We start from the raw sequence: 129,674 nt of genomic DNA on the forward strand, positions 1-129,674 counted from the left end.
CAGGAAGGTGAATCTATACCATGGAAAGAATTTGGGTATATTACATTATTGGATTATCTGAAAAGCATGCCAAAATATGTATCGCTTGAAAGATTAAATGGTATATATTATGTTCGAGGTGTTGCTTCTGAAAAATCCAAACATGTTAGCTCATTGGTAGCTCGACAAAAAATATCATTAAAAAAACAAAGTCACATACGGAGAACTTACAGACCCAGTTATTATTATCCAAAGACAACAACTCCGAGAGTTCATATACCTGCAGAAATTTTGAGTAATATAATATCTATGGTTAAACAAAATCCAAATGGTATTAATAAAGAGTATATTTTACAATATGTCAATGATAAATTACCATGTATAAATATATCTGTTATGGATCTTGATGAACAAATAAAAAATTTGTCGCATGAGTTATTTATTAAAGGCAATCGAATCTTATCATGGAAGAAAAAGACAAAATCTATATCTGATCAATTTATATCTAAAAAAATGTTATCCAAAGGAAAAAAAGTTAATCCAGAATCTGAAGATTCTGTGGTACTATCTAAGTATATTGTTAGTGGGGAAACTGATTCTAATATAGAATCGGATATTGAGAATGAAGACAGTATTCCATTTGTTAATTCAAAGTTGCGAAACAATAGTGAAAATAAAAAAAAAATCTCAAACAAGAAACAAACTATTTCTATGTTTATACAAGAGACTGTATCTAGATTTAATAATCAAGATAATAAGCTTAATGATAAATCTAGATTTGATAACGAAGAAATTAAACATAATAATTTAGAGAACGATGTTAGTTTACAGATTCCTTTCAAAAAATTACAAGATGATGTTACTTACTTAGATAACGAAGATATAAAACTCCTTATAAGTGATAGAACAAGATTTCGATTAGAAAAACTTATTCAAAAATATCCAAATGGTATTTGGTGTGCTGAACTTCCTGAAAAATATATGGAAGAATATAATGTACCTTTGAATTATATTGAATTAGGTTTCAATAGTGTACGAGAATTTGCATCATGTTTGCCAGATATCTTTCAATGTAAACAATTTCGTCCATCGACGGATTTTATACTTTATGATGCAAAAATGAAATTGTCTGATACAAAAACAATTAATAAAACGAAATTTCAAAATGTAGCTGAACTATATACTCAATCATATTTAGAAGAAGATGAAGTAGAGGCTTTACCTGTTGTAGTAGTAAGTTATATTTGAATGTATTATAGCTTGTACATATATAGATTATATAAAATATATAATATTCTTTTGTAGTCAAGCGATACATCTAATAAATTAATGCCAGAAGGGGTAATGATTATAGGAGAATGTGTAGGGCAAATAAATGTAACGGATTTAGAAAGTATAACACAGCCATACATAGAAATTTTTGTTGAAGAAGTCTTTACACCATCATTATTTTGGATACAACTTCGTAAGAAAAAAAAACTTTTTAATAAACTAATGGAAGATATTCAGTGAGTTATTTTATTATGTATTATATATTGCATAGAAATCATATACTTCTTGTGTAAATATATTCCACGTTTTTTTTTCCTTTTTTTTATAGTAAATTTTATCAAGAAAAATCCACGAATTATAAAATTCCTCCTGTTGTACTTGAAAAAGGTTTAAATTGTGCATGTAAATATAATGATATATGGCACAGAGGGATAATTAAAACTGTTAAACCTGATTTGCAAATAACTGTAAGTAGTAAAATTCAGAAAATTATTTATCATTAGAAAAAAATTAATTGAAATTTAACTTGCTCTTAAACAGGTAATGTTCTATGATTATGGAACATTAAAAACTTATCCTCCTGAAGAAATATATTATCTACATAGATTATTTTCATATTTACCAGCACAAGCAATACCATGTGGTCTGTACAATATTAAACCACATAATGGAGAGCAATGGTCTAAGGGTGTTACTTATGAATTTGCTGAAAAAACTTGTAGCAAACCTCTTATTGCAACTATAGTATCAACTGATCCAGAGGTATACAATATAATTACTATATTGTAAAAAATATTAATCTTAATTAATGAACTTAATTATAAATTTAATATATTTATTAATATTGTAATTTATACAATTTTTGATGTAGAATAATTCTATGTTGGTAACTTTGACCGATACAATGGAAGAAGAAGATGTACATATCAATGATTGGATGGTTCATCAAAATTTGGCAGTACATGGACAAATGGTTCGTATAAGACCTCAAAATTTTTCATTTTATTATTACTTGAAATGTCAAGGGCATTACAAAAGAAATTCTGAAGATCTTAACAGTTCTACATCAGATATTACGAAAACTAGTGAAACATCAGTTCTAGCAATTGAATTAATAAAAAATTTATATAAAAATTTATATTGTCCATTATCTGCATCTTTAAGCAATAATCGTCGAAATAGTCTTGTTTCTAATGTCTCTAAAAATTGTGCTCAACGTTCGAAAGAGTCAAGTAATAATTCCATTCAAAGTAGTCACTCTAGGAGTAGAAAAGAGTCAAGTAATAATTCCATTCAAAGTAGTCATTCTAAAGAAGTACCTAAAGGATTAAATAATTTCTTAGAAATATCGGAAAATAACAAACAATTTCATTCTGATCCTAAAGTTTTATCAAATTCTGATTATAAAGAAAAATTTGATAAAAGTCAGTTAACTTTAGAAACATCAGAATGTGTTTCAAATATTACACAATCTACTATAAGAAATGAAAATTCTAAGAAAATCATGTCTAAGAAAAAGAATGCATCTAAAACAGAATTAGAAGAAATAGATAATTCAAATTGTATATTTTCGGCAACAAAGCCAAAAAAACAAGAAAATTATAATATTAAACAAAATTGTACAAATATTATAAAAAAAAGTGAAATAGATATTGAAAAATGCACTCAGAAGAAGGAAGAGATACATAAAGACATACATTTGCCAAAAGAATGTTTTATAAATGCAATTAATCTCAGTCTGGATTTACAATTGAATTATCAGGATTATGATACATCACCTGATGATAATATCATTACAACTAATGATAATTTCAAATTAATTAATAAATATAAAAGTAATATTAATTTAGAAAATATAGAAATAGGCGTATCAGAAATAATTCTCTCAAAATTAAGGTTAAATAGAGACTGTACAAATGATAAATCTTCTGTAAATACATTACACAATATAAGTGATTCATTAAATCAAACTGAACAATTAACAACTAATAAATCGAATATATCAAATGTTGAAAACAGTATGTCATGTAATATACAACATTCTTCTGATATGATTGAAATTAATGAAGAAAGAGATTCTATATGTGAAACTTATAATACTTTAATGCAAGTCTCCAATAAATCTAATGAAGATGCAAAATTGGACTCAAATGACTATTCCAACAATTGTGATAATAATAATGAAACAAAAACAGAAGTATTAGATAACACGTTAGAGATTAATACAAATGATGAAATATCTAATTTGATTTATCATGAGGATCTCAAGGAAAATAATTCAATAAAAATTACATCTCAATCACAATTATTCTCAAAAATTGAACAGCAATGCCCTGAATACGTAGAATTGCATAAATCAACTGAAAATGTAATTAAAGAAATCATATTAACATCTAATAATGATAATCTACAATGTGACAACAATGAATGCAATGTCGAAGATAATACAGATGATGTTTTTGGGAATTCTATTCACCCAAATACAAATATTAATCAAATAATTAAAAATGATGATGAGAGGTTGCAAATTATAGAAATAAATGAAAATGGATCAGATAAATCATTGAATGTGATGAAAGATATAAATTGCAATAATGACAACCGTAAAGATAATGTAGAATCTCAGATATCAGAAATGAAAATGATTAAAGATGCTGAAAGCGATTTGTTAAATGATATAGATTGTTTAAAAAATTCGGACAATGTAAATGAAGTAAAAAAGAATATTGATCAAGCATTAGACTCTTCAATATCATTAATACAATCGAATATTGTAAAACAGAAAGATGAACTGAATAAATTACAAAAAGAAGAACACTTGGATAATGTTAGTGACAATGTCACACATGTAACAGATAATAAAATTTCAGTTAATTCTGAAAAATTAGAAGAATTAATGACTGAAAGTACAAATGAAAAAATAATACCTGTATTTGATGATATTGATTTGTCATTTAGTAGCGATGAATGGAGTATTGAAGGTAATATGAATGATTTTCTTGGAGACTCTTTTCTGTCAAATTTGAAAATGTTAATTAAAAAAAAAGTTAATTAAAAATGTTGATGAGCTGATTCAAATTACAGAAATAAATGACAATAAGTCAAATAAATTATTGAATGTGATGATAAATATAAATTACAATAATTAACAATTAGATAATTGTAAAGATTATTTAGTATCTCATATATTAAAAACGAAACTGATTGAAAATACTCGAGATATTTTATCAAGTAATATTAAATCTTTAAATGAATTACTCAATTAAAATTAAAATCAAAATTAAAATTTCGTTAGTTAAATATAATAAATGTTATTATATTTAACTAACAAAAAAGAAAATTTAAATATGTGAAAGCAGATATTAGCAAAAGTAGATGTGAGTAAAGATAAAAATGCTATGGATGTAGATAATGTACATTATAAATTACAAGGTAGAGTAGAATCATTAACATTATTGTTCAATAAAATTTGTCAAAATGTTGATATTCAAAGTAGATACATATCTAAATGTAAAAAATTATATTATTTTTTTTATAAAATTTGGGAAAAATGTACAACCTTTATATGTAATAGAATTTTATATGTTTAAAAAATAAAGATATTTTTATAACGAAATTATTATGTCTCATTTATTTTTCCAATATTTAATTAAAATAGATGACTATTTCTCATAAGGTGATAATTTTTCCCAAAGTAACTTATTTGCATTAGCATTATTTCTCTTATGTCAATTAAGTTAGAAATATTAATCTAAGATATTTTTTTGTAATCTATAGGGTGATGTAGTCGATATGAGTAATTTAATGTTATTTGTTGAGGAAAATTTACTTTATGCCTCAGAGAAATGTTATGGAAAGGATTGCATTACTCCTACAGTAGAGAATGAAAAAAACTATATAGAAAGTTTAATGAACATTCCCCTTATATCACCCCAAAGTACATTGTGTGAAAAAACAGTTGAAATACTGCCTAATTCATCATTATCTACTGAATCATTCAATTTGTTAATAAATACGGATAATAATCCATTTTTAAATGAATACAATGGTGAATGCAATAGTGAGAATATACAATCAAATATAAAAAAACCATCATCTACCAATCCTTTCTTGGAAGATGTAAATAACCAGAAGAATTTTACTAATATTTTATCACCACAAATGTTTATGCAAATTTGGAAGACAAATCAAAGATTTCAAATGCAAATAATAACTATGTTTAATATTCTTCTTGGAAAAATAGATTCAACTTCTGTTAACATTCATTCATCAGAAAGTGAAATAAAGAAAAGTTATGAAGAACGTTTACTTTATGCTTCTGAATTTTTGAAGAATATAATTTCAAAAGAAGATATATCATCTTTACTAATATCAAAACCACCAAACTGTTTTAATAATGTTCCAATTGATACTAGTTCTAACAAAAGTAATGGAATATCTGTACCTTTAGTTGCAAATAATAATGATTATGTTACTACTAAACGTTCAGAAATCAATGATAATAACATAAACAAAGTACAATTGGAAGAAATAAATGAAATGAATGGTATTACTTCAAATTCTAAACCACAAGTTCCATGTATCCAATCTCTTTTTATGGGAGAAAATATAAGTGCTATTACAGATTCATCCAATGGAAGATCAGCTATAAATGAATTCAAAACAAATATATCTGCTTTCCCATATCAGAATGATTTTAAAGATAACAAAAACGACCAGTTTAATGCATTGGGATCAGGACTAAAAAATGAAATAATATATAATGAATTTAATGAAACCAATCCTTTCAAAATATTATTAAAATTGAAAGATTACAAAGACTCAAATGTAATTCAAGTAGAAAATGAAAACCTTGATATAGAGAAATATTATTCATTAGATTGTACTAATTTTGATAAAAATTATATTGAAATTAATAATACACATGATCGTAGATCAATGATACAATACAACGATTATACACCATTTACTTCTAACTTTATATATGATTCTTTCTATCCAGATTTTATATCAACTAATAATACTAATCCATATCCCTTATTCAAAAATAAGGAAGATATGACTTTTCAATCTGAGGATAGATTGGTAAATAATCTACAAAGTATAAAAAGTGATTTCCATTTTAAACAAGAATTTCAAACATCAAATGGAAACTCTAATATATCATTATTTTCTGAAAATGATTATTTTCAATCTTCTAATAATTATTCCACATCATTGAAAAATAATAAAATAGAACAATTAATTAATCCAAAATTTTCATTACCAATAAATAAATTATCGATAGCAGATGAAGAATTTCCGAGGTTTGATAAATTAAATATTATATCTAACTCAGTGATGTATACAAATTTGTTAGAAGGAAAAGATATTAAAGAATCAAAATTTAATAATTCACAAAGATTAGCAAATATTTCTACACGAACTTGGATCAAAGATACAGAGAATACGTCATCACAAGTAAATATTCAGAATGAAAATTATACAAATCAATCATTGATTAATTCTTTAAAATTAGTAAATATAGATCAACAGTTCCAAGCAACTGTAGATAATACTAATCATCAGGAGCCAATTAAAAATTTGGATTTAGAGTTAACAAGTTTTCCATATAGAGAACATATATATGATGATACAAAATATTTTAATTGTCCTACAGAAAATAATTTAGATTTTCAGATTGACAAGGGAAAGTTTCAAATTAATACATATTCAAATGATATCAATTGTGAGGAGCAGCATGTAGAAAATGAACATAATGCAAATGAAGAAAAAATTACTAATGAAAAAATAAATATTCCTTATTATGAATATTTAATAAGTACTAATAAGGGATTAGCAAAGATTTTTTTTCGAATAGCAGGTTTGTATTCAAATCTTTATATTTTTGATATAGATTTGATTTTTATGTAAATAATCTTTTTTTTTTTTATATAATTTACATAGAAATAACAAATCAAAAATTATGCATATTTCATTTTGAAAATGAAGGATGGTTATTAACTAACGATTTTGTAGAAGCATTTACTACTTATACAACAGTTTCAGAATATTATAAACAATTGCAAATTTGTCATTTAAATATTAATTTTAAAAAAATCAATAGATTAGATAGTCTAACTGCATTTTTTCAACTCGATAAGTGAGTACATAATTTTGTAAAAATTATTACATACATGTGATAACATTAGTCTGTAAAAATTATTATTGTTATTATATTATTTATAATACAAAAAGTTTTATAATTTCTGTTTTATTTTTATTTTAGAATGCTGTTAAATGTATCTCGAGATAAAGCAAATAGGATTAATAATATTCACTTGATGCCTTTAAAATCTATCATTACAGTTCTTATAAAACTAAAAATTGTTACATCAGAAGAAGTAAATAAAGTTAATATAACAACAGGATTTAGAAGAAATTCAATTTTACAGAAAGTATGGGTAAGTGATGTTTTCATAATGTAATCATAATTGTTATATAATAATCAGCCTATTATCTATAATCTTTATAATGCCTCTAATCTTTTAGATTTTGATTAGATTTTATGGACAGTTAAAACATTTTGTGCAAAAAAGAATTGATAAATGAAAATTAAACACAACTTATTAATGATCATCAGAATACATTAATCTGATAATCACAATACATTAATTGGGTTAATGTAAAATTGAATTAATCTTAATTAGGTAATAAATTATAAATTTACTTACAATAGATAATTATAAATAGATAGTATGTGTAAGACAAATTATTTTTTAATATGTTAATGTTGGTCTTAGGATAGTATGAAAAAATATTTTGTTTACAACTTGTATATAGAAAATATACAAATGACATGTATTAGACAGGATATCCAATACAAAGAGTTGTGCTATTAATAAAAAAAAATATATATATATTTTTTATTTTTATAATACTAATAATAAAATTTAAATACCGAATGAGAATATATTATTATATTTAAAAAATGTGTTATTTATAATCAAAATATTCCTATAATGACTTTAATTTTTTTATTATAATCATAATAATTCTAAAAATAACATTTTCAAGTCAAATTAATTTAAAATATAACAAATAATCTATTTAAATCGATAACTGAGTGTTCAAATGATTAACCTATAACCGGAAACGATGACATCTATCGGAATTTTGTTATAATAACGATACTACTACGTATTCTATAACAGGCAGCTATAAGTAATGTGAGCAAGCACGTCGTAGTAGACGGTTTTGCTTGTTTAATGTTCAAATTTTTAATATTGCTTCGTTTATTCTGAAAATTTACGAAATATATTTATAACAACAAAATGGCTGATAAAATAAACAAAGAAGCAGAAAACTTGAAAGGTTTTTCAAAATATTTTAATAGTGTGACGATACAAGGACGAGCCAATGTAAGTAACCTCAACATCATTTCTGTCTTTTAAAACTGATATTTTCGAACATTTATATTACAAAAATTTATTACATTGAAATATGAAATAAATATAATTTTGGATTTTGTAGGTAGCTAAAACAACGTACGCTCTTGTAGCTCTAATTTCAGCTTACTATTATCTCAAACCAAAGAAAGAAGTGGCAAAATAAAAAAATGAAGGCAAATAATCATCTTACATAATGATTTTGTCCATAAATTAGGTGTGCTATTTACTTAATAAAAATGTAGTAAACAATTTATAATCTGTGTCCTTTGTATTTTCAGTTATCTATTTAAAATTATTGTATGCATTAATAGATGCAAGCCTTGCAATGTTACAATTTCAATTATTTTTTCCATAGTATATTTTTAGTATAAATGTTTCTTTGAAATTGTTATAATATTTTCAAATTGTTTTTATTACTATTATAAATTTCTTACAAATAAATATATTTAATCAATAGAATTGTAATGTTATGTTCAATATGGATTGTGTTATTAAGATTTTTTAAAAGATAGATCTTTGACAGCTAGATCAAATACTATGTTGAGATACTTTAGAAGTTCTTTATTGGAAAAAAAAAAGAAAAATATATATATATCTATGGCCTAAGAATAAAAAATAATTATTTATTGATAGATTATCTTTGTTTATTATTTACATATAATTTATTATATAAGTATGGCTAAATTGAAAAAAATAATTATATATATTTACATGTGTGCATACGTTTACCCTCAACTTGAAATACATTTTTATTTGATATAAAATCATATTATCTTAAACATATTAATATTCGAACTTAAGAATAACAAAAAGCAATGACAAATATTACATGAAAATGAAAAAGAAAAAATCATATACGAAAATTTAATTAATTGCATAAAAGTCGCATCATTTGGATTTTCTATGTATTTATGTATTTATTTGTAGAAATATATATAATTATGGTTTATTGAATGTAGACATATATATATACATATATATGCCTATGTATATGTATATGTAAATGTAAATAATTTTATAGAAATTTTGTATGATTAGAATTTAATATATCAGCATGTTACATAATTTTATTATATAATTACGAGAGCGCATTTTTTCCCTCCACTTAATTCTAATTTTAAGTGATATCTTAAAAATTGGAGGACAAAACATTTAAATAGATTATGTGGTTTTTCTTTTAGATTATGTCGAATAATATAACTACGAATGATAAGATAGATATTTCAAATATCGACAATTATTTTAATTTCTAGCATAATTGAGAATCTGATTAGATCTAAAGAATCTAATTGTATTAACAAAATAAATGAAATAATTTAATGATTTATATCTTCGTTTTGCAGGAATTCGTGATGTTAGATTAACATATAATTATATGTAAATGTACATTTTTTTGATTTTTATTAATGAATTAGATTTAACGTTTTGATCACAAATAAAGTTTATCATTGTTTAATTTTATGTATTATTAAATATTATATAGATGTACCATTGAAAATATAATTTTAAAATTCGTTGCGAATCACAAATAGAGTTTAATCAATATTTCATTTGATGATATATATATTTAATTTATAATATTCTTCATAATAGTCTTTTTCATTTAGTATTATAGATGTTATTAGATATAGATTTTTGTACAAATATTCTGCTTTTGGAACACTTTCTAGCAACGTCGTGTGTAATTTATAAATATACATGGAATATATACTTACACATATATATATATATATATATATATATATATATATATATATATATAATTTTTTATCCTATATATATAATCGCTATATTTACATAGCATTTATTTAAAAATATCCGCATTACTAGCTATTTCTCTAACATACAGTCTCGTTTTTCATTATCTTAAAAATACGTGATCATTTAAATGTAATATTTACAACATTACAAAAACGATAACCGTAGTAAGATATGAACATTTTCGAAAATATGAATAAATAGGAGATTATTATCTATGAAATTTTTACATAAAATTAATAGCTTTATATTAATGCAATGATATATCCAATGAGTTAAATGATGAATAAATATAAATAATACTGTTTTTATTATCGGCAAAATTCATAAAGATCTGTGTTTGAGATTATGAATAAAAAATAATTATGATTTTTATCGATATGAATTATTTTTAGTGCATAAAATATTATACAAGGCAGTCCATCGTACTCGAATACGTATATCTACTTTAACAAATGCATTAACATAACGCAACATAAACAATTCGATAGTTGTATAATAATAATGACGTAAGGTTTTTTTTTCTTAATTATTTGAGTAACAAATGAATTTAGAAAAGATTAAATGATATTTTTATCATAAGTTACGTTCGAATCTAATCGTACGATGACACCGTCATAATTTCAATGATAATGATTGTTAATTTTAATTATTTTTTGTTGAAATTGACTGACCTTTTTTATTAAATATACCCATATTATACAATGAAGATAAAAGTGAGATTTTCCTAAACATAATAATATCTTTATTTAGACGTAGCATGTTCGAATAGAATTAAAAAAAAAAAAAGCTACATAAGAGTATCGTTATTATTATTTTTATTCCAGCCATTTTGATCGGAAGAAATTTTAATGACTTTGTTTAGATTTCTCATTGAATTACAAGCGGGATAATAAGCAAGAGTACCTGAACTGTTTGGTCTATTCGATAATCTAATGCTTTGTCTAGTTCCACCATTTGTAATATGAACATTATTGTTTCTACCAATGGTATTTGTCCTATTTAGATGATTATGTCTAATAGAATTTCTTAAGTCTACATTTGTCATATTCGAAACGTTCGTTACGCTCGACTCATCATGGGTTTGAAATTCGGGACTGTCTCTATCACGGCCAAATAATATAGCCGAACCACAAAAAAGTTTCATAAATATCCGTTTAAATTTTCTTCCGAATATCACATATATTATAAAATTGATGCTGCTATTTATAGTCACCAACAGGTTACCGACTTGAACTAACCACCGGGGTGGATCGTAGATAAAAGTCTCGAATATATTTGAGGTAAGGGGTAGAATATTGCATATAACGAAGACGATTACGACACAAAGTAACATCGTTGCCAATCCAATTTCTCGTCTTTGATGATGCGTCAGTTGTTGCAAATCCCTGTTCGCTTTCCTGACCTGCGAAATATAAAATATTACATATTTAATAATCGATAAGAAACATTTCCTTTTGCGTTGACAAAAGAGAGACATCCTTGTCATAACGTTTGTTATATGTCTTTCTGTCTGTGTTTCTTTCTCTCTTTCTCTCTTTTATTTTGAAATGTCTACTCCTTGCATACAATTTTGTCTCGTAAACAAGTCATATTATTTGAGTATAAAAGCAACAGACAGGAAAGAAGAAAGTATATCTTCTTTAAGTGACTCCAAACGAGTCATAACTTTATTGCGTTGGGTTTTCTAATATATATTCTTCGATTTACGTTTTGCGATTTTTTTTTTTTTTTGCTTTTAGTATTTCCTTTCGCCGTTATCCGAATTTGCGCATTCATCTTCGAATAAGATAGTTCATTTGATATTTAAATTACAAATCTACAATTACCTTCGAATTAATATTGTATTTGTATCAATAAATATTTTTAAATAATACGTATATATATCGGACGTTAAGAAAAAAAAAAAAAATGATAGAAAAAGATCGTAAGTATGCCATATGTCAAGATATGCAATAATGTAAAAAAAAGGACACGTTAGAAATTTGATTAAATTCATAAATTTTATGATAGATGTGCGATCCACACGTGTATGTCCTTACATCTATCTTGTAAATAAAAAATGTCACGTACGTTCGAGAAATTTTGTCTCGATCGTTTTACTACGTTACTATCCTTACCTTATTTTATAAATCATTTTAATATCAACGATAAAAGATATCAAATACGAGAATACTACAAAGAATATATCTCTACAAATTTTTTCATTTCTTTATACGAAATAACTCTTTTTTGATCGATTTGCATAAATATTTGACTAAGTAGTAATATAAAGAAACATTACAAATTTTGAAAATACATTTCTGTGAGAAAACGAGATAGCAAAAGAGATGAAAAGAGAAAGGAATAACATTGACTCTTATCTCGATCCAAGCTAACACTCGGATCGTTCTCATTGTTTCTTCATTTTCACAATCTTACCTTTCCGCAAACTGTTTCACAAAAAAAAAGAAAAAAAAAGAAGAAGAAAAAGAAACTTTTATCTCGGGATTTCTCTTATCTTCGTCATACTTACGCTTTTTATTCTTTGCCTTACTATTTGGGTCATAAGGTCATTCGAAATATCGTCAAAAGTATATTCGCTTTAACTCGATCTTAGAAATTCTTTTTCAATGTACGTGTCAATTATGATAAAGCATATATATATATATATATATATATATATATATATATATAGAGAGAGAGAGAGAGAGAGAGAGAGAGAGAAAGAGAGATGAAAACTTACCCGTCGATAAATAGCCATGTTGAAAATGATTAAAGCGAATAAAGGAATGGTATAACACACGAAAAAATACATCCAATGGACGTATATGGTTACGTAAATATTGTTATCCCTTAAAGGTGCTGGACGTAAACAATATATGACAACGTTGTATTTCCAATGCTTCTCGCTGTAGATTTCTATTTCCAAAAATCTGAAGAGAAATTTATATAAAAATAGATTAAAATATTGTTCTATAAAGAGAGAGAGAAAAAAAAATAAACAAAAATTTCGCGATTTTCTTCCTTTTATTTTACTCACTTTGGAATATTGTAGATCGTTGCGAAAGTTACGATGCTTAGAAATGCTAAACGTGCACGACCACATGTGCAGAATGATCTTGCTTTGAGTGGATGACAAACGGCAATGTATCGTTCTATTGTTACGGTTAACGTTAAATACACTGTTGCTATTTGCGCTGTGCACGATATTGGATATAAATATTTGACTATTTTCGGATAAACGAAGAATTGATAATTAAAAAGATAGCCGGTGTAAACGTAAATCGATGGTAATCCAAAAATAAGTATCTACATGAGAAAAAAAAGGATTTATATTTAACATACAGATTATATCGTATAATTTGAGATCGTAATTTTGATATAAATATGTCTGATAATTTAATTCTTTAACTATCAAAAATTATCATCGAAAGAAAATCACGTTGATTTGTGATTTGAACATTTCACTCCGGTATCCATTATTTCTTTCTTTCTTTTTTTTTTTTTTTTATTGTTTTTATTTTAGAATTCAATAAAATCAAACGAACGTAATTAAATCTTTCGTTATTATTTAATGTTAAATGTGAGAAAAAAAATCATCGAGAAAAGTTGGCGATAAAAAGGAAATATTTCAATCGCTATGCAAATATATTATATTTCAATTGCAAATAAATAAACATTTTGTTGGCATTTAAGGAAAATATTTAATATTTTTCCATCCATTGATTCAGCTGATTTTTAAATTTATTGGCGATCAATAGTTGTGGCGAACCGCAAGTGTTTAAACCACGCTTTTGTTTCTTGTCGATTAAATTAATAATTGATATTATCTTATCAAGAATTATATTTGAATTGAAATATTAATATTCACTAAAATTACAACTTACCGAGCTAATGATAAGAAGAGTATCGCAACTTGCTAATCCAATCAGAAGGTAATTAATCGACGATTTCATTTGAGGTCTCGAAAGTACAATCATCGAGATAGTGTTTCCTAAAATACCGAAGAGACCTATGAAATTTATGAGCACACCGTATATGATAAAATCAAAGAGACCAGTAGCATTGATTTTTTGATAACATTCCATAGGAACATCGTCGCTCGTATCATTCTGAATATATGAACGATTATGATAATAAACCGTAGTTGTTTCCATCATTTTCTTATCGATTTTCTTTTTTTCTTTTTCTTTTTTTCTTTTGTTTACGTTCTCCTATTTTCTTTCTCTCCTATTTTTGTTCTTAGGTATATACTCATTCACTTCCTACTTCAGCTTCCTTTCCTTCTTTTTCTTTGACCGCTATTTCTTTTAACGATCCTTGTCCTCGAATCCATATTACGTCACCATTCTGTTCTTCTAGAATCTTTCATATCGATGGTTTTCCCCAATTTCTTTTCTTTCTCCGAAATTTTTATTCGCTTTCTTTACGAAATTTCAAAAAGAAAGAATTAATCAATCAATCGATCATGTTTTCGATTATTTCATTCGAAAGATATATTATCGATTTGAAATGAAGGAAGAAAATATCAAGACGTTGGTTCGATATTAATTTCTTTTTTTTTCTTATTCTGAAACAGAAAATTTTATTTTATTTTATTTTATTTTTATATTAACCAGAGAGAAAACCGCGGCTATTTGTATTTTTATCGAAGATGGCTAAAATTGATGTGAAATTGATATGAGAGTTTCAATGGTCACGTGACTGTTCTTTTCGCGTGCTAATGAGATTAATATCGGCCGAGGGCGTTCTTTATTTTCTTTTTTTCCTTTCGTAATTTGTTATCGATTCGTTTAAACGATTTTTTTCATACGAAGTATTCGTTGTAAGTAAGTAAAATGATATTTTAATTGGATAAAGCAATCAATGTGATTGAAAATGTCTTTGATCAGGGAAATATGCAAGGACACGCTCGTACATAATCTTTTACATAATCGTTTTCTTTTTTTTTTTTTTTTTTGTTTTAATGTAAGAGATAAATCTCGTTTCGTTAATTCGTAGTTTAATATGAGCCGATTATTATGATAATTGTTTAGGTCATATATTTTTTATCTTTTGAGACACTTTTTGGGCTTGAATTATTTAACAATTTTTTTTTCTGATGACGAATAGAAAAAGTATGTAATATACTTATTATTTTTGGGGGAAGAAAAAAATTAATAATAATAATAATATCCTTTTATATGTCATTTTACAATTTTAAGAATAGCATGAGAAAAAGAGAGAGAGAGAGAGAGAGAGAGAGAGAGAGAGAGAGAGAGAGAGAGAGAGAGAGATAAAACATATTTTGTAATATCTAAAATGACTTAGACCACTTTTATAATCATCGGTTCATATAAACGATATTCTAATAACTTTGTGTTTACATTGGGTAGTTTAATTTTACAAGTCCCAAAGGCATATGTCCTCATAAGTTGAGATAAATATATATGATCAAGGACGTAACTAATATGTAATCAAAGTTAGTTGGATGCTAACCTTCGTGTATTTCGCATGTTCCTTTGGGTACTCGTATCATATCTCTAAATCATTTAAATAATATTATATTTGTTCGTATCAGTTTCTAAATATCGTTTCGATCTTTTTATTTAAATAATTATTTTATTCACGTTTTATTAGATAGAAAAGATTTCTCCGTCTACGAGAAAGAAAGAGAGAGAAAAAAAAAGAAATGCGGCAGTATACGTGCGTTCAAATGAAAGAGAGAAAATATTTAAATTGTTTATACGCAGTGTTTCGAACGTGGTAATAAGTCAAGACAGAGATTAGTATATTTCTTTATGTATATATATATATATATATGAAGAAATATATATATATATATATATATATATATATATATATATATTTCATCTACTTCGTGGAACGAAGTTACGAATTTGTGACAAAGGTGAGTTTTTGATTTCTCTCGAAGAAAAAGCAAAAACAAAAAAAAAAAAGAGAAAAAGAAAGAAAAAGAAAAGAAAAATTGTTTCTCTCTTTTAACGCTTTTCGACTTCGATTCCTAGACTTTGAAAATCATTGGAGATCTATTTCTTTCGTATGAGTCTTTTGGTGGTAGCTATGTATATTTATTTTTGGTTAACATAATAATTCATTTTTGATCCATATATTTCACTTTGTACATAGGCATGTATACGTATGTACGTAGTTCTAATACGTTTGAACGCATATAAAGAGCTTAAAATTTGACAATTTTATTTTTAAGATATTTCCTCGAAATCGTGAAATAATTCGATGAATGTAATAAAGTATGAATTGTTGAGAAACGAGCATAAGATTATATATATAATTTTAATGAGTATTTTGTTAAAATCATTCGTGCGAAATCGAAAAAAAATCATCATAATGGAAAGGATAACGTTATGAGAATATGATCACCGAACACAATAACGAGGCAATATGGTCGGACGAGCCTTTAGGAATATTTAGATCGGTTCAAGCTTCAATTAATTACGTTTCAGTCCATTCAATGATTTCTATTATTAATTTACATTTTTCCGTTTCTTATGTTATCCTTCTTTATATATTAAAATATATATATTATTTATCATGTTTATTCTATTTATATGTACGTCAGCTTTAAATAGAGATTTTTTTTTCAAATAGTGTGTGTGTGTGTGTGTGTGTGTGAGAGAGAGAGAGAGAGAGAGAGAGAGAAAGAAAGCGTAAAATAAAAAATAAGAGTTCATTAGAGTCTGTTCGAGCGAAGAAGAGAAAATATAAGAGAATAATGGTATGGAATTATTTACAATTCTTTCACTTCGCTGATTTATTATGCATCGATGTCAACTAGAGAAAAAAAGGGATGGCAATGTGCAATCTGCATTGCTTATGTTTCGATATCTTCTTACTCCTTTTTTTTTTCTTTTTTTTTTTTGAATTTTAGTTCACATTTACATACATACATATGTATATGTTGTAATTCATCTCTTTGAATATCATCTAGGCATTTCTTTTGTTCTCTTTCAACAAAATCATAACTATTGTATTTTGAAGCTCAACAATGTCCATCGTTTTTATTATACTTAGTAATTATTCGACGTTGTTATTAACTTAGAAATTTTGTTTTTAATTACGTACACCGTATCGCATGATTCCTTTTTACGTGCGTGTCTTATAATAACGATCAATTTTCGCGACAAAAAACAAACACGCGATATTGTCGTTGAAATGAGCTGCTTAACAAAAACTGAATCTTGCGATAAAATTCGTGAATAATAACAAACGCGAAAAGATAACAACTACTAGAGAGAATTTTAATTTTTTGTTTTTTATCACGAGATTCATTTTTTCAATCTTTAGTTCGAATTATTTATTCGCGAGTGTGTATATAGAAAGGGCAAGGTTAATTTATCTTTCATTAAAAAGTATTACTTGGTAAAAATCTATAAACAATAAGATCGTAAGAGTAAGCATTAAAAATCATGCATCTATAAATAAAAAGATTCTATGTTGTATAGTAAATTATAGTAGGAAGTTTATTAAGCGTCTATCGATTATAGTTTAATATTAAAATCAATAGTGTTCTCTCTCTCTCTTTCTCTCTCTCTCTCTCTCTCTCTCTCTCTCTCTCTCTCTTTCTCTCTTTCTCTCTTTCTCTCTTCGGCTACGATTATTTATACAAGCCATATTATAGACCGCAAAATCCTCTTTAACCCGAATTAACCGTATTTATCGGATTAATGTAATTATAGTATTATTTCTATTAGGATTAGTAAGCTGTAATATACTGTCACTTTCAAGAAATCATAAATCGTGCGTTATTAATAACATAAAATTTTTTTATCTTAAGTAACATTAACTATGAAATATAAAGACGAAAGTATCAAAGACAATGATTTCGATTTCGACGTATAATATTTTACATTTGAAATTTATTTGATGTTTCAAACAGAAATGGTGTGTTTAATCGCTTTAAAATTTGTTACTTGATGTTTTTCTCTTTTTTATTATATATATATATATATTTTTTTTTTTTTTTGTTTAAAGCTTGAGTTCAATATTTTCTCCATCTGTCGACAAGCGAGTATTGTTCAGCGAATAATCGTCTCACAGCTTTTTTTACAACGTCTATATTTTATGCTGTTTTTGATGCCCTTGGACATCTCTTTTGGTATCGAGAAATTCCAGAAAAAAAAGAATAAAAAGATAAAAAAAAAAATAAAAAAATAAAAAGAAAAATAAAAAGAAAAAGGATCGACTGTAAATAGATCGTATATTCGGAAATACCAGTTACATTCGTCTTGTTTTTGTTTTTCGAAATGTTAGATGTAATAATTTAAGATTACGATGGTCCTCGACGTTAGTAATCTTATATGCTTCTTAAGAAATGAATCAAGTAAGTAATAATGTTCGAACGATGACTGTTAGATTCTTACAATTATTTTTATTCTCAAGAAAATATATATATATATATATATATATCATGCTTTAGTCATTTTCTGTTTTTCTTTCTGACTTATCAAATCCATGCCGAATCTCTCGTATATTTTCGTATAAACAGATATACGTCTCATACATCAGGTCTGCTTTCACTCTTTAGAGGGATATCCAGACATGGATGTTAGAGCAGAGAAATATCTAAGACCGGACAACGATTATTTTCGGTGTGCGTCGTTGACGCATTTTACGAATCTACTCTTGTCTCGTCATTATTACGCACGAACCGTTTTAAACTAAGATGACGCGGGTATCAGAAAGAGCGCACCCCAGTTCGTTGCCTTCCTTATTGATGATACGCTTTTATCACTGGGATAGGCTACTCCCGTCAGTTACCGACATGAGTAATTGTTTCGTTAAAGAAACCTAGTAATTTTTATTCCTACGATGGTACCGATCATCGATTAATCACATCAAATTTTACGTATTACGAAAGTACGTACGTATTTCCTTTTGTACGACGTCATTGTGATAGGAAATATTACAAATTGTTATTACGATCCTATAAAAGAAATGAATGAGAAAAATGTAAGGTCAAAAGGACACTTGGTTATCTTTCTCTCTCTCTCTCTCTCTCTCTCTCTCTCTCTCTCTCTCTCTCTCTCTTTTTCTCCTTCTCTCTTTCTGTTTCTTTTTTATTTTTTTTATTTTTTTTTTTTTTTTATTTGAGGTAATGAATGGCGAATATTGTTGTATTCTTATATCTTTTTACGTTTAGAATCTATACAAGACTCAACATTATAAGTACGAGACCCGGTCCAAATTTCGCAATTATCAAGGACACACTGTCTCCCGGTTAAGAGTAGGAAAGTGTGGACAGTGTTTGCGCGTTAAAATTGGACAAGTGGTACTATAGTATACTACTTAGGTATAGAGAGAGAAAGAGAGAGAGAGAGAGAGAGAGAGAGAGAGAGAGAGAGAGAAAGAGAAAGAGAGAGAGATAGAGAGAGAGAGAGAGAAATAGAAGCGCGAGAAGGGGACATGCTCGAAGCTTTACGTATTTTTAGAGAGTAGTCAATAACGATGGTGATATTCAACAATCTTCTTTTCGAACGAACAATAGACGTATTTATGAGGGAAATAAATCAACTAAGTATAAATTCATCTTTATTATTTTTATCGAGATTGTATCCGAGTTATCTTGTAATTTTTTTCTTCATTTACAATCGTATTTATATATATATATATATATATATATATATATATATATATATTTATTTATTTATTTATTTTTTGGATCAATTACCAATCAACTTCTATTTTTTTTGTCAATGTAATTTTTTATCAGAATATTTCTCGAATTTCAATTATGTATCTTTATGCGCACGTTTCATAATTTTTTTCTTTTTTCTTTTTTTCTTCTTTTTTTTTTTATATTAACGTGAAACTTAATATCCTTTTTTTCTATTTAAATAAGCATCCTTTTTTATTTTTCACAACGAAGATTTTTTTTTTGTTTTTTTTTTTTTTTCTTTTTTTTATATAAAGCAGGTATAACAAAGTAGATATAGTATAATAAAAATTCAGAGTCGTTCACGATGACTATCTCTTTCAGACATAGCCATATATCGTTTTATAAAACCTAAGACGAAAGAATAGAAATAAAAATGATGTCGATGTTATCTGCAAATGAAAAGAATTCTTTTTTTTATTTTTTTCTTATTATTATTCTTTTATTTTGTTTTTTTTTTTTTCCTTCAAGATAGATCATCGAACGAGAGAACGAATTCGAAGTATATGCATATCTCCTATTTTCACTCCGATTTTTCGTCCTATTCCTTCGTTCTTCATCCTGTGAGATTTCTGAGAAACCATTTAAATTGACGTGACGGATGTGGCACATTTGCTTTACAAAAAGACGTCACGAAGAGAATTATCTTCTTCTATCTTTGCGACCCTTTTGTAGAAGTATGAGAGAAGATTTAACGAACAACGAAGAAATTTTAAAACGTGGGATCAAAACAAGTAAGAAAATTCATTATTCGTTTTAATTGAAAATATCCTTTAAAATTAATTGACTGCTTTATTTATAATCATGTGATTTCTCGATATCTCGATATAAATAATATTATAATAATCTATGATTCGATAAACTAAAAGAAAAAAAAAAATAAAAACAATGAAAAAGAAAAAAGAAAGTCGTTTTTGTTCGTACGAATGACAGTATTTTTCGACATTTTGCGATATCCTTTGCTATTGGTGATTATTTTTTAAAAAGCACTAAAAGCCAATATAAAAAGTTATTCAAGCTATTAAGGTTTAACTACTCTCTACTCTACTCTACTTAAGCTCACTACTCTACCGGTGATATTTTTTTAAAAAAACCACTAAAGCAGAGGCAAACAGCAATTCAAGTTTGTAATAAGACGTAATTACATATTATTCGAAAATACTTTTGGGAATATTTTTCCTTATAATTGGAAATATTTTTCGTTTGACTGTATTTCGATATATAAACAATATATAAACAATTGTCTAATTTCCAAAAAAAAAAAAAGAAAAAAAAGAAAAAGAGAATAAACATTCTTTCCAAATAAATATTTTTATTTAAAGCTGCGATAATATTTTTGTAAACACCATGACCAGAATGAAAATTAATTTAAGTTTGGAACTAAACGTAATTGCGGTTAATTTAAATGCGTGGGCTGCTGCAATGAGCCAACGTCTCTAATGTTTAAAATTGTTAAAATGAATATATACAGGCGGAGGCAGTTTACACTGATGTTACATAAAAATGTTGTTTTGTGATAAACGCAAATCGTTACTTTTCGATGCTTCGATTAAATTAATTTTGTGTTAATTGTCCAGTAAATCGTACTCGTATTATAAATAATTCGAAATTACAATGCATTCGTGGATTCATTAAAATGCTTCTTCTTTGTTTTATTAATGTTTGCAATGATTATTTCGTATGCGGTATAATAATTTACTTTGTAATAATGCTTCCATTTCAGTTATGAACAATAATAACTTTCTTGAAAAGGGATGTCGTTATAAATGCTGCATTCATGAAAGAGAATGCTTTTCGTAGGATGCTATGTATAAATATATATATATATATATATATATATATATATATTTATATATATATATGTATGTATATATATATATGTACATATGTCTACTAACTACTAGAAAATCAAATACGTCTGAGAGTGTAGGACATCGAAGTACTACGGACGGTTTTGTTTGGTTCTTTCTTTTTTTTATTCGGAAATTCAATCGGAGAAGTTCGGTTCTGTTGTTTCGTTCTATTTGCGTATCCGATATCCGAAACGTACTTGTAAAGTTTACGAACGTTTCAACAAATTTTCTTGCTTTTTTCTACCTGTCTTTCTCTTTCTCTCTTCTATTACTTTTCTCTCATGACATATATATCGATAGAAAATTGTCAAATATTATTTATGTCGACAATAATACTGAAATTGGTTATTGCTTTGCATTGAATACTTTTATTTCGTTTTTATTTCATTTATTCATATATATATATATATATATATATATATATATATACATATGTACGTACGTATCGTAGTATATATATATATGCAGAGATGATCTTTTGCAAAAAGTTTTCACAAAGAGCTTTCACCATGAATGGCGAGCCAGTCGTTATACTTGATCCGTCCACGATAACCCTTGGCTTTAGCTTATACTCACCAACAACTGCAAATGTTTACGTGGCAATCCATATTCAGAGCAATTTCCTTTATCTCTCTTTATTTACGTAGAGAGAGAAAGAGAGAGAGAGAGAGAGAGAGAGAGAGAGAGAAAGAGAAAGAGAGTAAGCAAGAGAATACGAGAGAAAGAATGACTATTATCATTACGAGGTAAGATGAAGCTAGAAAGTTGCAGAAGGATCAAAAAATATTTTGACCATTTCATTTCACAGAAATCGGCATCTATATAGAAGAAGTATTTCACGTATATAAATTTCTATTCATGATGTTTATCGGAAGAAGCGTCAGCTATGGAGTTTCATTCATCTATAGTCGTATATTTTATCAAGGGTTGTTCTTTGTTAAATTTGAAAAATATTTTTCATGTAATATTACCTCAAAAAGAATAAAGGAATATAAAGAATGTATTTTTCTGAAAAACATATAGTGTATATACCTACTTCATTCGTCATGTCTTTGTTTTTCTCAGAAAGAAGAAGGAAGAAGGAAGAAAAGGAAGAAGAATAAGAAGACGAAGACGAAGAGGAAGAATATGAAGAAAACAAAAAAGAAAAGCAGAGAGAAAAGATAAATGTCTACGTTGAGTTTGTTTAAAAACTATAAGACAGTGTCTATGGTTGACTAAGTCTAAGATACTATCGCTGACGTTCCATTAAGGATAGTAAATCGATACGTTTACTTTATATTACAGCTTATATCTAATTATTGATTTCATCAATGTACCTCGAATGATATCGCAATTCTTTTTTTTTTTTTTGGCAAAAATATATTTTTTTTATTTTTTTTTGTTTTTCTTTATACGTCCCTCTACTGTTCATCCATATAAAGAATGGAAAGGTTCAGTTTACCCTCATTTGTTTGAATGTCGGAAAAGAAAACGGAATGAAAAGGGTAAAGGTTTTTTTTCATCCACTTTGATATTCTCTTTCTTTCCTTTTACATCGTGATTCAAAGAAATATTATGATATGCAGTATTAGTTAATCACGTTAAACGAAAATACTTTTAACGAGATGACCTTTTTTATAACAGTTCATTTTTATATGTTTCAAATATATTTCAAATACTAAATGATTAATTCACAATGACTGCTATTGTTAGATTCGTATATATTTTAACTATTTCGTTAATTTATTTCAATGTTAAATATCAAAGTTAATCGATCCTAATTATGTTTAATTTATAAATAGAGACGGTACAAATTAGCGATTTATCTCTTTTAATGAATATTTATATACGCATTCGTATGATATATCCATTAGAAAAGAAGATATTTAATCCGATTGATTTAAATCTAAGTTTTAATGCAATAATACTCTCGCATTAAGATATTATGCGAATTCCAAGCATTACGACTTTCATGTTGATATTACGCGTATTATTATCGTCATCGTTAATTGATGTTAATTTTATGCGGGAAAAAATAAATGAATTCATTATTTTCGTTCGGAAAATATTATATATATATATATATATATAAAGAAGAAAACGATAACAAGACCATAACGAAAAAAAAAAAATCAATAAATGTCGTCGATCGATTTTGTTTACAGCAGAAAGTATCGTGCTATTGGGCAAATCATGCGTCGTCACTGACGTCATTGAGTGCATCAAAATGGAAATTCCCATTTTTCCTATGGGCAAAGATACGTAAATAGGTGTCCTCTGGCTGATTAATTATCACCAATTACTGTGTATATTGCTTTTGCAGATTGAAATACATTTTAAATAGTATACAAATAGAGAAAATTAAACGTATGGAAACATAATTTGAATTTACAACGTGACAGTTGTATAGGTAATAATTAAGTACGTGATAATACTGTTGTTGTTGTTTATTATTTTCACGTATCAAGTATGTATATCGGCAAAATCATACTTCGCTTTGTAATGACTTTTAATAAAAGTTTACCGGCAATAAATTAATCTCACCTTTGCGCAAAAGATAGGAAGATCGTTAAAGAGATGTTCTTCGGCGTATCCTTGACATGTTAATCAAAAAAAAAAAAAAAAAAAAAAAAAAAAAAGAACAGAGAGAGAGAGAGAGAGAGAGGGAGAGAGAGAATTTAATCGTCATTCTTAAGAAAAAGCGACGATGATCTTTGAAGTTTCAATGCGTTCAAAACGAATGCAGTTTCTTAAGTCAAACGTCAGATGTTCGCTGTTATCTCTCCAAAAGAAAGGAGACTTGATCTTCCTTCTCGAATGCAGTGACTGCCGTTTATTTCGTTGTTTTGAAACTCCGATTAGTTTTCCAAGAGGATCCTTGCTCCTTAGAAAAAACGTTAAAACATTCGGCTTCGTTTTAGTTTTGTGAACTATTTACGAAAACTCGTTAAAGTAGATCACGTTCCTCAAGGTTTGCAGTTTCTCTCTCTCTCTCTCTCTCTCTCTCTCTCTCTCTCTCTCTCTCTCTCTCTCTCTCTCTCTCTCTATCTCCCACTTTCTTCTACGTAGGTTGTTTTCAGAATTGAATAGCACTGAGTCAGTAACAATCGAATTCCTTTAATGGACGCGACGTAACTCTCTTATCGCCGATCTCGTTGTAGGGTTCTTTCTGAGTCAGAGATGTTATAATTGAATTGATTTCAATCTATCATGGATCGTCATTTCGTTAAAGTATCCATGTCCATTCTATTTCTCCCAATTTCCTTTTAAATTCTTGTTTGAAATAAATCTATCCGTTTAATTATGTATTTTCAATCATGCATACATACATATATTAATTTATATTTAAAAACGCGATCGCCTTGAAAATTTTTTAATTTTCTACATCGATTTCGTAATATAGCGTAAAAATTATTTTACATTGAAATTTATTTTTTATAAACTTTTCATTAATAAGCAAAATCATTCTTAATCAAGATTAATCGATTTCGAATAATTTAATCTTAATAATAAATTTATCGGCACTTGTAAATTACGAATTAAATATGTCATTTGAAATGCTAATAGGGAATACAAAGCGAATAATATAAATGGTACTGTATTTATAATTTTGTGTAGAAATGCACGAAAGCGTAGATATATTCGGATCGGAGTTATTTTTAACCAATACGCAAAATTTACTTTTATTCCATGAAAGAAATTAGCAATTCTTTTTTATTTACCGATATCTGAAATAATTGTTTTAACGGCTGATTATAATTCTAAATTAAAACATATTAATTCTTTTTTCTTTTGTATTCTACGTTTGTAATTTCGATGCGTCAAAAAAAAAAAAAAAAAAAAAAAAAGAAAAAAAAAATTATATGTCCGTCCGACTTTAATTAGGGTTGAATTGGTTCTAATAAAAAAATTTGAACGATTTTAATGTCACGTAAAAATCATAAAAGTAAAAAATTATAACATTTTTTTCTTGTGCATCATCCTTTATCCTATTAATATCCTTACGACTTCCAAATTATAAGATTAAATGTACGCTAGTGTGAGTTCCTTAATGGAAGTCTCATTATAATAAAAGTGCTCACTATTCTTTCAAATCGTATGCTTTCAGCCCTAATGTTCCAGAAGTACTTCTATATTACGTGTGTCTGACTCGATTTTCAATGCATGAAGTTATCACTCTCTTTACTTTTTTTCTAGAAAAAAAAAGAAAGAAGAAAAAAGAAAAAAAAGAATAACTAAAAAAAAAGAAAAAAGAAAATACAAATTCACGAAATTGTCCTTTCAACAAAATGAACTCGGCGCAAATTGCTAAAGACATTAGACTGATTTTTGTTTAATTAAATGGAAAAAAGAAAAACCAGCAATTTTCATATCTTCGAATCATCATCGAGAAATTCGCGAATGCGCATTACTACTACGTATCGACGAATCTTAAAAAAAAAATATAAAAATGCGAAAATCTATTCCACCTTTTCTTTTTTTTTTTTTTTCACCATTAGGTAATAATTAAATCGAAATAAATCAGACAACGAAATGAATGACTTTGAGTACGACATTATTTTAAGCTTAAAGAAAGATCGAACCAGTCTTTTTTTTTTTTTTTTTTTATATTTTACTTTATATTTTTTTTACATTTTTTTTATTTTTATATCTTTTTTTATATTTTTTTATTTTGATCTTGAGATGAATGCACGAATAGATGCATCTACGAAGAAAGAAAGAAAGAAAAAAAAAAAAAAAAAAGAAAGAAAAAAGAAAAAGAAAAGAAAGCCAAAGAAAAAAAAGGAAAAGAAGAAGAAAATAGTCGAGATTCAAAATAGAATTAAATAAGGGATCACGTACGGAGCGTCGTACGATAGATCGTTATCCTAGATAATTATATCCTCGATAAATATGAAAGTTTCTCCTTCCTTCTTCCCTTGTAACGTTTTCACAAGGTCAAGTTCTACAACTTTTCATTCACAAAACTTTCACAGATACGCATGTATTATGATAGTATTATACTTCAGCGTCATACATGCACTAGTAATTAGTACACGTACTCGATATGTTTCAATGAAAAACATCAAGAGAAATTGGCAACTATTGTAAAGAATCGAACATTGTACCGGAGTGATTATCGAAATGGTCTCTCTCCTCATTTTCTCCGGTTTAATGAGTAATAATCTTATCACTTTTCATCCAATCAATGTTTCCTCCTCCTCGATACCGGTCCATACTATGTAATAAAGCATCACACTTGTCCGCATATGAGTGTTTATTTTCCTTTTCCGGGGTCTTCGACACGATTTATTTATTTTCAGATTTCCGAAGTTAGAAACGAGCGAACTTCTCTTCTTTTTCTCTCATTCTTTTTCTAGATTACGAGTCTCTCACTTCGCACTTGGCACGAGAATCGAATCGAATCGAATCGAATCGAATCGAATCGAATTTAATCGTATCGAATCGTATCGAATGGAATAAAATCGAAGTAACGATAGAAGAAAGAGGAACAAAAAAGAAAAAAAAAATTAAAAAAAAAAAAATAAAATAAAGTAAAAAAACGAAACAAAGAACGAAGGGGAATAAAGAAAAACAAGAAAAATTAAATAAGATTACTGGCGCCTCGATATCTTCTACGAACGTTCGTCCTTTCACGTTTGTTTATTAGTTTATTTTTTTTCTTTTTTATTGTCGCCGAATGATAAATCTGCGAGATCGAGATTCGCGGTTTCGCGGCGCTCGTCGCGCACTGAGCTTTCAAAGAGGAGGATTGTCGGAGGGCAGATGCGGTCTGATGGAACGAGTGCGAGAGGTGACCCTGGCAGTGAGTGCCGCCTGCGCGTTGTGTTCTCTCTTCATCTCTCTTCTTCCTTCTCCTTTACTATTTTATTTTCTCTTTCTCTCTCTCTCTCTCTCTCTCTTTCTCTTTCTCTCTTTCACAAGCTTACTTCGTTCCTTTACTTCTTTCTTTTTTCATTCGTATTCTCTTCTTCTTAAATTCGTTTCTTTTTCTATTTTTTCTTTTATTATATCACATGTTTTTACTTCTTTCTTTCTCTCTCTCTTTTTTTTTTATCTCTCATACATATACACATGTATTGTTAAATTAATTTCCCTCTTATTGTTAGAAGATTCTATTTATCGTATCTTTCTTTCTCCTATGTTTCCATTCATTCACTCGATTCATTCAACATATCCTAACATATTTCTAATCTTCTAAGCATGACAAACGATTCGATCTGTTCCAACGATAACAACAAACTGTTCTTTCCTTAGTTTCTTTTTTCCTTTCACACTTTTTAATTTTTGATTTATTTTTATTTATTTAATTTAATTTTTTTTCTTTTCCTTTTTTAATCGAATTATCTTAATATCTTACTATTGATGAATAATTCTCGACGATTTATCGTTTCACGGGATTGACACAATTTGAATCTCTCTCATTGGATCATATTATTTTATGATTTATGATCGAAGAAGATACATCTTATAGATCGTATGTCTTTTTGAAACTTTGCCTCTTATCAACGTTAGATATCGATGATGTCGTTCGTAGGTAATTAACGATTTTTTATTTATTTATTTATTTATATATGTATATATATAAATATAAATAAATTATATATGTATATAAAATCGTTTATCGAAAAAAGAAGACAAAACTTTCGTGTTAATCCCTCGTTTTCTTCGAGACGAAAGTTTTTTCTAAATGATACGAATACCAATATTACTCCGTTACAGCTTTTAAGTGCTACGTGATTGCAACGGGAATCTGTGTATTAAACGGATACAAAATGTCATTTTAGAGGTATGATTGTAGTTCCTATTACGTTTCTTTCTCTCTTTTGCTTCTCTCTCTCTCTTTTTTTTTTGTTTTTCTTTAAAACCAGAACGATACGAATGTTAGATGAAATTGACTTTTCTCCCCTTTTATATGAGTTCCCTTCATTCTCTCAATTTACCGTTTTGTAATGTTCATTCTCTCTCTCTCTCTCTCTTTCTCTCTCTCTCTCTCTTTTTCTATATCTCTCTTTCTCTTTGTCTATTTACTATTTGTCTTACTTCATTTACACTGCTTCTATTTGCTTTCTTAAATATTTTTCTTGTAAAATATGGTTCCTTCGTAAAAAAAGAAAAAAAAAAAAAAAAGAAAAAAGAAAGAATACAAGATTATAAGCAACATAAAATATGTTAATTCATAAAACTAATTAAATTTTAAATCATCTTTAAGTACTCACATTATTATATCACCGATCATTAATTTCGTAACCGTAATAATTCTCCTGTAATAAACTTGACATGCGAACAAAGGTTCGAAGACGTTGAAACAAAATATCTATCATTGAATATACAGAAAAAGAAGAACTATTATAATGTTACCATCATTTATTTTCGATATAAAGAAAATGAAAAAGTATAAATGTCATTGATAATTTTGTATCAAGAAGAATCTCATCTAACTTGTAAAATATCGATCGATTTATATTTGAAAGGATGAAAAAAAAAAAAATTTTTTTTTATTTGAAAAATTCTTTAATTTATTGATAAACGATGAAGGGTCAAACATACTGCGACTATTTAATAAATCATTAAGATGTTCCCAATTCAAATCAAATGTTACTCATAAAATTTTGATTAGAGGATAGAGAAAAAAAAAAAAGAAAAAAAAAAAAAAAGAGATTTTCTTAGGAAAATCTAGTTTCTCTTTTTGGCGAGAAAGAAACCCGAAGGAATCCCTGTGCGGCAATGAGATCTTCGTAGAAGATTCTTCTGAAGGAAGAAAAAGAAGAGAGTAGGATAGATGGTTGAACGATAAAAAGAAGAAACGAATTGGCAAGCCCCAAGGGTAATGACAAATATTACGAGAGAATAGATATTTTTGATTTTGATCTTTTTCGTTTATTTATATATTTCTTCACGATACACACACACACACACACACATACATACACACACGCACACATATACACATACATAAATACGAGATCGTTTCTTCGTATAAATTATTACGAATAAATTTTAACGAAGCGTTGTATTAGTTTCCGATATGATATGTACTCGTTAGATCGCGTCTCATCTTTAGTAGAGAAAGATGAGAGATATTTATATAAATGTGTGTATGTGTATTTGTATGTATGCGTCGAGGGAATGGAAAGAGGATATGAGAGAACCCAGATTATCAACGAAGCTATCCTAAATGTGTAAATTGTTCGATTTTCTTATCGAGAATAATAGACGATAACGATATTTTATTTTACGTTCGGACTCAATTGATCAGAAAATATTCAAACGAAGTTCAGCACTTTTTTATTTTTTTAAATTATCCAGAATAAAAATTCGATTATGATTTAATAGTAATAATAATGGTAGTAGTAGTAAAAGGATCAAAAGTAGTATCGTCATATCGACCCACTAAAAGACCGTGGTTGTCAGCTGACATGCCACTTTTGCGCGATCACGTTTTGTATGGTTTTCAATCTTATTGAAGATTTGTCCAAGATCATATATGGATTTCGTTGGACGTATCCATGATAAAATCGCAATGATATTCACATCGTGCGTTCGTAAAATATTATTCAGGTGTGATAAAATATTAAAATATATCTACGTTGAAGAAAACGAGTTTAGAATAAAAGCCATATAAAAAATGACTTTTATATCGGTATAGGGAAAAAAGAAAAATTGATCTTGCGTTGTAACGGTATCAGAATAATATTAGAAAAAATCGGTAATTTTGTATGTATAGTACATTAAAGTACGTGACAATACAACATCGATCTTGGCAAGGTATGTAATACCCTCGAGATATTGTTACACAATGATAATAAACTTCTGTTTGTATATTGTATGATTCTGCTTCATGAAACATTATTCCTTCACAATAATATCGATATTTCGAATACCTATCGAGATATATCTTACTCGTATATGTTCGAATATCATTTAATAATTTTGCGACAAATGGTACACTGTTACGTTGAATTGAGGTATGGATATCATTGATATCTAGCTTATTATAATTGAAAATTGTCAAATACATCTATATTATTATTTTTTATCGATATAATATACATATATCTGCATATGCATATATATATATATATATAGTAACAGAGTTATATTCGTTTAAAAATGAAAAGAAAAAAAAAAGAAAAGAAAATTGGAAATAAAGATCTACGATTGCGTTCGTAATCGAGCAATCAAGTGTCAATCGTTTAGAAAAGATCTAAGTGAAGATGAAAGATAACAGGGATGGGACCTGAACGGAAGAAGAAAATTACTTTAATGGTGCTTGACGATATGAATACCGCCCTTTAACTCGTCTAGAGCAGCGTAAAGCATACATGCTTGGAGGATCGGTTGCGTGCTTAACCGTAAATCATAATATTGCGTGTGACAGATAATGACGTCATGACTGTAACTATGTCTATCGAGATACAGTCTTCTTACGAGTAAAGAGTACTTAACTACGTATAGAAATTTAATATTGGATTATCGGCTAGATCGTTTGGTTAGAAAAATTTTTTTCTGAAAAAGTAAAATTCTAATTTCGAAATTTTGTAGATCGGCGAAATGTTCCTAATACGATATCGCATACCGCACATACGGTGTTGCTCTTTTGCAGCATGCTGCGCATATATGAATCATCAACTTGGTCAGCCAAATCGGAGCCCAAAGAGCAGACAGTTCGGAGCCAACGAATTTCTACATACTATTCTTAAATCGGTTCACGATTTTTCTTCGTACTTCGCACTAATTCGCTAGATATTAATAATTGCAGAATATTCTTTGAGAAAAATCTATCGATTATGATATTCACTCGAACTATTGAACAAAAATAATGAAGGGTAAAGAGGGAAAAAAAGAAGAAAGTGAAAAAAAAAGAAAAGAAAGCAGAAAAAGGAGAAAAGAGAAAAATAGAAAAGATGAGAGAAAATTCACTGGATTAAGTAACGAGAGAAAAGGTTTTAGTTACATTTAGTAACTACAAACTTTCTTAATCCCAATGAGAATTTTGCGATTTCACGGAAAGCTTTCCAAGTGAATCCGAATAAGATGCAATTTATTCTCTGGCATATTTTTTTTCTTTCTTCTTGTCTTTTATAAATGAAATAGATGTATATATATATATATATATATATATATATATATATATATATATATATATATTCTTTTTCTGAATTGTTTTAGCATTATTTCTTTATTTAAAAGAAATCGAATTTTCATTGAATGAGTTAACATAAATTTCAGAATATGCGTGCGTATGTGTATGTGAAGTGTGAAAGAAAGGTAAAAAGAAAAAGAGAGATAGAGAGAGAGAGAGAGAGAGAGTGAGTGAATGAGTGAGTGAATGAGAGAATAACGTTGAAAGAGAATCGAGGAATTCCCAAGTTGCACATGTTAAATCCAGAAGTCCCATATTTGTCGAGGTACGAAAATTGCTGTCGACGTTTGAAAGTTACACGCGACTGCTAAAGTGCTATACACTTTTCATCGAAATAAATGTTAAGCTTAAACGATTTTGGTGCATCCACGTGAGACTAAACTTTGTATATATATATATATATATATATATATTTTTGTTGACTGTAAAATGGATCGGAATGTGACAACGACGTAATAATTCGTTTCGCTCGATTGTTAATATTGTATGTATGTGTGTGTATATATATATGTGTCTATATATATATACATATATCATAAATATTTGTTTAAACATAGATGGATGGATGTTTTTATCGATTTTGAACGTCATATTTAACGAGTAGAACCTTCGTACATAATTTCTGTTACTTCAACTAACGTCGAAAGCAGATGTGGTCTCATTATCGAAGCTTTAAGCTCGTCAAAGCTCGACATTGTTCCGTTCTCCAAGGAGAACATTATGCTATATCATTTAATAATGTGTATGTGCATGTGTGCATATGTGTGTGTATGTGTGTGTGTGTGTGTCTATATGAAAGAGAGAACATCAGAAGAATCATAAACTATTTTATACGAGGTTGAATAGGATTTAACAAACTTTGTACAATTTTCATGATCACTTGATTAGATTAATCTCTCTATCTGTCCAAAATTTCTAATTGGATTAGCAAGTTTCACCAAAGCAGACATCGTAACTCGACATTGTACCAATTATTCACGTATTCCAATTGAGAATCTAATAATAGCTAAGAGTGTTATCCTTTTACAAATAGCACATATATATATATATATTATATATTACATATATATATATATATATATAAATATATGTAAATATATATTTCGAGTAACATTTAAAAAATATTGAAACTTTTACAGTTGTGAGAATCGCTTTGATATTTGTTTTCTTCCATTGCAATTGCAATTGAAGTTGAATCGTCAATGTATGCATATACATATACGAAATCATCGTATCTCGATGGATTAAATTCATCGATATACAATCTGCATGAAAGCGTATTTAATTTCTATAACCACGAATAAATATTTGAAACGTAAGCCCCACCCCCATCCCGTTAAGGTTTCTATATTTATGAATAAATATTCATATCGTTAAAAATTAAATCTGATATTAGGAAAAAACAATTTATAAAGATAAGTGGAAATAATTTAAAAAATAATCATCATTCTTACGATAACTCGCATAGAAGTGAATAGATTTAATTATTAGATTTAATTATCTATATAACGTAGATATATATCTGCATAGTTCTGTACTGACAATTGAAAACAAACTTTTCGAATACATACCAAACTTCGATAGACAATAAACATCGACTTCGAGTAATCATCCTAGGAATTGTCTGAACGTTAATTCGTTCCACTAAATAAAGCCATTGAAAGGATGTCTGTCTTTAATAATTTATCTTTTGAAATGTCAGTGAAAAATATGGTCGTTTATAATCGTATTGTCAATTTGTCATTTAAATGAATAGCATTTGAACTACTGCCTATTGAATTTTTTAATAGTTAAAATTCCAACTATTACCTACCATATTTTATGGCACTTAAAATTTTTATTTCTTATTCCATTGAAATTTATTATATAAAAGGAAAGAGGGATCGTAAGAGATGGATAATCTTATCTTCGGTCAGGATTAAAGAAAGTAGGATTTACAGAAAACGTACCCTGAGTGTTGCAATTATTCTTGTTCGATAAATTTCAAATAGAAATAAAAAGTGTCGAATTAGAAAATGTTCGAATATGTTAGAATTCATATATATGGGTAGATAGAATTTCAAGAAGGGTGAGAAACTTTAATACGCTCACGTAGACATGAACTAACTACGTTTTCTGACGTCACGTTTACGAGCTTTCCAAGGTTTACTAGATTTTGTCGAATCCCACGTAAGCCACTATCGTTGTGCTGTATCGATCGAGAGTTATTGTTGCAAACGAAATCTGATTCCTTAAACGATACTTCGTTATACTCCTCATTATCAACAGTAATCACAGAGAATTAATAGATACGAATATTCATTGAGTTTTTATGAATCGTGAAAATTCCTTTTGAGAACTTATCGATTGAAATGTAAATACGTTCTAATTAAAATATATAACAACGATAATGATGATTTTCTTTTCAAATTATTTCAATAATATTGCAAACATACGTTTTATCGTCAGCTTAAATAAGTATTAACCTCTTATACTTTTGTATCATAACTTTCATCGTTGTAACATATGAAAGAATAATTCCTTTTCTTTCACGGAGATTACAATGTATTTTAGCTAGTTTTATCCTAGCGGAAACACTCGGCGGTAACGTTTAAATACATCCTCATCTTCGTAGATCGAATTTTTGTCTGATATAAAATTATATCGACAAATTTCTTGGTTTATTTAAAATAATGGGAATAGATATCGTCAATTTTATTTTTAAAAGGGATCGATTAACGATCCAATCGATATCTACCTTATATCTATGAATATAGATATATTTAATATCTACATTAGAAACATATATTTAATTATATTTTGTTAAAAAAAAAAATGTATATATATATATATATATATACATCTTTTTTTTTACAATCTGAAAAAGAACTAACTTATGAAGTCTCGAAAAAGAGTAACTGATTTATATATATACATATATAAGATATTAAATACGTAAATAGATATATTTATTAGAGATCTATATTATATTATATATAAATATACATATATATTTAATATTATATATATATATATATATATATATATATTACATAAAAATTAATTATTTTCTAGACTTTATTATAAAAGGTTTTAAAAATGAACGATTCTATTTTCATTCGCTTTTATCCCTCTCGAGCAAAATATATCTATTTTAGTACGATGCCTTTATTCTCATCGTACATTCGACTAGCGTAGGAGCTTCAAATGCGCTTTACGATGCGTTGTCTTCGTGAAAAGAGAACGGTAACGTCGTCTTCGACCAAGTTATTCCAATTTCAACTTTTAACCCCATTGGCATGCTGCCTAACGGAATAGCTGTGTATAAAGGAAGATACTCACGTATTTGCATTACTTCTCTTAGGTACGATACGTTGGTACATATTAAATATCTATAAACGCGATCGCTTTTACTTTCTTCTTTCTTCTGAAATCGTATGAATTGCGTTTATCTCTTTTTGTTTCTTTAACAATACATTAATTTAATTAATTCTATGGTAATTATTCAACGGCTATTTAATGTACTAGAGGATTATTTTTTATATAGAAAAAAAAAAAAAAAAAAAAAAAAATTTCTTCCTTTCAAATGAAAATAATATTTCTATTCTTTCTTTTGGGTCTTTTTTTTTTTTACAATGCCGAAAGAAAGATTTTATTTTTACGAAGAATTTAAAAAAATGTTTATTTCTTCGGAATGGGATATATTATTTTTAGAATAAACTCAGGTCGTTAAAATCGATGGTGCATTATGAAGAAAAAAAATTTATGACTTAGGGCAAACGTATCAAAGGTTAAAATCCCCATTAAATGTATAAAGTTTATTATTTTTGTTTCAAGAAGGGAAAGGTCATATTAGAATGTCAAGACAAGGAGACTGAATATTTATAAATGAACAGTGAAAAATACATTATAGAATACGAGACAGTATATACATACAATATATTTTTTATTTTATTTTTTCTTACACCAGGCCAAAATTAAATTAAAATTGTAATATTATAAAATAAAATAGTTATTTAAAGAGAAATCGGAGAGAATGTTATTTACCGTAGAGAAGATTTATTATATCTATTTTTTTGTTGCTATTGTTTTTGTTGTTATTGTTCTTTTTGCAGGGTAAATAAGCTCGTCTGAAATCTCGTCTTTCCATCGGTTGTAATTTCACGATGGAAAGTAGTATAATTGCAGTTAGTTATTGCGATGCAATCTAACAATAAATGCAATAAAACATGAATGCAATCCGGAAAACGATAAGAGAACATTTCTCGTTTAAAATCTCTCTCTCTCTCTCTCTCTCTCTCTCTTTCAAATAACCGAAGAAATGAATTTTATTAAAATAAAAATTGAATTCTCTATCAATTTTGAAAGAAGTATCACTTCATGCGACTTACTTTCGAGAAACTATTTTTTCTCTTGATGTAAAAAAAATAGTTAAAGGAAGAGAAAATGATGGTAATTAGATTCACGATGTAAAACAAAAGCCGACAAATGAGCTCTCTATTTTCCGTTAAATACATCATGTAATTACTCTCGAAATTGTAATTTTACGTGAAAATAATAAAAAGAAAAAGGAAGCTGCGAAAAAAATTACGAATGACTAAATCATTATCAAAATAAGTCTATCTACTCTAAATCGTTTTACTATCATTTGTTGAATTTCAATAATTGAGTTACATATAATTATAATACGTTCGCAATATTTATTTTAAAAGGTTATTGTTAGAAATGAAGAATGTCATGAAAAAAGAAGAAAGTAAAAGGAGAAAAAAGATGCAGTCAAAAAAGAAATATATTTTATACATATATATATATATATATATATATATATATATATATATATAAAAGTATGTTCTGCAGGTAGGATTACGGATGTTTTCATTTTCCGCTCCAATTCTTTGCAATATCGCGATCGTTTTTCCGACAATATCAAATGAGACGCTTCTGAAAAGTAAAATTGCTGGAAGGAAGATATTTGATTGAACATTTCCCTTTGGTGCATTGAACGATATGCACGTAAAAGAGACAGGTAAGTATGTAGTTTATTTTATTTAAAAACATTATGTAACGTTATATTAACGAGGAAACTTTTTAATCGCTTTTAACCTATAGAAATAATTTATGGCTGGGAATATCGAAAACTTTTATGGTTCGAGCGTGTGCACTTTTGAAAACTGTAATTTTTCGCGATCAACTTGCTTTTAACGCGTAAAAATTTGTTTTCCTTTTTTGCGAGATGGAAAAAAAAAAGAGCTAAACGATAATCGTAATTCTCACAAAAGTGTTTTACAAATGAATTGACTTTGAATCGTTCATCATCAGATGTTCATTTACGTCGAATAAAATTCTTTTAAACATTAATTATAATGCCGACCACACATAACTGGATGAAATCTATCTCTTATTTATGAAATTCCTTTCTAATTTACAAAGTTGCCCCTTTATGACATGAGAAATATATATGTTAATAATTTAGCGATTTTTAATGCATCATAAAGTTGAAGCGAAAGTAACATCAACGCCATCGTGACTGCTAACACTAATACGACAGTCATCAATATTGATATCATGATTGATTCACGTAACATTACCGAAGATGCGATTCTGATTAAGCGATAAGTCTTTTTCTTCTATGATTAATGGCAAAGGGAAAAATCCTTCTTTTGTATCATTTGATAAGACACGATACGACTATATACTTTCGCGATTCTTTTCGGATAGTAATATTGTACCCTCCGGAAAGAAAAAGAATGAAAAATATTAGATGATGCTTCAAGAGGGAGAATAAGAAAAGGGAAAGAAAAATATAACTATGCCGTTATGCATTCGCTCGAGAATATTACCAATAACGAAGCAATCGACAAGGATTGGCACTTGAATATTTTTTTCCTCTTCTTCTTTCTCTTTTTCTTCTTCTTCTTCTTCGTCTTCTTCTTCTTCTTCTTTTTTTTTTTTTTTCATCGTTTTAAAAGGAAAAGACTCCACCACGTGCTAATTACCACGCGCAATGAATTGCGATTAAGCGCAAGGGAAGAAGGAAAAGGATGGTGGATTACCGATGACCTTGACCTCAAGTTAAAAAGAGTAAGAAGACGATAGGAAAGAAAAAGAGAAGCTTTTCTCCCTTGGGAGAGAAAGAGAAAGAAGAAAAGGAAAACTAACGAGAATTTCGTTACCAGTTTTCTAGCTGAAGCTAGGTGAAAAACGTGGCTCTCTATGTCACGGAAAAGTTTTATGTACTACGAAAAGGTGAAGGGGTAACCATTCCTTCAGGATATGCGAAAGCTTTAACTTCGTTTTTTTTTTCGTGACGAAACGGCATACCTTTAAATCTTTCGAGTGATCAATGAGAGGAACACGTTAGTAGAAATGATAAAATGTTTTTTCAAAGGATATCTTAAATGATTGGTATTATAATTTTAATCTTTTTCAAGAATATAATAAGAATGTAACGAGAAATGACAGGAAATTTGGCCGTATACGTTCGATTAAATTCACTTAGAAAAGAAAAAGAATACACTTGACGTACATGTTTCAACCGAGAACGTGCAAAATTTACTAATTTCGATTTGTCCGAGTGCACGTATTGTTTCATTTTACAAACCCTTTTTATAGATACAAATATAGATATAGTCACGTATCTGAAAATATTGTCTAACATAGATTCAAGAGAGCAGAACAAATATTTTTTTATTTATACAATCTTTTTTCTTTTTATTTTTTTATTTTTTTTTCTTTTAAACAAAATTCACAACGAAACCAATTTCGTAAATATTTCTATTTGTTTGAAGATAATCAATGCAAATTAATCTGACGTAGTGAAATTTTATTTAAAACAAACAAAAAAAGAAATAAATAAATACCCATGCATATTTAATTTATTTTTCTATATTTATACAAATACACATATATTTCAGTTTTAATATTAACATCGTTTTGATATAAAAATATAATAACATTAAGTTATGATATATAAAGATAACGTTGGAAACTTATTTATCATGTTGGTATAAAAAGATAATGCTGTTATACCGACGCCTATGGTTAGAATTTGTTTATTCTTAAACCCTTCCTGGTGGTAATTCTGTCCTGTGGCAAAAAGATTACCCTGTCAGAAATCTTCAAATTGTACTCACGTGAATGTACAAAAATGTCAAACGAAGATGGCTTCCGCGTGCACACTAAGGAATTATTAATAGCATGAAAAGTAATCGATCGATACAATCACAACAATTCTCGAGTTCTTCCATTGTATTATAAAAGTTTTCCCGTTATTAACTCTTTATCCATAAAGTTTGAAAAGTTCACGATAAAATTTCCCAAAGATGTGAAAATTTAACTAATCATTCCGTTAAACCTTTAATTTAATAAAAGCTCCTGATATCTAAATTGTTCTTAATGAAAATCTAATTTAAGAAAAATTAGTTTATTAACTAATATAATGGCTTCCTTTTTTTCTTTCTTTCCTTTCCTTTCCTTTCCTTTCCTTTCCTTTCCTTTTTTCTTTTTTTCAAAGTATCCATTTCAGATTAAAGTGGATACTACGATATATTTTTTGTTCGTATATATTATATCATCGATCTCATCGACATAATGGATGAAGACATCTCGATAGAAGTCCTTTAACGAAAGATCCACTATTTTCTTGGAAAGAAACGAAATGACAGCTTGTCCATCAAAATGAAGAACTTTTTCGAGAATTGTAGATACTCAATTACGAACTGTGCGACAGGAAATTTGTGAAAGTCAATTGAAAAGTACAATGATTTTTTTCTAATCTTCTATTTTTTTAACATTTCAATTATCGAATGAAAGATAGAAAATTATCTCTTTCGTTAAATTTGAACAATTAACTTTCTTTACTAAACGATGTCAAAATATTTATTATCAAAATGTTTTTCCTTAATCGTGAGAATGTAAAAAATAATTCTTCATCAGTTGGAGAAAATCGGATTTTATTTACATTAAAAAAAAAACAAAAAAAAAAAAAAAAAAATAAAAAGGAAAGTTTATTGTCTTACAGATATATCCGTCAATTAATCATCCCTTATCGTACCATTTCTAATTCTGAAATAGATGTGCCATGTATATTTACTTCTCCTGACATTTGCCTCTTTTTTTAATCGAAGATTTTGTCTCTGCTCACGTAAATTGAAATTCTGCCTTTCAGAATGATCTTATTAATCTGCTTTACAAATCCTTTTTATCTTGTTCGACAAATCTTCGAAATTTCATTCCTTGATACGAATCAACGATTCGGAGGAACGGTAACGATGGCTATATTCTTTAATGCTACGAGCTAGTTAAATTTTCCTCTCAATTAAGTTGACGTAGCAACGTTAAAATATAGCACGTAAAATGTATTAATGCATCGTTAATAATATTATAAATTAAATAATCGAAGTTCTTCGTTAAACTTATAATTGGATAATCATTATAAAAAAAAAAAAGAAAAAAAAAGAAAGAAAAAAAAATAGTAAGAGTTAAGTATTACAAACTTTTTGTATTCCGCATAAAAATAAGTACAAGCTTTACTTTTTAATTTTTTTCTTCATTCTTTATTTCTTTTTCTTTTCTTTTCTTTTCTTTTCCTTCTTTTCTCTTCTTCTTCTTTCCTTATTTTATTTTTAATTCAAACTACTCGAGAACATTTCCTACTTAGAGAAGTGAAAATGACATTCGGATAGCTCAGATTGAAAAATATCTTTGCTCTTAGATCGAGAATTTACTAAAGAATGAAAAGATCGTAAGCGACTATTGACAAATCGATTTCCTTTAAGCTTATACTGGAATAACTGTATTCAAAGTACCCTTTATAACCTCTTAACTTCCTACTTTTTTCGTTTTTGCTTTTTCAAACATTAGAATTTATTCTAAAACCTGAGAAAATATTGTAGCGTAAGAATTTTTTTATGAGATAATGAAACGAAAGTTATAACATTAAAGAAAAATTCGTTTAAGAGATCTGGTAAGATTCTGCCGAGGCGAAATCGAATTGTAAACTTGGGAAAAAAGAATTTATCGAAGTAGGAAGAGAAATAATTCCGGAAAAAGAATTTTCCTTATAAATTTTCATCATTAATCAAAATAAATTAATAAATTTTCCAATAAGAATAATAACAATTATTTTTATAATGTAAAATCGAAGAATATTTTTCTTACTTAAAGATATGAATTAAAATGATAAAATTTACATTGGAATTTATTATACAAGTATTTATATAGCGTGATTAAAATGCAAAACGATTATAAGGCACGATTATAAATGAAAGGATTTATCTTAATTGATTTTATCTTAAAATTTTGTACTTTCAATTTTTTCGAGAATTATTTAATATTTATTGTAACAGCACTGATCTTATAATATAACGATAATGCAAATTTTTTATGGACGAATTCTTTGAAGAACTATCAACCAAAATAACAATCCTCCGTTGCAGCCATAAAAGTTTCTCATGCATGAATTTGGATAACGAAGCGTTAAAAGATTCTTCTGTGTTCGTGTATTAAATCACGGGAATAAAGTTAACGGGGAGAGAAGGAGGAAGAAATAGAGAGAGAGAGAGAGAAAGAGAGAGAGAGAGAGAAGGAGAGCGAGAGGGAGAGAGGTTTTAACTTTGGTCAATATTTATTTACATTTGTGAGTGCACAAGTTGATAACAACGGCGAGAAATTTTTTTAATTATATTTTTTCATTATAATCTCGATGATCTCTTATCCTTTATAATAATAAATACGTATATGCGTCATATGATATTAAAATAAACAATATACATCATCTCAAATTCATTTTGAAATAAAAAATTTATTATCGGATTTATTTTCGTTTTTTTTTTTCGTTTTTTTTCTTTTTTTTTTTTTTTTTTTTTTTTATGCGAAGTCATTCATTTACCGGGCGCAATTTAATACAAGTGCCATCAGATAATAAATTATTTCTTTTTTATTCTCAAAGCAATGCGATAGAAAAAAAAGAGGAATGGAACAAAAAAAAAAGTAATATTTATTTGATCGGTTGATTAAAGGTCAACAAAGTATATTGGATAAATCAATAGCATCGTAAGCTCATCTTATCTAAGCTATCCCATTCGAGTTTAAGTTCTTCATCCGCATCATTGTCACGGAACTATTCTGTTAAATAAACGAAAGCTATTTGTAGTATTTTCGTTAACCAGAATGGAAGTTCTCTACGTGCAGACGAATCCATTTATAACAATCCTATCACATTTAGATAGAACATGTGAAACGTACAAAAAGATTTTATTAATTTCATAATCCTATAAACTTTCATAATAATTTAGAATGACTAATTGTAAGATGCAATATTCACATTGTTATGTACAATACAAGATTTTTAAATTTGCGATATATCTAATATTATTTTATTAAATTATCTATGCATTCGTATCACGTTAAATCGTAGTACGTACTTGAATGCATAATCGTTCGAAATTAATAAGAAATTAAATGATAGATAGTAATATTGATTGATTGTCATACATAAAGAAAAACTATTTTTCTATTACTACGACAAATATTTAACGCTAATAACTTGATATTGTTTATTATACTTAGTGTATATTATCATTTCATTGTCTCGAGAAATATTAAATAAAGTGCCTCTTTCATTTTAAGGGTGAATATAGTGTTCCGTGTCGCGTATTTCATATGAGAATAATTTCGTTTACCATTTGGCTGCATACGTTTGTTAAATTTGTTACCTACAGTTGCACTTATTCTTTTTGTTCTTTTTCTCATTCTTTCTCTCTCTCTCTCTCTCTCTCTCTCTCTCTCTCTCTCTCTCTCTCTCTCTCTCTCTCTCTCTCTCTCTATGACCTTTCAAAAATTCATTATTAAAATGAATCTCTTTTTCATGATAAGCAAAAATATATTAGATAATTAAATGGGTCACGTTTAGTTAACTAATGGAATAAAGATGATATTACAAAAGATTTATTCAATGCATGTTATATTATTATTATATGAAATAATATTATTTCTATGGTATTAAAATTTTAACGAAATTTATAGAAATATTTATATTGGACATTTATAATACGATGATATTATGATCGAATGATAACGAGATTGTATATGTATATATATATATATATATATATATGTATATAAATTTACAAAATTGTATTTTTAAGCTTAATCTACTTGATATTTTTAAATTTTTAATATTCTTCCGTGATCTTCTATCTTCTTTCTAAGTTGGCAAAAGTTAAAACATCGATGCAGAATAGTCCTTATCGGTGCAATGAATTCTCCCCTTCAACCTTACATAAAACCCGCAAGAGAGGACTTTGTCCCCAAGGCTTTTATATAAATTCGTTATTAGTATGCGAACTGCTTCTGCTTACACGACGGAACTTATTTCTCATAACTAAAGCAAAAAAAGAAAAATATATATTTCATATATTTATTATATATAAAAATAATTTATAAAAAACAAAACAAAAAAAAAGGAATACGAAAAACCAAATTCTTTGATCGCGAGAATTATATAGAAAGTTCTAAAAAAAAAAAAAAAAAAAAGAAAAAAAGGTATTATCAATATATTTTTGATTTCATTAAATTTCGTTAAATTTTTTATATACTATTATTCATATCGATTATTACGAGGTGAACACTTTTCATCGTATAAAGAACTATTTTTCTTTTATTTTTGTTTTATAAAACACATTAACGTAAATATAATATGAAATAAAGAATTTATGAGTTCTGCAATCATTGAAGAATAGTATTTTTATGTATCCAATGGAAGACTTAACATTAACGTTTTAAAAGACGAGAAGCCGATTTATGATCTCAGTTATTTTTACACCCACAAATACTTCATAAATCTATAAGGTTACGCGATAATATCGAAGATATCGAAATCGTCACCGTTCTATCAAGATAACCTGGTGTTTTATTCACAAATAACATAAGACATCAAATACTTTGTCATAACTTTATTATTAAACTTGATTAAAGTCATAGGAAATCAACAATGATCACTTTAGCGAGAATAAATGTTCGTTATATGACAAATACAGAATTACAAAAAATGATACTTTATTATTTCAAAAATTTATTTTATAATATTTATATAGTACAAAATATCTTACAATTGATTATATATGTATTTAAATGTATGTAGTTAATAATATATGATTTATTATATATGTACTTAAATGTATGTAGTTAATAACATATGATTTATTATGTATGTACATAAAATGTATTTTAATATATAAAAAAATATACATTTGTTTTTCACTAAAACGTTAATACTAGCAAAATATATTTTAATATTTACCAAATTTTTAGCAATTTAAATGTTAAAATGTTATAAAATTAAACCAATATTACAAAAAAAAAAAACAAATAATAAAGTAAATATTTGTTCAGATACATTAAATCAAATAGTTTTGAGAGGATGAACATTTGTCCTTTTGGCAGAATTCGTACATATCGTCGAATGTCTTTTTATGAGTCAAATTTACACCAAAGAGCAGTTCTCCCACCGCAGATGCATTGGCTGTAGTTGTATTGGCTGTAGTTGTATTGGCTGTAGTTGTATTGGCTATAGTTGTATTGGCTATAGTTGTATTGGCTATAGTTGTATTGGCTATAGTTGTATTGGCTATAGTTGTATTGGCTATAGTTGTATTGGCTATAGTTGTATTGGCTATAGTTGTATTGGCTATAGTTGTATTGGCTATAGTTGTATTGGCTATAGTTGTATTGGCTGTAGTTGTATTGGCTGTAGTTGTATTGGCTGTAGTTGTATTGGCTGGATTCTCCAGTTCATCGTATTCAATATGTTTGATGAATTCTTCGTCAAGAAAAGTATCAGAATCAGTTATTTTCGACATCTCGATTTTCTTCGCTTGTTCACTTTTCTCGTTATCTGATGTTTTGCTTGTAGAGGGCTTACTCCAATTCTTCACCTTCGTATAAATGTATTTAATTATTTTCTTATTTGCTGATGAGATCTTTAATACACTATTTACAATTATTCCGTTTTCTTTCAATTCATTGCTTAAATCCGATCCTGTAATTTTCGTATCATCTTCGAAAGATTCTAGAGACGAACAGGTACTTATAGGTGGCGATGACAGCTTGGTTTTAGAACATGTGGAATCAATTTTTCGTTTACAAGCACCGACAATTTCGTCCATACTAGTGTCATTCGAATAATCACTTTCATCATCCAAATTCATTGGTTTTGTTGAGGAATTTTTATGTAGTTTAGATTTCTTCCTTATATTATCTTTATCCTTATCTTTTTTCTTATATTCTTCGTCCAGCAGAAAGGTAACTTTCTTAGGGATTCGTTCAATGTTCTCAAAGTTGTTTTCGTTGTTACTCTTCGGCTTTTTAAGAGCAGAACGTAATACGATTTTTGTACATTCAACTGAAATCGCCTGGTCCTCATTGGTGACATTGGTTTGATTAAGTTCCATTAAAGATGAAAATTCCGAAATAATCGATTTCGTCTCAGGTTTTGATAAAGAACATGTCTTCGGAACATTTACCCTCACGTTGGAGGAACTTTTCATCCAACTGAACATTGTTTAACGATAATGTAAAATTCTCTTCTTCGTACTTCACACTTTTTCGTACTTTTCCAAATCTCTTCTAATATATTTAAATTTCTTCGAACTTCTAAACTTATTTGATAGTTATGTTACTAAGTAACAAGTAGTTGACAAGTATGATGTATACTTATTAACTGGTACTGCTAACCAATTGCTATGACTGTTCTGGTCAGAATTTGTCAGCGAATCTGTTTGAATTTAACTCATGTTAGGTATATATATAGGGTACCCTTGTTTAGGGTACCCGTATCCCCACTCCTTGTACAAGACCCATCTTCATCCCCACTCCTTGTACAAGACCCATCCTCATCCCTACTCCTTGTACAAGCCCCATTTTTCTTGGGAGACTCGTTATTTCATTGGTTGCCGTAAGGAGGGTTAACAAATCAAAAATCCAGGTAAGTTAGAAAGTTAAGGATTAAGGTAAGTTAACCACTCCTCCCTACAAAAATACGAAAAATGATAGTTTCGTAAGCAAAGGGGATATTTTACGTAGAGTTGATCGAGGAAAAGAAAATATTTACCCAATCATTTTTTTTCGACATTTAAACAAAATTAAAATAAAGATGATGCATGCTAATAAATAAATATCTCTTTTAATGGAATTTGATATGTGTTATTAAATTCGTACCTTTTCCATCTACATACGATCACAATTTTTCAAATAACTTGACACATTACATCGATTGATTTCGAGCCCGAAGAATGTACTGCTTCAAGGAAATTTTTACCTTTCGTTTGATTTTTGTTGAAATTTGTAAAAGAAAAAAAAAAAAAAATAAAATAAGACAGTGGAGCGAAATTGAAATATTTACGTTTACAAAATGGACATGGATGGGTCGGATGACTTTAAAAGTAGATTTTCGCGTATGAAAAGTTAGTTTTGTTTTTTTTTTTTTTAATTTTTTTCTTTTTCTATCTTCCCCTTTATTTCTTGTTCATTCAATTTACAACTTTAATTTGCAAGAAATGAAAGTCAAATGGAAAGGATTTAAATAATATAAGCGACAGAGTATTACAATCTTGTGCTTTATTGAGGACCTTCGGTCTCGTAGATAATCGATAGTTTGGCGCCAGGACGACTGACTTCCTTTGTACGAAAGTCCTTTATTTTCACTTTACCTCGCCCACGCATTAACTAGTGTAAATCGAGCAAAGAAATAAAACGACGAATTAAAGTTCATTCCCCGATACCATCGTTAAATTATTATAATATATGTTTATCTTTATTATATTACAAATATTTCACGACAATATTCTACGTGAATAAAGATGAATTAAATATTACGCAAATACATTGGAATAGAAGATTCAATGATCGCGTTAATTTACACCGTTTGTATTTGTGAAAACTCGGCACATTAGCATAATAATCCGAAAAGTTTTTTGTTCTTCTTTATAAAACTTCCGTGTCTAAATTTAAATCGAGCTCGAACGAAATGAAGCTTGTTTTGAAATATAACGTTTTCTCTTTTGGAGGTTGATATTAAAAAAATAAAGCCGATATTGTGCCTCTACCTACGCACGATGAAAAACTCGATACAGAAACTTTTTCCCTCTCTCTCTCTCTCTCTCTCTCTCTCTCTCTCTCTCTCTCTCTCTCTCTCTCTCTCTCTCTCTCTCTTTCTTTCTCTCTCCCTCTCTTTCTCTCTCTCCCTCTTAATTTTTCAATAGCTATATATCTATTTAATTATTTCCAATGTCGATTTACCAAGGATTAAAACGAAAGTTATGGTCGAATCAATTTCTGGAAAAAAGAAATAACCTATCGCTTCGGCTATAAATTTTTTCCTGGAGATATCTACCTGCAGCATTTACAATTGTTAGATTAGCTAGAATTACCGAAACTCTGTCTCTCTCTTTCTCTCTCTCTCTCTCTTTCTTCTTTATTTTTATACAAAAGAAAAAATTTCAATAAATACATACATTCAGGAATTTTACATTTCCAAGAAAATATTTTTTAGTTATTTATAATTTATTATTTTCTATTTTAAAGTAAGACATTTGTTCTTTGTTAATGAGGGTTTCAGGACCGTTAGAAAAAATTTTATTATACCTAACTGTACAGTGTACCTACTGTACCTTTTTGTTTTGTGATATTTCCATTGAATAAATAATAATAATAATAAAATATAGGTATAGTAATATTATGAAAAATGTTTTCAGGAAAAGATTTACAACAATCATTAAGTTTATTATTTTTCATTTTTACCTTTAAGTTTAACTTAAGCTTAACTTATTTTCACTTTTAAATTTATTACTTTAAGGAAAAAATATTCTACTCATAGAAAAACCTTTTTCCAAAAGTAAAGTATTATATGAAAACTGTATTTATAAACTAAGCATTATAGTAGGATTAAAATATTTACCTGAAAATAGTTATGTCTGTTTTTCAAAAATTTCTTCACCTGCATCCTTAATGTCAGTAGGTAAAAGTGGTAATAAATTTTTCAAAAGACTTTATATACAGATTGAAGGATAGATATGTTCAGGTAAAACTGATTATAATCGTTTAAATGACAATAACTGTTGGATATAAATTAAAGTTTCTACTGTATATTTACCACATTAAGTGGATTGAAAAGAAAAATCGGCTAACTTAAATTTCTTAAAAAAATAATAGTTTGAAAATTGTAGAAGAAAAAAATGTCTTGATTGCTGTACGTGACCTTGTCTGAAATATCTGTAGAAAAAAAAAATTGGTCCAAATTCGCGTCAGATGTCGACGCTCGATTTACGGAAACTTCGTTACGGGAAGTGATACAGAAAGTCCTTAAACGAATGGACCGATCGAGATTTTAAAGAGGGATATATTCGTATCCATTTGAAATTCGCGAAAGTAATTTCGTGAGCTCGTTAATGCCAATTAGACTGCGATTTTATAAAGAGAAGAATTGAAACGTTTGAAACGATAGCTTGATATTTTAGTAAACATATCAAATATTACATCATTTATTTACGAGCGTCTTTCAATTTGCTTGAAATTCATGCTTCGATGACTAACCGTTCGAGAGCAATTACAGAATATTATAAGAAAGAGAATACTATTGTTGAAAAGAATAATAAATTGAAAGGAAAATTTCTCCTTGATATTATTCTTCCCTTAGTCGGTTTAATATACAAAGAAATATTTTAACTATAGAATATCATTGATAAATACACACATACATATATATATATATATATATATATATATATATATATATATAAAATTATTCATTCGATGTACCAATGATTTTGATAATCATCTAACAATCGATTATAAATGTAAATAAATCACACAACATGGCACCCTTGCAAGAGTGGGTCTTAGATAAATGTCTGTATATCACGAATATAATTATACTCGATCATACACTTGAGAAATCTCAGAATGGAAATTTCACGGTCCATCTTATCGGTGTAAATATATGAGAGACATCCTGTGATGCTATAACATTATTTGATTTCTCGCAAAAGCTTTCTCGCTCTCGGATGCGAGATTAGTAAAAGCCTTTGATAATTTCAATAATTAATAACGTTTGTAATATCGACGCGGTAGCTAGTTCCTCTGGTTCGATCTTTCAACCCTATCGTTTACCACCCGAGGGCAAATAGATATAACTAATAGGTACATACCTAATTAATTTTAACGATTGCGTTTTCATCGTGCCTATAAATGAGAAAATTATTTGTGAGCCCAAACAAAAGCAATAATAAATCTCATGGTTTCGATTTAATTTTCCTACGTACAAGATTTTTTTTTTTTATTCTATCAGATTAATTACGTTATTCGGTAATTAACCATCCTATTAAAATGCATTCTTGCATGAAATATAATTTAAAAGGTATTATACCGTACTTAATACGTACATACATACACATACATGTTTTATATTTAGGTGTTTATTGTATATCTATGAAAAAGGAGAACTAACAAATATTTCATAAAAATCATTGTTTTCAAATTAAGTTAATTTCATTATTCGATAATTAATCGTCTTAACAAAATTCATTTACGTATGAGATATGATTATAATTTAAAAGAAGTATTATATACATGTTAAATTATATAAATATATATATATATATATATATATATATATATATATATATATATATATATATATATATAGCTATGGAAAAGGAGAAAGAAAAAAAGAAAAATAAAACACAGTGAATGAACTCGCATTTTTTAAGGATCAATGTTTTCGACGAATAGAAAAGGTCATTCCACTCATCATCCTTTCTTTCTTCAAACTTCATTGTCATTCTTATATGAAAGACTCATTCTCCCTTTTCTCATGTTTACGAATGGAAAATTACGCATGGAATTTGATATCAATTATATTACCGAGCAAATCATTAAATTTTATCGACATTATCGATTGTCGATTGAGAAAAAAAAAGAGAGAGAGAGAGTAAGAGTGAGAGAGAGAGAGAGAGAGAGAGAGAGTGAGAGAGAGAGAGAGAGAGAGAGGAAAAGAGAGAAAGAAAGGGAGAGAAGTAAATATCTATGTTTGATTTTGGACGAGACGAAGTTAAAGATATAACGTAATAAACTACACCGTCGATCGATCGATCGAGCTTGCGAGCTTGCGAGATTGCAATCGTTAGATTCTAATTTGGTGTTCGGAGATTGTGAGACGAGCTTCGAATTTTATGGAACGAATTCTTTTTCGAACACATTGACTACCATCGAATACATCGAGAATTTTCGTTTTCATATGACATACAAACGTTGGCGACCAATAACGAGAGAAATCTCGTTTCCAAGCACGTGTATTATTTTTTTATTATTTTCTAGATTATACAGACGATATTTTATTTTTTGGAAGAACATTTGAGTAGATGAAAGTGTTCAATTAATTACAATCGGCAATGCGATGCAATACCATATGTATGAGATTAAAAGGAGATATCTCTATTTAATATTTATTATTTTAAGAAGTACTAAGTGTTACTAAAACGATGTGACAGCAACAGCAGCTGCAGCAACAACAACAACAAGAACAACAAAAGAAAAAAGAAAAATATTTAAGTATCGATAAATGTATTTGAAATGACTTAGACAGTTCGTGGGTTGATAGAAGAGATTAAAATGTCGTGTAAATGCTATTTGTTTCGAAGTTTGTCTATCGTTAATAATTAACGCTAAATTAATCGTTGATTTTTATCATTTACGTTCGTACAAGACTCATTTTTTTTCACACCTTTCAAAGTAACAGAATTCCGTGTCGGAATTAATTTCATTTTTCATGAAAAACTTCGAGTTTATAGAATGTTTAATTTTTATTTAACGAAGCATGAAATATCAATTAAAAACAAATTCAACGAGTTATTTAATCAAAAGAATCATAGACCGTTGGAAAATATTTGAATTTCAACAAGATATTTTGTGTGTATGTGTATGTGTGTGTGTGTGTATATACATGTAAATATGTATGTATGTATGTATGTGTATAGATAGTTATTTAAGAAAAATTTAAAGGAATACGCTTTATTAGGAAATAACGCAGTTTAAAGCTAACAGAAACGGAAGGACCGACCATAAAACAATTTGAAATGTCAAATAAAATAGTCACTTCTTTATCCTTGCAACCTTAATTATATGCTTACACTCGTAGAAAGTAAAGTTCAAAAGAAAGGGACAGGTATTAGCTATTTTCAAGTTTCGCTTAATCCCCAACAGATACATTATATCGAAGAATAGTTTTGACCGTTTCTATTTTTAGAGGATATGGGAAAACTCAGGTGGTATTTCCCACTTATGTGGTGATACCATTAAACAATATTTTTTTTGGTTCAAACTTTCTCGGACTTTCTATAAATTATAATATTTTCTTCTTTTTTCCTCGTTTAAGTCCTCCTGATTTAGTTTTCTATCAATTTTCCTGCGTAGAAAGATCCGCAATGCATTAACCGACCCGACATAATCCAACAAAAATCCTTCGGTGTTATAAAATGTTTTAATTACGAAAAAAGAACGAAACGAAAGAAATGCTTTTTGCTGATGCGAGCAAAAGTTCTAAAATTAATTTAAAAATCTAATATATTTTATACGGAATCTTTTGAAAATATTATCAAATTAAAAAGAAAAAAATATATATATATTAATAAAAAATATATATAAATATATATATATATATTTTATATATATATATATTATATTTATATATAAAATATATATATATTTTTTTTTCCTTTTTAATTTTTAATTTGATATTTTAAATATATATATATATATTTTATATATATATATATATATTTTATATATATATATAAAATATATATTATACATATTATATATATAAAATATATATATAAAAAAATATATATTAAAAATGTATATATATTTAAAATAATAACGGGATATTTACTTTCGAAATTTACCCCTTCCCCTCTTTATAAGGGGCGTGCCTTTTTTCTTACGGGAGTGAGGATTGAAAATACAAATTGAAGATACAATGAGAAATAAGAAAGTATCAGGTATATATGGTCGGCAGCCAATCAGGTTACAGAAGGTAAGAAAATACCCTCCCTTTTTCCATTTTGAAGGGACCATAGATCCTTACACATGGATATAAAAATAGTTCCTCATCGAACGGCACTTCATTACAAATTTTCTCTAGTAGCAAGTAACTTGAGATCTTGTGTTTCATTCAAAGTGTGTTTTTATTTTATTTTCATCGGTTCTCCAAAATAAGTATAATAAGATCAAGATGAGCGACTATGGTAGTGAAAATGTGCATGATAATTCATTGGAGAAGGTTCGTTTAATAATGATATTGTTTTTAATTTATTACTATCATACAAAAGATTTAGTTATTATTTTACATTTCTTTTAAACATTAAAAGATTACAAAGAATTCCTTTTTTTTATTTTCTTTTTTTATTTTTCTATAACTTCATTATATCACTATAAGAGAAGAATAAATTTATTAATTTGTTTTTTTTTCTCTTTTTTCATATATATATTAGATATCACAAAATCCTAAGAAAACTTCAAACAAGAAACATGCTGAATACGTCAATCAAGTATGGATGAAAAAGGTTCAAAGTGGCGGCCATAAGTATCGACCAATATTACGCGAGAGTTTTAAAAATAATACCTGCGAAGTTCCTTTAAATGTACCAGTTATGTATCATCCACCTGAAAAAGATTTAGAAACAGTAATTCTCGAATTCGAAAATAATTTTTTGAAACCTACAAAAGTTGACACATCAAATAGTTCGACGAAAGACAAAAGCTTTGTAAAAAAAATCGTCGCAGTATTCGAGGAGAAATGTAAGAGTTCTAACGAATCGAAAATCGAGGACGATGTTAAAGCTATTCTTGAAAGTCGAAAAATATTTTTAAAACAGAAGAAATTAAATCAAAGCGGTGATTCTTATTCATCCGATTTGTCTAAAGAAAATTTAAATACATTCGAGAATACTTCAAAAATTTGTCAACTTGATAGCAATAAAGAAGATGAAAGTTATGTATTATTCGATTCACCAGATAAAAAGCAACACGGTCAAAAGAATAAGTCGAAAACAATTTGGACAAGTCCATTTAAATCCAGTATTCCAAAAGAAAGTAAACTTATGAAAATGTTGACCTATAGATATAATCCTGATGAAGAATTGGCTTCGGTTATTAGCGATGATGAATTGAATGAAATACTTGGAAAAAATTTAAATGCAACTTCGACTCCTTTTAAAACTTTTAAAAATGAATTGAATCCCAACGACAATGGGGAACGTAATGCAGAAATCCCGGAGGAGAACGTACCAGTTCTCAACAGAGAAAATTCTATGATCGAAGAAGTAAAGATCGTGGCTTCTACGTCGAAGCATAATAGAATGATTAATAATTTAAAAAGGGAATCGGCCGAAGAAAAAGAAGATAATACCGTTGGCTCAACACCGCCCGTAGAAAAGGAACGATCGCGAAAGAAAATTTTGAAAAAATTATTCTCAAAGCTTACTCATAAAAAATCAAAAAATATTATTGCGTATGAAAATGTAAAAAAATATCAAGGAGATTTTCAAGATTCTGGTTACAGTGAAATATCCTCTTCTCTCTTGAACGCATCAACTTCTAATACTACTTCTTTCAGAAAGAAGTTATATCCCTCGAAATGGCGAAAGTTAGCCGCACAGAAATCCTTGATTGATATTAAAGACGAAAAAATTAAAAATGAGGAGGAACAATCGATCAAAGAGAAATCTGATCTGAATGAAGCTTCGGGAGAAATCATTAGGTTGGATATAACAATGATTCCACTAAGTAAAGTCACTGAGAAACCGATGAGCTCAACTTATTGTTCTTTATCTGCATCGACAACACCAGAATATCTTCATATTACTGGTACTTCAAATAATTCATCAGTTACTGTGACAGATAATACAAATAACACATCGACCAATGAAGTTTCTGTGAATAATTCTTTATCAGCTTCTATTAACGAGAACTGCTCAAATTTAGAAATTAACGATCTAGAAGAATTAAAAAAATTGGAATATTCGCAAAACATTTCTACAAAATTTTTTTCTCGGTCGGAATCAAGAATAAACGAGCTCCGTATTTATAATGATGCAAATGAAGAGGAATTTTTATTTAATTATCGCAGATCACTTACGAGATCAGCAACGACTAGCTTCTACGAGAACGTGTTATCTTTGAGAAGGAGGATAGGAAGTTTACCCAACTTTTATTCCTATCCAGAACATTACAACCTGCTTTATGCAACTATAAAACGTGGACACAAATGCAAATTTTGCGATTATGATAGAAAAAGGCTTACTAAGGAATTAGATTTATGTACTTCCTTGTAATCGTCAATGACATCATCTTCAATATTCATCTTGAATTTTAATCATTAAGAATTCGATTTCATTTTGTGTTAGATAAGATATTTTCTTTTTTATTTCTTATTTCTTCTTTCTTTCCTTTTTTTTTCTTCTTAATCGTAAAATATTATTTTTCTTATGATTAGATCTAAATAAATTCTCGAAGTTGTGTACATATTGTTTTAATTAAGTTCAAAATTGATCTGGACTGTCCTACACCCATAGGTACAACTAGAGTTGACATCTTACTGAACAGTATTACAGTATTAAAAACGAAAGACTTAAGTACGGAAACGTGTAAAGAATTTCGTTAGCGTTTATATTTATCATATTTTATTACTTATGTACTAGTAGGCATATGATTTTTTTGTTTTTAATTTAATATTTTACGGGTTTGTGTTATTAAACAAAGAAAAAAAAAAAAAAAAAAGAAAAAAAAAAGAAAAAAAAAATCTATCTTTAAGGATTAAAATTAACAACTTTTAATTATATCTTACAATTCAAATTAGCAATAAATAATATAGTTAAAATATATTATAATAATCTCTTCAAGATGAACATTGAAAAAAAAAGAAAACAAAAGAAAAAAAAGGAAAAAAGACAAAAAAAAGTAAAAAAAGAAAAAACATTATAATATAGATTTAAGATCTTTAAATTGTACTTTTTATTTATTTTTAAAATTATTAAAAAAAATTAATATTTCAAAAATATTAAATAATTAGTTTAGTAATATATTTTAAGTTAGATTTTACTTAATTAGATATAGACTATATACCTTATTATTCCTATGTAATCTATTATTCCTATTATTTTTATTATTCGTATAATATAAATAAAATACATAGTATTAATAATTGCAGTATTATTGAACCGTTTATAAATGATCCAACCTTATATATATATGTGTGTTATAACTATTCGTTATTTTAAATTTATAAAAAACATATTTTAACAAAAAAAAAAAATATATATATATATATGTTAAAATAATTCGTATCGAAATACATAAGAATTCACTCGGAATGAAATTATTGCCGAGTGAATTCTTTGTGGTACAATGATCTTCAATGCATACCACGGTTACGTTGAAAAGTTATTAAAAAGCGTTGTCCCGTAACGCGGGGTCGTTTTAACCCCTCGTGACGCAGACGATCGTCGTCGTCGACGTCGACGGCGACGTCGTTGACGCGCCGTTGTGCTCTTCGCCAACACCATTGTTTCACGGAAGTAAACGGTGCCATAAGAAATTGCGATGCTCGTCTTGAAAATAAATGTCTCTTGCTATATCCCAAAGAAAAGAGCATTCGTGAAAATGTAAAATATATAGAAAGATTTCTTTTTTTGTAAAAAAAAAAAAAAGAAAAATGAAAAAAAAAATACATGCGTCCAACTGTTTGATGATAGAACGTAGAATATTCTATGATTAAAATTTAACTCAAAGATAGAGAGACAAGTTCGATGATCGTCGGATTAAACATTGACGTAACTACTTGTCACAATCTCAAAGAACACCGTTCGTTCGTACGTACCTTCGGCCCGTTCGTTATGATGATAGATCAGCGATAGATCATGTTTGACGTACATATAAATATTTTCTAAAGATACTCGTAAATGTTAAACACATAAATAGACAGGTTTGATCATAAGCTGCGATTTCGTGTAATTAACGATGGTAAGTAAACAAATGGGCCGTACTATCTCGTTAAGAAATAATATTCTTATTCTATAGTATGTTAATTTAATTTTTATTTTACGAAAGTAACGTAGAATTGTTTACCATTAAAAAAAAAAAAAAAAGAAAAAAAAGTAATACGAAGAATTTAAAGGAGGAAAAAGCAATTTTCCAAAGCGATGGCGTGGAAAATAAATCCAACACTTTAAAGTTAAGACAATCGCCGAGTGTCGACGAACCTCTTTCTTTCTTTCTTTTTATATTATTCTTCTTTTTTTCTTTTTATCTTATTTTACCAAAAATAAAAATTTCGTTAATAATCAATTGTCAATTATCTTTTCATATTATTTTAACTCTATCTTGATATATTCTATAGATAAAATCATAAATACAAACGTGAATTGTATTATTCGTATCTGATATAGATGAATGTTACGCATTCGTTTTTCTAATTACAATTTTAATTGGTTTTCTTTATATATATTAATAATGAACGTATCGAACAATAAAACGTGTTGGTATTTGATAATATCACTGATCGGAGTGAAACCAATGTTTCTCTTTTATAAATTTATTTATTATTTTTTTTTCTCCTTTTTTTTTCAAATTATTATCACACATTACATTCATTTTCAATTTGAAAAACACGTTTTGTTATTAGAACATCGAATGCGTTAATTTAACGAAATAAAAATAACGCAGGTATTATATCTCAAAGAGGTTCATCCCTTCTTCATTGCTCTCCATACATAAAGCAATACAATTTCTGAGTAAAACATATATGTATCTCTAGTCATACCGCGTAAAATCAATATCGCAACTACTCTTCCGTTATAATCTCCATTTGTCGATACTTTCTCGCTAAATATAATGTTACACTAATGTGATTCGACTTGTTTGTTTGTCATAAAAAAAAAAAAAAAAAAAAAAAAAAGAATTAGCTTGAAATCAATAATTCATCGTAATTGCAAGAGAATAACCAAGTACGTTGTCAAGGTCGCTGCTATCTGTAAATATAATATTCTATTAAAAATAATTTTTCAATGTGTAATAATACGCAATTATTTTTTAACAATCAATTGACGTTTGTTTACCGAACATATTAATCGTAGCTCGATGCAAAAACATCCGGCAGCTGTAAAGTATAATTTTCGATTGATGAAGTGTAGAGACGTTTCTATGGGCATCTGTTAAGTAAAATTATATAAATAATTAAAATTTTTAAACAATATTAAACGCGTATTACAGCATAGATTGTTTTTTTTTATTTAAAGAAAAATAAAAATGATAATAAAAATGATAAAAATATAAAAAAGGAAGAAAGTTTTTTTTAGAACGAAAAAAGAAAATTCAAGCTACAATACGATTGTGTGCCTTGCTTAAGAATTTCATTAACAGCAATATGCTTTATTCTAGAGAATTTGCAATTGAAATTCTCTTTATTAAAATTGCACTTGGTTTGAGAAAGCACATACACACACACACATACACACACGCGTACAAATAAGCTCCAAGTTTCAATAACTTAATTTTCACCGAGTAGTGAATAGTTTCGTTGTAAAGTGATTTAATAATTATGTATTTACCTTTAAAGAATTTTGTTCCATTAAATAGGCCTGCCAATCGATCAGAATTTCTCCCATACAATTTGCCTATAAAAATTGTCGTAATTTAATTTTTCGAACGTCATGAAAGTTAAATCGTAAAATTTTTAATTTACCTCAGACGAAACGTAACCACAAGAAATATGTAATATAAGAAGTTGTGTAACAAATACTAAGAACCAACTTGCTAAGCACGAAACCGATGGCCAATGTAAATTTTCATTATTATTTAATACTTTATCGATGATAAAGTATAAGTCACTTACACTATGGACACTCAAGTTTGCTAGCCATAAAAGAATGAGCCACATATATAAAGCACTTAAATTTTCTCCTGCAGTCATAAGTTCATTGTGCCAAGTTTGAATAGTCTGAATAAAGGAATAAATATATAAAAGGAATATCTCGAAGACATTTATTTTAATATTAATTTTAAATTCTTTATATATACTTTGATATCGATTTTCATAGGTCGAGAGTTATTTCGTTTTGAAAATATATATTTTTTTGTTAACTGATTAAGATGATGAAATCTTTGACCCAATATTAAAGTAATTCCAATAAATTTGTAGACAGCTAAACAACTTCCGAAATAAGGGGACATGTAGGTTACATTGGAAATCCAAGATTCTGTAAAAGCGTACATTCCAGTTTGATTGACTAAAGTCCAAAGTGTGATATTCAAAAATATTATAATCCAGCAGACTATTCTCGTTTTTATTTCCTTTTGAGGATATCCTAATAATCTAATGGCATCATCGTAATCTTGTATGTTATTCCAAATTTGAACGAATTTATTTCTTGTCCATATCGTCATTAGAAGGCTGCATACCGTTGTGATGTAATTAAATACCAACTATAATAAAACAATGGTTCTGCGAAATGCTTATACATAATTTCCTACCATCAATATGAAATACAATAATTCCAACGTGAATCCAGGCTACGATTAATCTTGTCGTACAATATGAAAGACAATCGATGGGAGAGCATACGCTAATATGATTTATGTATGTATATATTCATTTTTATTTTCATTGATTACCTTAACATAATCCGTACCTCCAAGGATTGGTATTTGTCTTGTAAATGTTAAAAACTGAACAAATATTGTATACACGTTGTAAGAATAAATGGCTAAAAAAATGAAGGAAAATATCAAATAAACATTGGAAGGGACCAAACGATCCTTCCAAAATTCGTACGGTGCATCTCCAAAAATTCTTGCTATATAAACTGCGGGACAAATGGCAGAATAAAGAGGCGAATCTGGACCACGAAATTTCTTCAATTGTCTTCTCTTAGATATTGCAAATGCAGTTTCTAAATCAAAAGTCTTAGGTCTAAATTCCATTTTAATATTGCAATCTATAAAATTATATAAAGAGAAATGATTTTTCAAAAGAAATTATTATATTAATAAAATTTTTTCTAAAACGATGAAGAAAATAAAATGCGTACCGTTAATATTTACCCTCGAATATAAAACCATTTATTTTGATGGTTGCAATAAAATGCTTACAGAATGGTCCTTAGGCAATATTGCAAAAAGAAATACACAATGTTATTATTTAAAATGCTCATGTTATATGGGTTAATCAAAAAAAATGCAAGAAATTATATAAATACATATGTCGAATAATTTGTCATTCGAATAATATATTTAGTCATTTAATAATCTTATCACTTTGTTCTCTTTATTTTCGATATCGTAGCAGACAAATAAATATATAATCTCTAAGGAATTAAAATACAAATTACGAGAACTCGAAGTTTTATATTTTTTTAATAAAAATTATATTATATTTCTAATTGCGTAGAGCTAATCTTTATATCGAGAAATAATGCAACATTAAGTATTATTCTACGTCAAGAACTTGAATTATCGAACGAATACATAAAAATAATACGCGCAAGTAAAGAATAAATTTCATATATTTAAAAATATATATATATATATATATATATATATATATATATATATATATATATATGTACAAGTTTTTTACAAACTTTCATTCTCGTGCAAAATTGTAAATATTTGATTTTACTTACATTTATGTGAAATTAAATCACATGACGTCTTCTTTTTTCCATGTAAATTCTCTCTCTCTTTCTTTTTCTCTCTCTTAAATAAAAATTTATTACTATAGTTTTATTAAAAAATTTCTGTATAATTATTTTTATTTCTTAAAAGTATAACGCGCGCAAATTTAATCAGAAACGACTGCATCCAAAGAAAGTATAGTTACAATTACGTCCTACATACGTTGCAAATATGCAAACAGCATAAACAAGTATGTATTTGCGCACCTGCGCAGCCGATGTTTACTTGAATGATACAAGCATAAATCCCTCGCATATGTATGTGTTGCTTTAGACAGTATATATGTTAACGGATGACAGGATAACTAAGGAAAGGTAAAAAAAATTGACTATTCTACCACCATCAAGTGATATTATGTTTTATGTTCCGATCTCCACGATATGACGTGGTATTACTTTTCACCTGATACAAAATTCTATTACGAAGGTAAAAATCTATTTTTTTTTAAAGACTTTTTTAAATACTAAATAAAAATGTAAGAGAACAAAAAAAAAAAAAAAAAAAAAAAAAAAAAAAAAAAAAGAAGAAAAAAAAATAATGAATAGTTTATACATAATTTTAATGCTTCATATAAATGATAAATTATTTTTTTTATTTTCCACAATAAAGTACTATTATTTTTTCTTTTTTTTTTTTTAATTTATAAATAATTAATTTTATTATTTTCTATAATAATGTACCGCCCTCTCCCCCATATTGACCTAGTTTTCAAATGACAACTGTGTCGAGTTCTTATTTCTGACACAGAGTTGTTGACGAACGTAATGTAAATAGAGTTTATTGCTAGGCATATAATTTCGACCGATGTTACGCGATATGTCATTCGATCGTTATCGGTCGAGGTATTCGTACGTATCAACATCTACATAAGCTCTTGCCAAATATTCGTATAAACATTCTTTAGCTCTTATTCTTTTCTAAATTCTTTTATATTTTAAAATATATTCAAAAGAGTATCTCCATATAAAGCATATTTGTTCCATGTAGTGAAACCTGGACAATAGATATTACTTCCGTTATCAAATTTATTATATATTATTGTAAACAATGCAAGTTACTATTAATAGCTGTACTATTATTTTTTATTATAGTTAACTATTAAATATATTTCATTATATTAAATTTATTAATAATATTAAAGAAAGTCTTATAATAAGTGATAATAAATGAATAAATATATCTATTAGAAAATATTCATTGGAATGTCTATACATAACGTATATTTTTTATATACTTCTTCTTCTTTTTTTTCATATATATATATATATATATATATATATATATATATATATATATATATATATAATATCTAAATAACAATATTTAATACTAATATAAAAATAATAATACATATTTATTTTTCAGAATTTATCTAGTAGCATGTATTATTACTTCATATGATTATCATATATTAATGAATTTAGGTTTTCAAAAATAATATATCATATTATTAGAAAAGAAAATATGAAATATTTTTATGTCATATACATACAAATATTTGTGATAAATTTATAAATGTATTATAATGAATACATTGCTTTATTAATCAGGATTCATATAGCAAGCCTATAGGACGATTTTTGACCTGTTGAATAATATCCAATGTACTTTTTAACAATTCTTGATGTATTACATTTAAGTCTTGTCGTCCATTTATAACTTTCCAAGTACCATCATTAAGTTTATCATAGTTAGAAGATACTTTTTGTTGAAATGTAACATTGTCGTATCTTTCTCCATCCCACATATGTGAATTTTGCATTAATTCTGAAACTTTTAGAAAAAATACCAAGTCTGGAGAAGGAAGGCCACGATCTACTTCTTGACACCAAGTCAAGCTTTTACCAGTAGCAGCTGACGTATATGCTGCGCCGGAAGCTGCATATCTGTAAAAAAGATATGTATATATATATCCTTTAATGTTTTACTACAAATGCAAATTTTTTTTAGAATTAATTGTATAATAAGAATTAAAATCTTTTATCTGTATTTATACCTATCAATAATCAATGTGGTACCAGTTTGAAGAGCTTTTATAATATCTTGTTTACATTCCCATCTATTAGCTGAAAATAACAGATGTGCTGCTTCTGATGATAATTCAATTTCTTTTGATAAAAATTTGTTTAATAACTCGCCAATCTTAGTTGTTCTATCTTTAAAAAAAAATAAAATAATATACATTTTAAATAATATAGTAGTAAATAAAAAGTACAATCTTTATTAATATAAAATTAAATTTTTTATCAGTCTTTTGGATATACAAATAATAATATTTGTATACCAATTATAAGTTCTAAGAAATTTAAAATTTCGCGCGATAGACGAGAAATATTATTTATAAGGTTTAGCTACTAGAGTGCGCTGCCGGTAATGATAGTTTTGTTTTTTGTATATAACTCAATCTTTGAAAGTAAAACACATGCATTTCTATAATTGAAGATTATTTCAAAAATACAATAATATTTTTGTTGATGTATCTTCTTTAATTCATTTCTTAGACATAAGCAGGAGAGTAAATAATATCAGTTTCTCCAATGTCACTAATTAATAATTAAGTATTCTCGATAAAATATCTTAAAATTTCTTATATACTAACAAAGATAAACATACTTTTATATAATAAAATTTATGAATGTACAAACGAATGGATAATATTATACTAAGAATTAAAAGTATATTAAGTTGGATTCCAGCGTAAAATAATATACTCACTCGGAAAAGATTTAGCTTCGGCAATAATGCCAAGATTATTTAACGCCTCAACCAACAATTTCACTTGTGTCGACTTGCCTACTTTATCACATCCTTCGAAAACTAAAAGAGCTCCCCGTCCATGCATTTTATTTTATAATCAAATTTCTTATAAAAATTCAATGTAAAGAAATAATTAAGAACCAGAGTACAACTGTGCAATATACTACAGCGCCCCCAATTTTATAATACAAGTTTCCCAATTGAAATTAAAATCTATAATGACGGTTATGCATATAATTTTTTCAAATAATATTCCTTTCATTATAGTTTATTATTATAGCAATAGCAATATGACATCCGTGTTATATTATCAATATACATTATACATTTAGTATTATCCATATTTCCCATAAACATACAACTTTGAATTCTAAATTATATATATATATATTTAGCATATTAAACCAAGCCATTCATATCAATTTTCAACCATCCTATACATATATAACATACCAGTTCAATTTAATATTTTCATGTAACTATAACATTAATTTTAAAATCTTTGCATTTCTCTCCATGATAATGTATCACTGTTAGAGATTTTGGGTAGACATTGCACTAAAATAAATTTATTTGTATAATGTATTTTTTTATATCAAGAACATAATATTAATAATCTTAAGCTGTTGGTGCTAAATTTATAATGTAATTAACAATCATTTTAATGCAATTCAACCTTGACACTCTATTTTGTTCTATCATTGAATGTGTAGTTCAAAAATTAGACATGCAGTGTACTTTTATAAATGGTATGCAGGATTTGCACAAATAAAAATGTTTACAGTTTTACAAAGTACAAAGAGAATTGTATATTAAATCTGCTGTTAAATATTAACAGTTAAATTGACTTCCAATCTTTCTCCAAACAACTTATTATATCTTAAATATTTACGAATCTTAAATACCACATATATACAAGTACACAGCATTTCACATATTCTATTGCAACCATTCTCTTGTAGCTTGTAAATGTAGCAAGTACCTCAATTTATTACTATGTCACAAGAATAAAAATGTATACAGGAATTTATATAACAACTAAAAGACAAAAATTGTTAGCACAGCAACAGGTGGCAGATATAATACAGAAATATCATTAATATCTTATTAAACAAGAATGAGATCCGTAAAAGAATGAAGCTAAAACATTTTGTCATAATCACATTGCTATACACTACAAGAAAAAAAGTTTCAAACAGTGATCCAAAAGTACTATACATTTTCATTAAATATGAACATCCAGCATTAATTAATAAAATAATCTTAAAGTAATTTTGTATTCATAGTAAGTTATGCATACACTTTATCAATTCAAAATTTACACTATATTTGTACATATTGATCTTTTTCTTTCACGTCAGCATATAATATTGATCATAATGCAAGTTTATTTAAAAATGAAGGCAAATGTAATGTAGAGTTCATATTCGTTTGTTATTAGTAATTATGATATTAAAACTCTGAAAAAATTGTACATTCAAATAAGAACAGCAATGTTGCAAATAAAAACAATATGCATAATTCGTTTAATTATAAGATTAATGAATATGCACAAAAAAAGAAGCATAAAATATTAATTTTTTACTTTCCTCATTTCACAACCTGTAGGATATTTAAGATTTTATTTAAAGTATTAGGAAATTTTTTGAACTACAACATTATTCCACCAATAACACTACATTACACTATGCTTTCTTCTTTACAATCTTATAGGATGGCAGTTACATTACATTGGTGTATCAATATCTTAATAATTTATCTATTAATAACAATACTTGTTCATTCTTACACATTTAAAGACAGAATTCATAACATTTCTGTATGTTAACATTCTTCAATTTACCCTTTTCATTCTTTTAGTTTAGCCAGCATATAAAATCAGACTTGGAATTGTAGCACATACCAAGGCCATTTTTAATAGACTTTTATAATTACTAAGATATAAACTCTGTAGCATTTCCACTATTTATTATTTCAAATATATATATGTAGAACATAATTTTACAAAGGACAAATTACTTATATTTTATATAAATTATAAATAATAACAAAAAAACATTTTTTGCTTTTCATTTATAATTTGAATAATTTTTCATAAACAACTTAGTCCTTTGTAACCGTACATTCCAAAGAATATTTTATTTATAGTTTGCACAATGTTTATTTCTTTTAATTTCAGAAATAAATGTATATAATAATATTATAGCATAGATATTAATAAGATGACAAAAGTACCACGCTAATTTAAAAATTAATCCATTCATTTTGAAGATAACAATATTATTCGACAGAAAAATAGATTTTTTTTTAATATATTTAAAATATTTAGGGATTAAACCAATGCGTTATCAATTAGAAAATGCAAAGTATGTATGCTTTCATAGCAGTGTCAAGTAATTTTCTATAATGGAATATTACAAAAGGGTCTTTTATAACAGAATAATTATTACTTTAATTAAATCTTATATAATTAAGAAGATACTATATTGTTCACTAGTTGTCAGAATGTCTCAACTCTTAAGTAAAAAATAATTGCTAGAATTTTTGTTATTTTATTAACTACACTTATAATAGTTCTGAATCTTTTCCTAAATCTTCTATCTATAATGAAATTCGAATATTTACGAATTTCATAATTCGAACATTTACGAATTTCATAATTCCTGATTATTTTGCTAGTAAAAATGGATCGATTCGAAATCTAAGTTAAAAATCTATGTAGACAGAGTTTTAGCTAGCCATACACCAATAATATACACTTTATGTAATTAATTCAATTTATATGAGACACAAGAAATTCATTTAATTAACAATTATTCTGATAAAAATATGTAATCGAACTTATCATGGAGAAGATCCAGTATGTTGCACATTCTTCGTTACACGATCCTTGACATTACCAGGTTTGTTCATTGGTCCTTAAAAATAACAATCCTTTTAATATAATTTAAATTAGACACTTCAAAATAAACCTTTAAAAATGAAAATTTGTATAATTATGCTAAATTAAATAAATCGTTTATTATTTTTAATACGTTCGGTGTCATGTATCAAAATTGTTTGCTTTATATTAAAATACAGTTCTACATTGATGAATCATGTATATTTTTATTCTTTTATAAATTAAAGTTTATTTATATTAATATAAAAAAAAAAAGTTCATATAATCTAAAGAATTATTTCTGCTCCAGAGTATATTTATTATTATAAAAACTATGAAAATAAATGGATAATATATAATAGATAATTTGAAAATGGCGCCGAACGTATTAATGCGCATTAGTTTTACTTTTGAGTTTATTTACAACATAGTACAAAAATATGAAAAATGAAGATTTTCTATTTGTTTTAGAATGTTATCTATATAAGATAATATATGTGCAAAATAGTAATACAAAGCAGTAAAATTAAAATTATATATTGCTTAACGCATAAACATACATTGCAAGATAAAAACCAATTATACATCCTCCACCAAACTTTCCCAAAGCTTTGCAGATTATTTTATGAAATAGAAATGATATATCTACATAACTTTTATAATAAGTAGAAAAGATGAATCTCTATTGCTGTAACTTATTTGTGTTATAACATTAAAGAATTATATTTGATACAAGAGGTTAAAAAGGACTCGTATTAAACTTTATATATTAACATTTAATGTAAATATAATTATAATTGTTTGAAACATTTTGATATAGACAAACTTTCATAACTGTGTAAAGTTAGTGTATTGTAGTATTACCTTATTCCTTTGGAGAAAACGCGGATCCCTCATTGTGTAGCTCTGCACCTCTCGCGATAATGAGCTGGTTGAGCTCCATCGAGAGAGCTATATGCCATATACAACATAATAATGTTGTCTCACTAACCAATACTTGTCATAATATTAAGTATCATATATATTTACTTTATATTATGCACATTATTACTATTTTAGAAAATATGTCATGTAATATCTTTTTAAATGTTTTTGTTAACAACCCTTCAATAGATTGGTTTTAATGAGATTATAATTAAAAGAAAAGATTATTTACAACAATTTTGGATAAGAATTCATAATATTTATCAATTCATTACATTGTGGAATATAAGATTACTTACTATTGAAAGGTAAACATGCACTAATAATAAAACATTTGTATGCTAATTATTTTACTCGTATTATTGCAATATGCTTTATGTCAAATATTTACATTTATTTAGGTACGTGCAAAGGAAATTAATAATGAAATAAAATATAAATTTGATCGATTAATATCTAATATAAATGAAAAAAACAGACGAAAATGTACACTAAATAAACTAACATAACAATAGGAAATAGAAAATAAACAAACTTATTATATTACAGTTCTGTCAAGAATTTTAAATCTTAAGTATACAAAGAAAATAAATTATGAAAAAAGCACCCAATATTATAAACGAACAGTAAGCAATTGTAGCAAGGCATGCGTGTTAGGTATGAAATAACTCAAAATTAATAAAATGGATATTCTTACTATCAGCAACAATTATTATTTGGCTACATCATTCTGCCTCCCCGACTGCTTGCAAAAGGAAACAAAAAGAGAGATAGATTAAACACATATACAAACAAGAAAATATTCTATTGGAAAATTTTAAAGTCTGATCAAATATTTTTGCCCTACAATATGATTATTGAAACAATAGATCGTTTTTCGATCGTATGTTTTTCTAATCGACAAAAAATAATTTTAAGAAGACATAATGCTAAGTATCCTGATACTCTTTTGTTAAAATTCAACTTTCTCCATATTACTGTATGTCTTATTTACTTTAATTTAATTAAATAAAAAAAGAGAAATGATAAAATTATTTGTTTTGTAATTGGACAATCAAAAGGAAAGGTTAAAGAACAAAAGAAATTAACACATTTATACAGAGCTCTAATGATTTCTTTTATTCTAACTTTCAAGAAGTATATAAAACTTACATTAAATTTCAATCAAAGAAATATATGATATTAATATTAATTACTACTTTTCATTTTTTGTTTATAATCATTATTGCTCCGTTTATGCATAGATACAAATATACAGGTCTAAGGTAAAGTTAGGACTGATTTTAGCTCATTTAAGACAAAATAATTTCTAAAGAAAAGGAAAAGAAAAGGATGTTTAAGTGTCTTAACATTACAGTTCCGAGAAGATTTAAATAAAAAACTAAGCTGCATACCAGCATACTGCAGCCAAAACGCAACGGCAAGAAAAAGTATTTTGTGTATGTTGTGTTTCAGATAGAAACTGTTTAAGATGGAAAATTTGTATGAAACTGTACTGTTATTGTTGTATATGTGTTATAACTATTAAAATAACTTGTAGAAATTAAATCTAGAAATGTAAATATTGTAGATCTAACTTACTCCTTGAGTTACATTTTCATTAGGATGTGTAGCAGGTATACTTGGTGCTGGAGCTGGTGTTAAAAAATCGACAGGTGCACTCGGATCATTTACTACAATATAAAATAATAAAATGTATTTTTATCATTCAACTCATTAATTTTTCCAATTCTCATATATTATTATATATTAATTTTCATTTTTACCTGGTGCAGGAATGAATAACTGAGGAGATGATACAGCCATAGGTACAAATGGAGATGTTGCAGGTGTTGGTACATTTGGTGAAGCTGTACTGCTTTTCCCACCGTTTGGATTCATTACATCTATATAATTGGCACGCATATTTCTTCCTTTTTGCAATTTGAACATATTGTAATTAGCGTGTACTTTAGAACCATTTATGTTCATTGCTTCTTTAGATTGTTTATTATGTATAGGGGGTTGAGGTACAGTAACTTGTTCAGTTGATGATGGTTTAATACCCATATCAGTTGCTTTTGGTGGTGGAGGCAAAGCTGCTGAACTAGTATCTGCATCTTCATCTTTATTCATCCATTTTTTTGCAACAGGATCCCAAACAATCTGTAAATGAAAGTATTTGTATTAAGTGTGTGTATGTTATTTATTCAGATGGAACATGCTGTAGTATATAACTTTTATTACTTAATAATACATAGGGCTTATGTAGTTTAAATCTTGCAATATTCCACACGTAAACAATGCAATCTCTACTGATAAATAAACAATGACAAAGTTAGTAATTAATCAATCATTCTATCAAAGCCAAATAATACTGGCCTGTTTATCTTCCATTTGATCACTGATGATCAATTACCACAAAAATCCGCCTAAGCCCTTTGTTATATAAAACATAAAATTATCTATTGTAATTTTTCTATTATAAAAAAAAAAAACGAAAAACAAAAAAAAGAAAGAATATATCATAGATACGTTACCGTAGGATTACTGTCATCTGGTAGTATCATTTGATTACGTGGTTTTGGAGCTAATTTACTGAACAGACCTCCAAACCATGAACTACCTCCATTAGGCGGTTTCTTTTCAGTATTTTTTTCAGATGTCTTCTTAGTTTCTGTTGTAGATTTAGCAGTTTGTCTTGGTGTTTCTAAGGCGTCTAACTCTTCTAATGGATCATATTGTTTACCCGTAGAAGATGTCATAGAAATTGCTGGTTGCATTGGCTGAAATAAAATATATAAGTCATAATCGCAAATTTATTCTTTGAAATCCATTATGTATAAATTAATGTATAAGTAATTATTTGCATAAGTATTGCAATTTGTTATTTATATGATGAATAACAATAAAATATTATTTTTCATATTTGATATATGTTTATCAATGAAAAATAAATTATTTATATTACTTAGATTAATAATATAATAATAATATTTAGAAACACAAATATATCATTTTTTAATAAAGAATAAAGGCAAATATAAATGCTTAAAAACACAATGATATCACATAACACAATAATTTTTATTTTCTGCTTACCATAATAACATATTTGTGTGTTCATATATATTTTATATATATATATATAAAATATATTATATATATATATACACACATTGTGTGATAACGAATACATAAACTATAGTATAATGCAACTTCTAACAAAATATTTTAAAATATTTTTTGTACAAATTGTTCACACATAAAATAGTACTAAATAATGATGACATTCTTATATAAAAACTTATAATAGCAACGACACTGCGCAATATAATTAACAACACTATTTCATTGTATTATATAGAAATGGCATGAAAGTATTTATAAGAAATACACTAAATATTTTGTTTGTATTATATATCCTATTCACAATACGTAGGAACATCAATATCATAATTTATAGAAATATGTTCCTGTACAAAATCTGTATCTGTTAATGAATAATGCTTGTTTTCAGATGAAATTGGTACATCTATTGGATAAGTTCCTCTAAATATTAATGGTTTGTAATGAGATAGATCTTTACTATTAGAATATGACCATGCATCTACTGTATCACAAATTACATCTTTTCTTCTAATGTGAGGTGCCACTCTTACAACTTTTTTCTCTTCAAAAGTGCAGTACTGTTCTAATGTTTGACCATTATTATTATTATTATTATTATTATTATTATTATTATTATTATTATTGTTGTTGTTGTTGTTACTGTTATTGTTATTGCTTATATTTATGCTTTCTGACAATGGATCAGATGGATCATTGAAAGGATGAAATTGTGCAATATCAAACTGGATATCTAAATCTGTTTTTTGAGAATTCGTTTTAATTTTTTGATTTGATGCTTCTTCACTTGTATTAACTATAGTCTGTTTCTTTACTTTACATTTCAAAAAAACAGGAGGTTGTGAAGAAGGTGGCTTAACATATTTAGGATCAATTTTCTTTGATTTTGGTATATTTTTTGGATGAATTTTATTATCATGTAAAAGTTTTGGATATGCAGCAGATATTTTAGGATACTTAATAAATTTTTTAGATTTTTCGACATTAATTTCAGAGTTTGCAAGAGTATGAAAACTTGAAACCATTGTAGAATTATACTGTGATATACTGTCTAAAACAGATGTTTCAGAAGAAGCGCAGGAATTTAATGTAGTCAGTACTTTACGGCGACGTAAGGTGCTATTATTCTTGCCATCCAATGGCCATTCAGAATTGAGATTATTACCCAGAGTAAGCGTATAATTACTTACTTCAGGAGTAGATGTTTTTTCTTCTCTTTCCGCCTGTCCATATGCAAGCATTAAGAAAGAGATAAGATATTATAATCCTAATTTATTTTAGTTAAAGCATTAATATTTAAAATTAGGAAATAAAAGCTTCCCAAAATGGACAAACACAAATAGAAATAGAATAAGTTATAGTTGTATGATATACCAATATTACATGTATGGGAAATGATTACATTAAAAATGCATTTATATATGTATCTTATAAAATATTATTAATAAATATTCAGTTTACCTCATAGTTCCATTTTTCCTGTTGTTGAGAATTATCAATGTCAGGCTGATCATCTGTATATTGAGCATGAGTAGATTGTTGCTGCCAACTAGGAGATGTACCACCGTTTCTGCCAAAATTATTTTGATAATATGTTTGTTGTTGGTTCCAGTAATCTTGTTGCTGAGATTGTTGATATTGATTACTTTCATTATTATGTATATATTGTGTAGATTGATCATATGTATCTTGTTGTATATTTGACGGCAATGATAATGGTTCCCAATCTGATTGCATATCTGGGGCTGTAACATCTACCATAGATGTTGGTCCATCTTTGTACTCAGTTTGTTTAGTAACCCACTGTTGTTGTATTTGTTGTTGCTGTGATTGTAATTTAATGTCATGGGTTTCTTGACTTTGTAAATTATTTTGTCCATCTGCATTAATTTGCGATTCATATGCATCACCTTCAACAATTTCTCCAATCTATAACATCATAAAAAATTATTATTTCCAAATATTGTTATTAATACTACAATTTTGCCAATTAAAATAATATAATATAAGATATTACCTGATATTTATTTACAATTTCTGCTAAGTTATTTAACCAAGTAAGATTAGTAGCATCTTCAGTAGAATCTTTGCAAACAGGATCATGATATTTGATTTTATCACCCAAAGCATAAACTGCCGTAATAAAAGACTTTTTATATTTTGAAGGTTCATTAAAAATGTTTACTGCAATTTGTTCTATATAAAGTAAGGCTTTCTCTATTAGGCCATAATCAACCATTTTAACTGCCAGATCAAATTTAAAAGTTTGGAGATCTACCGAAGTAAAACCAGGCTCGCTAAGATTACGAGCATATTCATAAATTTCTGTTAGCATAACAGCTTCTGTTGTCATAAATTCAGAATACGGCTTGTGATGATTAGAACCAATAAGAACAAGTTTTGCTGAATTTATTCCATATGCACTAAAATCAACTTGTGCCAGAATGTAACAAAAATGAGCCGCATAGATATCCCCTCTCGCAAAAAGTGTATCTCCAAGTGTTGTTATTGATCGCCGATTAATTTCAGGATTAGTAGATGTATTTGAAATAATCATAGCTAAGTGAGGTCTCCAGTCGTCCCATCGTGGATCTGCTACACACTATCAGCCAAATAGAAATCAATGTATTAATTATCTTATATATGTAATTTAATTATATCAAAAACAGTAAATCCTTACTGTTACAATAGCTGGTATGCGACCAGAATGCAACTGATATAATGTCTGTAATGGATCAGAAGGTAATAGACTATTTGCAAATCGTGTCATTACTGAAGCATAGGTACGCTTATCCAATTTGCTAGCTAAAAATAATGCATGTCCCCATAGTCCTTCAGTCATAGCATATTCTGCAGAATATTATAGATTTATGTTAATAACTAAATTTATGCTAACAGAATGTATATAAATGATAATATACATGAATATATATACCTAATGCTTCTTGAACTAATCCATAAAGAAGTGTATTTCTAAATTCATCTGTCATTTGTTCTACAGTTTTCTGTTGTTTAGTACTTTCAACTTTTTCAGCAGTTACTGGAATATCCTGATTGTTCCCATTTACACTTATTCCAGATCGTTGTGACATCACAGACTCTCTTCTTCCTGTATCTTGCAGCTTTTGCTTATTTACATCATAAGGATAAGCATCTTTATTTCTAAGTAAAAGTGCTGCTATATCAACACCGACAACATTCTGAAAATGGATTATAATTAGATAAAATTTTTTTCAAATAATTATTCTTTTCATAAAAATTACTTACGCCATTTTGTTGGATTAGCATAATCATCAATTCATACAAAAGTATATAAGAAGCACGATCAATCATATCATCATTCGCTGTTGCATTTTTAATTTTATTTTCGCAGTATTTAATTATCGTTTTTTTGTGCGTGACTCCTCTGTAAAATAAATATCATAATTCATTAACTTATTGTTTTATATGTAATTAAAACAATAATTAAACATTTAAAAATAATTATGTATAATTTTGTGATTGCTACTATTATAATGGAATTGAACACGCTTACATATCAAATATGTGCTCTTTTTTTCAATAATGTAATTATTTAAAATTATAATTCATGCAAGATTCCATCGAAATAGAAAGTATTAAATTAACTATAGATATACATGCTTAAATTGTAATGTTGTTAATTACACTTGTTTAATTAGAGGTCCCGGATAGGCACGTAAGTCACGTGCAACAGGATCATGTAAGAATAAATTGTCCACTCGTAAAATGTCCACTTTAGCCCTTTCACCATCAGCTGGATAACTTGGCTGAACATGTATAAGTGATCCAACAGAAAAAGATCCTGAGAAAAAGATATATTGTTAATAGAAATAATGAAATACATTATATACCTAAACAATTGATAAGTACTGATACAATATCTGAACTACAAAAATAATATAGAAACTTTACCATATACATGGCAAGTGGAATATTTTGTTGGTGTTAGTCGTGCAGATGTTGTTGAGTCTTCAAACTGTGACATATGAGCTAAGGTTCGTTTATCTCCAGTGGTTCTAAAAATAATACCTAATGTGTTGTTATATCTTTCATAATATTTTTCATTATTTAAAAAGAAAAAGAAATACATAAAATATATAAACTGCAGTGTACACAATATACATACTTCACATTATAAAAAATACAAAACCTATTGAAAGCATTAATTTCAAGCTAAAACATATAAATATCATTTGACAAAGAACAAATATTCTAAGCTAAAATTAAAGAAACCTTCTCACAAAATATCTACTAATATTTAATTCTTAGATGTTTGTGTAACATGATATTTATATTGATAAAGGATTCTAACTGTTATCATTACAGACTACAATTTATTTTAGATATCTAATAATACATTCTATACATTTTGACAAATATTAATACTAAACCGAGAGAAATAAGTCTCTCGGTCTCACCTATTCAAATTGTGACTAGAAGTTCTTCTCTGTGGAAAACTCTTCCCCCATTCAGGATAACCAAAATATGAAACGTATAGAGCTTTGTTTGGTGAATGGAAGCATGCACTTGGATTTGTAAAAAATCTGATATATTATAAGATTAAGACTTTCATAAGATTTAGAATTTCTGTTTATGCATTTAGTTATTATACATTCATTGAATTCAATGGATTAATCAATAATGCTTACCGTTCCTCACAAGAACTGCGTCCTGAATGTACACTAGCTCTATCCTCTGGATAATTACTAACACCTCTAGATATGTGTTGCTGTGGATGCTGGCTGGCATAATATTTATGATACCATTCTGCATAAGCAGCAGGATTGGTACGACGTAAATTCTCGAGATATGCGTAATAATTGTTACCATAATGAGCATTATAGTCATATCCACCATATCCTGAAAAAAATTAGACGTCGTATATTTTTCTTATAAACATGTTTCCTATTCTACTTTAATAGAACTTACCATTGTAAGCATAATAAGGATCTCTAGAACGCATGTAGTATTCCCTATCTCTATCATTATAAGAAGATCTGCTAGAAGGTCTAGAACTGAAAATATTTTTATTTACAAACTAATGTAAATTTTTTATATTAGTATTAAAAATATAGTAATGAGATGTGTATATATATATATATATATATTTTTTTTTTTTTTTAAATACCTTCTACTGTAAGGATCTTCATAATATTCCCTTCTGTATGGGTCTCTAATATCATAATCATCGTATCTTCTAGGTCGTCTCTCGTCCCTTCTTCTATCGCGACCGACGTATTCTCTATCTCTAGTATATCTCAAATCATAATCTCTAATTTCTCTTTCCCTTCTACGTGGATCATCGCCTCTATCTCTCCTACGATCATCTTGCCTTCTTCGTCCATCTCTATCATCTGAATCATCTTTAACTCTATTTCTTCTTTCAATTTCATCCCTCGGATGACGATCCAAATCATCACGACTATGATGTTTACGATCGTCATCTCTATAAGAAAGATCTCGACGTTCGAAATCATTATATGGTCTTTCATTATCTACTCCACGTCGACGTTCGTAATAATAATCATCATCATACTCACGCTCACGATCGTAACTGCAGTAAATTTATTTTTTTATTAATAATTTTTTATACTTTAATATCATAAATATTTAATTAATTTATATATTAACATAACTCACTATGTATTTTTTCTATCATAATCATAACGTCTGCGCTCAGGACTGGCATCTCTATGTCTTTCTCTACTATCTTCCCTACTGTTTCCAGATCCTTCATCATCTTCATTTTCATAAGAATCTTTACGTACTGATGGTACTTGAACACTTTGATTACCACCTTCGGATGCTCCAACTGCTTCCTCTCGTTTATTTCTTGAATCAGTTGCTTGATCCGAAATAGAGGCTAAAATATTAATTTAAAAAATGCGAGAACTTCAACAATTAAATATTCAACATATATATGATTGTAAAAATTATTTATATATCCTTACGAATGGACAAAGGAAACTCTTGAGAACCTGTAACTACTCGTCCTGCAGATCTATCATCTGAAGATTGAATGGTTTCGTTAGGAGATGCACCTCCTGGAATTTGTCTAAGTCCTCCATCTGATTGTTGAGTAACTTCTTCAGGTTCATTGCCTCTTCCAGGTATTTCACGTATTTCACTTGATTCAAGCATTATTTGAGATTGTACCTGGTATCTCTCTTCTCCCGATGGATCATTTCTAGACTGTTGTGGAGGCAAAGAACGTTCTCTGCCAGAAGGATCATTTTGACGTTCTAATGTATCTGATTCACTCCGAGAAAGAGAAGATATACTTCTTTCTTGGCCAGGTGGGACATCTCGACGTTCAGATCTATCAGATATATTTCTAATTTGAAGCCCTTGTTCTTGTCCAGAAGGATCATTTCTTCTTGGATCTGAAAGACGCTGGACAGATTGTATATATTGTTCTTGTCCTGCAGGATCATTTCTATCATTTCTAAGATCAATAGAACTAGATTGACCAGGAACTTCACGTAGAAAAGGGATATCATTAGGGACTTCATCGTTTTCATCATCCTGATTTGGTGGAGATAATTCATGATCAGGATGAGAATCTGTTAATTCTCCAGTTTCTAAAAATGTGTTTCTATCATTCGATGCAAATTCATAATTGTTTAGAGCCTAAAAACAAAATTTATTAATTACAATAAAAATGATTAATGTATATTTTGACAGATCATCATATTATTAATATATACAAAAAATATTGTAATATATAAAACAAACATACTTGGTCCTGTTGTAAAGATCGATGACTTTGTGTGTGCTGTTGTATAGAAGGAACCTCAACATTATTCACTTCTTGTCTATATTCACGTACATTAATTGTTTCTTTTTGAACATTTACAACAGCTTTAGGATCATTATCTAATGTTTCCCTATTAATAGAATCTCGAGATCCATAAATGTCACGTTCTTCTAGTGCAGGAATAACAACTTCTAAATTAACAAACTCAGAAGGCTGTTGAATATTTTCGTAATTTTCAACAATTTGTTCAGGCCATTGTTTTGTTCCACGTATATTATCTTTTGAGAACCATGAATTTTCGATCGGTGGTGGTATAGCATTATTATTATACCACTGATCATACATATTTTGTGATGCATTATCAGCAACTTTATTGGCATTTGTTTGATACATGCTTGAGACAGCATGTTCATGTGTAGCAATAGACTGACCATCAACAGATTGAAAACTCTCCATGGATTTTGTATAATCTGCAGTTGGCATAAGTATATTATCTGGAGTACCAATATTCTGAACGCTGGTAATATTATAACCTGAAGATATTTGTTGTATGTGCCCTTCTGAATGTCCTGCAGAATAATATTCCTTCGGCTGATTTGAATTTTCTGGGTTATTTTTTTGCTTATTGGAAAAATTTAGTTGATACATTCCAGTAATTGTGCTGTTTGATTGTAAAAAGTGATCATGTAATAATTAAATTTACGTGTGTCTCGAAAAGAGACAATGTACCAGCTGGTGAAATTCAAAGGGGTCCCATTGCGTTCATGGACCTTTCGACGTTCACTCACCTAGCTATAATCTTTCGTGTTTCTCTCCATAAGAAAGTTTATACATTATACGAACACCAAAGATCAACCGTCAGGATAATATTGCACGCATAAGGGAAAAATTATGAATTCGTTTGCCAGTTTCGTGCAGACTTTTTTGACGGAAAACCAGATAAAGGGAATCACAAGAACGCACACATTCGTGTGTTCACGGATACCTTACATCGGTGTGGATGTGGGTTAAGCACGTCACAAATTTTCCTCGTTGACTTTCCACGTGAGCAGAACCGTAGACGCATCGTAAGGCGGACGCGTACTACAGAAACATCTATGGAAACTTTCTTTGGTCTACCGCTAGGCGTCGCAAATCATACTTTTTGCTAAAGCGTTTTAATATTGCAACGTTGCAATATATATATATATATAAGTTTTTAAAAATCCACATCTCGTCCCATTTTGGATAAATCATCTTAAATAAAATTCGTTTATCAGCTTCATAGCGATGAGTTTTCAAGCGATATAGGACGAAGCAATTAAATAGAATTCCTTATTTTCTAAAATTCTTTTAAACTAAATAGGATCAGATGTCGCTTAGAAATACATAGATTTAAAAATCAAATGCATTTGTTTTTGTTTTTTTCGATAAGAAACTAATCATTTTGTTTTAAAGCAATTTGAAACCTACACTGTTGCACGATTCGAGAATACTGCTGTGTGAGGAATATGATTAAATGAAAAAGTAAAAGGCAAGAATTTCATAGATTTTAAATATTTCGTTCATTTATTCGATAACATCGACGAATTTCCCGCTCTTAAAAGTCAAAAGGAAAGAGGAAAAATATTAGCGTTTATTAAATTTGTATCATTTTGTCGTTATTTTATTTTACTGATTCTTAATAATTTTATTATATATTTGTATAAATTATATTGTAACATTTATACATATATATATATGTATTATGACCGTTACTGATTAATTAGATATCTAATATTAAGAAAGTTAAAGAATGTGCAACGTAGTCCATGAAAAATTATATTACTGACGTGGTAGGTAGCGAATGGACGTTGGTGGATTGGCCACATCCGCGATTAGTTGCGCGTAAATAAATGTTGAATATTGAACTTTCGAACATAGAAATAAAATATTGTGTTGTTATTATTGTTTCAGATTGAGCTGTTAATTAATTTATATTAAAATGGTATTATTAACAATGATAGCAAGAATATCAGATGGTCTGCCATTGGCGGCTACCATGCAAGAAGATGAACAGGTTAGAAATCTGTTATGATGAAATGTCACTTTACATTTTAACGAAATTTTTTATTCTAATTATGATCTGAAACTTGTATTATTTGTATATGTAATATATATATATATATATATATATATATATATATATATTTTTTATATTACAATAATAAATAAATTTTTATAAATTGATATTGATAATCCTTAGGTACTGTGAATTTACATAAAATTGAAAGAATTAATTACATTTTTCATTTTTTTTTGCATTTGTGTAGAGTGAAAGAAGTACTTTGGAATATCAGAATCAAGCAAAAATGTTATTTAGAAAATTAGGTTTACAGTCACCTACAAGATGTACTATAGAAACTGGACCATATCTTTTTCAGTAAGTTTATCAATAAGAAATAAATAATATAAAGTTTGATATACATATATTTATATCATAATACTTTTTATTTAACAGTTATTTAATTGAAAATGAGGTATGTTATTTGGTATTATGCGAAAGGAATTATAGTAAACGAATAGCTTATAGTTATTTAGAAGATATAGCTCAAGAATTTCATTCTCAGTATGGTAAACGTGTTAATACTGTTGCTAGGCCTTATGCTTTTATTGAATTTGGTATGTAATAAAAGTTTCAAAAGTATTTATATCATATATCTGATATTATCATAATGTAACATCAATTTTCTTACACAGATACTTACATTCAAAAAGCTAAAAAAGTTTTCTCAGATGGTAGATCACGTAGAAATATGAATGCTCTTAACACTCAATTACAAGATGTTCAAAGGATTATGGTTCAAAATATTGACGATGTTTTACAAAGAGGAACTGTACTTTCAGGTAAATTAATATACTTTAACAAAAAGTTATAGGAGTAAATATGACTATATATTATTATATATATGACTATATTTTAAATCATTTACAGAATTGGATACAAAAACACAAAATTTATCTATGCTGTCACAAAAATATAAGAAAGATGCAGCACATTTAAATAGCAAATCTATGTATGTCAAAGCAGTTGCTATTCTCGTTGCATTTCTAGTATTTCTGTTATACTTCTTTATCCTTTAGTTGATCACAAATTTAAAAAAATGGTTTATTCACAACAAAGTCTGTTCAAATCTAAAAGCCAGAAATACACTGTGTTATCATGAGGGTAAAAAATGGATTTTTGACTATCATTGGATTTTATTTTTCAAATATAGGGATTACACAATTAGGCTACTTGTTGTTATTATCAAATTTGTTAGCTTTTATTCATCACACAATATTGTGTATTATACACATTAATTTTTATTCAATTATTAATAAAATTATAGAGATTTTACTAGAAAACAAAAGATGACTTAATTTTGTTTTTGATACAAATAAAAATAAATTGCAGAACAATTACAATGTAAGTTTCAAATATGAAAAAGATATATGCTAAATATAAGTTATCATTTTGTAAGTTCATTATTATAGCTTGAATTTATGAAAATCTTTTTTCATCACATTTCCAAAAATGTTGGATTCCAATTTATAATTTATTTATTAATTATGGTATTTTGGGGGTAATGTACAAGGAATCTAATATATAAATATTTACATGTATATTATACGTGATGGAAAAAGAACCAATCAAACTTGTGAATATTTGATTGTATGTGTTATTAATGTTGTAATGTTTCTATCAAATTGTGCCAGTTTACTAAAAGATAGTATTTATAATAAAACTTTAAATTCTAATAGCAAAATTTGATAGCTAAATTTTGCCTGTGCAGATGCACGAATAAATTAGAATGTTCAAATTAATAGATCTTCTTTATTATTTTTCTTTTTTTTCTTTTATTATAAAAATTATTTCTAGAATGTTAATATTATATTAAATATTAGTTTGTTTTAATCAATTCATCGTAATTAGGTATATTAAAACTACACTTTCTGCTTTTATCTTCTGTATTTTGTTTGATATTACTTGCAATATCTTCATCATCAGATTCTATAGAAGTAGTATTAAAAAAATAATTTACAGGTTTATTTATGTCTTGTATTTCTCCTTTGTCTTTATGTGACCATCTCCTTTTTTGTTCAAAGTTTTTTTTAGGATAAATTTCTTCATCATCTGAAACGAAATATGAAAGATCAATCTATTTATTATTGAAATATAAATACACAAAATACCTTATAATATTTACCTGTATCTATAATTTCATACATATCTACATGATCTTTTAAAACTACATGGAATGTCGGAAATTCTATTATAGTTTTATTTTCTAAATTTTCCTTCAGTGTAAGTGTAATATCTAATTCATGAAATCTGAAAAGTATCACATATTTATTAAAATAATTCAATATTTAATCTATAGTATATACAATTATACCCAATTTATATATTTTAGTTACCTAATATTAGACTTTGTTATCTTCTCAGTTTTAAAAAGAACTTTTAATCCATTTATATCAGCAGCTTGATAAAATTGTAATTTATCATTTAAACTTAATTTTAAATTTAGATTTTCAATATCACTTTTTTCCTCCATTGCTTTGAGAGGATATAAAACTTGCTCTAAGAGAACTGACAAACGAACTGTTTCCAAGGCTCTAATGATTATAAAGATTTTGTTTATATAAAGTAGTTCTAAATTATATTTATATATATATATAAAATTCAATATATATTCATATGTGTATGTAGGTATATATATACACACATGCATACCTTTCTGTGACCTGTATTATGTTATCTGCTTGTGGAAATAACCATTCTATTCTCCAAAATAGTTCATTCGTTTTCCATTTTAAAAATGTTGTATTCTTTTTATGTTTAGTAAAATGTTGTGGCATAAAATAGAAATTAACTTTCCTGTTATAAGCACCTGTCCTTAGTCTGTTTAAATGCTACGGTATTATAGATGGAATATAGTCCTAAATTTATTAAAATATACAAAATATATTAATAACATACCACAGGTAAATCAATGTTTCGTGTGCATTTTTTTAGTGGATTCTTTTTAAATTTATCAACAGATCTACCAACTTCTTCAAGCAGTCGATAATCTGAAATTTACATTACATTCCTTTTTATCATTTAGTATGTCGAAACAATTAATCTATTTATATAAAATGATGTACCATTTAAGAGATCTAAATCAGTAAACGAAGATAATGGTTTAAACTTTATTCTGTCTCGAATTCCATCACATTCGAGTTCTTTTTTATGAATATTTACGCATATAAGACAGCATGTTCTAACCTCACATTTTGGACAAGTATATTTTGCTTTATTTGCACTACACACTTCACATTTTTCTAATCTGTAAGCAAAAATAATTTGTTTCTTTCTCTAATCGAATCTATAAAACTTTTTTTCTGAATTTTGTTTCTCTTTTTTAATAATAAGTATTTTTATTACGTTACTAATTTGTACTTACTTGACATTGGACGTCGCCATTTTGTTAATATATCTTTAAAAACAATACCACTTGATTTTTTTATTATTTAATTTATCTCATAATTAAGAATTTTATTTAAGATTAAAACAAAATTATTTATTGTTCTAATATAAATATTACACGTATAAATATTTATTTTATAAATATTTTTGTTATTTTATAGTCACTAGTATTTGTTTTGACTATCTGTGTATATAATGTCAATCGTTACATTCGAAATATATCTTGAATTGGATCTCTTTCTTTACTTTTTGTTCCGTCGTAAGTAATTATTAAATTACATTAGAAAAATCCATAAATTTGATTTTATTAGGATGATTAAAGTTATTATCATTAAAATCATAATTATATATTGCATGTAAAAGAAAAATGGGAAATGTATTTCATTACGATTAATATATATATATATAAAGCAACATTTTGAAATATTAGTTATTTTAATAGAAGTTACATTATTTTAAGGATTATTTGTACGTCTATTTATATATATATATATATGTATATATGTATGTATATATATATATATACACATACATATATATATACATATATATTTAGTTTGGATCGGTATCAAACATACGCATGTACTTTTATTATTTACTTTAAAATATAGACAATTTTGCTTTGTTTTTTCTTTGAGTTTGTTCAGCTGTAATATTTTTCTCACAAGTACGTAAATCAGTAAGTTCCTTTTGTTTCTGATTGTACTGCGCTAAAATATTTTTGTAAGGTGTGCTATCTTTTGAATGTCTTGTCATTGAATTTTTAAGTTTTAATGATTCTCTTTCTAGTCGGCTAATACCTTCTCCTATTTGAAAGTTCGCCACATTTAAATTCCAATTTGATTCTGTCTTCAAATTACATTTAGATTTTGATGTACTGGCAACATCTTTATTTTTATCTGTAAAATTTAAAAAAACTGAAGTTTTAATACTTCAACCTTTGGATTAACTACAGGATTTACACAAAATCTGGTAACATTTTATGGTATATATACAGGGTCATATGTATATATACACTTACTTTCGACTAATGTTGCATTTAGTGTCGTATTTAGGAAATTGAATATATTATTTCGATCCTTTTTCTTTTCTCTTTCATATTCTCTCTGTCTTTGTCGTTCTAGCTTTTGTTGTTTTTTACGCATTTTAAATTCTGCCGAAAACAAATTTTTGTCATTACCAGCTATTTCGCGCAACTCCATACAATGATCTATAAGAAAAACATATAATAAATAATTATATCATTGACAAGAAACTATACTAACAGACATTAATGTTAAAGTTATTTTTCACCTAAAGATCTACCAGCTGGTAATATTACAGCTTCAATAGGTTCTATTCTTCCATCTGCTCGTTTTCCTAAACCTGTACCTCTCACGTAACCCATTTTCTCCATTAATTTACTACCTATACCACGTGTATGTTTTTCCCAATGTCCTAGAGTAGATGGTGCTGTTAGTAGAGATTTATCTATTAACTTTTCTGTAGTGTAATCTTTTTCATTGTTATCAGTTTCACTGTCATCAGATGCATCAGATATTTCTGAATCTGTAGTATCTATAAAATAAAATTATATATATATATATTTATACGTATATAGGTATGTATATAAATATAACATACATGTGTATAATACATACCAAGAGGTACAAGATCTTGCAAACCTACTTCTGCAATATCACCTTTTGCTTCAAGTTTTACACGAAAAACTTCTTCAATTTCATCAGGCAATTTTATTACTACTGATCTATACCATAGATTATTATTCTGTTTTACTAGTACTCTACTGCCCATCTTAATCTTTTCATACTTAGGTTCTCTATAATCGAAGAAAATTAAGGAAAGAAAATCTACTTTAAATGATAAAATATATATCTTACTTATATTCCTGCAGATTGGAAAATGATACTATTTCTCCATGTGAAAAATGACATTGATCATCAGAGAACTTACAATTTCCATCAAAGAAATATGGACATGGAAGCATTTCTTTATATGTTGGATTAATAAAGAGCACTCTGACCTATTTAATAATGATATAAGAATTATTAGTAGAAGATTAAGAATTAATTCTGAAACAAACGTGCACCAAATATTGGTCTGCCTGAAATATCTCTTCATTCAATATTTATTAAAGATTATTCTGAAGATTATTTAAAAAATGTACTAAAATTATTTATCTAATTTATTAACTATTATCAAAATATTGATTAACCTTGATTTCATGCATAGATTTCAATGTTGGATTAGTACTTCTATCAACTGAACATATCATAGCATTGTGGTAACCACTATTATCCCAACTGCTATTAAGGCGAGCTCTACATTTCATTCCCTCAAGTTGCTTCAATTCATCCTAGAATATTAACTTGCACCGTATAATTGTATCATTGCTATGCCATACCACATATTTGCGTACTGACTTCTATATCATTCCAAGCACCTGCAGCATCACTATTTTGCTCAGTGTTCTTTGAATTGTTTGAGCAATCTTCTATTTCTGCCTGCAAAAACAACAAATTATTTATTTCGTTTCAAAGAAAATGTAGATAAATTAATTACCTTAAATAAGGCATATTCATTTGCCAGCGGATCAGTTTTATCATTTTCCTTGCTGTTAAAAATTTCTATTATATCTGGACTTTCAGTTCTTCCAATTCCTTCGAGTTTTTCTAAATTTTCTTTAGTTAAATCAATTAATTCTTGAAGATTTGATTTTAAATTCAACAAATCATTCTTTTCACTTTCCTCTGTTTCCATAGATAACGCAGATACAATTTGGGATAGCTGTAATATGTGGACAATATATTTAAGGAAAATATATAGATCGTTTGTCAATAATATTTTTATAAAGGTATATATCAATTTCTTTCATTATTAATTCAAATATTATACCTGAAATTCATATTGGATTATTGCTTCTTTCAGACTTCTAACGTCCGTCATTGTAAAAACGTATTAGTGAATATGAAAAAATTAGCAAATTATTTAAAATAATTGTTGATACAGAACTATTATAAAAGCCTATTATAAAAGATTATATATTATTGTATAATATTCTATTATTACAAGTAAAACGCATCACAAAAGAGTACAACTCACTGTCAGCATTAACTGGAAAGAATACGAAAGCAAACTCTATTCACTTGCGCCCTCTGTGTAAGTAGTTCGATATTGTTGAATATAATCGCAATGATAATAAAACATTAAATAATATTACCAATCCAGAAAAATATGATTAATATTTTCATCAAATATTATTAAGAAAAGTATACATTTATATATTTTTCTTTTTTATTATAATATGATATATTTATTCAGGTAAAAAACATTCTAAAAAGAGAGAAAGATACAGCGCCTCGGTAGCGCAGTAGGCAGCGCGTAAGTCTCATAATCTTAAGGTCGTGAGTTCGATCCTCACCCGGGGCAGTTTTTTGCACATTCAGAATATAAAATTTATTTTTTACAATAATAAATATAATAATAGAAATGCACTTTATATGCAATCTTTTTTCTAAAAAGACTATTAATTATCTCATTATTAAAAATTGAAATGAATTTTATTTGTAATATTATGAAATTAATTGTGTATTGATACGTTCAAAGAAAGTAGATCGTAAAATCTTAAAATATATTGATAATAGTAAGAAAAAAGATACTGGAGGAGGGAGAAAGGAAAGAGAATAAAAGACAATTATGTAAATGTAACGCATGCCAAAGGGCTTGCTCTCTCTTTCTCTCTCTCTCTCTCTCTCTCTCTCTCTCTCTCTCTCTCTCTCTCTCTCTCTCTCTCTCTCTCTTGAAATTGAAATGTGGAATTTAAAACGAGTTGTGAATTGTTTGGTGCCCTTTAGCGATACTACAATTTGCAAGCAAACAGCCCATTAAGCAAAGACTACTGACTGTTTTTCTTTTCACAGGAGAACATTTTTTATTTCGTCATCAGCGTTTTCAATTCTTGCAGAAGAAGATGGACAAAAGTTACATCAATGTCATCTATGATTTAATAGAGAATGAAAATCGATGAAAATAACTTCGTCGTAGCGGAAAAAAATTAACATAGCGTTTCTTCCGCAAGAAAGACGACGCAGAGAAAGGGATAGTAGATATGGAGTGGATATTTCGAAGGAAATAGAGAAAGGTATGTACGCGATTCAAGGAAAAAAGTCTGCATTGGAGAAAGGACGGCTTTATCTGTTCACTGCGGAGCTGTTACGTATAAATGCAGAAACGCGGCCCGGTTCGCGGAGGTTGAGCGATCGTTGGTGGGAGCGAGCTTGATTCCGCGTTGATTCAGACCGTATTCAGTGCATCGAGCTCGCGATGAAAAGGCGTTCCGTTTTCTGAATATATTCCAATTAAAAAGTCGGAGCTTCGTTGCCCTCACCTCTGCCCGCTCACCTCTTGCTTTTGCCTCATCCCCCGGAAGAGAGAAAGAGAGAGAGAGTGAGAGGAGAGAGAAGAGAGAGAGAGCAAGCGCCGGCTCAAGCGGCAACTCGAGCGCTCTTCTTCTTCTTTTTCTTCTACGCCCCACTATCTCGTACCACCGACCCCCTTTTACTTCTGCCTTTTGCCTTCCGCCCCTACCGACGACGCGATCCCTTTTTCCTATCGCTCGACCAACCAGACATTTTCTCCCTCTCGCTGTTTCTCCAGCAATTACTTCTCCGCTTTTTCTTCTTTCCTCTTTTTCACTTTTCTATCTTTCTTCCCTTCTAAAAAACTCTTTCTACCATTTTTTCTTCCTCGATCCTTCCTAATATACCTTACTCAATTTCATCCCCATATTTTTGTCCGAATAATTTTCATTATTTTCAATAATTGTTTCATATTTAGGAAAATGTAGATAATACGCATTTAAAAGATATCCTAGTCGATAATCTTTGCCTAACAAAGTTTATCTCTAAATTTGAATTATATTTTATGGAATTGTTTTTAACATGGGAAACGGCGAATCAAGCTGTTGTTTCATTCTCCGTGAAAAACAAATGTAAATTCGATGCGTATGTTCGCGCACGTACGCCTTGGAACCCCCATGAAGTATTTAACGATGCCACAGAATGAAGGCACATCGTAAGGCTAAGGAGAGGAGAAGACGAAGAGGAATACGAAGCGCGTGCCCAAGTGCCAACAGGATTTACGCACGTATGCACGCGCGTGTGCAAGCGTGTATGCAAGCGCGTGTATAGATACGGATATTCGCTTGAGTACAATGAGCACGTGGCCAGGCACACGCAATACCACTTGTCTCGCTCAACTTCGATTCCTATCCCTTCATGGATGATCCTCGGGTCAACTTTTTGTCCTTGATCTCGAGACTGCACCACTAAACAAAGTTAAGAGAGAGAGAGAGAGAGAGAGAGAGAGAGAGAGAGAGAGAGAGAGAGAAAGGGTCACCCTGTAACAAATACGACTTCGCTATAAATATCATAAGTTTGTTAGCAAAGCTAATGCGAGAATTTTCGTTGAATATACTAATCGCAATTTTAATCCAATTTATTAACTAAGATAAAAATAGGATTCATTTTTGTATCAAATGATATTTAATTATAAAATATTCGTATTACGTACCTATATATATATATATATATATAGGTACGTAATACGAATACGTGAAGCGAGCGAGAAATAACTCAGGAATCTAAATTAACGCGATTATATTTAGAAACGGTCTAATGAATTTAAAATTGTTCGCAGAGATAAAACGTTCTAATTACTTATATTGCTGGCACGTTTTAATTATTTCGCTGGTTAATGGTTAACATTGGAAAGAACGAAGAAACGAATGTAGTACGGTAGGTCGAAGAACAGTAACCGCCTGAACCGACTGAATAGCGAATGCCGTTGGATATCATCGTGAATACTGTACGAATGATTATGTGAAAGTAATTACGCGTAAGATATAGGAATATCATTGAGATTTCGTTTCAACTATGCTGCAGTGAGTCCTAACAAAACGAAAGAGAAAAAGAGAAAGATGATTCAAGTTGAAGGAGGACATAAGAATTTTTCCTTCGTTCGAGCGATTTCACGCTCGGTGAGACGAATCTGCTTTTCCTATAATTCGAGGACTTGGGATGTAAGAAAAGAAAAAGAAATAGAAAGAGATAGAAAGAGTACCACGGTTTATTCCATTCCGAATAAACCCGAAAAGAGTATCTTCCTTTCTACGATTCCTTTTCGCTTATCTTACGTTGGATATACGAAACTTCGTGTAATGGAATTGACATGTATATGTTTTTTTTTTTTTTTTATCGTTTTGTTTCTTTTTTCTTTTTACATTTCAATAAGAAAGAGATCATTAACAATACCTTTATCTAGCAGCTATCCGTGTCGCCTCATAAAGTAATCATCATTCGTATGAAGATACCGTTCTTTCTCCTCTTCTATTTCGCCCTAATTAACGTTATCGATCCAACGCGAAACATCGACGAAAGACAATTGCTTGTATCGTCGATTGTATATTCTCTCGTCGATTCCATTCAATTAAATTCGTAAGCCAATTCGTGTTCTAAGTGGCCTTGATTCTTAACTTGTATCGGTTTCAACCAATTACTTCGAACGGGGCAGGAGTTGCGTGCATTTTGGACACGTGCCCATTGTTGTTTATGAATTAGCTTACTATGCTAACTCATTTTCGAATGAAAGAAGATGGTCAAGAAGATAGAATATAAATACATCCTAATGATACACTCTTAATAATATATTTCAACTTTTAAATAAATTGTATTCACATGAAACGAAGGTATACATATTAGGGGGTTAATAATTGAATGGATTTAATATCTTGGAATTATATACAATATATAATAACGATATACAAGCATTTTTTATATGTTGTTTCATAATAATTTATTTATCTACAAGAACTCCTCATCTTACACAAAATTGTCAACTAGTGAAAGATGTTAAGTTACATATCGATAGTGAACGTCGATTAAATTACTAAATTAAAGTTGCCGTTAAAACACGAAAAATACGTACATAGTCGAGCATTGCACATTCGGTAATAATTATCCCTTTTCATTTTTCAAAGTGATCATTTCAAGTAATACAATGAAATAGCTAAGTATTAATATCACTATATTCTTTAATTGTTATTCATCGATCGAGCGTTCATTTCAGAGAATTATTGGATCCTCATCTTTGAGTAATAATTTATCGTAATTACCACAGTAGTTACAAATTACTGTACTACTGTAGAAAGATTTTCATCGTTAAAAATGAAATCTATTATCGGCAAAAACATTCATTTATCTATCAAGATAAGGACCATTCGAAACCACCAAGAAACAATTAAATATACGATCGCCGATCTATTTAATAATTACATATTTACATTGTCGATCAACTGTCCCGTTTGCAACGAAAGCAAATACGAGGAAAGGCTTTTAAACAAAAAACTTCACCAACTGGAAATTCAAGAACATTTATCGTTCTTAATCGAATATTCCTGATAACATACAAAAATATTGAAATACTGTACGCATACGCATGAAATAAAATTTCATGTGTAAAAAAAAAAAAGAAGAGAGTTTTCTTTTTAGAGCAATAATATTCGTAAAGCAACAATTAAAGCCATACCATTTATCAGTTGCAGCGATGAAGATAATAAAATATATCGAGTGGAACCTTTAACTTCGTTTTTGCTTCCAAAAGAATCTTATATGTTGCTCGTAGAAGTGTTCGAGTTAGGCAGGAGCTATTTGGTGATTCGAAACGATATTTAAATTATGATATCGTACGCGTTAGAGTGGACAGCCGTGTACGTATGTGACGTTTCGAAAAAGTGCAGCCGCCGTCGAAAGGAACGCTGCCGTGGACGCCGTGGATGGAGCTGGTGGTGGTGGTGGCGGAGGTGCATGATTTGTCACTTGTGTTTGTGCATTGTAAGACGGACAATAGGCGTCTATGCTACCATGATGAAGACCGACGCCTCGTACAAGGAGCTCTTTTTCTACCGTGGCTTGATGACGAAGTTGTTCGAGTCGTAACTGATTCTGTCTCTTCCACTTCGTTCTGGAACAAGTAAGTAGTAAAGGTTCAAGTATGAACGTACACTCTTCGTTATATAAATATATTTATAAGGATTGTACTTGTCGCTGACCTTCTATTTTGATACCAAGTCTTCACTTGAGTTTCTGAGAGAGACAATGCATCTGCTACGTCACTACGATCCGCCACGCTTAGATATTTTTGACAACGGAATTTTCTTTCTAGGTAAGCAAGTTGAGCATGTGTAAAAGCCGTTCGTCTTCTTCGTGGCTTTCTTCCACTAGGTGGACCACTAGGAGTTCCGCAAGATTTACCAGACGTTGTCGGACCTGGTGGAGGCGAGAGAACAGGTGGAGGACTTCCTAGTCGAGTGCAAGGACTACTGCCAGGATCGATTGTATCTTCGGAATCCGAATGAACGGCCGAATCATCTTCGGAATCTTCTGTAAATATCAATGTGAAGAAACATTGCCTTGTCATTTTAACCGATAGACAAAGTACAAGTAGAATTTGTACGAACAGTTGTCTTGTTAATTTGACAGATTCGACTCAACGGTGAAAGCCTATTATCGAGACAATGCCGAACGAATCGAAATCGATTTATTATCCTCCCTAGTTCATGGTAAACGATCTCAATCAAGATCCTGTGGTGTCGTACAACGATTGACCAATAAAACTGGGAAACGCTGTGGGACAGAGTAACCGACGGCAAAAATTTGTGGACTAACGAATCCTAACGAGTCACTTCGCACCTAAAACCATCTGTAGGATCACCCTTAACAGGGTGACACCCTGTAGTGTGGATCGTCGTTCCTCGGACCCCGTATAGTGGATAAAAATAATAGAAGAGTCCTTGGGGGGTATCTTTTAACGAGAATCCCGACGGTAGTGCACGCGACCGACTCGTGTTTCGTATATAAAACACTAATAATCTATCAAAATTCATTTCTTTTTTATTGATTGTTAAATCTTTAATATGTCTTCGATCATTCGAGAAATCAATGTAAGTTGAACAAAATTTCCTATCAAACTAATGAAACCTATACTTTATTGATATTGTCACGATTAACAAAGTTATATTTTTATATTTTTTTAGATCACCTACCTTGAACTCTATCCGCCAGAACGTCGCCCAAAAGATCTCTTATCAAAAAGGACTTGTGTTCTTGCATCATCGTCACTGATGAATCGATGCAAACCAGATTAAAAAATTAAACAAGATCACTCGAGTATAAGAATTGTTTACTTTCCGTATCCGCGTTATCACCGATTAGTCTAAGGAGCCGACTTTCATGCTATCGTACGGACGCTCGGCATCGTTCTGCGTCGACCGCGACCACGGGGATGACCGGATGTATCTGGCCGACGTTCCACTGTCGTCATCGTCCTAGACATTCTTGTCGTCTTCGTCGTCGTAGCCACGTTGTGGGTGAAGGCGAGTCGTTGTAGGAGGCGGAGGCTTACTCGATGAAGTTTGGATACGAGGGTGAGGGGTACTACAGCATTCATCGTCTCTCCAACTATATCTTTTCCAAGCCCTGCCACCCCTTCGAATTAATCCGCCCGTTTATTTTGAACGGGCAGCCTAATGCCCGCGCGATTTCGCAGCCATTTTGGGGGTGGAGGCGCCTTCCGCGAGCCCCGCGCATTCCCTTAAAAACAGTTGGCATGGCTCTTGCCATTGGTCGGCGGTACGGACGAGTGAGGGACGAAAAGTGTCTTCCGAGAGATGCTATTGGGCGGATAAACGCACCCTGCGCGAGAGAAGGTTGGTTCTCTCCCTCCATCATCTTTCATCCCTTCTATACCTATCGTTTCGCTTTCCTTTTGTATGCATTCAGACGAGAACACAAGGTATATAATAGGGCTCGCACGAGTTGGTAAGGTAAGGACTACCAAACGTAGAGCCGCGTCGACTAACGGAGGTGGGCTGATAGGGGAGGAAGTAATTGGCAAGCGATTACCGTAGAAGGAGAGGAGCAAATTGGATGTGAAACGTTTCTGTAGCTTTATTATGATGCAGTCTTGTTCTATCTGAATTTCAAACTTATCTCCTGACTTTCTCTCTTTTTACCGTCGCCCAACTCTTTCAAATTTAAAGAGATAGTCACTACGCGAGGAAGAAATCAGTAAGATCGTCGTCAAGCTTCTATCCATTAGCACTTTTTATAAAACATAATTCAATCTTAATGAATTTTGTTTTTTTATTATTATTATTTTCTGCAAACAAGACTGACTAAAATCGAAAAAAATTGTTCCTCATAATCGAATTTAATTAGATTAATGATCTTTAACTTTGTTATAGATATTTCATCTATGTCAATTCATAATTTAAGAAGAAGAGATTATCACCAATCACCAAATAAAAATGTTATAAAATTTTTATTATACACGTAACCGTATCGATTACTCGAGTCGAATATTTAATGTTTTCTGTTTTAGAATAACTCAAATTGCGATGATATCGTTACGAAGTTGATTTATTTGCATAGACCTCGAGAAAGGATAACGTTAGGAGTGCCAAATGTAGGAGAGATAGATGTGCACCATATTTACATAAATACATCCCTCGCTGTTTGGAATTTCCTACCTTTCGTATCTCCCCTTGCCCTTTGGAGGGGTAGTTTGTGAGCGTAAATATGCATGATGCATGCACTCACAAATCCTCAAACCGCCTACTTTCTCAGCCGCCTTCATGCTTCCACTATTTCTCTCGCGGCCCTGGGCTCAACAGCACCCTGTTAGTCTATTCACTGCACTACACTACTTAACTTTTGTAAGCACCTACACATAGTACATATTTACATAGATGTACTCTCGTATATGTATTTTATATTTTACGAAATCGCATTCAGTAGAAACGATAAAATACGAAAATATAACGATAAAATCAACAACGCGTATATACATAGATAGATATATCTCAAATTTATTGATTATTTAACGTCGTATTGACTTACTCTACTTGTCTGTTACCATCACACATATACGTTTTTATTAAAAATTCACACTTACAAAAGATCTTCCTTTCTGAAGTCAAATCTTCCTCAAAAATATTTGTTTCAATTATTCTTTATATGACATTGTTATACCATATCGACACCTGTAAAGTCCTCTTTATGATGTCGAGCAGTGAACGCGATGGATCGGAACGCCTTTCTGAATTCATTAGGATTAACATATGCAGGAGATTAATTCAAGGGGCGGCAAAGCGGCTAGGCGTCTTCTTACCGGGCGCAGAAAAGGGCGCCGAGAACACTGAAAAGAGGGGAATAAATGAATGATAGAAGACGGAACGAGAGTTGAGTAACGTCAAAAATAAAAAACAAAGGGCATCTCTGTTATCGTTGAGAAGCTATATCGTTTATCGTCAATGTCTTATTTAGAATAATTTACAGATTAATTATTGAATTAATGTGGGATATTATTTTCATTAAAATAAATAATCAATGATAGTGTTTTTCAAAGGAATAATATTTAATTTTTTGTAAATTTTTAATCTACAGAATCAATACCAATATATATCTCTGTTGAATCAGGTCATCTAATGGCACCTAATACAGTATCGCACCCTTAAATTGGATGTTCTGCGAGGGGAAGATACGTGTATGTGAAACTCGTTTTATTATCGCATCTGTCGTGATCCGAACGAAGCTAAATTGATGGTAGTAAGAAAAGAGGGTACGTTGTATTAGAATTGGCTTCGAATCATCATCCCTTTTGTCGGATGATCGTTATCGTGACAATTTTCTTCATCTTTATTCTAATATAATTTGCGGTATTCTCTTTGTAAATGAATAAATTAACATTAATATTGTAAATTGAACAAAATTAAAATTGCAAAATTAATGTTTCTCAGAAAATCGCCATCGTGGGGAAAAAAAAATTACTATTAAAATTTTTAGTTTATTTTGACAAAAAATGTGGAACGCTTCACGATTTTGCGTGTCATCCTTGCGCAGGGGCCATGCTAATCTTCTCTGTATCGTTCCAATTTTAGTATATGTACTGCCGAAGCAAGTACAACAGAGCTTTTCAAAAAGAGTAATATATAGAAATCTACTCCATATATAACACTTGCGAGAAAGCTTATATACTTATAATGTACAGTATCGTTTAGCGCCATCTAGTTGAAGAATTATGTAATACTTGCAAGTTTAGCTAGAAAATTCTCTTAAGTATAGATCACGAGACGCATTCTTATTAATAATCTTTGATGAGAAATAATAGTGTTAAGATATTAAATACATAAATAATATTAAATGTTATCATTTTCAAATTAAAAGACATTCTATTCGTTTTATCATTTTATTGGATCAGTTATGACAGATATTATAGAATAACTTATTTTATAGATATTTATCTATATTAACTTTTTATATTATTGTAATATTTTATAGTTGTAAATTTAAAATCTTTTTTATATGTTATAATGCCTAAAGTAGAAACATTTGTAAAAATCAATGATTCAATAATAACAGTGCCGATCGTGGCGATCGTTGCCACGAATTGGTAAATACAAATAAAAAAAACAGTGAAGAGGATCACGGTGGAACGATTTAGAACAGTGATGGGCAGAGAGCAGGGATCAAATTGCGAGGCAAAGAACTTCGAAGCCGTTAACAATCACGGCAAATATGAAATCCATTGACGTGCGACCGTGCGTATGAATATAACTGCGGATACGAATATTTTGTGGATGGTTGTAATGTATAGTGTTGTGTAGTAGTAATGAACATGACCCTCCGAGCTCTAAATATGCATGTGCACGTTCTTCGACTTGCATTTTTCTTTCGTGATTCAAGAGGTTCGTAAAGTTTTTGCTCTTAAACATTGTCTCTAATTTCTCTACGTTACAATATTGCTTTGCGTTTTATATAAAAAAAAAAAAAAAAAAAAAAAAAAAAACATGGCATAGTGGAAAAAATATATATAATCGTCTTTTAAGAATTTCTTTAATTAAACTTGACAATTTATTTATTGTTTTGATTTTACATTACTCAAACACAATTTGTGTATACTAACGATTTTCTTTCTTACAGATAATTTCATCGATACAATATTATTTCTGCACTATGACTGTTACAGCAGGCTTGATTTTAATGTAATTTTTATTTTAACAAACTAACGTGATATTATTCGAGACATACGATATTTCTTGAAAAATGACGAGCGAGGAAAAAAAGTTACCAGGGTGTCTGTTCAATCCATTTCTACAAATCCACGAATTAACTGAGGAAAAAAGGCGCATATATGCGCCCCTTACCTTTTCTCTTATATACCGGTATTCATTTGAATTTTTTTCCTTTTCACTGTTTTACCACGTTTATGAACGGCTCTCTTTTATCCTTTGCTTATCCAATGTCTCCGGTTAACAACGCGATGTAACGTCCTTAAGACGTCAAAGGGTAGGGACTTCTTCTTTTTATTATCATTATTATTATTATTATTATCATTATTATTATTATTATTATTATTATTATTATTATTATTATTATTATTATTGTTATTATTATTATTATTATTATTATTATTATTATTCATGAGTTTTGAAAAAGAAAATAATTACGATCCCGTCAATTTATTGCTAAGAGTACGAATCCACTTGATGAATGCAGTCTACCGAGTTACGATTCACACAGTGTGTTCTTTTCTTATAATACGTGAGTTGACAACTTGTTGTTCTAATATCATTGTGCTAAGAGAGATTTAAAAATAAAGAAAAAAAAATAATTAACAAAAATCTTTGACATCGCGAAAGTGTCATTGACTTGTTATTGAGAATATGTTATGCTTTTCTGAACGAGTATTTTTTATATGTAGAAAACTAAATAAAAAATATCTGGGACGTTTCAAACGAATCGACTAAGTATGTTGCCTATTGTGCTTCTTTCTTTACAGGGAAGCGGAGACACTCTCGAAGAATGGTGGTTATGGGAAAAAGAGTGCTTGAACACGGACGTTGGTCAGACTCCCGCGGTTCCAATTACGAGTGAAAGGCGGCCCTGTTCGTTCGTCTCCTATAACTGCGGACTCTTCAGGACTTCGTACGAGGCCCTCTTACCCCCATGACCACTTTCGAGTTTCGACACGCGTGTTTCCATGGCAAATGCTACCATTTCGTTGGATTTGATCATCGCACTTGCACGTTTATCGCTCTACGAAATATTGCGACTTTATGGTAGTCAAATATTTTCGTGGATTTTTCAAAGTTCGTTCAGATACGATTTCGTTGGGATATGTATATTATAACATTTTCACAATGAAGTAACAATTTCAATATAATTATAATTACCTCGATCAGTTAACCAATGATTCATATTATTTTGCAGAATAAATATAACAGATAAAATGTACGTGTTATCACCGGAATCTCTACGAGGGAAACGATTATCCGATGTAATCATATCCCTGCTTTGGATCTAAGAGTCGGGTAATCAAGGGACGATTGCTATCACAAAGCTGCTTGATTGGCTCGTTTATGTTACGGTAATGCTCGGGACACTATGAGATGGTGTAGAGTCCCTCGATAAGAAAAGGGCTCTTGTATTCTCGTTAACGAGATTCCACGAGAATAGACGCATTCTTGTTACAAAATTAGATGAGAATTTCTCGTTTCGCAATGGATCGAACAAAAAAACATTTTGATGGAATTAATCACGTTAGAGATCCATTAATATACGTCATTCGTCCAATTATCTAGTTTTATTTATGTAAACAACTAGTGATTGAATTGTTTTATAGCTTTAACGGATTTCGATCTTTGACACGACCCAGAAACTTTTTCACTGATGACGAATAGATCAAAGTTCCTCTCTTTCGGTTTCAAGGTTGATCAAAGATCCCAGTCCAGAAGGATAATCGTCCCAGGAAAGCAAAGACGAGGGATGTGTCGTACCGCAGTGTCGCCAAAGTCGAGAGGATTACTTGTTTACAAACGACAGTTGATTTGACAAAGCCGCGAGTCCATTTATACGAGTGAATATTACAAGGCGTAGTTGAGGGGTGGCTTGTTATCCGCTCATTGAAGTTAACCACGGGGCTAAGTGCGCGGAGGAGGGAGGGGTGATGCTCGTGGTAAGGAGAATACGAAGAGTAAAGGCTAGGTAAGCTGAAAGGGGAACCCTGCTGCTACCGCTTCTGTTGGAGGGATGAAAAGTTGGAGGGAGGTTAGAGTGATGGAGAGAGAAAGAGGAAGAGAGGGAAAGAGAGACAGAGAGAGAGAGAGAGAGAGAGAGAGAGAGAACAGAGATAGAGGGAGAGAAACGGAGAAGTGAAACGGCCAATGAGAGGCCAGATCGTTGCCGAGGTAACCGCGGGGCTTTCCGACGAATTATTCGACCGAGATTGAAAAGTTAGCGACGTGCGGTTTGAAGGAGAAGAGGGGCGAGGAGAATTTCATGCCTCCATCCGGTCTATATGCCGTTGGTAGATGGAGGCAGGAAGGAATGATGATCCCCTCAAGCGTCGCTTTCCCCCGAATCAACTAAACACGATGAATTAAGATTCACCTTCTTGTCGATAGACACTCGAATAGATTCGTTGATAGGATATCATAATCGAATTTGCTTTCTAATAGATGATATCATTCGTTATCATTACAAACATCGAACGATCTTCTTTACATAACGAAAAATTAATGAATTTATTTCTTTGAGAGATATTTATGTTCGTAATGTAAAATTATAATATCATTTCTACATATCTTTTAGGAGTATTGAATCAACGTATGCACAAATAAATAATATCCGTATAGGAGACATAGTCTCGTTCGTTTTTACAGCGGTCTGAAAAAATTGACGCGATGTCGGTGACGGGTCAAGCGTGTGAGAGAGGACGCACCTGAAAATGTTTATTTCTGCATCCGCGTACACATGACGCCCGTCTACGCTGCTTACCGACTGGCAGGTACTCCGGAATTATCTGACACGTGCATAATTAATGCCTCTGACGAGGGTGCGACTCTCGCGTTGCACAGACACGCGCACATCCTATTTGTATTATCTGTGTCAGAGAGAAATGAAAAACGAGGGTTGATATTGAGGAGGAGGAGAAAGACGGCGAAAGGTGGAAATCGCAACTACAGAGAGAGGAGGAGGAAACTGAGAGAAAGAGAGAGAGAGAGAGAGAGAGAGAGAGGAGAGAAAGAGAAAGAGAAAAAGAGTGAGGAGGGACGGAGACGGGCTATTGCGAGGATACGGAAAACTACGACGAAGGAGAGGAAGGAGGAACGATTCTTTCGAATGGACGATATGAGTGGAGAGAGTTGAAAGCCAAAGTTGTTGGATAACCGACGCGGAAACGCGGGATAATGACTACTTTTTCATATTTTAATTACGCAGTAATTAATTGAAATGTTTCCCTGTTCGCGAGGGCACTCGAGCAAAATGAGACGCGGGTGCTGCCTCGGCTGAGACAGCTTCGGCTATATTTTCTTCTTCTCCTCTCTCTCTTTCTCTCTCTCTCTCTCTTTTTTTTCCTTCACCGAGAAAACATTCGACCTCAGCGATAGACGGCCGCGATTTTTCCATTTCTCTCCATTCTTACGGCCCTTTTCGCAGAATTAAGTACGAGCTTCTTTGACAAGCTACGTTTTCCCTTTTAAGCAATTCCATCGCGCCTGATTCTCTACTTGGCATCGATTTTAACGCGAAACTATCTATCTACCAATATTAGTTTGAAGATTTGGAATTTTCTTGCGTCGTATTAATTATTCCTTCATCTTTCGTAGAACACAAACCATCCATTGAAAGGGATAAATATGATTCGTTTTACAATTTTCCAACATATAACATACACACACACGAACACACACACGAACACACACACATACACACACATGAATGTTGAAACTCGTCGAATCAAGCGCTGATATTGACTACTGCAGGTTACTCTACTACTAATACTACTATTGTTACTACTACTCTTCCATCCACGAGCACTATTCTTTTGCATCCGGTTTGCTTGTTGTTTCATTTTCGCGACCCCTAGTTTACTCTACAGTGTCGGCATAACAATGAAAGCGAAAAAATCGAGAAGGAAATAAAGTGAGAGAAACGAGGTGGAAGGGAAAGAATGAGATAGGTAAGAGGAAGGGAAGGGAAAGACGAGTCGCCCTTTTGTTAGAGAAGTTGTATGCTACGTGCAATTGTCTTCTCATTGTTTCAGCCATTGTTTCCGGTAACTCTTTCGCGGTAACGAGGAGGAACCTCAATTAGAACGGTTTGAGGACTTAAACGCCCAGAGGCTGCCGGGTTTTAAGAGGCAAGGATGCAGTAACGTCGACGTGGAAGCATTGTTTCTCCGAGCAATAATGCAAACGATACCCTAAGCGCGTGAAAGACGTTGATTCTCTCTTAACACTTGTTATTGCAAACTACGACGTAACGTGAAGCATGTATGTATATTTAAATATATATATATATATATATATATATTTGTACGAATTTTTTGCATTGTTCTAACGCATTTGAAGTAATAAATTAATTATTGAAAAAATATTGAAGAAAAAAGAATGAAAAAATCTTTTCTCTTTAGATTTTATCCAATAGGATTTGTACGAACTTTATGCCTGGATACATCAATTCTTACTGTATTTATTTACAAGCTCGATAAATAATGAAAACAGGATCTCCTCCATCCGATGCTTGATACCCTGATTGAAAAGGAAGTCTGTACTTTGAAGTTCAATATGATAAATCATGTTATCACTTAGTTGTTAATTAAATTATTCTAAATTTATATCCTTTGTCAAACGATGAACATAATTTATGAGACTGAGAAATAAAAATATTTCTTTTATTGTTATTACAAAGAAGAATACATAATCGTAAACAAAAAAATTATTAAATAATTAATACTCTTAGATTATAAATATACATTCGTAATAAAATATTTTAAATGTACATATATCGTATATACAGTATATAGAAATCAAATGTTTATTTGTTGTAGAAAATATTGAGATATATACTTGAAAGCTTGGTTGTATAGGAAAATGAAATGGAGTATTGAACGACAAGGGAAAAAAGAAAAATAACTGGCTTTGTATATATGTTTGTTGCAGTATACGCACGACCACCAATCGAACCTTCCGTTAGCCAAACGAATATCGGGAATTTTTTTCGGGAGGATATATGCTCCACTTTATGATCGCCTGTGATTCGTGACTAGAATTAAGATGTACAGAAGACGAAACCATGTCGATAGTGTTCAATACAATAAAATCAAATCATTCGATGGTTTCTTTAAGTGATCAGTATTTTAAATAACTTAGAATATTTCGAGATATATGGGATAAAAAAGTCTGACAATCTACATAGCAGAGGATTAATCGCACTTGATTTATCTTTATTTTTTTCTTTTTTCTTATATCTTTCCGTGAAATTTGTTAACAATTCTTTATTTTTAACGTTCAATCTTCCAAGTAGAATATCTTAATCTTTATGTTAAAGAGAAATTCAGGAAACACCTCGATCGTTCTAAAAGTGACAGGATTGAATACATTTCAGGTGTGTGCCAGTAGTAACCATAAATCATCTGAAAATCCTGTTACCCTGTCGTCGCGAAAACGCCAGGGGTGTTTTCAGAGTACGAAGGATACAAAACCGAGGAGAGTTCCTCCACGTTACGTTTCTAAGTTATAGCTCCCTGGTGTTGCAAATGCTTCTGGCGCCACTCTCTTGACGAATGACAGGACATTGACGAGCACGAAGGGAAGGATACGAAGAAAATCAAGATAATCGCGTGGAAAGATGTTATATGTCATAGGGGTGAGTTTTTCCCTACATGAGGTCCTGATCTATAGAATATTTTCCATACGACGAGAGTATTTTTAGTTCTCTATTACGTTAAAAAATATCTCTCCTTATGGTATCCTGGTACACCGAATATTTCTGGGATATAAATTTGTTCTAGAGCGTAGAATAAAGTGTAAGGTTATAGGAAATTGAATGTATAGAAACACATCAATGGGTTTTTTCTTTTTTGTTTCCTTTTTTTGTTTTTATTGCATGAATATTCAATAAAAGAATCGGTAATCTATTTATCCTGATCATCTATATGAAATATTTGTCGCTAATTTATACAAGCTTAATGGCTGAGCGATATACGTTAAATAATGTTCTATTTTTTCTATTTATATGATAATTATAAAAGATATTTTTTCTCTGAAAATGTATACTCGTGACATTTGTTAGGGATAGGCGCGCAGCGTTAGCAGGATGCGTATTTAAGATCAAGGATACATTTTCACTATCGATCCATTCGCCTTATTATATCCTGATATCTACGTTTGCTATGGCTTTTGAAGTCCTTTGATAACTTTAGAAATCTTATATAATTTAGTATATTGTACTATCAAAAAGTTTATAACGAGTCTTTTAATTAATATATTTTATTCGATAATTGTGAATCTTGTAATCCAATTTGTTTGCTCTCATTAGCTTCATGATATCATTAAAATATTTTTAGATTTATATCGAACGTTATTTCTAAGTATCAGTAAGCTCTGAATCTAATTTATAGAGATATGCATTAGAAGTGATAGTACTATAGTAAGATGATAGAGAAACTGTAGCCTTCTGAATAGTGCTAGTATCCTGACATCTTGGATAGATTCTCTACGTGTTAGTTTCGAGTTTGATTCATGTCACCTATGTACACCATATGTTGTTGCTTTCAAGGTGTGTTCGGATAGGTTGAGTTTTCGTTAGGATGAGTATTATCCATGTAAGGATATTCTTCGTTTTGATGTTTTCCTAATTACTAGAACACATTATTCCATTCGCTAAAATGGCAAGTTTTATAACGATGATCCTAATGTTCAGAGGGCGCATTTGTTAGGATTACATCCCTTCGAGCAGGTTTTACAGCAGAATAACCAGCAGGGCTCTATGAGTTCTTGATATAGAAATATGCCTCGCGTTTGAGGCAATTAAATACGAGAAAGCTTACCAACTTTATGTAGACTTTATTTAATTATCTCATTTAATTCAAATGCACATTATTTATCCAGTGTAATAATTTTATTCTTATACTTTGAAAATTCATGAACATTGTATTCTGATATCAATGCAAAAATAATAATAGTTAGATTTTTATTTGTACATATGAATTTGTAAATAGAGTTGTTTTCTAGATGTTTCAAAATTATACTTTATAAAGTAATTTTAATAAGTCAGTTGAAAAATAATGTTAAGTATGAATAATAATGAAAATTATTTAGTAATGCAAAAATAAATTTGCATAATCTTGTGAGAAAATAGTTGGTTAAATTATTTCCAGAAAAAAAAAAATATATTGCTTTGTGATATATATATACATATATATATATATATATTCTCTCTCTATATATATATAGAGAGAAAGAGAAAGAGAGAGATTAAAATTCAAGTCTAATCCTAAACTACTTTTGTCTTTCAATCGAAAGAAAATATCACAGGAAAACAGACTATCGTTCCGATTTCCTTCAACTATGAAGGTTATCTCTATATATATAACATCGAGTGACGTTACGAAAACGGGATGCTTCGCTTGCCAGGGTAGTAGAATCACCAAAGAAGGTGCTCTTCTTCTCTGCACCCTCTTTGTACATGTATAGAGAATATGTATACGAATTGATTTATGATATCATCGAAGGGTAGTCGTATAAACTGATGTATCGTCAAAATTAAAAGCAAAAAATTATTATTAATATTTTCTTGTAAATTTAATTTCTTTCTCTCTCTATCTCTTTCTTTCTCTCTATTTGTGCTAATTTTATTATTATAGTTGAATAAAAAAAAAAAAAGATATAATTTATATAAAAGCATATTTAAATTCAGGTGGCATTATCGTATCAAAAATACTTATATCAAATTCATCTTCCGGATTATATTCTACGTCACATGGATCAATCACTGGTGTTTGCCTTGGTTGTCTAGGTTCATTATATATCTTTGATTGCATCAAACAACCCTCTACGCTTTCTCTGACTGATCTTTCATCGGCATTTCCATCGATTATAAAAGCAGATTCACCGGCATATTTCAACATTTCTAAGACGTTATCATCGTATTGAGATATCTAAATTCACAAAACAATTTCTTGCAATGATAGTTTAGAAATATGAAGATACGCTCTTGTTGCATTTATTCTTACTTCTTTTGTGACGACATTAATATAATCGTCAGGGTGTACGCCTAAGTCAGAATTTTTGCTGTTATCGTTCGAAGTAATATTATGTTTACTTCCAGTGATAACATTGTATCGGCGATTTAAAAGTCTCTCTTTACGTATGTCTGCATTAACTTCGACAAAAATTACCCTGAAAAGATTCTAAGTGTTATTCAAGGAAATGACGTTATTCAAGAATCGGACTATTATATTTTTATACTTATTTGGGGGTGTATCGATCATATCCAAGAGTTTAAAATCTTCCACAGTAATTGGATAACTCGTTAAAACCCATCCTCTATTTAAACATTCAGGTTTATTTATGTAGTTCTAGATTGAACACACAAGAGCGAAAAGAATTTAATATTGTACAGGGTAAATCAAAAGTTCCTAGTTAGATCAACAAATTTTTATATGATTTTAAAAATTAATTACTCTTTACTTATACACTTTAGATTGTAGTTTAACAAGGTAGACTTAAAGTTTTATAATTTGAGCAAGAAATAAGCCTAAAATGTTTCGAAAACATATAATTGATTTTTAAAATCATCTAGATATTTTTAATGTATCTAAGGACTTTTGGCCTATCCTATAGTTACTTAAATATAGTAAACAATTGTTTACGTCAATTATTTTTATTCTTATTTCAGGCTTTGGTTTTTCTCCCCATTTATGTTCAAATGATCGTAATACTTCACCTATAGGTGTTTCTTGTAGACGTACTTGTTTCATAATGTAATTAAAGTCCACTATAAAATTAATAATTGTTTTTCAAAGTTACACACAAGTTATTTACAAATCACACTTATCGATTATTATAAATAATGTACTGTGTATAAGATCGAATCTTTTTGTAAGATACTTGGCTAAAGTACGACATCCTGAACCTCGAAAACCAATTAGAACAATTCGAAAAAGAGAAGGTGCTCCAGAATGTTTTTTTATTTTCGTTAATGCTATACAATCCCTTCCTAATTCTTCGATCGATCTAATACCGATTTCGATCTCCTAAACGTGAAGTATTAATAAGAATTTATATTATTTTTTAAAACGTAATAATTTACAATTAAACAATTGGCATAAGCTTCCCGTAGTCCACGAAGATTCTTTTTATACTTTTGCATTTCCACGTTGTTAATATTATTGTGTATATCATTATTGACAAAATGGTAATTAGAAATCGTCTTTTCAGAAATTTTCTTTTCAACTAAAAAAAGAAAAAAAGCAGAAAGAAAGAAAGAAAAAAAGTCGATTATTAAAGGCAAGTAAAATAAATAAATACGAATATTATACTTCACCTAAATCATTTGACATTATGATTTGAAAAATATGTGTGGGTATTATGCCAAGCCGTTGAAAAGCTCGAGCTTCTTGCTTCGTTCTAGGCACATCTATGTGAGAAAAATTTATTTCACTCTATATACATTTATTTTTTATTAATATTTTAAAACTAATCTTAACAATTGCATATACCAACTAAAATCCAACCAGAATTATGTAAAGTTCCCGTTTTTAATAATTTCCTCATATTCATTGCCAGAGATTCAGATTCGTTACATAAACATACGTTCTAAATTAGGTTAGAATTATTGAGAAAAAATTATTTAGAAAAAATTGTTCTTTAACAATTGCTTTTTTACCTTCCTTGTAATTACGTTTTCACGAAGATCTTTCAAGGTAATCGGTTGAAGTCCTAGTTCTTTTTGAAAAAATTTCGCCAAGGCCATTTTGTCTATAAATACAATTCACTGAATAGTTAATATTATTTTTTTATATATAATTACCAAATTATTTCTCACCAAAATCTGGTGGTGCTAAAAGAATAATTCTTGGAATATCACGTTTTCTTATTGCATGTTCTAAACATTGCTTCATATAAAGAATATGATCATTTGGTTGATCAATTATTAATTGTTTAGAAAGTTCCTATAACATGCTTTAGTAAAATATAACTAATTTTTAATTAAAGCGCAAATAAATAAATAAATTAATTTAATTAATTACTTGAAAAAGCTCATATATTCTATGCTTTTCTATATAAGCTACAAAACGTGGAGGTATAGAAAGTGGTCTCTTTATTGCATCCACAAAGTCAGACATTATTCAAATACATTAATTTTTAAATTCTAATAATAAACTTGATAATTAATGCTAAAAACTATTGCATTACGTTTCTATAAGAATGTAACGAGATGAAAATCGCAATATCCCATTATAACGATAATCGCAGTAATGCAATTCGAGATACGCATTGACATATATTTGAATAAAAATAAGTTCATTAGATTTCAATTGGATCAGTTGCATTTTTTTTTTTCTAATATCCTGACATATATATTTTTAGATGTTAGATGGCGCTATGGCCTTTCTGCTAACTTTATTGCATTGCCGTAAAAAGTAGGACGGAAAAGTAAGGTTAAATCCACGCGGTGCGTGCAAGTCGATCAGCATGTCAAAGGCCGATAAAGAATTCGATGTTACCAAGAAGCTTTCGAACATGGAAATCGAGGAAACGGGTAAAAAATTAACGCATAAAGAAAAAAAGAAATTAAAAAAACAACAAGAATATGAAAAAACAATGGAAATGTTAACGAAGCCTGGTGGCCAGGGTCATAGTGAACTAGAATCAAATTTTACGGTTTCACAAAGTCAAACGCAACAACGTGGTAATCAGCAATTAGAAAATGCAGTAGATATAAAAGTTGAGAATTTTAGTATTGCTGCAAAAGGAAAAGAATTATTTACCAATGCCAGTTTGTTAATAGCTCAAGGTAGACGATATGGCTTAGTAGGACCAAATGGGTATGTAAGTTATCATATTTAATTTTAGTGTGTGTCAGCCTTTAAAAAGTATTATAAATTATATAAATATTTTTGTAGACATGGAAAGACTACTTTGCTTCGGCATATTGCAAAAAGAGCCTTTTCTATTCCTCCTAATATAGATGTATTATATTGTGAACAAGAAGTTATAGCTGATGATACTCCAGCAGTAGAAGTTGTATTGAATGCAGATATAAAATGTAAAGAATTACAAATGGAATGTAAAAAACTAGAAGAATTAATTGAACAAGGAGATAATACAGTTCAAGAACGGTTGCAAGAGGTAGTAATTTATTTTATTCATTATCTTATTATATGTTTATTAGTAGCATAACACATGTTGATATATTTTAAAGGTATATGAAGAATTAAAAGCCATTGGTGCTGATTCTGCAGAACCACGTGCTAGAAGAATTTTAGCTGGTTTAGGTTTTAGTCGTGCTATGCAGGACCGTGCCACCAAAAATTTTTCTGGTGGATGGCGTATGCGAGTTTCTTTAGCAAGAGCATTGTTTGTAGAACCTACTTTGTTATTACTTGATGAACCAACAAATCATTTAGATTTGAATGCTGTTATTTGGTTAGATAATTATCTACAAGCATGGAAGAAAACATTACTTATTGTATCGCATGATCAAAGCTTTTTAGACAATGTGTGTACAGATATAATTCATTTAGATCAACAAAAATTATATTATTATAAGGGAAATTATAGTATGTTCAAAAAGATGTATGAACAAAAGAGAAAAGAAATGATTAAAGCTTATGAAAAACAAGAAAAACGCCTTAAAGATCTTAAAGCTTCTGGTCAAAGTAAGAAACAAGCCGAGAAAAAACAAAAAGAAGTGCTTACTCGAAAACAGGAAAAGAATAGAACAAAAATGCAAAAGCAAGAGGAAGATACTGGCCCACAAGAATTATTGCAGAGGCCCAGAGAATATATTGTTAAATTTAGTTTTCCTGATCCACCTCCGTTACAGCCACCAATTCTTGGTCTTCACAGTATGTAAATAATATTGATAATATTTTCATTTACATATATCTAATATACAATATTTTATTTTAGATGTAACATTTGCATATGAAGGACAAAAGTCATTATTTATTGACGTTGATTTTGGTATAGATCTAAGTTCTAGAATAGCTATAGTAGGTCCAAATGGTGTTGGTAAATCTACATTTTTAAAATTATTAATTGGAGAATTGTCTCCGCATAAAGGAGAGCTTATAAGAAATCATCGATTGGTAAGTTTAAAATGAAAAATATTTATATGACTAAATTATAACATCTCAATTCTTTTTTAATAGAGAATAGGTAGATTTGATCAACATTCTGGAGAACATCTTACGGCTGAGGAAACTCCATCAGAATATCTTATGCGTTTATTTGATTTACCATATGAAAAGGCTAGGAAACAACTTGGTACATTTGGACTTAGTTCTCACGCACATACAATTAAGATGAAAGATTTATCAGGTGGACAAAAAGCACGTGTAGCACTTGCAGAATTGTGTCTCAATGCACCTGATGTTGTCATTCTTGATGAACCTACAAATAATTTGGATATAGAATCCATTGATGCACTTGCCGATGCAATAAATGAATACAAAGGAGGTGTTATCATCGTATCACACGATGAACGTCTTATCAGAGATACTGAATGTTGCTTGTATGTAATAGAAAATCAACAAATTAATGAAATTGACGGAGACTTTGATGATTATAGGAAGGAATTGCTTGAAAGTTTAGGAGAAGTTGTAAACAATCCAAGTATAGCTGCAAATGCTGCTGTTTTACAGTGATAGCTATAATATAATTTTCATGGAGGAAAATATTTTCTAAGCCAAATGCATCTTCGATCTTCCGAGTAATTTCGGGGACAAAAAAAATTGTGCTCTGATAAAATGAATCATTTAAATCTAAGCTTGCTCGTGCAATAAGAAAGTAGTGTACGAGAGGACTCGACTTTTGTATAATAAACTTCTTCCATGATTAATGTAAAAATAAAGATTGTTTACGATTATATACATTTTTTTTATATATATATATATATATATTTATATATATATATATATATTAATCTTCGAATTAATATTAGGCAAAAAGTTAGTTTTTATTATATTATTTTTGTTAAAATCAAAAAATTATATTAAATATTTATTTTTTAAACTAAATTAAAACTTTCAAATTAGATTAAAAAATAATTTTCTTATTGTATCATCTATTTCGATATTTGAAAGTTATCGTCTTTAGTAGTTACAAGAATTGACGATAGGTGACGGGAGTGCAGTGCGTGCGACCGCCGGCGCAATGTTCTCTGCCAAAAAGGGCAGACGAGTGATGTGAAAATTGTCAAATATTTTGTGCGAGATCGTATACCACTGTGAGATTAAGCGTGTAAGGGAATCTTTACGATGTCCAGTACTCTAGAGAATAAAATATTAAATTTGCAAGAGCGCCTTCGAGCGGAAAATGAATCGAGAGATAGGGATAGGCAAAGCAGCGAGGTTGGCTCAGGAACGGGCCTGCAACCGTCATCGTCGGGTTCTACTTCAAGTCCTGCCGTACGCAGGCCAAAGCAACGTAAGATATAAGTAGGACTAACAAGTCGAATAAAAATAACTTTTGTTTTTTCCAAAAAGTTTTCATCATTTAAAAGTTCAATTTCCGTGCTGTTTTCTTTACAGAGGTTATGTTGATCATTACGTTTCTGTTGACTTTGCGACTAATGTTTTTTTCAATGAACATTTTATAAGAAAAACCATTGAAATGTTTTCTTTATCGTTAACAATAATTATAATAAATACAAGTTGTAAAAAATTAGCTTTTATTTCTACATAATCGTTTTAGTTTGCTTGAAAATCCAATACCAGTGTCCTTTAAATTATATGCATAAAATGAAAGTGTATGTCAAAGTATATAAACACATAATTTTACATTTAAATATCGTTGAAACATAGTTACAACTGTTTAATATTAACTGTTATGTAATCAGATTTTAAAATTGTATGTTACTTGAACAGGGAATTTATTTTAGTTATGATTATTTCTGTTAATATAGTTGGCGAAATGGGTACCCCTACCCGATTAAGAAGGCAGCTGGATCTGCCAGTATCACAAATGGTACCTCCAAAGAAGCACGACAGTGAATTTGAATCTAAGTTGCAAGAAATAATGAAAATGAATGGTATTCTAAATATAAATGGTCAAAGATATCAAACAGAAATGAAAGACTTAGAACATCTAGGAGAGCTAGGTAATGGTACTTGTGGACATGTTGTAAAGATGAGGCATAAACCCAGTGGAGTAGTTATTGCAGTAAAACAAATGAGACGTTCTGGAAATGCAGAAGAAAATAAAAGAATTATAATGGATTTAGATGTTGTATTAAAGTCACATGATTGTCCATATATTGTACAATGTTTGGGTTGTTTTATTACTGAATCTGATGTTTGGATTTGTATGGAATTAATGGCAACGTGTTTGGACAAATTATTGAAAAGAAGTAGGCAAGCCATACCAGAGGATTTCTTAGGAAAAGTTACAGTAGCTGTAAGTTCATTAAATCGTCATAATTATAATCATTATCTTATTCACTTGTTATAAATTAGATCATTTATTTTGTAGACAGTGAAAGCCCTTTCGTACCTGAAGGAAAAGCATGGTGTAATTCACAGAGATGTAAAACCTAGTAATATTCTTCTTGATGAATCAGGAGGAGTAAAATTATGTGATTTTGGAATATCTGGTCGATTAGTTGATAGTAAAGCAAAAACTAGGAGTGCAGGATGTGCTGCTTATATGGCTGTAAATATTGTCCATTATTTTAAAAAGAATTAACAATTATAAGAATTCTTTTAATAATTAAATTTTATAACATATTTTCTCTGTATAGCCTGAAAGAATAGATCCTCCAGACCCAACAAAGCCAGATTATGATATACGAGCTGATGTATGGAGTTTGGGTATTACCTTAGTTGAACTAGCGACTGGTGTATTTCCCTATCGAGATTGCAAGACTGATTTTGAGGTATTTGTAAAGAAAAATATGTATATGCTAAAAAGCATCTGCTTTCATATAGCTAAAGTCAATAGAAAACATTTTTTTCTATCATATATATGAATGTTTTTATAGGTATTGAGCAGAGTGGTACAGGATGATCCTCCGTCCCTCCCTTCAGATGCACCTTTTTCTAAGGAGTTTCGAGGTTTTGTCAGTTGCTGCCTTACAAAAAACTATAAACATCGACCCAAATATCATAAACTTATGGAACATCCTTTCATACGCAAGTATGATGTTTCGCAAGATGAAGATACAAATTCTTCTTTATCTAATGCTGGCTGTCAATGGTTTGGTAGAGTTATGCGACAATTGGAACCAAGGTTAGCATTATTGTTTAAGAAATTGTAATTAAAATTAATTAAAATTAATTAAATGATATAGTATTAAACATAAAAGCAAATATTTCTAGTTTACATCATGTGATAATATTTTACTCAAAGACAGGCTACGTATAAAGATTTTAAATAGTTTTAAATATGGCATGAGTTTCCCAACTAATATAGTAATTATTTGGTTTGGTTTGAAAATAACCGGGTATTGCATTTTGCATTGGTTTAAAAAAATGTTAACATGTCTTAGCATTGATTAAAAGTCAGTGGGTAGGTATTTAAACAGCTTCAAAAGTGATGCTGTGTTTAAAAATTGGGTATTCATCGGATGATAGTATTTATACAATTATCTTTGACTCTTACCAAACGACATTTTAAACCTTTCCGTACATTACGATTAAAAGTTTGCGTGCGTGTTGAATTGTGTTACAGCGTTGAGCTTGAGGGAGGCAGCGCAGCGTAGCATTCCCGCTCTCTCGTCCCTACCCTTTCTTCCATTTTCCTCAAAAAACTACCAAAAAATTCCAAAAAACTTAAAAAAATACACCTCAAAAATTCCCAAAAGTCTGCCCAATTTTCATTTCGAGTTGTTTGGTTTGTGCACGCGACAGTTACACACCCCACCCTTCAACCCCCACTCATGGTAAGCATTCTTTTTATTTATTTCAATATTTATTTATTTCTATATTATTTAACTATTCGTCGGTAATATGGCACGTATCATTTTCCCCATATACACAGTCCATATATTCAAAAAATCTGATTTTAACTTTAATGATTCAAATTTTACTTTCTTTTCTTTTTTCTTCTTTTCTTTTTCTTCTCTCTCTCTGTCTTTTTTTTTCTTCTTCTTCTTTTTTATCCACCAATATAATATTTCTCAAGCACAGAGTTATAGATATTTTGTGAAAAGCGCGAATTAGTCCATACAATCTGGAACCTTATTGGAATTTCCTTCATCCTCATCTATGTTGCATGAAATTTGATTAATGCTCTAACTTTTATTAACTTTATATAGACTTATAGTTCTTTTACAGATTTCAAGATGAAATATAGATGTATATACAATACAATTTTCATGGATAATAGTGGCATTTGTCACTTTTCGGAGAGTCTGCGTATTAATGAATTAAGAATTGTAAAAAATTGAGAAAGTTGATAGAGTATCATTCAGTTTCAGGTTGCCAGAGGGACAGCAGCGAGTTACTGGTCATGTGTCCCTAAAACAAACTGCTCATTTGAGGGTACAGTCTGAAATACCATCTTTCTTAAAAAGTAATACCACCAAAGAGACACAGAATTCCAATTTTCTACCATTTCATCAAAGATCTAGTAGCGAAAATGGTGCGACTTATGTATCCTGTAGTCCATATGTGCTCAGACGAAAAGAAATTTCCAGGCCGTTTTCCCCGCCGATGAACAACGAAGTTCAACAAAGCGAATTGAACTATCAACGATCTTTTTCACCTTACAGACAATCGATTGAACAAAATAAAGATTATGTCATGAATCGTTGTTCCAATGGTCAAGGTAAATCAGAAGGAAGATCGTTTTCACCATATAGACAAGACTTGAATATAACAGACTCAGGAAATAGACCATATTCTCCTTACCACGGACGTTTCGAAGAACGAGATAGCAACAAGGATCGATGGCAAAATATTTCACGATCTTTGAGCCCTTTCGCACGAGATTATTCTCCTTGGCGGCGTGAGAATGTTGATCCTCCAGGTGTAATACAACCACCTTGTGAAAGTGGTCGATATTCTCCATTTTTACAGCAAAGACTCGGTCAGATTCCAACTGCACCCCAAACGCATCCACAAAGTCAAGATATATATGGAAGTCCTATGATCAGTCGTAAGAGGTTTGTATGATCACGTACATATTTAAAACTTAATGAATCACATTTCTCTTATCACTTACTTTATATTTATATATATATATATATATATATATATATATATATATATATATATATATAAACAAAAAAAAAATATAAAATAAAATACAGGTTTCCTTCGGAACCACCTCCTCAAGGCTCTCATGGTTCCACCAGTCCTCAATTATTAATATCACGTTTCGCACACCAATTAACACAAGAGCCACCCCCGATAATGCCACCTACTCAGGGTGGATCGAAGGAATCTGCAAAGAAACGTTTTGCGTCGTACGTTCGTCTTAGGCTCGGGAGTGATCGTGCTCCTTCACCGGAGCCACCGCCGAGATTGAGTCGCGGCGAATCTCCTCTTGCTTTAAGAAGGAATTTAGATCAACAATCTCCTTCTTTCTCTAGAAGGTGTAGTATCATGTTCCATATATGAATCAAATGAATTTAATAAATTTAATATAGAAATTAATAAGATACATTAAAGTATTACATATATGTGTTTGTGTATATATATATTTTTCTACAGGTACATCTCGCCTTCTCCACCCCAACCTCCGCCTAGGAGATTGTCAGAAAGCAATTCAGTACCTGGGAGCCCTCAGCACGTACGAGCTCGTTTACGTTACACTCCTGAACCTCAAAGAAGACCTCCGCCACCATAACCCACCGTTAATATTAAATTTGATCCCTTATTGGTGCCATACAAAAAAAGCGTCGTTCGAGCAATCACGTGCGTCTAATATAGGGAGAAGGGAGAGTATCGTACTTCAACGAGGATCGCGTACAAAGAATTTGTCTTTATGGTGTTCTTACATAGTATGTGGATAAAAAAAAAGTTAAAGAAATGAAAATCTTTAATACTCGAGCATCTCGAATTAATAAACTTTTACAGTTAAAAGGGCTTGTTCTTCGAGTCGTATACGTTTACATATGGTGTCGAGGACCGTTCGTGTATATAAAAAAAAGAGTAAGCTCTTTTCGTTATAAGAGAACGGTCTGTGAAACTAATCTTTGCACAGCTTTCATGACCATGACGTGTAACGTGTTGAACTATTCACGTCAATCGTCAATGATTCTCTTATCGACATATATTTATATAGAAATGCAATACGATGTTCGACTTTTTATATCGCTTGTAAAAATATGGAGAAAAAAAAAAAGAAAAAAAAGAAAGAAAAAAGGGAAAACAAGTTACTCTCGACATTTTTCTAAAATCATTAATCACGATGGGAAGGGAGGGGAGGAAAGGGAGCCGTGACTAAATCTACGTATCGAATGCGTAAACCGTTCCTATCGCTCTTCGTTTACGCTTTTTTTTTTTCCTTCTTGAAAACAAACAACAAACAAACAAAAAAATACAAAATCTACGAGATACATAGGTTATTTGGGACAAAGACTGGTCTGCGAAAATCGCAATCGCTCTCTTAATCCCTAGACGGCCTTGCAATGATGCTCGTTAATCGAATCAACCCTCAGCGAATTTTTCCACGTTTTATTATCGTTTGTAATATACCAAATGAACTGCGGCCGTAGTTAGGAACGATCTAAACGCAAACCAAATCGCAATAAGAAGTATCGTTCTAAACGGGGTAAAAAAAATATCCCGTGTAAAAAGGATGGCACAATTTTCGCGCCTCTGAGACTCTATAAAATTTCTATCTATGTATATTATTTAAGAGAGGCGTGTGTTTGGGCTAAGACGCGTTGTAATTATTCTTAATTAACATTTATTCATTAACTTCGTGTAGTCGACACGCGTAATTTTTACTCTTTGTCGCTTATTTGACAATGGAGGATCTGTTGCAATGTAAATAAACTTATATTTATACGAATCATGTAAAATTTCATTGTTGGTTAACTCGATTTTTTTTCTTTTTGTTTTCTTTTTCTTTTTCCTTGTCATACGTTTTCTTTATAATTATCTAACGTAGAATATTTTATTTATCTTATCAATTTTCATAAACTACGATAACCTTATCGAACTATTAAAAATGCCTTTAACATTTATTATATACGTACACACACATATATATATATATATATATATATATGTATGTATGTATATAATGTATATATATATAAATAATATATGTATGTACAAAATATATGTTTTGTATATACAAAAAATATATACAAATACATATATAATGGTAATCCAAAAATATTTTTCTTTTCTACCTTTTTTTAAATATTTTGTTGCTCCTACGTTTTATTAGATAATTATTTTTAAGAACAAATTAACGTCATTAATTACATAATAATTTGAACTTACGTTAATTTTTTTCATATCGTCATTCTTTACTTTATATTTTTCCTTGACATAACCATAAATTTCATTATAAAATATGCTTGATTGCAATAATACGTATTTGAAATACGTTGAAAAAGTATCATAGAAATAAAAATAATAAATTTCATAAAATAATTAATCGTGAGATATAACGAAAAAATTCAGTTTCTGTGATTAATTTTTTTATCTTGATATTTTATTTTTCTTTCTCATAAGGAAAACGTTATATTAATAAAATTAACATAAGTTAAAAGATCGAATGGATAATTGACTAGAGTGAAGTAAGTATATTTCAAGCAGTAAGAATTAAAAATATGAATTACGACGGAAGCGTTATGATATCTTTCCGTTTTCGATAGTTAACGTATTAAAAAGTATTACAATCGAAAGTAAATATCCGTTTAATTATTCGATTGGTTTTGACGAACAATCCTTGCAGATTGTGGAAAGTAGCGCCTCGACGTTCGTTAATAAGTAATTTAATAAGATAAGGGTTCGTGTTCTAGGATCGTTTTAAAAATAAATTTCTCGCTTGGATCAGCGCGTCCCTGAGCAATCAATATGGCCTCCAGTTCTACGCGGGGCCCGACAGTGCAGAGCAGGTTTTTCTCGAAATACCATCGATAGGAGCGAGTCGCCTTGAAAATAAATTAGCCAAGACGCTGACCGATTTGGTAAAGCTCATTTTCGTAGTGATAAGAAGCGTTTGAGTTACGGTGTTCAGTCAAAAAGAAATATCAAAAGACTACAGTCTGTGCACATAGCGCGTAAGAAATTATATATACATATATACATATATATACACACCTATATATATATGTATATATAAATATATGTATACAGATCTCTGTGTGTATTCCATCGGTGAACCGATATTCGTTTCCGTTTCACATTTAACCGGTGCCATGATAATAATTCATAGACATTCCAGTTAATAACTATTGTTTTCTAACTTGGACGCTTTGTGCTTCGATCTTACCGAACCTCGTGCCTTCGTATCTCCGCGGCATTTCTTATACGGCGCCATGTCCGAGTGTAAAAGTCAGGATGCCGCTACTACGAAAGAGGGTTGCCAAGAAGAGAGCGAAGACTCGGACATGGCTAATGAAGTCGAAGATAAGGTCAGTATCCAGCAGATTCTCGAGGGTATGACCAACGAATTTAACAAAAGTGTAAGTCCAGTCAAAAGCGTAGATGCTAATCGACCATTGGAAAATCCGGATCACGAGGAACCCCAGAAACCGTCCGTGACGATCGACAATGAGATATCGAACGGTGTTAACGGAAATTCTAACGTGGACAATTCTGAGGATGATACGACAACTTCAACGATGGCTTCAACGATTTCGACGACTTCGACGACGATGATGACGACGACGACGACGACGACGACGACGGTAACGACGGCGACGACGACGACGATGGCTATGGTGACGATGACGACGACGACGACGACAACGTCGACAACAACGACAACGATGACGGCGACAACAGCGGTAGCGTCAGCAACGATGACTCCAACAATAACACAACAAGAAAATAACGTGGAATCGATAATAGAAGAAAATCATCGAGGAGAAGATGAAGGTCCTCTGAAACAGGATGTAGTTAAGAAGGATAGTAACATACCACGAATAGTTTTAACATTTAGAACAATTGACGAGAATACAGATCATGGAAAGAAAACAAAAATATCCAGCTGTTCCTCTAATCTTACTTTAGTACCCGATGAGCTGGCCAATTGTGATCAAATCGGTGGTGTTTCTGTTAAGATAGAAAATCCAGATGAAAGTTCTGATATCGTAGAGAAGTCTGATTCTGAGGAATGTAAAATTGAAGAACCAACGAAAGATAATCATCAGGAGAAAGATAAAGAAGAAGAGAAGGAAGTTAAAGAGCAAGAAAAAAGCAAAAATATGGAACCTGTTGACGATGAAAAGAACAACAAAGAGAAGGATAGTAATCAAGAGACTGCTGTTCCTTTAGCCAAAGCTGCTGAACCGCCAGAACCTACACCACCAATAACCAGAAAGAGAAGAGTTGGACGACCTAGATTAAGAACACTTAGGTTTTTTATTTTTTGTTATTTTATATTCTTAAATATATGTTCATGATATTTGTAAACATTCCGTGACATTTTTAGTGACTCGACAGAAGAAACTCCAGGTCCCAAACGTTCTGCGAGAAGATTGTGCAAAAAATCCTTTAAAAGTACAGTTTTAGAAAGTGCAATGGCAATAAAAGAAAAGTCTAATTATACTGAGGAACACTTAAAATTTAAAAAGCAGAGAAAATACAGTAAACCTGGACGACCAAAAAAGCTACCTCATGGAAAGGAACAAACAAAGCAAACTCAGAGCAAAGCATCTGATGCTCGTCAAGAGTCAGAAGCTTCTCTTCCTGATATAGATAATAATGCTTCTGAGGTAAATATGAGTTTAGAGAGTTCTAGAAATTCTATTACAGTAGAAGGAAGTACAAATGATACGACTTTGGATGAATCTCAAAGCTACTCATCTGAATTTGATGGTATGCCTAAACTGTCTCCAATGACGAGAAGTTCAGATGTACAAACTAAATTAGGTAGTTCTATTGGTAGTCCTTTGAGTGATGAAACACCTTTAGCAGATATAGAGAAACCTTTTTTAAAGCCTGCTACTGCTGGTAGACCTAAAAGAGAGAGAGGTCGTCCTCGTGGAAGTCAAGCTGCTCGAAAGATAGCTAAAGCGGATTCGTTTGAAGGTAATGTAAATTATAATATGCATATATCTTTCTTTTTTGGATATGTAACAGAATTTTAATTGCAGATGGTTCACCATCCATTGCAGAAGTAGGAAAACACAATGATTACCCAGAAGGTAAATCAAATTTATATTAGATATTTCATATCACTATTGATGTAGAATATTTAATAATATATATATATATATATATATATATATATATATATATATATATATATATATATATATATATAATTTCCCAGAAGGTACTGTACCTGCAAAAAGAACCCGTAGAAGTATGGCTCCTAGTCCAAGTCCTGCAGAAGGACAAGCTTCAAAACCAGAATCAACTGCTGTTGTTAGTGAAGTAAGTTCACATTACTATTATTGTAATTATAATATAATATATTATTATAATAATAATATAATATAATTATTGTCATAATTTTCAGACCTATGGACAATCTATGCTATGTTTATGTCAAGTACGATCTCAACTTTATGTGACAATAACTGGCTCTGGTGCACCTCTTTATTGTACAGCAATAGATTCTATTGATAATAGATTAGTAGGATGTTGTAATGAAGTTGATAGTAATGATGTTGCAATGAGAAGACCTAGTACTCGAGTTCCTTTTATTATATTATGTCGTATGCATAAGGAGAGACTTTTAAGACATAATTGTTGTCCTTCCTGTGGACTATTTTGTTCACAAGGTAGATTTGTTCAATGTACTAATGGCCATCAATATCACAGAGAATGTGAAGTGTATCCAAATAAAAAAGGAGCTTGTCCACATTGTGGGAGTGAAAGTACAATATATGATGTAATGGTAACTGTTAGCGGAATGCGAAGACCTGTATTTATACCAACAAGGAAGAAATTTTCTAAATTACCATCTGCGAAAATGAGCTTACCTGGTAAAGGAGATAATACAAAATTAGCAGAACGTCCACCTAGTCCTTTAATAAAGCCTGAGATTATTAAGATACCAGAACCATCAATTAATGCAGAAAGACCAGAACGTTATACTATCATGAGTCTTTATACATCTGTAAAAAATGGTGATTTAGAAAAATTGGTAAATGTATTAGGTTAGTTTCTCAAAATACATAATGTTTTTATACATTATTTGATATAAGAAAATAATAATAAATATTCTACATTTTCAGCGTGTGGCTACAATGCAAATCATATATTTAAAGAATATGCTCATCGTAGTAGTCTACATATTGCTGCAGACAAGGGTCACTTGTCTTGTGTGCATGTCTTAGTACAAGGTGGTGCTCAATTGGATGTGATGGATAGAAATCAATTGACACCTTTGATGTTAGCAGCTAGTAAAGGGCAAGCTGATGTGGTCAAATATTTAGTCAGGATAGGTGCAGATGTAACTATGAAAGGTGAAGATGGGATGACTGCTTTACATATGGCTGCAAAATCTGGTCATTTAGAAATATGTCAAATTATTTTAACAGAATGTAAAGTTCCAAGAACTTTAGTAGGTAATAAAATAATCATTTAATTTTAATTATTTTTATATTAAATTGATGAAATTTATTATCTTGTTTTTGTTATCATATTAAATAAATAATTTGATTTATTAGATTCTGTGGATGATGGTGGATGGACAAGTTTAATTTGGGCATGTGAATTTTGTCATACCGATGTAGCAAGATTTCTTTTAGATAAGAAATGTGATCCGTTAATCAGAGATGCAGAACAGAATATAGCACTTCACTGGAGTGCTTATAGTGGAAGTGCAGAAATTACTGAATTGCTTTTAAATGAAGGATGTGATGTAAATGCAGTAAATGTTCATGGTGATACTCCATTGTAAGTTTTGTTAACGAATAATTTTTTTAGTATTGAAAATAATATATATATAATATAAGGAAAAAGGTGTATTTAAATAAATTATTATATTTTTTAGACATATTGCTGCAAGACAAGATCAGTATGCAGTTAGTGTTTTATTGTTAGCTCGAGGAGCAAAAATAGGAGAAGTTAATGCAGCTGGGGAAACGGCAGTAAATTGTTGTACAAATGATGGTGATACTGTGTCAGCATTAAGATTAAATGCTAAAGTTAATGAATTATCTGAACATATGTGGGAAAAAACTGTTAAAATATTAACAAAGTAAGCATATATCTTGATAATGTAATATTAACTGCATAGGAGATATTTCAAATTAAAGCAACCTGTATTTGTAGCGACATTTCACGTGGTAAAGAAACAAACCCAATACAATGTGTTAATGGTTATGATTCTGAAGACAAACCAACAGATTTTCTTTATGTAACTGAAAATTGTTTTACCAGTAATATACATGTTGATCGTACAATAACATCTTTGCAGTCTTGTAGATGCGAAGATAATTGTAGTTCTGAAAAGTGTCTCTGTGGAAATATAAGTTTAAGATGTTGGTATGATGAAGAGGGGAAACTTATTCCAGAATTTAATTATACAGGTAAATAAATAACAATATCTTCATAATATCTGTTATTATATAGGGAGATTTATTAGTTATATATAAATAATAATTTAATTGATTCAGATCCTCCTATGTTATTTGAATGCAATCCAGCTTGTGATTGCAATCGGATAACTTGTAACAATCGAGTTGTTCAACATGGTTTGACACAAAGATTTCAGTTGTTTAGAACAAAGGGTAAAGGTTGGGGTCTTAGAACTTTACGTCATATTCCAAAGGGCACATATGTTTGTGAATATGTAGGAGAAATTATTTCGGATTCTGAAGCTGATCATCGAGAGGATGATTCATATTTATTTGATTTAGATAATCGGGTAAGCATAAAAAATTCTCATAAACATGAACTATTTTGCTCATGAAATTTTGCTCATGTTTTATGATATAACATTTAATATGTATCTTACATATATATATTTATAGGATGGAGAAACATACTGCATTGATGCAAGACGTTATGGAAATATTGCACGATTCATTAATCATTCTTGTGCACCTAATTTATTACCAGTACGAGTGTTTGTCGAACATCAAGATTTGCATTTCCCTAGGATAGCATTCTTCGCTAATCGAGACATCGAAGCCGACGAAGAGCTCGGGTATGTTAGAAAAACTAGATTCATGCGTGGAATTCACAGCATATGTACAAAATAGTAGATACTGTTTCGTATGAACTTCGTTAATAAACTTTCTTAAAGTTTGTTTTAGTTGCCTAGCCTCTACCTTTGTTGCTTTTCATATTTGGCATCTTAGTTAGGTTTCATTACTATTTGTTAATTTATACATTGCATATATATCTGTATTAAGTTCTAATTTTATTATTTGTATAACGAAAGTTTCAAATGTTTTCCCACAATGAATTCATTTAAAATTTTTCTATTAAAATACTGTTGTCATATTATCGATGATTAAAGACAAAAGGAATTAAATATCTTTTCTTTTAAATATTACTATTTTTTCTTTCAAATTAAAAAAATAAATTTATTTTTAATTTTGTAAGCTAACCAATAAAGATCAATATACATTAACATTGTTTGCCTTCAGCTTCGATTATGGGGAAAAATTCTGGATAATAAAATGCAAGTCTTTCACATGTACCTGTGGAGCTGAAAACTGCCGATATTCAGAGAAGACTATACAAGTAACGTTGGATAACTATCGGAGAAAAATACAGCAAGAAGAAATGCTCTCCGGTCAAACATCGTAATTTTCAATGAGAATCTAGTTGATTTTATGCTCTTATATTACGAGATAATATTACGCTTTTTATTATTTTTTAATGGGGAACTAATTAAATCTCCGTAATTTTTATTTCAATACTTTTTTCCCTTTCCCAAGAGTACAAGTACAAATGGTGATGGGACGTAGAGATTTTAAAAGGATAACTGATCCAGTTATACCTCGCATTCAAAGTTAGGAATGAACTGAATTTATTTTCAGTTCAATGATAGTTTCCTCAGGTTTGGCCATACTTTCCTATTCAGCCGACTTTTTGGAAGAATAATGCCTTTGGTGAACGTGCCACTCATCGATTTTATTTAGTGAAACAGCGATAGACATAATGCGTTAGCGTTAAACTGTTACCGTACATATTGTACGAATCACAGGAGAAATGAGAGATACGACTTTTTTCAACTGTAATTATAATAGATTTTAAATATGTTGTGTGAGAGATTAGAAGTGAGCGAATTTATCGTCAAAATAAATCAATTGTAACTGAACGACGTCCGTGAAATTAAACTTCTATTCTAAAATAATATTTTATTTTTGGTTGTTAATTACGGATCGTTCGTCCAGGAGCACAATTTTGTGAAGTGATTGTTAATAAGCGTTTGACAAAATTCCATACAATTATATACAAATATATATATATATATATATATATATATATATGTATATATATATATATATATATATATAAGTATATATATTTACATACATACATATATATATATATATGATGTATGTATATATATATATATATATATGTAATAAGATTACACTTTTTTGTACAAACGAGATGGATTTTTTTGTATAATAAAAGTTGTAGTCCTTCATAAGACTAATGTCAAAGGTTCATCTATAATTCATCTATTCACATTTAACATATATGTATATATATATATATATGTAGCCTGTATGTATATACATATTTATTATGCAATACGTATCGCTTGATATATATATATGTATATATACATATATGTATATATTGGATTGGCAACTAAGTGATCGAGGATTTTGTCGTTTCCTTCTTATTTGAAATCCGGCAATCATTTAGTTGCCAACCCAATATTATATAAGTTATACGTATAAAATATCTATAATACGTATATACACACACACACATATATATATACGTAACATCTATTACTTCATTTCCATGTCCTTTTTCATTTATTTTTTATTTTTATCTTTACATAATGAAGAATTTTTTCTGACTAGTATTTTACGCATTCATTTATAAAATTAATTTCTTTTTCTTAAATTTATTACATTTATTGTGTAATTAACTCAAAGTTGGTAAAGAATTATATCCAAGTGCGCATGCGCGTCAATCGTCATTTGTCTTTGATTCCCGCCAGGCAAAATAGTTCTCTTTATCATTGCCCATCCTATTTATTTGAATTTAAACGTAATCATAAAAATTGCAGGTACTTTTCTTATTATTCTTTTATTTTATATATTCAATTATAAAATAATCATCGTAGCATATTCATTTTTATATAATGTAGTATTCACGTAATATGCGTTTTTATATTATTTGTATATTCTTTTAAAAAAATGGTGTTAAAAAATGATATCTTTTTGAGAACAGTTTATTCACAAAATATGAAGTTTTTTCACAAATTCGTAAGAACAGAATTCTAGATTAAACTTTTGTCTTCAAAATATAAGTTTGTACATTAAAATCGATTAAAAATTACGACTGTTCTCATTATTGGCGTAAATATTACTTTTGACATTTTTCGTGAAGAAAAAGTTTTTTTTACAGTGACGCCTCTTGAAATCTGTGGCAAAAAAGAAAAAGTTCATAATACCACTACCGATGTTCATATATGCGCTTGAATAGTGTATGTTTTGTTTCTATGAAGTAAACGATTGCCTTGTTTGTTTGTCTGCATTAAACAATCCTTAGATTTTTTGTTCTATTTTTTATTAATGAGCGACTTCGATAGATGACAAACAATCAATCTCAAATTAGATCTCAAAGAATAAATATTACAGCTCTCTTTTAAACATTCAAATTTTTATTTTCTTATTAGTTAGTATATATATATATATTAATTAGTTAGTGTATATATATATATATATATATATATATATATATATATATATATATATATGATCTTTGTAATGTTGTTAAAAATGTTGGTGGTGTTTAAGTAGTAGTTAATTATAGTTTATGTACCTTGTAGATTGTTCGAATCTTAGTAAAATGTTAGTTTATGTTTGTCGAAAAATAAAATTGAATTTATTTTATATCAATCGTTGTAATGTTCCTAAGAATGTCCTATTGTTTATACATTTGGTTATGTTACATGTATCTCGTACATTGTTTAAATGTTTAGTAAGATAATTTTATTTATTAATTAATTATTTCCCAAATTCGCGATCTCGCTATATCAAATTAATTGCAAAGAAATAAGTAAAGAAAAAAGAAGAAACATGTATTATATTTATATATATTACTTATATGAAAGATAAAATTTTGAATTTAATTTAATTTAATTTTAGAAATGTAAAAGAAAATAACAAATTCGAGCTGTGCAATGTTTAAAGAAATTAATAATAATAAAAAGTATATTATTATTACAGGAGAAGCCGCAACAATAAAAAATAAACAGCTCTGGGATTTATTCATTTCATAGATGATGTGGTAATGTATTTCACATTTTGATTTATATTCTTCTATATTCCATATGTATAAGTATAAAAGTAGGATAGGTCAGGAAAATTTGTGTTAGTTTGTAAAAGTACTCTGTTAGAAGAAATGTTTACGTTCAAGTACATATATACGTTCAGTTGATCGTGTAAAAGAAATCGGCAGGGGGAGAAAGGTATTGTGTATATACAAATCAAAACAATGTTCGACCTACAAAACAGAGCAGGCATTAACAAGTTTCAGTACGTTCGTATATCTCGACGTGTTAACATCGTAAGCTCGTCGAAAAATTTATTTCACGTTTCAACGAATAATTCGATGAACTTTTAAAATACGTTTTACATTAGAGAAAAGATTTTTTAAAGTAGAAAACCCTTTACATGAGATCTATATAATCGATATTACTTTCGTTGTAAAAATGAATAATTATTGTAAATAATATATGTACTGTCGAACTAATAATGATTGCACATGCGATTTTATCATAAATTTGAAATATTGTTACGTATCAAAGCATAATAATATAATATATTTAAATTTCATATTAATATATACTATTTCAAATTATTTCGTTTTGCTTTTTTTCGTTAGCGACCGAAGTCAATCTTTTTTATTAACCAAAACGTTGATAATACGTGAACGAGGATATATAGAAATATTATCGTCTGCAGTGAAGTAAGTTGAAATTAATTTTTCTTTTACCGATAGTAGACAAATATGTTTTGATTGTCTTTAATAGATGGCTCTGTTACTTGAATCCTACGAGGATATTACATTTTTCAAAATGTTGATTTTACGTTTTAAGAAGCGGTTAGAATTTCGATATAGAATATGAGTTTAGAACGATTAATAGTAATAAATAATTTCGTAATTAGATAATTATCAAGATTAGAATAAAGACAAAGTATGTATTTAATTAGCATTTTTTTTTCGTTTATAATTATCGTACACTTTTTATTTACGTTTAGGTTATACGATGGTTAGGTTATATGACGGTTAAGTTATACAATAATGCTAATTATAATAATAATAATAATAATAATAATAATAATAATAATAATAATAGTAATAATAATAATAATAATAATGATAATAATAATAATAATAGTTGTCGAATTACGAGTTAATAGATTGAGAGAGATAGAGAGAAAAGAAAAAGTGTAATGTTTCTATAATCGTGAGAAATAGATTTATATTTGAAATGGAAAAAGAGATGTGGGGGTGGCGCGATGGGTTACGTCGTCATGCGTCTGTGCAACCCTCTCGTCGGAAGCTTGTCGTCGGATTGGCCGGGTCGAGCCGAGACGTCCCGAAATTCAAGTGAGGAAGCGCCAGTTAGTGTAGCGACCGTGGAGTGCTTGGAAGCGCGCTATGTCTAACCGCGTAGACTCGTAGGATCTCTCGGTTCTTCTTTTTACATCCCCCCTCCTTTCCCCTCTTCCGTCCCACTAGTAAGTCCTTCATTAATATCTTTTTTTCTTTTTGTCTTTATTTATTTCGTCTTACACGATTACGAGTGTGTTAAAACGTCGACAGAGGAAACACATCATCAACGCACATCTAATATTCCCTTTATCGTCGACGTTTCCCTTTTTCTTTTTTTTCTTTTTTTTTTTTTTTTTTTGTTCTTTTTTGGATTATACTTTTTCTTCTTTTATTTCTTTGGAAGTTTACGTTTTCAGAGATCAAAGGAACTAGCTAGAAAAACAAGGCGAGCGTTTCATCAAATAACTAAGAAATAACGAACGGCAAGTTCATTCGATGAATTGTCCAATACAAAATGTTGCGACGTGACGCCGAAAGCGAATCATTTTGTGACGGTGAATCGGTAGTGATGGTCAAGGAACCTAGCGGTCAACGTCGTTCCTATAGCCATCGTTGAGGGACCTCATTCGGTACTATGGCTGATAGCTGACGGATGGATTTCTCACGCTTTACGTTCTTGAAGCGTCGTCCACCGGGCTGAGGATCGAAGAACAGTGGAAGGTAATTATTATTTCACTCTATCGACGATCTAATTTTTATTTTATTAAATATTACTCTTACGATATTAGATCTTATAGATCGTTGTATTTTTAGTTTTATTGCGTTTCTACGATTACACCTAACTCGTCCTATTGCTTTTTTTTTTCTCTCTCTCTCTCTCTTTTTCTCTCTTTCTCTCTCTTTCTTTCTTTTTTCATTGATTATTCTCTAGCTATGTCGTAAAATGTGTAACCATTCTTCTTTATTTTCCGTTTCCTTCCTTTCTTTTTTTTTCTTTCTTTTTTTTTTTTTTCTGTGAATACTGAGAATTTTATTTTCTCTTTGTCTGGCTCTCTCTCTCTCTCTCTCTCTCTCTCTCTTTCTTTTTTTCTTTTTTTTTATTTTTTTATTTTTCCTCAAAGAGAAATTCATCGATAAAACGAATTGTCAGGGAAATTACGAGAACGACAATTAGTTGAAAGCGATATCACTGATCGATATTCCAGTGTATATTTTATTGTTGCTGTTTATCTATTTTATATATTATGAGTGAAATATTATTAAATGCAAGAATTTTAGAAAATATATTAGAAATATAGTAAAAAAGGTAAAATAAATTGGAAGAAGACCGCGAAAGGAAATTCTGTTGGTATCAGATACTCGACTAAACTTGCAGTTAAGGGTATACTCACGCGATGTAATATAAGTCAGACTAATGATAGTCAAAGTAAACACGTTTTAGCTTATTCACAGTTCTGTTTCAAAGTATAAAATAACGATCGCGAACTATTGTTAGATGATCCCTTTCGATGTCGTATCATTTCGATTAAATTTCTTCTTCGCTTTTTTTTTTTTTTTTCAAAGTCACTATTCGAAAGCTCTCCAATCGTGAAATCGATTATGAAGTTCGAATCTTTCGTATATATTATAAGTTTCAGATAGACGAACGTAAGTTTTATATATATATATATACATATATATAACTCGTAAATTTAAAAACTGGATGTTTCTTTCGAATCGATCGTACGATAATGTAGGAGGTCGTAGCCCAGGAAAACGTTGATCGGGCGTTTTGATATCAAGTTCCTGTGTTATAGTATAGCGCGTTGGTTCGATCGACAAAATGTCACATCGATAAGATTGTTCTTTATCATTTTTCAATTTTTTTTACTCTTTTTTTCTTTCTTTTTTCTTTTTTCCTTTTTTTTTTCTTTTTTTTTTTTTTTTTTTTCTTTTACCTCTCCTGTCCGATTTATAGTTTTAACAGAAGGACTTCTAAACGACAATATGTCGCAGCTAGAAGAGAAATTGTGTCGATTATTTTGCGTTTTTACGAATATTATTTTAGAAAAGAAAATATCGACTTGTATGGACATTTCGATTAAGGACGCGTATCATGGATTTCAATCTTTATCTCGTGATTTACATTAAAGGTATTATGATCTTTTAAAAATATTCACTTATAAATAATTTCTAATGATTTATATTTATTATGTATAATTTATGATTAAAAATGTGATTGAACTGACAATTATGAGAGTGAACGAAAATGTGCAAATGTATATATGTTTAAATTAATATAAAATAATATTAAAAATCATTATGGCCGAACGATTGGAAAGGAAAAATTGAATAGAATTGTATGAATTTGATTTGTATTCGATCATACGATCGATCGAATCTCTTTATTTTTATTTATTACTATTACTTATATTTTGCGATAAATAAGAACAGAAGAAAAAGAAGACAACAACAAAAAAAAAAAAAAAGAAAAAAAAGAAGAAGAAGAAGAAAAAGAAAGAAAAAGTGTAGATAATAAGTAAGATGGAAGAACCTTCGTTCTCTCCCGTTTTATTTAAAAAAAAAAAAAAAAAAAAAAAAAAAAAAAAGAACTTGAAGTCCCCCGAGTGTAATGAATTTTTCACGTGAAAACCATTAGCGAGAAGATTGTCAGGTTGAAAAGTAAATTTCTACTTTGATTTATATATATATATATATATATATATATATATATATATATATATTTTGTTATATATACCATGTTCTCTAAGACCGATGGATTCTTCTCTTTTATTTTCTTTCTTTCTTTCTTTCTTTTTTTTTTTCTTTTTTTTTTGTTTCAAGTAGTGTTACATGCACACGTAAAAGCTGACACTCTTTTGTAAGCTTGTTTTCGAGCTTTTCTCGAAACGATTAAGATCTTGACTCGCGTCGTGTCTTGCTAACTCTCGACAATCATGCACAACGTTGTTTCTATCTTTTGGTTAACTTACATATATAAACGAGTCTTCCTTACTCGTTTACAGAAGAATATACAAAAGGTTGACAGATTAAATCGATTTAAATAGTTTATTTTTTTTTACGAATTAAATTTTGATCGAACGAAGGAAAAATTTTATCGATTTTTTTTTATATTTATCGTTTGAAATAACATAAGAGTTTGATTTTCAGAGTTTGATTTTCACAGTTGGAAATCTTTTTCTATCATTTAAATGACGAAGCGGAATGCGAATCTAACGTAGGAATGAAATGTCGTTAACGAGAAAACTTGCGAGGTGGAATGGCTTAATGACAGATCGATCGAAGATATATATATATATATATATATATATATATATATATATATATATATAATAGAAGATATAGAAGATATATATATATATAATAAATATTAAAGAAAAAAAGAATGAAAAAATAAAAACAATAATGAAGAAAAAATGAAAAAAATGATAAAGAAAAGAAAATGAAGAAAAGCGAAAAGAAAATAGAATAAAAGGGCAATACTCATCGGTTATTACGTCGAACTTTATCCTTACTATCCGAAGATCCACAATAACGTCGTAAGCCTGCTGCTTTATTCTTCTTCCTTTTTTCGCCTCGTATTTTTTCCCCCGTAATTGCGTCGATGACGTAGGAAATTTAATATATGATATCGGCAGGTATATATTTTCATTAGTTTCTTAAATTGCGAAATTCTTCGAACTATTTCTATCTGTCTCTCTCTCCTCTCTCTCTCTCTCTCTCTCTCTCTCTTTCTCTTTCTCTTTCTCTCTTTCGTTGAAAATATCCGACCACACGTAATGTTCACAGCTGCATGTTGGAGTTTGATTGGATCAACCGATAAGTTAACGTGAGTGTTGTGTTAGATGGTAACGGTATCTTCACAGGGTGGTATAATAATTGATAAAACATTTTATTCTCCTTCTAATATTTTATTAAGACAAAATGAATTAAAACTTGATAAAGTTATTAGATCCGGGTTAATTGGATTGTTGGATCTCGTTTTAATACTCTCTCTCTCTCTCGTTCTCTGTCTTTATATATAAATATCTTTTCTAATTAACACGATTAAATTAATGTGATCAATAAGTAAAATATTCGGTAAAGTTACAAACTTACGTATTTAGTAAGCGTATTATGTATTATAATATTGAGTATGAGCACCCGTTAGACACAGATCATATCTATGTATGCAGATATATACGTATGTAAGTAAGTAGATATCACATCAAGCACATATAAGGCTGCAGCCAGCGACATTGTAATCAAGTCTTTGATGTGGAGAAGTCCGAATTGTGTCACACATGCGCAAGTTACGTGATTAGCCTGAGAAAGCATATTCGTACTTTCCTGATATATATGTGTATATATATATATATGTATATATATATGCATATGTATATGTATATTTTCTATTTCCGAGTTTGCAAACTTGGAAATTCTTGGTCAAGCTGTCACTCGGTTTCTTGTTGAAAGGAAACGTCCTTCAATTTATTTAATCAATGCAAGAAATTTCGATCCACGAAACGTTTGAAAATCGTTCCAATAATAACAATTCGATATTATTAATTTTTTTTTAACGTTAAACATTACAACTTTAAATAGATCGCGTAATGATAGCTCCGACCAATTCGTCGGAGCAAGAAATATGATTAATTTGTAAAAAATTTTTCAAAACTTTCCGATAAAATATTTTTTGGGATTTAACTAGAATATCACGGTAAAAAAAAAAAAAAGATTGACAAATGCGTATGACACAGTATTTCATTCGTTGGTTGACGATATTTTGTGTTTAATCCGATATTTAACTTTTTCAAGAAACCATAATCGTGCGTAGGGGCTCCGCTGTGTATATATCTCTTTGAACCCTTGTGAATAACATATCGCAGCGGCATACCAATCAGAATTCTACTTGTTTTGAATAGTATACGTCACAATGAAAGCGCATTGAAAATGCTTCAGAAGGCGAAACAGCGCATGAGCGTAATAGTCCTAGATAAATCGTAATATATAGCATATGC

At 29.3% G+C, this 129,674-nt stretch overlaps 13 protein-coding genes, 2 long non-coding RNA genes and 2 other non-coding genes across 82 annotated transcripts in view; 8 read left to right on the forward strand and 9 right to left on the reverse strand.

Annotated features, from left to right (window-relative positions):
- Positions 1 to 9,511, forward strand: part of LOC124949681 — a 10,603-nt gene extending 1,092 nt beyond the window's left edge. For 6 of the 11 annotated variants that reach the window (XM_047495218.1, XM_047495225.1, XM_047495221.1 and 3 more), the window contains 10 exons: positions 1 to 1,212; positions 1,285 to 1,487; positions 1,580 to 1,718; positions 1,792 to 2,013; positions 2,123 to 2,224; positions 5,029 to 7,114; positions 7,198 to 7,393; positions 7,520 to 7,694; positions 7,783 to 8,651; positions 8,764 to 9,511. The exon at positions 1 to 1,212 is cut by the window's left edge. In XM_047495218.1, the coding sequence (XP_047351174.1) occupies positions 1 to 1,212; positions 1,285 to 1,487; positions 1,580 to 1,718; positions 1,792 to 2,013; positions 2,123 to 2,224; positions 5,029 to 7,114; positions 7,198 to 7,393; positions 7,520 to 7,694; positions 7,783 to 7,842 (4,395 nt within the window). In that variant the 3' untranslated portion in view covers positions 7,843 to 8,651; positions 8,764 to 9,511. Of the gene's footprint in view, positions 1,213 to 1,284; positions 1,488 to 1,579; positions 1,719 to 1,791; positions 2,014 to 2,122; positions 2,225 to 5,028; positions 7,115 to 7,197; positions 7,394 to 7,519; positions 7,695 to 7,782; positions 8,652 to 8,763 lie in introns of those variants that run through there. The other 5 variants (XM_047495223.1, XM_047495226.1, XM_047495229.1 and 2 more) reach the window with 5 other exon arrangements.
- Positions 9,512 to 10,456: 945 nt separating this feature from the next.
- LOC124949787 (FMRFamide receptor) lies at positions 10,457 to 14,928 on the reverse strand. The gene is made up of 4 exons (XM_047495482.1): positions 14,309 to 14,928; positions 13,462 to 13,730; positions 13,165 to 13,354; positions 10,457 to 11,844 (listed from the first exon to the last, which is right to left on the reverse strand). Exons 1-4 carry the CDS (start codon positions 14,579 to 14,581, stop codon positions 11,230 to 11,232), a joined length of 1,347 nt encoding a protein of 448 aa, XP_047351438.1. The 5' UTR covers positions 14,582 to 14,928; the 3' UTR covers positions 10,457 to 11,229.
- Positions 14,929 to 44,453: 29,525 nt separating this feature from the next.
- On the reverse strand, positions 44,454 to 45,614 carry LOC124949823 (peroxisomal membrane protein PEX14-like). The gene has a single exon (XM_047495550.1). The coding sequence runs from the start codon at positions 45,612 to 45,614 to the stop codon at positions 44,454 to 44,456; it is 1,161 nt and encodes a 386-aa protein (XP_047351506.1).
- Positions 45,615 to 55,512: 9,898 nt separating this feature from the next.
- LOC124949672 (putative gustatory receptor 28a) lies at positions 55,513 to 60,349 on the reverse strand. 3 transcript variants are annotated; one of them, XM_047495194.1, is made up of 9 exons: positions 60,048 to 60,349; positions 59,790 to 59,862; positions 59,196 to 59,265; positions 58,780 to 59,102; positions 58,186 to 58,590; positions 57,851 to 58,105; positions 57,717 to 57,782; positions 57,225 to 57,317; positions 55,513 to 57,137 (listed from the first exon to the last, which is right to left on the reverse strand). In XM_047495194.1, the coding sequence occupies exons 3-9, from the start codon at positions 59,224 to 59,226 to the stop codon at positions 57,087 to 57,089; spliced, it is 1,224 nt and encodes a 407-aa protein (XP_047351150.1). In that variant the 5' UTR covers positions 59,227 to 59,265; positions 59,790 to 59,862; positions 60,048 to 60,349; the 3' UTR covers positions 55,513 to 57,086. The 3 variants fall into 3 exon arrangements, with proteins under 3 accessions (XP_047351150.1, XP_047351149.1, XP_047351148.1); XM_047495193.1 differs by having other exon boundaries at positions 59,987 to 60,349; XM_047495192.1 differs by having other exon boundaries at positions 59,790 to 60,349.
- Positions 60,350 to 61,288: 939 nt separating this feature from the next.
- LOC124949674 (thymidylate kinase) lies at positions 61,289 to 62,821 on the reverse strand. Its single transcript, XM_047495195.1, has 3 exons — positions 62,557 to 62,821; positions 61,838 to 61,997; positions 61,289 to 61,727 (listed from the first exon to the last, which is right to left on the reverse strand). The coding sequence occupies exons 1-3, from the start codon at positions 62,681 to 62,683 to the stop codon at positions 61,388 to 61,390; spliced, it is 627 nt and encodes a 208-aa protein (XP_047351151.1). The 5' UTR covers positions 62,684 to 62,821; the 3' UTR covers positions 61,289 to 61,387.
- A 2,598-nt stretch (positions 62,822 to 65,419) lies between these two features.
- On the reverse strand, positions 65,420 to 77,378 carry LOC124949671 (protein transport protein Sec16A). 13 transcript variants are annotated; one of them, XR_007101130.1, is made up of 20 exons: positions 76,272 to 77,378; positions 75,484 to 76,162; positions 75,173 to 75,395; positions 74,661 to 75,086; positions 74,462 to 74,547; positions 74,182 to 74,392; positions 73,445 to 73,548; positions 73,178 to 73,334; positions 72,779 to 72,917; positions 72,447 to 72,711; positions 72,192 to 72,361; positions 71,529 to 72,113; positions 70,973 to 71,440; positions 70,702 to 70,734; positions 68,923 to 69,168; positions 68,170 to 68,548; positions 67,985 to 68,076; positions 67,101 to 67,145; positions 66,344 to 66,430; positions 65,420 to 65,516 (listed from the first exon to the last, which is right to left on the reverse strand). XR_007101130.1 is itself a non-coding variant. In XM_047495181.1 (19 exons), the coding sequence occupies exons 1-19, from the start codon at positions 76,935 to 76,937 to the stop codon at positions 65,508 to 65,510; spliced, it is 5,025 nt and encodes a 1,674-aa protein (XP_047351137.1). In that variant the 5' UTR covers positions 76,938 to 77,378; the 3' UTR covers positions 65,420 to 65,507. The 13 variants fall into 13 exon arrangements, 11 of the variants coding, with proteins under 11 accessions (XP_047351137.1, XP_047351144.1, XP_047351142.1 ...); XR_007101129.1 differs by having other exon boundaries at positions 67,101 to 67,148; XM_047495181.1 differs by lacking the exon at positions 67,101 to 67,145.
- A 601-nt stretch (positions 77,379 to 77,979) lies between these two features.
- LOC124949709 (vesicle-trafficking protein SEC22b) lies at positions 77,980 to 80,339 on the forward strand. 2 transcript variants are annotated; one of them, XM_047495304.1, is made up of 6 exons: positions 77,980 to 78,103; positions 78,225 to 78,327; positions 78,581 to 78,690; positions 78,769 to 78,929; positions 79,008 to 79,154; positions 79,243 to 80,339. In XM_047495304.1, exons 2-6 carry the CDS (start codon positions 78,253 to 78,255, stop codon positions 79,389 to 79,391), a joined length of 642 nt encoding a protein of 213 aa, XP_047351260.1. In that variant the 5' UTR covers positions 77,980 to 78,103; positions 78,225 to 78,252; the 3' UTR covers positions 79,392 to 80,339. The 2 variants fall into 2 exon arrangements, with proteins under 2 accessions (XP_047351260.1, XP_047351259.1); XM_047495303.1 differs by having other exon boundaries at positions 78,070 to 78,155.
- Positions 79,866 to 81,850, reverse strand: LOC124949708 (box C/D snoRNA protein 1). Of its 2 annotated transcripts, XM_047495301.1 has the most exons (7): positions 81,737 to 81,850; positions 81,438 to 81,619; positions 81,271 to 81,362; positions 81,025 to 81,203; positions 80,709 to 80,906; positions 80,498 to 80,622; positions 79,866 to 80,424 (listed from the first exon to the last, which is right to left on the reverse strand). In XM_047495301.1, exons 1-7 carry the CDS (start codon positions 81,754 to 81,756, stop codon positions 80,192 to 80,194), a joined length of 1,029 nt encoding a protein of 342 aa, XP_047351257.1. In that variant the 5' UTR covers positions 81,757 to 81,850; the 3' UTR covers positions 79,866 to 80,191. The 2 variants fall into 2 exon arrangements, with proteins under 2 accessions (XP_047351257.1, XP_047351258.1); XM_047495302.1 differs by lacking the exon at positions 80,709 to 80,906.
- A 99-nt stretch (positions 81,851 to 81,949) lies between these two features.
- LOC124949710 lies at positions 81,950 to 93,079 on the forward strand. Of its 7 annotated transcripts, none has more exons than XR_007101145.1 (9): positions 81,950 to 82,018; positions 84,522 to 84,613; positions 84,688 to 84,918; positions 85,081 to 85,140; positions 85,680 to 89,787; positions 89,980 to 90,199; positions 90,297 to 90,757; positions 90,851 to 91,522; positions 91,596 to 93,079. It is a non-coding gene; the product is annotated as an uncharacterized LOC124949710 (long non-coding RNA). The 7 variants fall into 7 exon arrangements; XR_007101143.1 differs by having other exon boundaries at positions 85,680 to 87,624; positions 87,702 to 89,787; positions 90,851 to 93,079; XR_007101142.1 differs by having other exon boundaries at positions 85,680 to 85,900; positions 87,457 to 89,787; positions 90,851 to 93,079.
- Positions 82,117 to 84,896, reverse strand: LOC124949706 (zinc finger CCCH-type with G patch domain-containing protein). 3 transcript variants are annotated; one of them, XM_047495300.1, is made up of 10 exons: positions 84,862 to 84,893; positions 84,655 to 84,691; positions 84,322 to 84,546; positions 84,183 to 84,263; positions 83,975 to 84,115; positions 83,640 to 83,782; positions 83,400 to 83,578; positions 83,053 to 83,316; positions 82,781 to 82,969; positions 82,117 to 82,658 (listed from the first exon to the last, which is right to left on the reverse strand). In XM_047495300.1, the coding sequence occupies exons 3-10, from the start codon at positions 84,517 to 84,519 to the stop codon at positions 82,360 to 82,362; spliced, it is 1,494 nt and encodes a 497-aa protein (XP_047351256.1). In that variant the 5' UTR covers positions 84,520 to 84,546; positions 84,655 to 84,691; positions 84,862 to 84,893; the 3' UTR covers positions 82,117 to 82,359. The 3 variants fall into 3 exon arrangements, with proteins under 3 accessions (XP_047351256.1, XP_047351255.1, XP_047351254.1); XM_047495299.1 differs by having other exon boundaries at positions 84,655 to 84,783; positions 84,862 to 84,880; XM_047495298.1 differs by having other exon boundaries at positions 84,655 to 84,896.
- Positions 85,116 to 85,188, forward strand: Trnam-cau. Its single transcript has one exon. It is a non-coding gene; the product is annotated as a tRNA-Met (tRNA).
- Positions 93,080 to 93,671: 592 nt separating the features above from the next.
- Positions 93,672 to 93,778, reverse strand: LOC124950262. Its single transcript, XR_007101306.1, has one exon. It is a non-coding gene; the product is annotated as a U6 spliceosomal RNA (small nuclear RNA).
- A 4,110-nt stretch (positions 93,779 to 97,888) lies between these two features.
- Positions 97,889 to 99,430, forward strand: LOC124949666. Its single transcript, XR_007101125.1, has 3 exons — positions 97,889 to 98,838; positions 98,923 to 99,151; positions 99,292 to 99,430. It is a non-coding gene; the product is annotated as an uncharacterized LOC124949666 (long non-coding RNA).
- Positions 99,431 to 102,196: 2,766 nt separating this feature from the next.
- On the reverse strand, positions 102,197 to 104,636 carry LOC124949660 (adenylate kinase 8). The gene is made up of 9 exons (XM_047495155.1): positions 104,550 to 104,636; positions 104,383 to 104,479; positions 104,203 to 104,300; positions 103,974 to 104,108; positions 103,740 to 103,917; positions 103,534 to 103,658; positions 103,130 to 103,239; positions 102,895 to 103,060; positions 102,197 to 102,819 (listed from the first exon to the last, which is right to left on the reverse strand). Exons 1-9 carry the CDS (start codon positions 104,634 to 104,636, stop codon positions 102,553 to 102,555), a joined length of 1,263 nt encoding a protein of 420 aa, XP_047351111.1. The 3' UTR covers positions 102,197 to 102,552.
- A 616-nt stretch (positions 104,637 to 105,252) lies between these two features.
- LOC124949824 lies at positions 105,253 to 121,390 on the forward strand. Its single transcript, XM_047495551.1, has 26 exons — positions 105,253 to 105,711; positions 105,790 to 106,015; positions 106,089 to 106,734; positions 106,799 to 106,977; positions 107,041 to 107,531; positions 108,156 to 108,316; positions 108,795 to 109,285; positions 109,361 to 109,540; positions 109,629 to 109,763; positions 109,869 to 110,116; positions 111,306 to 111,992; positions 112,140 to 112,424; positions 112,543 to 112,621; positions 114,813 to 114,980; positions 115,254 to 116,374; positions 116,450 to 117,048; positions 117,114 to 117,164; positions 117,293 to 117,396; positions 117,482 to 118,124; positions 118,203 to 118,535; positions 118,638 to 118,866; positions 118,964 to 119,170; positions 119,245 to 119,501; positions 119,589 to 119,839; positions 119,946 to 120,121; positions 120,567 to 121,390. Exons 1-26 carry the CDS (start codon positions 105,359 to 105,361, stop codon positions 120,727 to 120,729), a joined length of 8,463 nt encoding a protein of 2,820 aa, XP_047351507.1. The 5' UTR covers positions 105,253 to 105,358; the 3' UTR covers positions 120,730 to 121,390.
- Positions 107,894 to 113,848, forward strand: LOC124949659 (dual specificity mitogen-activated protein kinase kinase 7-like). Of its 2 annotated transcripts, none has more exons than XM_047495154.1 (8): positions 107,894 to 108,316; positions 108,795 to 109,285; positions 109,361 to 109,540; positions 109,629 to 109,763; positions 109,869 to 110,116; positions 111,306 to 111,992; positions 112,140 to 112,424; positions 112,543 to 113,848. In XM_047495154.1, exons 1-8 carry the CDS (start codon positions 108,148 to 108,150, stop codon positions 112,676 to 112,678), a joined length of 2,331 nt encoding a protein of 776 aa, XP_047351110.1. In that variant the 5' UTR covers positions 107,894 to 108,147; the 3' UTR covers positions 112,679 to 113,848. The 2 variants fall into 2 exon arrangements, with proteins under 2 accessions (XP_047351110.1, XP_047351108.1); XM_047495152.1 differs by having other exon boundaries at positions 107,895 to 108,316; positions 111,300 to 111,992.
- A 3,748-nt stretch (positions 121,391 to 125,138) lies between the features above and the next one.
- Positions 125,139 to 129,674, forward strand: part of LOC124949631 (voltage-dependent calcium channel type A subunit alpha-1) — a 125,568-nt gene continuing 121,032 nt past the window's right edge. For 6 of the 31 annotated variants that reach the window (XM_047495043.1, XM_047495038.1, XM_047495039.1 and 3 more), the window contains exon 1: positions 125,142 to 125,394. The gene's annotated coding sequence lies outside the window, so the exon portion shown is untranslated. Of the gene's footprint in view, positions 125,395 to 129,674 lie in introns of all 31 variants that reach the window. The other 25 variants (XM_047495058.1, XM_047495042.1, XM_047495059.1 and 22 more) reach the window with 7 other exon arrangements.

The sequence above is a fragment of the Vespa velutina genome, chromosome 6 (assembly GCF_912470025.1).
Source record: "Vespa velutina chromosome 6, iVesVel2.1, whole genome shotgun sequence".
Classification (NCBI taxonomy): Eukaryota; Metazoa; Arthropoda; class Insecta; order Hymenoptera; family Vespidae; genus Vespa; species Vespa velutina.

Bases quoted from the DNA above. Each gene is read 5' to 3' on its own strand.
- LOC124949787 (XM_047495482.1), bottom strand. From the start codon at position 14,581: ATGATGGAAACAACTACGGTTTATTATCATAATCGTTCATATATTCAG. The intron at 13,355-13,461 runs GTGAGTAAAATA...ATTTCTCTTCAG, and splicing joins ACGATCTACAATATTCCAAA to ATTTTTGGAAATAGAAATCT. The intron at 11,845-13,164 runs GTAAGTTTTCAT...TATATTTCGCAG, and splicing joins ACATGGCTATTTATCGACGG to GTCAGGAAAGCGAACAGGGA.
- LOC124949823 (XM_047495550.1), bottom strand. From the start codon at position 45,614: ATGTTCAGTTGGATGAAAAGTTCCTCCAACGTGAGGGTAAATGTTCCG.
- LOC124949672 (XM_047495194.1), bottom strand. From the start codon at position 59,226: ATGGTTTTATATTCGAGGGTAAATATTAACG. The intron at 59,103-59,195 runs GTACGCATTTTA...ATAATTTTATAG, and splicing joins TTCGAGGGTAAATATTAACG to ATTGCAATATTAAAATGGAA. The intron at 57,783-57,850 runs GTAAATTAAAAA...CAATTTTTATAG, and splicing joins GTGGTTACGTTTCGTCTGAG to GCAAATTGTATGGGAGAAAT.
- LOC124949674 (XM_047495195.1), bottom strand. From the start codon at position 62,683: ATGCATGGACGGGGAGCTCTTTTAGTTTTCGAAGGATGTGATAAAGTA. The intron at 61,998-62,556 runs GTGAGTATATTA...TTTTTTTTAAAG, and splicing joins CGAAGCTAAATCTTTTCCGA to ATAGAACAACTAAGATTGGC. The intron at 61,728-61,837 runs GTATAAATACAG...TCTTTTTTACAG, and splicing joins ACCACATTGATTATTGATAG to ATATGCAGCTTCCGGCGCAG.
- LOC124949671 (XM_047495180.1), bottom strand. From the start codon at position 76,937: ATGTATCAACTAAATTTTTCCAATAAGCAAAAAAATAACCCAGAAAAT. The intron at 68,077-68,169 runs GTAAAAATGAAA...TTTATATTGTAG, and splicing joins GTTATTCATTCCTGCACCAG to TAAATGATCCGAGTGCACCT. The intron at 66,431-67,984 runs GTAAGTTAGATC...TATGGCATATAG, and splicing joins ATGAAAATGTAACTCAAGGA to CTCTCTCGATGGAGCTCAAC.
- LOC124949709 (XM_047495304.1), top strand. From the start codon at position 78,253: ATGGTATTATTAACAATGATAGCAAGAATATCAGATGGTCTGCCATTG. The intron at 78,691-78,768 runs GTAAGTTTATCA...TTTATTTAACAG, and splicing joins ACTGGACCATATCTTTTTCA to TTATTTAATTGAAAATGAGG. The intron at 79,155-79,242 runs GTAAATTAATAT...AATCATTTACAG, and splicing joins AAGAGGAACTGTACTTTCAG to AATTGGATACAAAAACACAA.
- LOC124949708 (XM_047495301.1), bottom strand. From the start codon at position 81,756: ATGGCGACGTCCAATGTCAA. The intron at 81,363-81,437 runs GTACATCATTTT...TGTAAATTTCAG, and splicing joins TGATTTAGATCTCTTAAATG to ATTATCGACTGCTTGAAGAA. The intron at 80,907-81,024 runs GTATGCATGTGT...TATAATCATTAG, and splicing joins ATAATACAGGTCACAGAAAG to AGCCTTGGAAACAGTTCGTT.
- LOC124949706 (XM_047495298.1), bottom strand. From the start codon at position 84,705: ATGACGGACGTTAGAAGTCTGAAAGAAGCAATAATCCAATATGAATTT. The intron at 84,547-84,654 runs GTATAATATTTG...CACATATTACAG, and splicing joins TAATCCAATATGAATTTCAG to CTATCCCAAATTGTATCTGC. The intron at 82,659-82,780 runs GTAAGTGTATAT...TAAATTTTACAG, and splicing joins AAATGCAACATTAGTCGAAA to ATAAAAATAAAGATGTTGCC.
- LOC124949660 (XM_047495155.1), bottom strand. From the start codon at position 104,636: ATGGCCTTGGCGAAATTTTTTCAAAAAGAACTAGGACTTCAACCGATT. The intron at 104,480-104,549 runs GTAAAAAAGCAA...AACCTAATTTAG, and splicing joins AAAACGTAATTACAAGGAAG to AACGTATGTTTATGTAACGA. The intron at 102,820-102,894 runs GTAAGAATAAAT...TTGTGAATTTAG, and splicing joins TTAATGTCGTCACAAAAGAA to ATATCTCAATACGATGATAA.
- LOC124949824 (XM_047495551.1), top strand. From the start codon at position 105,359: ATGTCAAAGGCCGATAAAGAATTCGATGTTACCAAGAAGCTTTCGAAC. The intron at 109,764-109,868 runs GTATTTGTAAAG...ATGTTTTTATAG, and splicing joins ATTGCAAGACTGATTTTGAG to GTATTGAGCAGAGTGGTACA. The intron at 118,867-118,963 runs GTAAGTTTTGTT...TATATTTTTTAG, and splicing joins GTTCATGGTGATACTCCATT to ACATATTGCTGCAAGACAAG.
- LOC124949659 (XM_047495152.1), top strand. From the start codon at position 108,148: ATGTCCAGTACTCTAGAGAATAAAATATTAAATTTGCAAGAGCGCCTT. The intron at 109,286-109,360 runs GTAAGTTCATTA...TTTATTTTGTAG, and splicing joins TAGGAAAAGTTACAGTAGCT to ACAGTGAAAGCCCTTTCGTA. The intron at 112,425-112,542 runs GTGTAGTATCAT...ATTTTTCTACAG, and splicing joins TCTCCTTCTTTCTCTAGAAG to GTACATCTCGCCTTCTCCAC.